Genomic DNA, 113,951 nt, shown 5'->3' with positions numbered 1-113,951 from the left:
ACGGTCGCTATGGAAGTAATGCGATTCAAACATCTACTAAAGAGCCATTGTTCAATACATCACATACAACACAATTTATACAGCATTGCACAACCAACAAAAACGAAACATCGTTATCGAAACATAACGTTGATGACATGAATGATAAGCGACTTTTCCTAAATTATAAATCCTTTGCATTCAATCAAAAATGGTCTAAACCCCATTTGAGTTCCCTTATCAGCAATCGATTTCTACTGAAATATATTAAGCTTATTTATTAAATGATCGTTTTATTTAAATCTTGATACATTTTTGTTACATGTACTGGTTCAGCATCATCGCACAGTAGGCCACAAGCTTTTACCACGGTCCATTTTGATTAAGCCATCATTTTACGGCCATCCTGGCAAGGTGTTTGCGCTTTAAATCAAAAACTCATTTTATAGAACATGTTATTTGTGGCACCATCCCTCGTGTGTATCCGCCACTCGCAACCCAAAACAGTATCATCCTTCCCGCGGGTGGTAAACACACCGTTCGATCGAACGATATAATGCAATATATGATCATGGCCTGGCCCTACCGCAGGCATTTTCGCACGCAACACACAAATCATATTACTCGAAGGGAACCGGCCGAAGGGCAAAATTAACACATCAATCAACAATCTCCACCCATCTAGGTGGACCAGGATCGAAGCACCAGGAACTACCGAAATTTCACACAAACTTGTCTCTCACCACCACCCGGACGGATCATCCCGGCCCCCGGTGACCCATGCTGCTCTCAATGCTGACCGTTGTACCCCGGCCGCGTCCACACCATTGGCGCGATACATAATTTGCCGTTCAAGATGGCAAAACTTTCCAACCAGCTCTCGCTCGCCATACATTCGCACGCGAACGGCAGCTGACGCCTACTGACGTCTACCCGGGCGTCGGGAGTGGGCTGTGAAAGTTTTGCGTCCAAGCGGAGCGTTACGCCGAAAACGGAAAATTCCCCCTTGGGGAGCGCACACGGGCCCGGACACTGAAGGCGTGGCGGGGTTTGGCTGGATAACAAGCAGGTTGCCTACTGCTACCCTCCCGAAAGAATCATTAGCGTCACGGTGGCACGGTGGTAATGTAAAGAAAAAGGCAGGCGAGGAGAGCTCCCGGCATTTGGCAGCTCGTTGCACGCGACCATTGCCAATCCGTACGTACGCGGCAGGGTGAGTGTGTTTGTTTATATGCTCCCGTGACGGTGGGTGGGTTGGTATAATCAAGGCACACAGGCATATAAAAGAGGAACACATTTTGACAACCAAACCCACGCGGGTACAGGTATTTTGTTTTTCGCCTGGGAAAGCGAAAAATATTGGGGTGAGATGGTATATAAAAATATTGGGGTGAGAAAATTTGAAAAAGAAAACACAGCTTTACCAACGAGTTGACGAGGTAAATTTGAGGACTATCGCACGTGTGCCACTTTTACCACCGATCATATCAATTGACATCAACTAACAGAGCAGTCAGCGTATGGTAGCATCCCTGTCGGAAGCAAAATTCCCCCGAAAGTTCCCTCACAGCTGGTAGCTAACGCAGGCCAACCTACAGCATCGGAACGGAGAAAAGTGGTTCACCTTCGGTGAGGTGAAAACCTGTTAAGCTGTGTCGTTTGTCCCCGAACCGACAAATTTATTTCCAATTAACAGCAGACATTGTTGGACTTTTCGGGGACCGTCTGCTTACATGGGCGAAACGTAGTTCTTAAGCAGTATTAATGTCTTTCGCAATCAGCATCGTAAAACAACCCAAATCCGAATCCCCACAACCGGTACCGGCCAGACGGGCCAGGGATTCGCCCTGGGACGTGAGTAACGGCACCCGAAATTCTAACCCCCCCTCCCCACTGGCGACTGACCGTAGGCTGACCAAACCAAACAACATCCAGCCGACCCACCAACGCTAAAAGTTTCCGTCCTCCGTTCCGCCCTCCCCACGGATGCTGCCCGGAGCCACGAGGATGAGGTGGCGTTACGTTAGTAATGGGGAACGTGGTAAACTTTTTTAATCGCATTATAACTTTCCATTATCGTTTGAATACATTACAAATGCCGATGGAAAGCGCCACGACACCCCGGGGCCTCGAAGACAGGCCCGCACAACAGCATGGCGATTGGTGGCCACCGTTTGCTGGGTGCGCACCCGTTTTTGCGTGTTTGTTTCATGGCTCGCTTTAAGCCATCGGTAAACCGCCGAAATCAGAACGAATGTGTTGAATGTGTCTCGGGTCGGCATTAGGGGAGAACAACGGACCGACAACGCCACTACACGTTGCCCATCGTCCAATCCGTTGGTTTATGCTGCGGTGTGTTGAAAATTAGAATCGAAGTTCTTTAAAGGGCAAGGAGTGTTGCAGTGTTTTTCCCCTGAAAATTCTCTCATTGCATCGTAAACATTTTATTCTGATTTGCATTTGCTCGCCAGACGCTTCGGGACGCTTCACTTGAAGCGTTCGGAATTTTGTAGCTGAGAAACTCTCGCATAAGCGTCAAATGTTCAGCTTTAACAAGGGAAACCACCTCACCTGATAATACCACCATGTCACTACTGCTTAATGCAGCTTAACCAACACACGACATCCTTTCAATTTAAAGCAACGACGACACATATAATCGCACTATCAGCTTCATCGTGTCCCTTTTTTTGAAACTCCCAATACAAAAAAGGAACTCCCCAACAGTTTAATGAGCCGAAATGTTTCCTTCCGTTTTTATGGCACAGCTTAATGTCTGGGCAACAGCAAACTAACTAAAACATTTCCCTTTCCTTTCTCCCCCCCACATCCTCATTCTACACCCGCTCTGGGACAGCCACAACGGCTGGCACGGGCACCCAAGACGGGGTACTATCGAAACTATTTTAAAACAGCAGTAACATTAGAGAAAGTTTAGCAAATAAATTGCGCTGAGTTATCGATAAGAGTGCACCCTTTCGCGCTGCACGCGGGTGTTGATGGTGGCGCACGGTGAGTCACTGTAAGCGTGTGCGGACGGTGAGTGCGTCCGTCATGTGCCGGCACTTGCCTTATTTCACCACTGTAAGATGATACATTGAAAAACTATTCCATCCAATTTGTCCAAACGCATCTGCCCGGTGCGCGTTAGCAGATAGTGGACGAATGTTTTTAATGGCCACTCCAGTGCGGAACTTTTGCTCTACTATTCCGGCACCAGGTTGGTCTGGTCTGGTCCTGCCTAATGAAGCTAACTTTCCACCGGATTCTGAACAGTGAAAAGGAATTAAATTGTGTGTGTTTTTTTGTCGCTTTGGCTATCATCTTATTTTCAAAGTACAAATGACTTGTCATCTGCTTCAAAATACTAGCGGAAATGTTCAAATTCTAAGCTGCTCATAAATGGTTGCAAGTGGAAATTTTAATTTAAATTAAATTTAATCTGTAAAAAAATGGCATTATTCTCAAGCAGGCACCAAATTATTTTGAAATACTTAAACGAATTAGCGTATTTTTATATCTTCTCGACTATGCCTGCAGATGAAAAATGATCTTATTTACCTCCATATCCACTCTAATCTAACATTCAGCTGGCATCATTATTAATCAAACAACAAATAACGTACAAAAAACACAACTCAAACGAAGGAACGTAAGCCGACACAGCAGGTCCAACCTTTCGAGGCGTGAAGATTACATTTCTCAACAAACATCTCTAACCGATAGATATCCGAAATACCTGTCAAACTCCTTCCGCCCGACTCTACGCCCGAAGTTACTACCGAAAGTTTCTACCTCGTCATCAACATTTGCCTACGAATAAGCCGGGTTACTCTTATCGTCCTGCCCATCAGCTGCATTCCAACACCTCCCAAGCACAAACTAGCTCATGTACCATGGGTAATAGTTCCCTTTCTACATCATTCGATTGGGTGGAGTCCGCTCTTCCCTTCTGCTTCAGGTAGAAAGTGTTATTGGTTTACTTTTTATTCCACCATGGCGCTACTCCTTGATATATCCGGCAAGATGTTTCAAAAAATAATTCCCCGAAAGCTGGTGCTACAACTTGGGCAAAGCCAAAACTGGAAAACTTTTTCCCAAACAAAACCAAACACGTCCACCAAGGCACCGTGCTCCGTTCCAGGGGGCTTGGAGCGGTGTGTAGTCCGGAGTCCGGAACCGGCAAAACCTTTCTTTCCAATGCAGGATTACGGCTCGGCCAAACTTCCCGATAAGATTAGTGTATTTATAATTTAGGACGCTTCGTTTCGGCTCCGACACTGCCGCTCACTCACGGTCTACGGTTGCTAACGGTGGGCTAAGTAAACATGCATCCATTGGGCCATGTTTTAAGCCATGCCCGAGGACAGGTCCGGTCTCGGTTGTTATGCGACTCTTTGAGGTGTGCCTCTAATGCCAGCTTAGCACAACTTGCCATCTTACGCTCCTTGGGCGAGAGGCCAGTTTCTTATCCACTTCAAGCCACGAGTTCTTTCCAAACCCTCCACTCGGCAGCGGCACTCAGATCTCGGCTAATGGAATAGTTCGAGCGAGAACTTGCCCAAGCGGAAGCTCAAATTATACCCCACTTTCCGTTTGCGGCGAATGCTAAACACCGTTCCTGCTCGGTCGCCGTAGGTAACTCTATACAAACCGCCAGACTGTATCATAAACCCATGACTTGATGAAACTGTGCACGAGCTGTTTATGTACATGTCTTCATAATGCACCTCCGAAGTGCAATTTCCAGCGAAAATACACAGCAACCGATAAAGTCACCGGTGCAAAGCGAGTCCATGTCGAGATTTTGATTCACGCTAACCCGGCCAACTATGTAGCAGCAAAACTTTGGCCGGAGTATTTAAACGACTGCTACTGCAAGCAAAAGGAAAACATAATTTGTGTGAAGTTTGCTAAACAGTGCATTGATAGCTTGAAAGTGGTGCAACGCCAAAAACAAAAACATCCACCTCACTGAGCTTATAATGTTCGTCCATCGTGCTCGGGGCGTTTAGGTTTCACAACGCAATCAAAGCATGCTGTGAACGTAGGAAAGGTTAATTTGTTATACAATGTGTTTAAATGAAAGAGTATTGCTTCATGTTACTCATGGAATTGACATGTGCAATCTTGTGCATCCGGTAGAAAAATGTATATTACTCGGGTGATCTAATGTGAATATAAATCTAACAACAACAACAAAAAAGAATATACAATTTAAAACATGTATTCTGACACCCAAACCCAATCTAAAACAATTATGTTTATAGGATCTTGGTTGTACACAAATGTACATGCTTCACGGTAAATCACGGACAAAAAAGGAAGACATGAGACATTAAATATCTTTGTTAGACCTTTGGCTGATATGTCTATATTGCATTGCTCTTGTTCGATCCCGATTAATCAGACGTTTGGGCAAGCGTCTGACGTGAGAAAGTTAATTGGGTCATGAGCGAACGTGACATTGGCAGTGTCCAGAGTGATCCCCATAAGCACATGGAAATAAGAATGAGATCCTCACCAGAGGATATAAAAGAAGCCTAAATTTGTGGCTCAACCGCTCTCTTTGTTCTTACACCTTTTGGTTTGCAGACAAGACAAGTAACCCCATTTGTGAACCCCAACGGCTCTTATCAGAGCCGAGAATATTTTGAAAGATATAAATATCGACAAACTCCAAAACACAACGTAGGACATCCCCCGGACGGAACAGTTCTGTTTGGTCATATGTGGTAGGCGTTACTTCTATTTTCTTGAATATGAAGTAAAAATGTTGTTGAAGCATACACCAAACCCAGCAAACTAATTCAAACTACAGAAAAACGATATATGGTGGGTTCAGAGAAGATTCTTATATGAAGAACTTCTGCGGGAATTCTTATTTGGGTTGAAAACGAAATTGTAAAAAAATTGGTCTGATAAAAAGACTAGACACTACTTAGTCTATTTCCATTTCCATTTCCATTTTATCTCTTTTCATTTTATCGATTTCCATTTTATTTTACATAATACTCTGCCACATGGTGTTACTGCTCTAAAAAAACCATACTGAGAATATTGAATGGGAAAATTCTACCGCATCCTGCTGTTGTTTAGCATAAATAAGCTTAATTTTAATGTTGAATATTAAACACAGGCTCGTTCTCTTCTTGATTTCAAAAGATGCGTATAAATGTGAATCTCTGATTTAAAAATTTGCTAAAAATTCTATTGATTTTTTTGCTAGAAATTGTATTTCTTTCTTTTCCTTTAATTTAAAACAATTTAGCAATTTAGGGAACCATACTAAACAATATCTAAAAATCATCAGTGGCCGTAGAATCACAAAACAATTCTCAATCCTTTAGTACAGCAATAATTATGAAAAGGTATTAAGAAATAAATTAAACCTCAACCTAGCTATTCAACACAGCACAAATAGCAAACATACACCATCTAAAGCAGCATCACAGTTGCGGTGTAATGACGATAATTTATCACACCGAATAAACCCACCGTATATTACCGTCAGAACGAAAGTGGAAATTTCTGATTTTTTTGAAAATTATTACGCTTTTTGTGCCTCAACAAAAATAAATCACGCTTACATCTCGCAACCCTAGCATTATAGGCCACCTTGTAATGCAAAGCACAATTTCTCGGCAGCGACACAAAAATTGCAAACATCCGCTACTTCAAATTGTAGTCCCCGTTTTAATTTGCAGCCGCTGGTGGTAGGTTTCCCTTAACAGGACACATTTTAATTGGACCTGTTCACTGCAGCTTCTTGTTCGCGATTCTTGACTGCTGTGAACTGCTTATTAGGACTTAAGTTAATAAAAGAAAGTTGGCATTTTAAGCCCTCGCACAACCGGGTACGGTTATTTGTAACACAGACAAAAAGAAATGCAAACAGTGCAAAAATTTCATTAAAAAGCAACTAAAGAACAACCCTCCAGAGTTTGCCTGGGTGCATACAATGAATGTACGCGTTTTTCGCTCACCTGCCTCACGCTGACGGCAAATGAGGATAATGTCGTCGTTTCAATAATAGCATGCCTTTACCAGGCCGGGTAGTTTTACAGCAAACCACGATGGTAATTTCCACGTCGCTCGCCCCGCTTTTTTGCTGCCACTCCGTTCGAGTGGCGGTAGTATCCTAGTATGCGTTGTTGTTGAGTGGTGAGATCGCGCACAATGAACAACTCGCCCGCAAACCGGAGTACATCCGGTGCGTTAGGGGGGCACTGCACAACACTTCCAATTACGGTGAGACTTCCACTTGGTGGAAACTGTTACAGTAATTACATCCGACGTTCGCCGACGTTGCCCAACTATCTCTCTGCCGTGGCTGCAGTGCTTCTTTAATTTGTCTCAAATGGCGGTGCTTGCCCGAGGACGGAACACGCCCGGATAATTTGTCGGAGCGTTCCATGCCGCGTCCGGCCAGGCCAGGTGCCTTCCGTAAGCTTTACCGTACGCCTACACACGCAACGCCCTGTAGAACGCGTCCATTATTGCGCCTTTCTAGCCACCATCTCACCTGCCTGCTGATACGTTGCTGGCATAGCGTAAACATCCAGCAGTTGTGGGAGGGGGTGGAGGGGATAAAAAACGCGATGGCTGAGCAATGGCAATATCGTTTTATCGTATCCTTTTTTTATGTTCCGTGCACCATTCTGGCCCTCGTTAGTGGAAGGGAAGCAGCAAAAAAACACATCCCGTTAGAAACACAACACAACAATCGAGCACACGCAACGTAACAATGCCCACTAGGATCGTCGGCTCGTGACAACTATGGAGTCTTTCAGTGCGCTTCGTGTTCGGGTGGTTGGGAAGCCAGCAGTAACATTCAGCCATTTTCAGCCATTTGTCCGTTTGAGTGGATAGCACTGGCTAGGCGCACTGGTAACAGCAACAAGGCTAACACAAATTTCTGCCAACACGCGATAGGTGCGATAGGAGGAACACTGTGGATACGAATCGCAACGGGACACCTTTATCCGAGCGCCCGTACCTTTCGACACATCGTCAGCGGTGCGATGTGGGGTTATTTATTTTACTTTTTTCCGTTATGATATCATGCTAACAGTGTGGGTCGAAAGAATGCCAACATTCGAATAAAGTACGCCCGAAACTCCCTCGTTAATCACACCCACGGACAAACTAAGCAGGCTGCTATCAACAACCACTGAGAGCAGCAACCCGGCTTTCGCATCGTGTCGTTCTCTCATGCTGGGAAACATTCATTCATTGTAAGTACTTTATTTCGTTGGGTTTTTTACTTCTTTGCTGAGAGCACACATGTGACACGACTGTGTCGCCGTGATGCTCACTTCACGCTCACACAACTTTCACACCTGCCGAACAACAGTCACGCCGAACGGTGTGCCGATGATAATTTGAGCTTTAACTTCCGGTTCCGGCAACATCATCCACCAATCGAACACATTGCAGTGGGCGCCATTCCTTGCAAAACCATCTTCTAACATCACTTTGTAATTATTGCCCCCCCCTTCCACCATCACTACCACACCATAACGTGATGGTGCCGAGGCGCACGGTGACGGTGTAAATAATTAGCTAGCCTCTAATTTTGTTTCATTTTCTGCTTTTTCCTTGCTTCCGGTAGCCGGACATTAAGCATTCCGTCACTCGGAAACGCCACCCCCCCATCATCATCCACCATCACACACCGAACACGTCGCGCATTTCTTCACAATACACGCAAACGCTGCTTACCTCACTGGCGAACTCAACACTCACGCACCTTTAACACCGTCTCGGAGCCATGGCTGTGCATCACACTGGCCACCGAGCAGCCCTTTCGTATTCGCGTAAGCCCAGTAAGTAACGGATCGCAACACCGCAACACACGGCCAGTACACTATAGACGCGCGCGCCCGAGCACGATCGCACATGCACAACCCACACCACCACACGCACAATACTGCTGCTGCACGACCGGAGGATGTAGCAGAGCTGTTCGCAACTGTTCCGAACGAAACGTGTCGCCCTGTCTGAACGCCACGAAAGATAAACTCCAACTGATGGAAAACGGTAAAGGAACCCATGTTCGCTCTGTACCGCCACGCACACACGCGCATCGGCAAAGGCTCAACGCGTTTCTTTCTCCTACGTCGCCAGACAGGACTTCATCTCGCTCGCCAAACAGGATAATGAGAAAATCACCCACAGGTAGTGGGAAAATCCTCTCACTCTCTCACCGACGCTCTTCGCGAGCGAGCGCTCGTTTTCGCTCACCACCGTTTTCGCTCCGGAGCGGATTGTTTATATTTTCCACCGACAAGGCGCGTTACGATGCCGTTCATGTAAAGACGCCTGCTTTTCCCACCAAACGCCATGCAACGGGAGCGCGCGCTTAGTGGTGTTGGTGGTACCAGAGTGTGTGTGTGTGCACATGCGCCTGAAGGGTAGGCAATCATGTTAACAACAACGTTTCGCCGTTCATGCATTGACGAGCCGCCCTAATACACTGCGCTCGAAATCGCTCTTTGGATCGGGAAGGTTTTGCGGCACGAGGGTTGGTGTTTTTGTTTTCCATGACGCGCACCGACTTTTTCCCAAACAACAAACGACCTCACTAACACACACCGACATGCAGAGAGTGTAGTACAATGAGCTGGTTGTTTGGTTCCGTGTGTTTGTGCCATTGAAGTTCAAGCATTTCATTTTTATCTTCCTCGGTTGCTTCCCTTTGCGGGCGTGACAGGTTGAGGCGTGAGGTTAAGGTTGCGGGAATGGGAAAAAATAGTCTCAAATGGTAGCCATCGAAACCGAGTGTCGTTGGTAGTGCTGTGTAGTCGTAAGCTGAATGTACGCACGCGGGCGGCAAGGCAGGAACGGGCGGTGGAAAAAGTGTGGAAAATGGCAGGAAAAACTCATCATTTCCACCACATCACACCACACCAATCTTGTTTCGATTTTTACACGCCTCCCATCACTATCAACTGTCTGCCATCGTTCGTTCATTTCTCGCTCCAGCACTCGCCTTCCTTTTCCCGTCCACACGCACAGTAATGATTGTCCTTTCTCTCCCGTGACCTCCATCGTTGCACGGTTTCTTACCACTCGCACCGGTGACCCTCTCGAGCAGGAGGGTTAGGTGCAAAAGGAACCACACGCCATAATATCGATTCGTTTGTACATTCATGCAAAGATTTTTCCTACCCTACCCCACCCACAGCGGGGACATTTTTCCCCGTCGCCGACGGTCTACTCAGCTGGATGAAGAGCTCGGTAAGCCGCTCGGCGGCAACGATGGGTAAATAATCCAACCCAGCCTACAGGCCTCGCACCGCTGCAAACGGGACCGTAAAATCCGAGACAAAACGGTTCAGTGAACAGAGAAGTGCAGCAGACGGCAAAGAGGACACGCTGTGGCCGTACCGAACCGTACTCACAGTACTACTGCGCGACACACTGGGCCGACAATGTTTGAAGAGTCGCGTAAAGTGTGTACCACCCTTTGCGTCACCGTGATGGGGTTAACGTGAGGTAACCTCGTGGGTCGCACCACACCACAGTGGCGCTCGGTCAACGATCCCGTGGCGCGAGGAAGTCAACGAGTTTTTCCCGACCACCGTTTCGATCGCAGCGCGGGAACACATACCACACGCTACTGGAGGCTTTCGAGCGTAACAAAAGAATAACTTTGCTACACGCTTTACACTCCTCGGCGGCCATGGGGGCTTTGGCAGGATGTGCCGTCCACCCCTTCTCTTCTGAATACCACTTCAATTGTAGCGGTTTGAGCCGTCATTGCCACTGCGAACGATAAGGAAGGAGGTCCTATTTCCGTTTGCCACCATTTCCTTTCCCAATCATTCGAGCGTTCGAGCACGCGGACACAGGGTAGCAGTAGGAAGTGGAGCGCGTTGAAGTGTAATGCCCATTATGGTTAACCCGTTTTGCGTAACGGAAACGTTGCCCAATCCCAGCCCCCGTTGCGAGCGGGGACGTTTATCGAACGGAAACTAACCTCAATAATCGAAATTACGCAAAAACCGAGAAGGACAAGGGCGAGGGTCGTCTCAACGAAACGCTTCACGACTGTCTGGGGGTCTTCAGCTTTCAACAATCCAAGGGGTTCCGGTTTTTCCCATTTCGCAGGTGGGAAACTCGCTCGCTCACTCGCCCACGATCACGATGACAATAGGGAGCAGGGAGCGGGCGCAAAATCGAACTCCCGCTTCGCACCGTTTCGATCGAACAGATGGACCGATGTCGGGAAACTTCAGCGCTTCGACCGGCCCAGCTGACGGAGAAGTACACTTTGCTTTTAACAAATGAATCGAGGCAAAGTAATGAATATTTATGGGATTAATTCGAATGCCGCACGAGATGGGGAAACATGGGTTTTGGAGAATGGGAACGGGGGGAAGTCTTTTTGGAAACGGTACCCAATTTTGGGGCCAACCCGGTAAGTGCTATTGGAATTCGGTCGAAGCACTTGAGTGTTTAATTGAATTTAAACATGTCGTTGCAGTAAATCGTCCCCCGGTAAATGGAGCCACACACACGAAACCCACACCGCGCTTACGATTCGTATTCGTAAAGGCACACAAAAGCGCGCACATTGGAAAGACTGACATTTTTCTCGCTATTATTCTTCGCCGGGTATCTTTGCCATTACTGAGGACGTCCCTTTCTGTTGGGGGCCCAGAAAACCGACTAATATGAATGGCTTTATTTGCTCGAACCCAGCACTACGACGGTATCCGGTTTACGCACTGTTCCCAATCGCTTTTCCCCCCCAAAAGCTGGTCGCTTTAACCTTTGGCCGATTGAATATGTATGATGGTTCTTCCGAATATGTTCACCCAAACACTGTTGCACCATTCGACCCCCCCTCACGAAAGCTGTTGGGGTGCAGCAGCAAGGGTGGGATTGAAAGCTGTTGAACCACTGGCAAATCATTCGCCTGGTTGCAGCTATTAGCAGAACGATTTGCATAACATTGCACCTCCTCAAATTAGATCGGTTTCCGAATGGATACCCGTCGGTTGCGGGCATCGAACTATGGCAAACTAAGGCACAACGCCCTCGCACCGGGCTGGTGAAAGAACATTTCGGATTGATTTAAAGTTTGTTGCCAATTAAAGACAAATTAGTCCCTCTGCATATGGGATTGCTATGTTGGATTTAATTTGCATGCATTTCTAATTGGTCGCAAGCAATAATGCTTACAATTTAGATTGAACTATCTGAAACATTTTTTATTAATTTGATGAATTGTTTATGATGTTGCAGAAATGAAATATATTTTTTTAAAGTGATCATGATGATGATCCAAAACAAAATCCTTAATGTTGGTGCCTATGAAAATGCGATGTGTTTTCCAGTTCTGGGCCAGTAGAGTTGATAAGGATACACTTTTCTTTGAAAGACGTACGTACGCGTCAATTAGCTAAAAAAAATAGCTAAAATTATATCATGCACTTGGTTTTGCTTGTCATCATCATATCTCCCGCTTCACAGTACGGCGTGAAAGTCCGGAACCGTGTGATCAACCCTTGGTTTCAGAACACTAATAGGTGATGACCACACACCACTTTATAAAACCATCAACAGTTTGCTGTTTTAACTAAAGGCATTCAAAACGAAGGAAAACTTTAACAACCAAGCTAATTGTGAAACGATATAGTAAACAAGTAGGCTAGGCGCAAGGAAAAAGTGTCGCTAATACCACGATAAGAGAGTGTGAGTGAGCATATTATGCATCTTACACGGGCGACCAAACGTCAAATAAAATCCTATTACTCGACCTCTATCCTACACAGACCTTGGTATGTACGTATGAAAATACATTTCATCTGTTGGATGTGTTTGAAGTACTGGGCGCCTCCAGCTATACTTGATTAAATACAAGAATTCTGAAAAAATAACCAAGAAGTACAAACATGACTATCATTCGTCAATTGGTATTGGTTTGTTGTTTCTTTGGATTGATTTGCTTTACATTTCGAAGGTATTGGAAAACGGATGGTTTTCTAACGAATGCTTAACGAAACTAATCAAGACTTTTTATGCCGTGCACAGTTATAACGTATGCCAAAAAATTGGTCTTTAATCTCGTGTATGTGGTACAGCCTTTTCCCTAGTTACGCGAAAAATGCATGCCAGAGGAATTCGCGTAACTCGAATTTCCTTTAAAAAAACGTATATATTTAGTATTCAGGGATTGTTCACGCACAACACAGCAGGCTGGTAGTTGACAGTTGACGATCGGTTTCGTCAAGTTTCGTCAACTGTCGGAAAGTGAGTGCCAGAGGCACTCAAAGAAAGTTATAAATACGGGAGCAAAACAATAAATTGCTTTCTTTTTTCTACGCCACGCCACGAGTCCGGTAAATATTCTAAGCAAGCAAATAAATCCGAAATCCGCAAATCCGTTCAGGGATCGATTTCTTCTTTTCACGTTAGGAAGCACATTAATAATTGATATTTTTACGTTTCTTTCGACATTTAGAGAAAATTTTCACGAGAATTAATGTTTATAATATAAAAATGCTACGCATTTTTGGGAAAATTTGAAACTTGACAAAACAAAAATTCAATTCTCTACATGCGAAATTACACGATCTGTCAAAATGTTGCGATTCGCGTATTTCGAATTCGCGTAACTCGAGTGTCGCGTAACTCAGGAAATGACAGGCGCATCTTAGTTTCCGTTCTATCCTAGATTTCCTTTTCCTCTTGTCTGTTGTATTCTATTGCTTCTATTGCCCTATCTACCAGGTCGATGGAAACCTTTCATTGAACTGTTATAGGGTTTCCAACACCTGGTTTTCAGATTCTATCATGAAACTTTGCATCAGGTTACACTATCAGGTTGGAGTCAATAGTAATTAACATAGTAAATACAGTATTTAACTTATAGTACTGATTCCAAATTCTATTTAACCTTACTTCGTACGTCAGTTGCCCTGTACCTAACATGCATTTGCAAAGGCCTTGAAGGAGTAGCGCAGCCGGCGATTTGAACTTCCATCTGTTTTCTTGTTTAGAGCACCATCCAATTACGGTTTCTTGATGTGTCTCAGAGTTCAGTAGCTTGTATTGTCACGCAAGTTATAATTCGTTTCTTGAAGTTAGTACAATCGTCTGAATTGTAATTCCGCAACCAGAATGAAATTCCGAAAGTAACCCCTATCAGATGAAGAATGGTCTCGCTTGTCTTACACGTCGCAGCAATAAGTCAGCCGTCGGTAAAAATCAGTCCTTAAAGGTGAGTCATTTTGTTGCTTTACCATCGGAAATCGGTAGATCAACCTTTGGCAGTCGAGGCATGGCTGTGTTCCAGGGCAGATGATACTGTAATAATTACTGATTACTGTACTCTGTAGTATAACCACTGCATATAACATTTAACAAATTGGACGGTTTGAAACCAGTACGATACATATTGACGACCCATATTTGCTGGGTGCACTTCACCTGACAACACCGAGACTATCCGCACGGCACCAGCAAATATTACATGTTGCACGTTCCCGCACACAATACGGCGAAAACGCGCCGCTCAAGGCAATGATTCGCCGCTTTAACGATCGCTACGACGAATTCGATTTTAATATGTCCCTGTCTTCGTTTAAAGAAATGTTACGCGTTACGTATTAAGTCTCACATGTATGTTAAATTTAAATTTAAGTTACACTTGTAATGCCTCGTTAAGCCGTCTTCGGCGGACGAACAATAAACAATAATAATAATAATAACGAGCTATCGACATTATTTTGTGAGGGCTAAGATTCCTGGTCAGCACAAAAGAGTTACGGAGTAACAGAGCTAAGCATAGCTAGTGCATTGATTTCGATGCTAATCAAACCGGATATGAATAGGCACAGAACTATCATTGGATGTGTTGCAAGTGATGGAAGTCCCAACAAGGCATCGAGTGATTTCACGGATGTAATATTAGCGGGTTATTTAATAATTGAGATCAAATAATCGTCATAAAAATGAAATTAAAGATTCGATGAGTAAAAGGTAAATCTTTAAAAAAAAAGTATGCATGGAAATGGAGTGCAACCATTAATTTCTTCCCTTCGATTCGGAATCGTTTTCGGATTCGGAACTCCAAATGAAATAACTAATTTATTACATTTATGTAGTGTTTTTCAACAGATTTCATATTACTCAGACAGATCTTATATTATTAATTTCTATATTTCTATGTAGATTATGACCTAAATCAGTTTCCCGGTATTAACTTCAAGAACTAATAAGAAAATATCGAAATTTTAATCATCAAGCAATATTCTTTCACATCTTAAATATTATAATTATAACCGCCCCGATACAACACTGTTTCATTGAATCGTGTCATGCTGATAATAAAGGATCTTGTGTAATATAGCATCTGAGTTTGAGTTATGTTTTAACGAAACCCAGGCAAACAATATAAAATACTTTTCTTCGTTACACTATGGACCATTTTACACTCATGTTCATGAATTGTTTAATTTAAACGGTGTCAAATTACCAGTCCACTCTCCAGCAGTGACTAAAGTTACAAATCTTTTGTCTTTAAAACCGCTCACAGCAGCTTACATCGTATGAAAATTCACACCAGGACTTTTCGTGCGCGTAGGGCGAGCTGCAAAGAAGCAAGTCGGTGTCCCATTTTAAAGATTTACCATCCACCATGAAAATGACCCATCCCCCCTAGCATACAATCTGTACACTTGGAGTGTTCTGTAAAAATGGACCCTGTTCCCTGTTTTCTTACGTAACCTAACCTTCGCTCGCCCTGTACGCTCAAATCACACTACAAATTTCGAACACACAATACACTTATTCCCCAAGTGGATGCCATTTGCGTTGCGATTTGCCTTTCGGTTTTTCTGCATGTTTCCTTTCGTGATCCTGCTTCTGCCGAACGGTGTCAACCTTTCGCAACAGCTACGGCACACCTGAGACCCATCCGCTCCTTCCCAGTGGGCTGACATATGCCCTGACCAGGGATGAAAGCCATCCCACCGTTCAACAGTGGACCGCCCGTACCGTTCCACCACCGAACGCCAGCCTAAAGTGACTGTTGCATCATTTGCCATCGTTTCGTGTTTCTATTGTTTTCCTATACTCTGCTGTACGGTGCTGTTCACTGCTGAAAGGAATGTGTATGGGGATACACAACACATAACGCACCGAATGCATCGAAGGTTTCGCTTTATACCAACACACTCGGGCGCTGTTCACGTTCTCGGGCATCGGGGCAGGGGAGATATAAACATTTTACGAAGGGAAATCTCGCAGGACATCCAAAGCCAATCCGGCGACCACATTCGCCAGCTGGCAATGGAGCAGCCGCGGCTTTAAGCCATGTTTTATTAACAAAACAACAAAGCGACATCGTGAAGAATGCAAAGTAGCACGGGCGAGGAAAAAAAAACCTCACACATACACCCTGCCCCACTCGAATGCACTCACACGTACTAAACGCGCGTTCGGTTTCGAACGAAGAGAGAAATGCTTGATGAAAGGAAAAATTTGCATATGCTTCAAAACAACAAAAGTAAATCCCTGCTGAGGCGACCGGCAAAATAATAAAAAAACACAACAACAAAACGTTCCCATAGAAATGGGTGAAGCGATACGAATTTAAAGGATGCGCCCGGTTGGTTTTGCAGCTTGCACGACGACGGAATCGCTCGGTGAGGCATGATCGCGCGCCATGACTAGCACTACTGTGGGGAGACCAAGTCCACCGCCCCGTACCGAAGCTTCATGTATGCACATTGATGTTCCCTTTCGTCGGCTCGGACCATTGTTGCTGTTCATTCTGCTTCTCTTCTGCTTTGTTTGCCCATTCTCCCGCCGTACCCCGTAGTATGTACGGTTCGGTTCACTCTTCAGTTCCCGTGAGGCCCTTTGTTGCTTCTTGTACTGTTCAAATTTGCATTGGAAAAAATCCGCTTTACCATCGAGCAGGGCACACACACACACTCGGCACTCGGTGACCGTACAACTTTTAAGCAAATTGAAACCATCATCAAAAGCATCGATACAATGTCCCATCGGAGCCATGTCCGATCGCTCGTGGATGGCGTTCCTTTCTTCCATGCCGCTGCTTTTCTAAACCTATTTGCATATTTGTCAGAAGATTTTCCTGCACTTGGATGCGTTGAAAGTGCTTCTCGCGTGCAACGTGTGTCTGTCTGTGTGTGGGTTTTGGGGAAGTCATTTTCTTCTCCGCTCGGTGTGGTCAGTCTTTAAAACATGCGATACATTTTTGGTTTAAGTAGGTCCATCATTGTACGACCATGTGCTGTGTCTATGATTGTGATGAGAAACTCACCAGCTGCACTTTATAAGGTCGATTTTACTATGCACTTTGGGCTGGTAATGTTAATTGGCTGGGTACGATACGCAGTAGGCTGTATGTTTTGCTGCTTTGTACAGTTAAAGAAGAAATGAATGGAAGAGAATTGAAAGAAAACGATAATTGAAAAATAATTTCACTACTACTATGAATTTGAACTATTTGGTTTTTGGTAATTTTATTTTCAAATAATATCACATCATTAATTACATCATCTTGTATCATCATCTTCTTACTATGGAATGTATAACGAGTAATAGCCTTGAAAGGCCCAGCAGATAAACAAATGTAACTAAATCGTATATTGCTTGGAATTATATTAGAGAATATTTTTTTGAATCAAACTAAACAATAATAATTAGTTTTGTAAATGTTGAACTTAAGCGTGAATGAAGGTCAAATTTCGGGCTCAAATTTCGGATCCAGCTATCGGTTAATTAGAGCAAAGAAAACCCCAACCAGAAACAATAGTCAAAAAAACAACGAAATGGGATTATAACAATGATAATCTCAATTAATTTTAATAATATTAATCAATAATAGTCTCAAAGCGAGTGAACCATTATCCCAAATTCATACTAACGCGCAAAGAAAAAAACAAAATTTCATTTTTAAAAAATCGTAGATCAAGACAAAATAATTGAAAATGAAAACGAAATCCATATGTGCGTATTTAATCACTTTCTGGATCACTTAATCCCGAATGAAATACATGCACCAAAAATTAATCCTCTGTTCGTTGAAGGTGTTATGGTATTGGTACCCAAGTATAACAGAGAATTATCCAAAACGGAAACAGTAGATATGTTTCAGCCAATTACTCTATTAAACTGTGACTATAAAATATTTGACCGCATCCTAAAATTCAGCTCTTTAATGAGTCTCAAAGATGTAGTAATAAAGGTAAAAACATATTTAAAAACATCCTATCCTAGAGAAGGCTTTCGACAGAGTGAACCATAAATTCCTATATAAAATAATGGATTCCAGGGGTTCAATAGGAAAATAGTACACAAAATATCTTCAATCCATAGAAATTCATCATCTAGGATATACATAAACGGAACTATTCTACCGGAAGTTCAAATAAAGAGGTCAGTCAGACAAGGTGATCCTCTAGCAATGTTACTGTTCACCTTATATATAAATCTATTGTTAGAAAAGTTAAATGAAGTGTGCAAATCACACGATTTGTTAAATGCATATGCAGATGATATATCTGATATAACAACAGCCAGTAAAAAAAATAGAACAGTTTAAAACTATACTTAAAGAATTTGAAATCGAATCGGGCGCTAGGTTTAACACTAGTAAATCAAAATCAATTGACATTGGGCACATAACGAACAAAAAACAAAATTACAGTGGATTGCTTGAACAATAGAGACAAAATCAAAATATTGGGAATATTTTTCACTAACTCTCTCAGACTTACAATTAAATTAAACTTGGAAGCAACGTCCCACAAATTCGCTTAGCGAATACTTATTAAACTTCTAAATTATCGTTTATTGGATCAGTTCTGTCAATTAATAACAAACTTTTAGCGAATATTACATCTATGCTAGGTTCATTTATATGGTCATAATGTGAACCAAGAATAGCTCTGCACCAATTAGCTCTGCCAAAAGAACAAGGAGGTTTAAATCTCATGATCCTCGAATTCAAGCTAAAAGGCTTACTAGTGACTGGACAACTAAAAGAAATGGTAAACACTCCAAACAGTAGAAAATTATTAAATCACATTCAAAATCCACCATACATAGCAGACATTCCACAATCTAATCCTTGCATCGAAATTATTAGAATTGAGATGGCTTATCTATTAAAAGAATCAATTAAAAGTACGGAACGGAAGTAGGGAAGTACAAAAACAATTCAAAAATCCGTCTAGGAAAATTATAGAAAATTTATCAAGTAAGAGCATCTACGAACATTATTTAAGACAACTACCACAACCGAAAATATGTACACAATGCCCGTCCAAAAATTGGAAGCAAAAATGGAGAAATCTACACAATAGTAATGTGACAAGCAACCAGAAAAACGTTTACTTCTATTTAATTCACGGAAAGGTACACAACAACGAAACATTCAAACGAATGAACATTAGAAACTCTGAACAATGTGAAAAATGCAATGAAATAGAATCGCTAGAACACAAGTACGCAACCTGTCCCATGATGAAACAAAAATGGGAATTTTTTCTAAAATTAACCAATCAATTCATTTGCACGAAACCTCAATGCTGGGAAGAACTCGTTTTCCCTGATACCACCAAGAAAGGAGCGATTTTCAAACAATTTATTAATTACATAAATGCAGTTAGTCAAAATCCCAATGTAGACATAAGTGAGGAATTATTAAGTATTGAATTTGTATTGAAATACAGTTTTTGTTTAAATTTTTAAAATAAAAATCAATCCAAAGAAGTACTCTAAATATGTTGATTACCGAAAGACTTTACACTTAGGAACTGAAGTTCAAATATAAAATGGTACAGCATGCCTAACTGCGAAATATGCAAATATGTCGAAAGCATAGAACACAATCTAAAGGACTGTAGAGTTAGAAATAAAACTTGGAACAATTTTTGCCAAATTATTAAAGATCATGAAATAAAAATGCCTGCAGCCAGCTAATGAAACCGGAGCTAAGATTTCTTAATACAAGAAAATGATTTAATTTATTGTCAATATATAGGAAATACGTCCAGTGTGTTTACAACAATAAATTAGATCAGAACATTCAAAAAGATAAACTAGAACAGCTGATAGAGTAACAACGGCATGGTGTGTTAATAGGAAATTCAGCATTTTAGCTTATGTATAAGAATAAGGAAATAAACTATAAAGTATTGGTTTTATAAAAAAAACAAAAGCTGATAATAAAGATTTCAGGTGAAGGTGAAATTTCAGGCTCAAATTTCGGATAATTAGAACAAATAAAACCCCACCTTGAAACAATAGTCAAAACAGCAACGAAATTGCATTATTACAATAATAATGCCTCAAAGCGAGTGAAAAAATAAAAACTGAAAGTAACTTAAACAACGTTGAGTAACTTTCTTACATTGATCGAATGCGAGTCGGTTGTGTCTGACTTCTTGATAAATTATGCTAGAACTGCACTACGCACAGTATGATATAGAAGAACTGTAAAGACTTTACGATCGTCCGATGTCATTCACATGACGTTATTCTTCCACACATACGGAGTTAAAAATCTTCTAACTATCCTTCTAAAACTCGTCTAACAAGTTTTCGTCAATAACGATGTGCGCTGTTCATGTCTAAGATGCATGCAATATGCATATTCTTGAATATTATTTGTTTAACAATACAGCCTCACGAATAAACCATCGACCCCTCCCTGAACCCTTCTTTCCAATCCCTCCGCTTACCTGTATTAATAAATATTAGTAAAAGTAAGCGGTTCCTAATCCTACGTTGTTTGCTAACTATTTCATCCACATTATTGGAAAAAACCAAGGCGGTGATTGACATAGAAGTCCTTAAATGTTCATTGTAACCAAGTTTCTTGTTTTCTTCGTTTTTTTTTGTTCTCCTTGTTTTCAATTGTAAGTTAGTATTTAAATATTCGTTTGTTTTTTATTATTAAGTAAAATTTTATTTAAAAAAATAAACAAAATAAAATAGTAGCGTTTATTTAATTTTCCTGCTTCTATTGTTTATTTATTAAATGTATTATTGCGAATACAGGTGATTTTCATCATTAAAGTGCCTAACGCCAATTTAACGCTAATTACTCAACTCTTCTGCTCTAGAACCGCTCTGCCAACAGGAAATGTTGCACGTGAAACGATAATAGAGAAATATAGCACGCAATAGTAAAAACCGTGTCATTCATTTATTTCCTATTAAAATCTAATAATTCCAAAATAATTCTTTTTGCTACTGTGCCCGGATTGTGACGGCCAGCTTTTGTTCCAAGCCATTTGAGTGGGATACCCCGAGCACAGATGGTCCATCCACACAATCCTGCAACTGTGCGAGTAAGGCGAAAGAGTGTACCGGACAAAGCAAATAAAAAAATACCAAACAAACACCATTCCAATCCAATTTTAACACTTATTTGAGCGTTTATGTTGGTTCGCTGCTTCGATAATATGGTTTCCAGCGGGAAATCAATTTTCCTCCGTTTCTGTTTTTGTTTCACCAGCGCATCGGGTGGGGAAAATGAGAACTATTTTCGATTAGCCTGATGCTGGCAGTGTTTTTAATTACATTGCCATATTTTTCATCGGTCGCTTTGCGACCAATATGCACTTGTGCTCGATCCAACTAATTTCAAGTGGAAAAGTCGATTGCATTGCATGTTGAATGGTATGAGATATATATTTTTTTCATTCTCTTCACTTCTAAAACACATAATATGCAAATGGTGAAAAATTTCACTTCATCACAAAGCGCAGCGAGACCACATGTATTTCTTCCAACTCCAATCGGTTGCTGTTGAATTTTTCCTTTATCTTGTGCCTCAACCGCAACCATCAGCAATCATACGCTCGTGAGATTATGTTTGCTTATCTGTCAAACAAAACCCGTCGATTGTCGCTGGAAAAGCAAACCGATCACAGCAATCGAGCTTTTCTAGGGGTTTTTTTTTAATCAACCCATAATTACCATCCATCACATACTACTGATCGATAAACAACCTTTTAAATCTACCGTCCACTCAAAATGGAGCACGCGCGCACACAGGCCATCCCACCAATGCAGTTCACAATTTGGGTCATACGTACATCACAACCACTCTTGCCCATCGACCCAACGGCCTAACGGCCTAAAACTTCATTATCTTCTAACCCGAACAACTCCGACCGCCCTGATAAACGCCCGCACCTCCTTCGTACCTTCGTACAACCATTTTATCTTTATCAGTATTAAACGAGTAACGAACTGAAATGCCATCTGAAATGCGCTACCGCCACGCATAACCGATTACTGGTCAATAGATGCGTGATCCTCGTACCAGTCCAGGCCTAACCTGATTTATGGCAGGAGCATGTTAATGAATTTGCTGCTAAATTGTTTTTCGCGGCATGGTGTGTGCGCGCGTAGAAACGGAAGCGGGAAAACATGCAATATATTCGGTATGCAATAACGGTGCACTAAACTGGGCCACCGGGAGAAGGACCGACACTAATCCCGGCGTTATTAGTTACAGCTAATGCTTTTCTCTACTGATTTAAGCGCGAGTAAGTTTTGGGCTATAAAAGCATCCGATAGCTTGCTTGGATGGGTAAAAGCTATCCGATGGGTATTGTATTTCATGTTTGAGCAGACAACGTTGTTGTTTCGAGATATTATAATTTGGAATACTGTTGGTACAAATATAAATGTGTTCATACTTTAGAATACTGTTGGTACAAATATAAATATGTTTGCTACTTTAGAATTTACGCAAAAATTGTCAATTTTCGACCCCCCACTGTAACAAAACAAACGTGTAACAAATTGTAACAAACAAACAAACAAACAAACAAGAATCCGTTCGTCAATGATTTATCAGTACTGTTCCTTATTTTTCCAGCAACCTTTCTTTTGCGTAGTTGTCTTCTGTTAGGTCTCATTATTAATTCTCTTTTTTATTCACTGACTAACTTATTTTTTGATAAAACACAGATTCAAAGGTTTTAAAAGAATGGTGAAAGTATAAATAGATTTATTAGTAAAGTAGATTTAGTGAATAATTTTCAGCTGAACGAAGCTGGGAGTATATAGAACATATATAGCTCTAGCTTAAAACCCAATGGAACATCAGAAATTTAGAATGTCAATATTTGTTATTTGGTTAGGAAAAAACGGTTAAATTGAATCGATAAGCTTCTTAAAATTCAGCACCATTAAAATCAACTATTTCAACTTCAACTGGTATGCTGACTTCAAACACGGCAATCACACCGATCATGATGCCACACGTTCTAATTGTGTTGATCATTCTAGTGTTGAAAGTTGATCGTTGTAGCGTGAATGAGCGTACGAACCAAGGTCTGTGTAGGATAGAGGTCGAGTAATAGCCAAGATAGGGGTTCGCCATTTTGGATTTCATTTGACGTTTGGTCGCTCGTGAAAGATTCCTTGCGTCTAGCCTACTTGTTTACTATATCGCCGTTAAAGTTTTCCTTCGTTTTGAATGCCTTTAGTTAAAACAGCAAACTGTTGATGGTTTTATAAAGTGGTGTGTGGCCATCACCTATTAGTGTTCACACGGTACCAGACTTTCACGCCGTATTGTGAACCGGGAGATATTATGAGCCTCATCCTCTTCCTCATATGTGAAAAGCCTCACCTTCTCGTTGCCAAATGATTGCTTTACAAAATTCGATTCTCTGCCTTCGCACCTGCCTTGAACACCAATCGCCAGTAAGATCTGCAGATTTTATTCCGGACTAAAATCGAAAAACAGCGACCGAAATTTCCAACCAAATCTAAAACAAGGAAAATCTTGTTGCTATGACCGGCCCGATTAATCAACACAACTACACACAAAACATTTGAATGGAAAAGGGCGTCCAAACGTCAAATCACGTGTAACGAACTATTGGTTACTTGACAAATCGCTCAATATTACTCGACCTCCTTTCCACACAGACCTTGGTACGAACACTAAATTATATTGAATAATTAACTGATGTATGGATAATGTTTAATGTATGATTGTATGAAGCTCTTTATGATAATTAATAACTTGGATGCATCATTCTGAGTCTGTTTAGAGCTCTTCATGCTCAATGTAAGTTTTAAGAGATGACGATGCTTGTTATGTGACAATGGATGCAAATTGGATCCACTACTACACATATGATTCCAAAATCACCATCTGAGTGGACACCAGAAGTCATCAATGAGTGGGTATCAAAAGATACCAAGAAACTTGACCTTTAAACAATCGACAAGTAGATAGGTAACATGGAATTTGTATAAAAATCCCTTAAATAAGTTAGTTTTTCATACATAGACTGTGAAGCGGGACTCTAAGTATAATCTTATATTATGTTACGTAACAAAAAGTTAAACCCCCCCTCCTATGTAACAAACTGACCCCCTCCCTCCCCTCCCCCCTATCAGCGTTATGTAATAATTAAATGAGCCCTTAGATAATTATTAACAAAAATTAAGGAAACCTAATTGGGGGAGAAAAATAGAACATTTCTAATTCTGGTTTAGTGAAAAACATGTTTAAAATTATATTAAACAATTTTTAAAATGTTTGCTACATCACAAATGCCAAAACACGCGTCAGTTAAAGCAAAACAAAACACACAAAAATAGCTTAAACAACATTCATGTTATAACAACTGATAAGCAACAATGTTTTGCGCTGCAAACTACCTTTGTAACGTTCCACGGAAACCAACAATTCCATCGATATCAAACGACCATATACTTGAAAGCTTTCGTGGAAGGGAAACAATCGTGCAATAATGCATCAAAACAGTTCCTCCAACAAGTGATCAACCATCATCGATGATTTCGTTGGTGGACAGCAGCTTCAAGGCGCAAGATAAAGGTGCACATTCGGCGGCATGAATGTTGCTAGGTCAAAATCGTCCACTGGTTCTTCAGCTCCACTTAAAACCGAACGCCCCAGTTTGAGGTGCTATAGTTTAACTAGCTTAACCTGGCCAGTTGGCGAAACAGCTGCCACATATAAAGCTTACAGCAGGTTTACTTAGATGGGTAAGGATTATATCTGCCAGATATAATCCTTGCCCATCTTGAGCATTTCTGTTTTTTTCTTCCACGGTCAACGACTGTGCTAGCCTCACTGTATATGACTTTCCGTTGAAATTTTGTACTCCCTTCGCCTTGCAAGTGCGCTAAAACGCTGTCGCCGTTATCAAACACGCGGTATTGATATGGTTTGTGGTTCTATTGGTCATTTGTGATACCGTTAATAACGTCTGCCGTGTAGCGTGTGGTCGCGGACATCATTACGCGCCATCATCATCATCAACAGCAGCCACCCGCTTCAACGGACTCCGTTAGGTGGAATCGCCTACCTTTTGATAACGATTTCCCATCCAACCCCGCTGATAACGCCTTGTCCGAGGCGTGGTAGGGCGTTCGTTTCCGTTGCGGCTATTACTAACGAGAGCTCCGCTAGCTTGCGGCTCAGTATGAAACTATCCGTTTCGCGAACCGGGTGCCGCTGTTGGGTCGGAGCCGCAGTCTAGTGGGCAGTAACGACCGGTGAAACCGCTTGCGTTTGGTGTGAGGAAGTCTCGGTTATCCAGCACATACCCCACGGACCGGGTGGAGACGGTGCAGCAAAGGCATGGCAGAAGGTGCGAGTGTTCCTACCAGGCGCCGGTAGCTAAACTGACAGCCGACAGTCAGTCTTGTATTGTAGTGCATTACGCACAGTGCATTAGTTCCCACCGTATGTACTCAGTCCGCAATATCGGCTTCATCTAACGTTACAGAGCACACGCACGACCATGACCATCCCTCGGTGTTGAAGCGGCTGCACGGTACGCTTATGGTCATTGCTTGGCTGTTCTTCAACTCGCTCGGAAACACCGTTGCAAGGTAGGCTGTTTGGCAGGTGCAATGTGACACCACCGATTCCGATCGCTTCCCGTTCCCGTTGCAAAGCGTCTCACGCACATTTCGTTGTAGGTACTTCAAAAAAACATGGACCACCAAACAGTACTTTGGTACACCGGTGTGGATTTTTGTAAGGCTCCACTGACGCGAAAACTCCCTCTCCACGCCAGCATTCGTTGATTCGTTCTTTCTCGTCTCGCTGCAGTACCACCGCGTGTACATGATGGCCTGCTGGACGCTCACGTGCGCCGCCATCATCTGCATCTTCATCGATCTGGAGGGCTTTGAGGCACACGCGCATAGCATTGTTGGATTGACGACGTTCGTCCTAGTGTTCGTGCAGCCCATCCTGGGCCTAATGAGACCGCCCCAGCAGCAGGCACAGTCCGCGATTAGAATCTTGCACCGTGTACTAGGGCATGCAGCGTACATTCTGGCAGGTAAATTACCACGAGGCTGAGTTCCTCCATCGCCTGCGACTAATTACTCCTCGTGCGGTGTTTTATTTGAACCCACAGTAACGAACATGTTCCTCGGGGTTGGATTGAAATCGGCCCACATATCCTCGGTAATGTATGGGCTGGTCGGTGGGGCGCTAGGCGTTCACGTGCTGGCACATGTAGCTTTCAACGTAAGTTCCCCAGAACCACACCGGGCCCAAATTGAGTGCATTCATTAACGGTAATTTACACCCATTCTGTCCATTTCACTCACTCCTTCTCTCGCTCTCGTTCTCGTTTCCCCGGAAAAATTTCCCTACGGGTAGGTTCTCGAATATCTTGCCAGACAGAAGGGATCGGAACTGGACGTGGATAAGGATGCATCGGTAGGTATTTTGGCAGTGCAGGTGTAGTAAGGCTTCCACAGCTACATTAACCACCACTATGCCTTCTGCTCTGTATCATCCAATGCAACAGTTTTCACGCTGGAGGAAAACTATCCTGATGGTGCAAATGATTGCACTGTACGCGTTCGCCATCGTGAATGTGGTATTCGTGTGGCGCGTGTAGCCAGCCACACACACACACGATACGCTCCGGTAGCTCCCCAAAAGAGGAATCAAGGTCGCGCTCTACACTACACACCTCCTTAACTGTGATGAACACGCTTTTGTCCACTTACAAATATACGCTTGCACAAACGGACGGCATTCGGTTCACTCTCCTACTTATTCGCTTGTAAGCGAAATACTCCACCAGCGGAAAAAGGTCGTTGTGGATTTGCGAGATAACGGTGCGGTGATAAATGATAAGCTTTCCTTATCGCTACACATTTATGCTTCGAGCGATTCGATTGTTCGCGGGCAATCGCTTATCGTCTTGCGCCAGTTCAAGTGGTTGACGAATGCATTAGCTCATCGTCGAAGTTGTTCCGTGCTGGGCTTCGATAACAACGATTAGTACTTAAATTGTGTGGCATTATCTTCCTATCGGTCGCATGTTAAGATCCGAAACATATATATGCAACAAAGTAAGCTTAATGGGCAATGATAACAGTTCCTGTAAGACAAATAAAGCACAAGATAAAAGGGGGTTTTATTCGATAGGAACCACCATGTTATCAAATTTAATGGCTTTCTTTATTGATTACTATGGTCTTTCGGTGTCGTTCTTATAGCCCTTGTTTGTATATCTTTCGTAACCTATTAAAACAAAGAAAGAACTGCCTGTTTTATTTGTTATTAGTTGTTATTAATTGTCTTTCCGAAATGTTTAACCAAATTCCAAATTCCAAAAGCGAAACGTCCTTACGCCGACTCGAGCTTCGCAGTCCTGGTTTAACTTTAATTCATTATGCATTATTCTATCTACAAAAAATCTCTTCAACACGTACTATTATTTAGTACATTTATTAGCATAAAAGTATAATAGTCTGACCGAATAACAACGATATAAAAAATCGGAGGTATGATTGAGGAGATGAACAGTCTCTTCTCGAGTTCGGTAGAAATAATATCTTCAGCACACTGTAGGTGATCCTCTCATGATACCTCTCGAGGATCATCTGTATCATGAGTACAGAAGGGAAGATATGAGAAACTTCATTCATGATCAGAAACAAAAGGAAAGTACTGAAGTCATTGCATTTATACCATTCAAAGGCTGCGATGGCTTTGACGTATTTGGGTGAAACCTAACTGAGCAGAGCTTTTGAGGACTTAGTCTGGTTTACCTAACGCCTCCCAAACAATTTGGGTTCGTTGCGCGGGTCAGTGTTTACGATTATTACATTCAAGAGTGCAGCTAACACTTGTCTTGCACTTTTTAACCTAATGCTTAGCCACTTGCGCTTGCTTTCTTTCTTTTTGTCTAAGATTTCTGGTCTCGGGCAAATGTTAGACATCAGTGTATGTACTTGCCATGTTTCTTGATCTCTAGATCGTTGTTGGCTTAAAATCTCTGTAATGCTGTACTCTACGATGGAGGATCGTTGATCATCCGGATATGGAGCTGATCAACAGTGACTTATGGTGTACAAGAAAAAGGTAAGGAATCGAGAGCCACCTGAATCGAAGGAACAACCTGGTAGATGTCAAAATATCTGGAGAAGCGAAAGGAGAAGATCGATAATTCAGACTATAAAGTTAAAGCTATTTTATGCAGCAGAAAGCGGAATTACACCGACTCGAAGTGAAAACGAGAGTTCTAGTTTTATTTCATTTTCTAGTTTCATAGAAGAAACAGAAGAAAAGACACTGCAATAAGAATGCACTGCAGGTATTGACAAGGAGAATTAAAAGCAAAAAAATAATAATAATATATACGTTTATAAGCTAATGTAGTGCCGGGTTTCGAATCAAATAAATGATCCTTTAAAGAAAATACTACCAAAAAGAATTTCCATTTTTTTATTTTGAATGGAGGTTGAAGGATCTATTTGTTAAAAGTCTTCCAAGTTGTGATTTTGTTGCCAAAATTCAACCTATTCCAAGACAATGCAACCAAAAACAAACAATGACCATTAACCGATTGCTCTCCAGAGTGTTTTAGCAAAATTACCCTGAATGTTTGCACATTTCTCCTTTATGATTGCAATTTTATCTTCAACGACTGAAAATATCCCCCAAAGAATCGCAATATTCCCCCGAACGGTTGAACTGTTCTCTTATATCATTCAAAATCCGGTAATTGTACTACACTCAAATTAAGCAACGCTGGACATACGGCGTAGACCGGTCATGATTAAAAAACAAGCAAATAATAGTCTGTTTATAGTACATCCAATATTAAATATTTCAAAAGCACAATCATATTTGAAGATTTATAAAACCGATTTACAGTTTTGTTTTTTATTTAAACTAGGGTTTTGTGGTAAGTTGGTATTAAATTATAATCCTGTTTTAAAAGAAAACACTGTTTCGCACAAACGTACAGTTACCTTTTTGCTTACCATAAAATCTTAATGTGCAGCTTCTAGTACACCAGACTGCATCCGAAACCGTGATTCGTAACCTTTCTGTTCGCCAAGCCACTTACTACGGTGTGCAGCATCCGTGCCGTGTTCCAATTTCATTTTCCCACAGCACAACCATCAAATCATGCTGACCTCGTCCCAACCCAAAAGCTCATACCATCTGCATGTTAATATCCATTAAAAATGCCATCCCTCTACCATGGCGCTAAAAACACTAATGTTCGTCAGCTATACGCGGCCCGTCCACAAGTTCACGTCGCGTACATGGCATCAACGTTCGGATGCCTGATGAGGATCAGCATCGTGATGATGATGATGATGATGATAATGATGACTGCTGCATGTGCATTCGGGCAACGGTGTTATATGAGCAGGCACACATCAGGCGAGGCGAACGCGATCCTGTTCTCTAAAAAGGATTATTATAATTAGATGCGAATGCTGTTTGCTTCCGCGAAGGAAATTCACCCGATGCCATGTGAAGGTCCCATACTATATTTACATTTCCAATTTATTTGCTAATCATAAGATGAGATTCTGTCGCTTTTGCTGTGCTGAGTACGATTTTTCTACAAGACTTCGAGCTTCTGTGGGTTATTTGTGTCGCAGCTATTTATAACGCAACCAAATAAAGCATTGCAATACAAATATATATCTCGACAGTTTGAAGAAGAAACATTAAACTTCTTGTTAGTAATAGTTACTCTCACATCAGCAGACGTTAAGCACAACGGTATTTAATCTCATTCTTGTACACGTGTACAACTGCCATGTTCAGCAAATAATGAAGTTTTGTGGTCCCGAAAGCTCCAAAAATGATGCCCCCATGCACACCCACCCGCCGACGCAGTTTTCCGAACAAACTTGCAGAACAACATGATTCATTAGCTTTGAAAATCTGTTCTACTCCACCAGCGGCAGGTGCATCTTGCAAGATGATCGACCAAGATTACAAACCCCCCCAAAACCTTCTTGCTTCTGGGCCGAGCATACGTGCCCGTTGTTGCATAATCACCATTGCAGCAGAGCGCGTAACGATGATTTACGCCTCGTAGATATGCGATGGCGAAGAGTTTACCACCTTTGTCTAACATCCGCCAAACCGCGCCACGCCGTCCGTTGCCGCAACGACAGAAAAGACCTATAAATTCTGGCTCGGAATAAATTATAAGCCATATTCACAGGCCGGCTGCATCCCGCCTGTAAGCAAGCAACTATACTGAAGTGTTCCATTTTATCCGAAACACGGTATTATTTCGCCTATAATGCTGATTTAAAACTTACCTACGTTGGTACGTGCGGCTGGTGGTATGGTAATACGTGTGCGAAGGAAAATACACAGCACATATCAACGGTTTACAACCTCGTACCGCTACATCCTTTTCACGTGTGCAGAGAAAACCCTCGGCGAGCGAACGTACGGACGAACAAACGATGTTTATCTTTAGGGGAAAGAAAAACTTTCCTACTTGGATAATGTGGAATGTGGCTCGGAGGGATAGTGTGACGAAGCAGGCCGGAAAATGCATGCCATCGATCGTATCGTGCCGTGGCAGTTTTAGGCGTACGTAACGGGCTTGATGCACGCACGACCCTCCACGTTGCGGTTTGCCGATTATGGTGGGGGGTTTCCGATGCACAACGAACAGTGCAGCACCGGTTGCATACATTTAGGGGGTTCGGATCCACTTGCAATCGCTGTTGTCAATCGCAAACCGTGCGGTGCAAGTACTATGAGCGATTAATAAATATGGACAAAATAGAACTGTAACTAGCAATCGTAATTCTAGTGGATAAGAGAAAGCAACACGTCACTTTCCTGCTTGGATGTAAGAGAATAAGAGCAACTACTACGAACGTAATGAATTGAATTAATAATTCATGCACACGGGATCAGTTTATTTCTCACAACAACTTCACAAAACGTTCCTATTCTTTCGTCATCTTTCCATAACTGTTCTATTCGATTGCCCCAGTTTCATTAAATGAAAAGCTCCGAACATATTCCCACATCCATTATCAGCTCTTTGTCTGCAGTTAAGGATTTTAGTGGCACTATCCCGGCACGACACACGAGTGTACTAATCTTGCGTCCCTCACGTACCACGCCATGTTCGGCTTGTGACGGCTCAGTTTATAAGCATCGTCCCAGTGCGTATGGTTCGTTCTGGCCGTAGCACTCGCACGGATTGGAACGCGACCGCTGTTAATTATCTCACCACCGATAAGTACCATCCGACGCCATTTTCCATCATCCACGCGCCGGTTGCAGTAGCTACCATGGGGTGGATCGATGTGCGCCGATTGCGTTTCACCGGGTGGCGTGATACGATGCTGAGAGTACTGCTGCTAGCAACACTGCCTGCAACCACTGCCATGTCTGTCTCGCAAAGCCACAAGAATGGAAGGATTTTGTGGAACGATGCATACAGCTGTTTGCATCAACACCGCCATCATCATCGTCGTCGTCAATGGCACACAACGACCGGCAACCTAAGATGGAATTATCAATTATATTTTCAACACGCAAAATAATTTCCATTGTTTCTCTTGTATTATAAAATGATCCAAAAACGGATCGATTTGCAAGGCTTTCAAACGAAAATTTAAAGCTTTGGATTATCCTAAACTTTAACCGACATTATGGTGATGATATACCTTCATTTTTACTAACTAAATTTTACTGTCTTTCGAGCATACGTTCGTTTGCTTTTATACTTATATAAAGACTAGCTTTTATAACTTTTTATTACTTAATGTTTTGTGTTTAAATTGCATTTATTGTACTTACACTTCTTGTTCATTAAACTGATTCAACGAGATCAAACAAATGAATATTAATATTATAATTTTCAATAGTCAGTTATTGTTTAGTTAAGGTAATTAATTAATTTAGTTATTATTAATAGTTAAGCCTATTTCTACATTAAAACAAGTACAAGTTAGTACAAGTTGAGGTTATTGTTTATTATATTTTAGTCTATTTATATTTTATTATTTTCTTGTTATAAAATAAACAACTAATAAAAAAAACAATCTGAAACTTAAGAAATTTTTCGAAATAATTTCGGTAGTTACAAAGATACAAAAAAAAACACATCAAAACCACATCCCTTTAGTTAACGTTTTAGCAATGGCAACATTTATTATGTTTCAACTTAAATACGCTCCCAAAGCTAGCCTGCCCTTCGCGAATGTGTTGCGTTTCGTCCTGCATAATACAGTACTGGTTGTTGTTTTCGGTTTATTTTGAAACTTGATTGGGTTTTATAATCACCAGCGAAAGCCTACAGCACTGGGTAGCTATTATTGAACAGCCGCGAGGGACACAAACACAATAACACAACGGTTTCGCTACACCGGAAGACGCCGGAGGACGGAAGCAATCTTACACGAAGCAAACTTTTGCAAAATGCACCCAGTTACAACGGTTCATGTACCCGTAAGACATATCCGCACACATTCTTCCTTTGGGGCTGGCTATGCTTTCTTTATAAATATTTCACATCTTAACTCTGTACATCTCGGGATACGGAAAAAAACATGGTTGCAATTTCGTAACGCACCGTTTCCCGTACCCATCGGCTTTCTTTTTCTGTATACTTCTGTGGAGGGATACTAGTGTGGGATCGATTGGACACTTCCGCTTCTTTTCGACAAATAATACACATTCAAAAAACTCTGATCAGTATAAAGATCGCTTACGTTTACGTAAAAGGACGAACAGATGTGGGGTTGAAAGGGTAACGGGAGTAGGTTGACGTACGGGAGTAGGATTGGAAGGAAAGGAAAGCCTGTTATCTACAATATCGCTTAGCAAAACCTTCGCGTTCTAACCTATTCGATGTTGGTTTCACGTTACACTGCAGCTGCTTCACGTGATTTGCGCTTCGAGCGTTAAAATTCGTGAGCTTTTCTACTATCGGCCCGCTAGAGTTTGCTCTCTAGAAAAGTAATAGTACACAATCCGCCTAGAGTTTGAAACCGCTGGTTGGTTAACAGATGACGCGTTTGTTCGTTCTCGTAGTTGCTTGCACACCGTTCAGCTTATCGCGCTAGTTTACCCACTTTCGATGGCTGATGCTTTTAGTTCATGATCTGCTCTTTGATACTATTGTAGGCGGCTTCGATTGGCGCTAAGACGACTATCACTACCATCGCGATGACCAGCCCGAGCACAATCAGAATGTACAGGAACAGCATAGACTTACGGAAGCCCGAGAACTGTAAAATATAAGAGTTGCGAAAAAATACAATTAAAGCATTTTCCAATAATGATCATCGCACAAAAAGGACATACAGCTGCATCCTGTTTTCGTTCGCTGGAGCTCATGGAATTTCGCGACGGCGTCATATCGGCCATTGGGAAGGACGTCACACGCTGGCCACTTCTTCGCTCGCTTACGCAGCCACCGATCTGTATCCAGGAGAAGACCTACATATTAATGCAATGTAGACGAACCGTTCGGGGGACGCAAAACTCAACCCGGGGTTAGTACCGGAAGAGGAAAAGCCTGCCTTCGGTTAGAAAACAACGTGTATGTACAGCTTATGTGCTAAACGATAATGATTCATTGCTGTTTATGTACAACACGACGAGTCTGAGCACCAGAGATGGATGTACGTAATGTGCGCCGTCACACATCAACCGAGTAGGAACCAGTTTGGTTGGATCGTTAACAGCTTGGTATCAACGATAAAAACAACATTCTTTACTCCCACTCAACGATACTCACGGAGAAGATCAGATGCATGAACACATGGAATGCGACGAACGCGACAAGGATAAAGTCCATCCATTCGGGCAGTTCGGCCTTCTGCAGCTGGACAGCGAAGAAGATGGCAACGATCGCGATCACGTGCGCCAAATTACCGCCGAGCCAGTGAAGCCAGTTGAAGATGGGCCGCTTGCTCGAGCCAGGATGTGGCCGGAAGAATGCACCGATGGGTTGCAGGAAGCAAAGGACCGTCGTCACTATGCCGAGAATGGCGTGCGGGTTACGCACCTGCGACCAGCCACCGATCTCAACAAAGATTACCACAATACCGGCGACTGTGAGTGCCCACGTCACGACCATCAGGAAACGATGCCACTGTTGGAACGCATTGGAACGGGAAGAGTAAAACGAGTTACGATCGTTCATCTGTACACACGCTATTGCGTCCACTTACTGCAAACCACTGATCTTTGCCACACATCTGACTGCCAACCCACGTCTGGCGGAAGTAGCGAGCGATGAGAATGCCGAGCGAAGCCGTACCGATCCACGCTGTGATCATGAAGGCACCATGGAGACGTAGCAGCAACTTTGAAGATCCCTGAACCGGTCCAACTTCGGCCAGCGATTGTGGACTGCCGGACACGTGACGGCCGATGTCGTGATAGTTAAGATTCGTTGCTGCAATAGAAAGGAAGCATGGTTTAGCATTGGGAACCGATTGGATTACCACGTTGCGTCATATTTACATTCCACCGATGATCCGGCCGCTATGAGCAGATGGAACTTATCATTCACAAGATCGAACTTCTTGCCCTTAACCATGCTGACGGCATCGCGTTCCACCTTGCAGTAAATCACACCATCATTGTAAGACTTTTCCAATACTTGGAAGATGTTTTGTGGCTAGTGGGATGGATAAGAAATCATTGTTACTTGTAGGAATTTCGTCGAACGATCAAGATGAACCGAATACTTACAACACCCAAACGCGTTGATCCGTATGGTCCGACTGTAGTCCACGAGGCGTAAGCATTAACCGTACCCTGTTCAGGTACGCACTCAATCACGGAATCCTCACCCATCTTGGCGTCATCGGACAGTCCAAGTGCAACGTAGGCTGGGCTATCTGGATGTTTGTAAACAAAGTCGAATTATCCTAAGGCATGATGCTGTGTTTTGTTTTTTGCTATACTCACTGTATCCTGCTTTCATTTCGAAAACGTAACGCGCTCCCAGTACCGCGATCGTAGCCACCGCTCGGCAGTTCTTGGTATCGACGCAACCCTCGGGGAATCCGAAGCAACCCTTGCTCTGTCCGCACGCATCGTAGATCGGGTCCGCTGCCACTGGTGCTGCGGTTTGTGCTGGCCGATACGGTGGTACGGTTGTGGTCGTCGTCATACGCTTGGTTGACGCCGTTCCAGGCGCTACCGTCGTTGAGCTAGCCACCACACGCACCCGCTCCGAGGGAATGCCAACCCAGAACTTGTCGTAATCCTGTGCGATCGTCGCGTTGAAAACCACATCACCGACGAAATTGTCCGGAGCGATCCACTCGAGCGTCAGCTCCTGTTTCGGGCTGGTAGAGGTATGTGTTGCCGTATCTCCTTCAGCCTGGCAGTCGATCAGCTTGATCGCGGCAGTATCGGTGCTCACGAAGTGGCCGACTATGTTGTTCGGGGGGTTCGCTGCACGGGCCTGGATCATGTAGCCCTTGAACACTATATTGGCCGGGAACGATTCGATGTCGATCTTGAGCGTCTGCCCGCTCCCGATCACCGACGATTGGGGGGTGATCAGAAACGGTGTCTTGGTGGTAAGTGGTGGAATGCCTCCCCCGTGGAACGGTAGCATATTGTCACAAACCGACGTTGGCGCACCGTTTGGCAACCCATACGAGGGAACCAGCGTGCTTAGCACCAGGGCCAAGCATAGTAGAGGTAACATGGCGACGGGAAATCTTTTCCTGTGTTCAATAGAATAAAGAAATTATATTAGAATCTTCATAATTTGAATTTATTCAGAAAATATTAAACAATTTCTTCGCGGTTCAAGTGTTCGCACCCACCCTAACGCGTCACACCGACGCTCGCACACTTCGGATAAAAAGCGGAACCCAATAAATCTAATCATTATTGACACATTTATCATGCCTTAATTCGTAAGTGATTCCAATACCGACCGTACAGCCTCAGCAACGTGCCCCAAAAAAGCTCTCGGAACCTCTCAATTCTTTAACGACTTCTGTAGCCGCTGTCCCCAGTTGCCGCAGACGCTTTGCCTCCGGCTAGCATATTAGTGTGCCGAAGGGCGCAAAACAAAACACCAACAAACTTCATGGTTTATGTACCAACAAAAAAAAAAAAGAGAACACCAACCGTATCTTCCCAGACCCATCAAATTGATCCCATAAATCAAAGCCAACCGGTGGAACAAACAAAACACACACTGAAGGCACAGCTCTGAGCGCCGCATGAAGAAAAGTGTGAGAACAAAACAATCAACACTCACGGGGATTGAGCTTTTTTTTCGGTTAAAGTTTGGCGTTCGATTCAGTGTTAAAGGCAACATTTCGACTATGTTTGCCTGGATGTTGTTTTCTACTGTCCTTTTTCCTCGCTCAAGTGAGGATTTTTGATTTTTTGTTGCGTTATTTGCCCAATTTTCGGTGTTTCTATTTTTTTATATTATTTTCCTCGCTCTTTTTTATTCATTTGTTTAGCCATTCGACAAAAAAAATCAGAACTTTATTTGAATCATGCTTCTTCCTTCTTTGGCATAACATCTCAATAGCAGTGTACCCGGGGTTCAGCTCATGATATCGAAAGCACTACATCATGGCCTGCTTGAGAGCATAATTTAATGGCGAAGGTGCACCCGCTAGAGGTACGCTTATTCTCAGCCCATCCTTCCTTCCAACGAGCTTTTTTCCACCCACCGCCACCATCTTCAAACGCCATTACAGTAAAGCATAACAAAGCAACCCTCAAAACGTCGCGCAGGTCCAAAACTGCCGCCCGGGACCGGACGGCAAAAGCTTTTCCCTTCAGTACTACATCTTCTTGTGCTCCTACTCAACACAACCAACAATGAATTTTCCACCCGTGCTGTGAGTGGTTGCGGTACGGGCCCGATCCGAAAGGTTTCTTTCCCGCTCGGAACACGCAGTGGCGAGGCGTAGAATGAAAATGATCAAAACACCTCCCCTTTCATTGCACCTGTTAAATGGAATGTTGAAGAAGGGGATAGAAAAGAAAACAAAAAAAACGCCACCCCCCACTCAACCCCTGGTACGCTTGACCGGAAGTGGTAATTGAGGGCAAGGATTTCGGAATAAATATCCCATTCGGGGGGGTCAGTTTGCTTACTATTTTTTTGTTTTGTTTTGTTTGGTTCTCTCCTCGACACATTTTTCTTTTGCCTCCATCGTTCAGAATTTTCCACACCTTCGAGCCCACCTGGACGATCGATACGGCACAACGATATGGTGGAGAAATGAGAACCCCCCATTAAAATTAATCGATGCTTAGGACGAATATTGTTGCTTCGTATAACTATCTCGCTTGCGTTACAGTGCGCCTATCAAGGGAGTTATTTGAGGGTGGAAAAACATCCACCGAGTTCATTGACGGACCCTGGACAATGTGAAGCAAAAGTGGCTAGTGCCCGTACTGGAAATTCCCAGTTAAGAGTGCGCTCGGGGATTCCCCTTTCGGACAGGGAGAACGTTGGAATAAATAAAACCCCCATCAAGCATTGAAACGCTGTCCACTGACTGAACCGACCAGCTGCTGCACACATGCAACACAGACTGACCTCCCTCCGGGGGGCTGTTCACGTATACGTTCGCCGCACTCTTTCGTACAACGTAACGCTGACCCGGGTGTAGTGCATTACAGCGGTGCAGTGCAGAAGAGAATTATGGACGGGCCGGTGTAGAGGTCTATTTTCTTCAGAAATTCACTCGGGCCATGCAATTACCGGGTTGCGGGCTAGGTTTCGCTCTCGGCCATACATGCAACGTGGCGTGTGCATCTTTCGCATGTTGTCTATTCCAATCTCATGTCTTGTCCGAGCATCGGTCGTTAACCTTTTCCGTTTTTTGCTTCATTCTGTGAACGACACCGGCGGTTTGATTATTTATTGACAAATGGTGGTTTGGTTTACTTTGTACACCGGTGTGCCAGTGCACTTTCTTTTAATAATACGCTGATCTGCAATATTTCCACGACTCGATTGTTACATTGCTATCATTGTGATGTGATTTTGTGGTTTAACCTAATGTCTTCTGCATTTTTTTACGGTAAGGAATTATGCAACAATTATGCGTCATCATAATTAGAAAACTTTTATTATCTTACGACCTATTTCACAATTTTAATACACTCAACATAACTCTGTCTAAATGTGCATGGCATAATTTATCGCAAACATTAGAAGAGAACCACTCATTAAACTATGTCAAGCGTACGTTTACAACCGAAGGCAAACCGGGTTAAGCTCTGGTAGCTGCCACGGTCCCGATTCGCCTTGCTCTCCATGCGGAAACCCGACACGACATCAACGCATCAAGTAAGTGGCTAAAATTTGCTCACGTATACAACACTGATTCCAATCATTCCACTTAAACGCATTCCACGCATCTGTGACCTCGCCAATCTGCTGCTGACAAATCGCGCTAAAACATTATATTTCGATGTGGTTTCACCGTCTCGTCTCGACCATATAATTCCGTACGAAACACGTGCCTCGTTCGCCTCGTTCGTGACCGGTGCCTACTCGATATCAAACTAGTGCGGAAGAAGGCATTCCGAAGCACACGCAAAAACGATGTCATCTCGTGTATGAAGTTGATTTCTACCACTATTGGGTATTTCTAGTGTTTGTTGTGTGTACTACACAAGGATATTTTGCGATATATAATGCATTTTAAATAAATAATTTAAGAAATACACACTCCGAATATTTGCCGATCATGCATTTAATTAATATGTGAGCTAAATGTTTTGCTTCGAACCCCATCTCGTAGTGCATGATTCGCTTCTTTAGTTCAAATATTTGCATTTTTGTTTAATCAATCTAGTAGCCTAATCTGTCGAATATGCTCAAAGTTATTTGTTTTAAACTTCCCTTTCCTTAACTTTTTTTCTTGCTCCTGGACGTACTGCACCAGTGGATTAGGCTGTGGTACTTCTAACATTTTGTTCAACTGTTGTCGTCAACATTATGACTGTAAATGCTACGAAATCGGATGAAATGGTCATATTTTCATTCTTCTTTGTGTTGCGACACAAGGGAGGCGGTGGAATATGTTTGATATTTGCTGTACACTGCTTCTGGCAACATTTGTTCAAATTCTTACTCAATTCAAGATTCTCTCGACGCTTTTATGTAGTCGATTGAGACACTATTTTCACGAATTTAATTGCTCTGTATCCTTGAACTCTGAATCCTCCAGATCGTTATCCGTATCATAATTAGATATGACAGAAGTCAACGGTAATACATCCCTATCCTCGTCGTTCAAAACACATTCGATGAACCAACATTCAATTGAATCGTATCTTCATGATCCACTCCTTGGAACTTCCTAACTTTGAAGAACTTCGGACATAAATTTTCGACTTCATCACTCGTTTCTTCATAACTCATATACAGCTTCAGATTATGCCGCAAGTTCGACAAACACTCGTGATACATTTGATTCATTAGAACATGATTCATATTCAATTGTTCATCCATGCTGACACAACGCTGAACCATAAAGGTCGGGTGTGATTTCTTGTGCCTGTAATACTGCTGAAAGAGCACAAGAAAGTATCGCGTTCATGATCAATGCATTCGTTGTCAATTTCATCACCTGACTGCCAAACTTCGCTTTGCTCATCCAAGACAGGCAAATCCTTTTTCTATAATTCTTTCGAGAGGGTCGAACCATTCATTGTATTTGCGTCCTGCTTTATTTTGCAATGGATGCGTAAGAAGTGGCTCAAGTGAGGCAAACCAACCTACGACGATTTCATTTCTCTGTCTCACCATAGGTCAAGAGTCTCATTCTGCAACATCCTGTCGGTTTGTTCATCCGTTGCGTCAAGTTCTTGGAGTTCCTCCAGGCAATGTCCAACGCAACGAATTCAACATCAGTTTCAATTCTATGTGTTCCGATTGCAACGTTTCAAAGTAATTGTGTAGTAAATTACGCATATTACACTGACGAGTCGTTGCAAGCAATGGTAACAGAGGCATCACCATACTGCTTTGCCAGCTCGTTCATGCTGCGCTAAATCGGTGAACTCGTTTCCACAGCGCGTACAGAACGACGGTACAATTGACAAGTTCAAATGCTTCTGCCTGTTCCCTATGTTTAGTCGGTTCAGACAACCATGGAGTAGCGGCATTCCAGTCTTGCCCACACTAATCAGTTCAGCGAAAAAACGAAAAATTGACGTAGTTCCTGTGTAGATGAGTGCACAGTGTCAACACTACTTCGATTTCGCCCATCTTCAACTTTACCCCGACAAATGTCGCGCTCACCTTCGAAATGTACTGTCAATTGTTTCAGCCGCCCCACAAAAGTCGTATTCTTTTTGATACTTGAATCATAGCGAGAAAAGTTCACATCAACCGGACGGTTCTACGCATTCAACTCGGCACAATCAGCATTCTCGATGGTGATGGGCTCTTTGTTGGAAGGTGGCATATTGCCATGTTCTACTTTGCATCAGCCATAGTTAACGGCCGTATAGCAGTAGTAGGGGAGTAGGATGCTTGGATTGATTATCAGCATGACCCGTGAACTACGCGACCCTACTTGCATCAGTACACTGTACCGCTCACTCGTCCATTCTCTGATTGAGTACGCGAATATTGTGTGGTGACCCACCGCAACTCGACCCTTTGCACGCTTGGAATGCATTCAGCGCCGCGCCACGCGTTTTGCATTTCGTTTCTGGAGTAGCGGTCCATGCGACTGCCCCCATTAGCAGAGTGTCTTCATCTCAGATTGGGTTTCATTGCTGGACTGTTAAATGACAGCATTGATTCTCTTCTTGCCAGAATTAATTTGTGCGTGCCATCTAAGCTACTCCGTGCTCGGACAATGCTGCTCATCAAGGAGATGAGAACATCATTTGGTTCTTCCGACCTCTTTGTAAATACCTGCTGCTACGACGCCAGTACCGCTTTTGAGCCAGGGAGGGTCCGGTGTACGTCCCAACAATCTCAATGTTTGAATTATTAGGATTGTAAGCTAGGAAATTAAGTATCAAGTATAAATGAACCGGATAATCGGAATGACATGGCAAATGAACTATCGAATGAACTAGAAATGAACTGTACATGGATTAAGGAATAAATGAGTTTCAACTGGACCATCGACGTGGTTACATCTATCCTTTGTGAAAATTGCAATATCGAACACTCAATGTACTCTCGTCTTCAGCACTTCTTACGTATTAATCGGTGAAGCAGTATTTCTAGATGTTTGACAAAAACAACAGTAAATCTATGCAAATCCTGATGTAGTTTACCACAGAGAAACTCACTGACTCATTGCAAACACGGACTCATCGAACATAAACTAGCTCGTAAAAATGACGCTAGAAGTCGTTATCGAGTTTCGCCCGTTGCAATGAAACTTTGTGTATGAAATTCAAAAGTTACTAAAGTGGGGCACGCCATTGAACTGAGCTTATAAAATGCAACTACAAAACTATTCAATTTTGTTTTTGTTAAAAATTTTTAAACTTAATTTTTTAAATTACTAGAAATATTATCTTATTAAGTTATCATCCTTTACTATCCCACATTCCGTTGGCGGAGCGAAAATATCATCATGATGATGCCGTGACGCCATGTCAATGACCGTTGCCAAAAAAAGTAGTGCAAAAGTAGTTTTTTTTTTCAGCCAGTTCCTAACTGAAGGCCCTTTTTGAGGAGGTTTATGCTGTTCCGATTTGGCTTTTATACTAATTATTTAAACTTCCTTCCTTCCTTCGATTCGCTCGCTTCGTGCCCAAGTAACCGGAACGCGGATGTAACAGTGTCGCACGCCGAGCAAATATGGTTATGTTTTTTTTGTTTTACCTGCACGACCGCTGATGCTACGACATTGATAGAGCTTTTAATGGTTGATGGCCTTTCAAATTTATTGCGCTATGTAGCTAAAGCCGTGGGGAATGGCATTAGACGCTTTACGCTAGTGGCCTCCTCGAATTTTTAGGGTTTTGAGCGGTGCATTCTCCTAACCGCGACAAGTTGTTGCGATTTATGACAGCGGAATGCTTCGTCGAACTAAAGCAACCTTCAAAATTGGAACATTTTTTTCTGAGGTTGGTATTTCCTGTTACTTTAAAAAAAATTAAGACGTTTCTGAGTGTACAAAATTTGCAATAATCACCGTTCTTTCGATATCTTCTAGCCAAATAGCTAAATAGGTGACAGTACGACCATCACTGGAACACTTCATTGCTTACTATGATGTACATAGGGATCAGGGTCGAAATAATGCTTTCAAAGCAACAGTAAAATGTCGCGCATTTTACTAAATTCTTACTGTGTTTTAACTAAATCATTAGTTTTCTATTTTTTCAAGGTTTAAGTTTTTTTATCTATAAAAGTTATCAATTACTTTACACTTTGATTATCTATCAATACTCGGATGAAGAAGCTCTATGTCGTCGAACATTCTTCATTCTCTAGTACGAACTACTAAAAGCAAAATGGAACAACGCAATAATTACATGAAATCATTGAATGACGTAGGTACACGAAAATGGGTGCTATTGTCTTTCACAACTTATCCCATTCTTCGCCATTACCGCATACCTAAAATAACGTTTACCTAACCACCATACCGAATCAGACAATTGTTCAAATAAACGATTATAGCAATGAAACAAAATAAAAAAAACATCCGGCTAGAAGCATTTTTTTTCTCGTCGGGTATACCCATACGGGTGTTGTACTACATACGATGCTTCTAGTCTAGCGGGTTTTATTATTCGTACCCCGCTGTTCCTGTTCAAACACAAATTCAGCCAAAGCAAATATCGGCTCGTGATTCCTGCCTTTGCTGTACGCCGGGAACACCTTCGGAAAGGTTAATGAGGGTGTTGAACAAATTATCAAACAAACGTGCCACCGTTGATTGTTGGTACAGTTTAGGGTGCTGAATTTCTGTTTTTTTGCTGTGCCTCACATAACCGCACCAACCCCACACAATGTACGATGTCGTTGCGTACGGTTATGTTTGTTTCGGTGATTCTTCTGTTCATTGCGCCCGGCGGCACGCTCACCGGCGGGTAAATCATTCATTGGAACCGGGTGTACCGCTAAAACGGAACGTGGGTTTAACGTTTGTTCTTTGCCAAATTTACCACCAAATTTACCGTACCGATGATCGAGGGCCGGTGGTTCAGGTGCGTATGCCATATGCAGGTGCGCGACCCTAGTGCAACGAGCACACTACAGCGGAATATGACGTGCGTGACATCCAGGCATGACGCCATCAGACAATGGACTGCATGTAAACGGTATGGTGGAACGTAAAATTTCCACAACCACCGACATATGCACCTGTTGGCATGATTGATGGACAGAGCAAATATTAAACACTGTCTACCCTGGGTCCACATCTTCCGGCATCCGGGTGTAAGTTCAAACTGGTACAAATCACTGCCGAAGGACACACGAACGACACGATTGGTGATCGTAATCGAAGTGCACTTCCGGTCGGACATGGAATTAATTCCATTACTGGCACAAAACCAACCGGAACGCCTGTCGTCATCTGTCGGGGTCGTGAGAAAAGGTTTACAACTGGTGTCACTGCGTTAACATTTTAACGAAGCATTCTTCCGCTTAAGCTTTGATGGATGCTTAAACAGATTTCTACTGTTCGGGCTGGATGTATTTCTGTCTAAATGTTGCACAAATTGATTGAAAAGTGTATGCGTGAAAATAATATTTCTTCCTCAATTTACAGTTGATTAGCTACACGTTCAAGATGAATCTTTTCATCAAGGAAATAATCATTCCACCATGGTGTGAGATACACACTCTTTCACTGTGATGCAGATGAGGTTAACTACCGCTGCGAGAAAACGGTTTCTCGCAATTAAGACAAAATTGCACAAGTTGGAGCCAAATTTGCACGGAAAGCTCCACCACAAAACCTAATTCCAATATCGGATTGTTTCAGCATGCGAGACATCACGGCTCGCTCCTCCACAACAGAGCCGATTCGAAAATATTCGTTCGGCGCGTTCGAAACAACCAACGGTGGAATGTGCAGTTGCATGTGTGTTGATGAATTAACCATCTGCCTTAAATTGTCTGCGAATCGATGTGGAGCACCATTACCGATAGTTCGGTACAAGTGGCCCAAACTGTGCGAAGTATCGTTTTTAGAAACATTCCACGCGTTAGTTAAGAACGTACGCACCACAATTTCGCACCGATATGAAGGACCCACGGAAGAACAGTTAGTAACGGATTCGGATGTTATTGTGTCGGAATTGTTTTCCGCGGTTCGATACGCTTCGAGTCGACCTGATCGATTCGAGTGTTTTCAGTGCGAAGGCGCTCTACTCTAGCGCGGTGCGAATATTAATTGGAAGCTTAAATATTCATTATGAATCACGCTGCTCTTCCCGCATTCACTTCCATAAGGTAACGTGAATTCAATAAGCAGTCACGGTATTATCGAGTGGGAGTCGAAAGTGAACGGAATTCCTCTTCGCCATGGCTGGATTCTTGAAGCACAAGGCTTAATCATCGCTGCGTAGCAGCTCGTTTTCCATCGTGGAAAATTGCTTTTTCACTTCATGTGTAGCACGCGTTGGAATGCTGCTTCGAGCTCACATGGACACTTGTACACACACACACATACACACCCGTGGGCATATTTTCGGTACAAACGCGAGCTTACACACACACACACACGGGGTGGACTGTCGTATCGATACAATCTGGCACAAAGTTAGAAGCTTTTCTCAGAATGTTGTATCCTGCAAGTCACGTTCGAGTGATTCAACCCGGTTTTCCGTACGAACCATTCCTATTTCACCCTTGAAATGAAAACACTTTAAGAACGTTAAAGCAGTGGTGCTTTAGCCCAACGAACGGGGCGAATCTTTCCGGCAAATCAGGAGAACACCGTCGTAACACAAAGGTACGGACAACCTACGCAATATTCACCTAGCAAGGGACACAGCGCTTTAAATCACACTAATCACAACCCACAACCCACACCAAACGTAACCGAGCCCGACATTTCAAGCGGCATGTGTCACCAAACGGGGATTCCAGAAGTATCCAGAAGTAGTGGTGGATCACTCTCTCGAGGAGGTGGCGATCGTTAGTCAACACCGAAACCGAGGTGATAATGATCACATCACCCACTATCCATCCATCTGGCTGTTGGAGCCCCACCCCGGGCCGGTTTCAAATCGCGATCGGTATCGGTTTGTCACACCGCCATTTTGCCCATTGTCTCAAGGTTTAGCACAACGTTCTCTGCCCCCTGCATACAACACCAAACAGAAAAACCCGTCCCGGAGAAACGATCGCACCAACTAACCTGCTTCGTGCGGCACTCACAAACGACTGAAACGACTTGCCATCGCCGGCGGACAGCTAGCGGGCAACGCACGTCTTGGACCTTCACGAGATGTCCCTCGCCGATAGTACTCACGCGCACGACCGCAAGTCGCACCGGGGAAAAAGACCCCGATCTTCGGGCTAGCGGCATTTGGCTGGCCGCATCCGTCTAGGCGTACCAATGCTGTCGCGTCGTACACGATCGCTAAATACGGTCACCGTGAAGTTAATTAGTCTGTTAGCTGAAAGCGAAATTAATAGCACCGGCCGCAACAAGTGCTCTACAACTTCCTTCCAAACGGGTGTTTAGCTGCACAAATGTGTTTCTACCAGCAAACGGTGTTCGGGTTCGGGTTCCGCCAACTTGTTACAACTGTTGTTTCTGTTTTACGACAGGTGTATGAATAAAATCAATTTCAAATACTTTGCTACGGACAAAACTAACAGTGCATTATCACAGATTTTTTGAAATATAAATAAGATATTGATTACTATCTTAAATTTCTTGATTTAATTTTTATTTAAGGTCACAGATAATAGTTAGCTCACCACAGAAAAGAATAAAACAAATAATTTTCTATTTTATTCAATAATACAAATCAAATATTACATATATAATCATGTTATATAGTTACATACACAGGCGTAATGCAAGATCGCACTGCGTGATCCCATCTGGTCATAACTGTATATTTTAAAATCACAAAATCACACTTTATTATATTTAAAATTATCTTCTTTGTTCAAATGGACGGATATTGTGTGTTTTTCATGGTAGATTAAGCCTTGCTGCAAATGGTAATTTACTTCTTTATTAATGTTTTGAAAGCGATAAAGGCATTCCATGTTCAATCTTCTAGATTCCTTTGCTTTGCTTTGGAATTAACTGTGTTTTATTGTAATTTTCAAAAAAAGAGGAAAAGAAAAAAGTTTATTTCTCTTCCATCCTATTTATTGTAGATTATTCGAATGATCTGTTGCGGTCCCAAAATCTCGTGCGCTAAAGCTCAGTTTAATACACCAAAGCAGATTGGATGTTATCTGAAATAGTTCTGCTCAGCACAGCATCACTCACCGCAGCAACACCGTAAAATACATACAGCATGCCCTTACGTGACAGGCCTTCCACTGTGACTCAGTAAAGCATCACGTCAGGAAGGAGAGGTAGAGTTTGAGTGATGACAAATAGATAGTAAACCTTTATGTGTTAAAATAGTATAATTTGATCAGTAGAGCAACAATGAAGTTATTCATGAAGATTCAGATCCCTCAAAAGACTAAATTCTTTTCGTTTCGGGTTTAATTCAATCTTATTGTACTTTTTTAATATAAAATTCTGTTCAATTTTTAATCTTACTGCAGTTTACGTATGAATCTAGGGTAAAACTTACGAAATTTATTCTAACGTACTAGTGATTTTCTGCATTTCATGGTAACTTCTAAAAAATCTTACTCTGAACGAAACATGCAACAAAATATCGATTAAACTTGATATTAAATTACACGAACCAGAGTGATCGTGAGTGATTTATAGCATTCTTGTATCAGGTCAAGCCCGCGAAGCGGTTGTAACGCCTGATAATAGGTAAGTAATTAGTAAACTACCAGAACATGAGCCAGTATTATTGCGATTTTTTTTGTAAGTTTAAAATTTAATTAAAAAATGTGAAAACAAGTGAGGTATGCTTTACACCTCAATACAGGCGTCCATCATGCGGTACACAACCTAAACAAGCGAATAACAAATTTGCCATTCGATCACATTAGTTTCACACGTTATGCCTCATTAAAAAAAAACCCCCCGCTAGAGAAGCTTCTCTAAACGTGGCTGTTTAAAATTCAATCTGTGGTACAATCGCCGCCGGTGCATTTTATCGATTTTCGCACATTCTCACCGTCGTTTAAAACCATTTATCGTAATGAAGCAACCGCGCGGTGAACCATAGACACAGAACGCGCCAACTCGCCGTCCGGAAAACCCCGGACTAGTATGGATGTGTCCTGCGAACACCCAGCAGCATCCATTTGCGATATGCTCGCGGGAATGTGACAACGGATGAAGTTTACCACAATCCCATCATCATCATCATCATCATCATCACCATGATCCCGTGAATCGAAAACAAAGCGAGTGCGTAAAGAATAACATCGGAAACAGCGGACAAAAAAACAAAACCTAGGACCTGATATAATAACGGAAAACCATAACCCGCCCGTTAAGCCGTGAATGATTGATGAACATTTTCATTATTAATGCAATTAATCTAGCATAAAACGAAATTTAACAGCACATTACTCGGACTAACTGCCGGCTTCCTCGGTGGTGGTTTGGTTCCACTGTGCTGCCCCGAGCGGGGGGTGTTGGTGTGAAGAATACTCGTCTTACGCGCTTACAAGAGCTATGACAATATCATTCATTTTGCGGGCGGAACTATTTTTTATGCTGGTTGCAATTTTTTTTCTGTGTGTTCCCTGCCGCTACCACACAGCCGCTTAGTCACGGGACAGAGCTACAGTTTGCAGTGTGGTTTAAATTTTGGCAAGCTTTGCGTTGCCCACGCTGCGCACCGCTGTCTGTATCTATGTCCACCATCCCGCTATCCTGTTTTGGGTACGTTCAAACTGATATTACTGCTCTGGGGTGTACATTGTGGTACAAACTTTGCGACAGTGGGTGGTTAACCGCCGGGAAAGTTTCTAGTGCCCGGGTTAGTGACCGGACAATGGAAATGACTCGAGCCTTGTTCGTGCTCTCGCACTCAAGACAAACTTTACATATTTCCACAGACGCAGACCACCACCACCAACACCGCCAAGAACCAATGTCAAAAGGCGACGGTTGATGAAGGGTCGGGTAAGCTAAATCCTTTCCGTTACGGTGCAATCATGGGATGCGAAACCTGTAGATGGGTGCAAAACCATGACCTTCGCAATCGAGCATGATACATTGAACTTGCGAGCTCAGCTTCGGAGCGGACTGTAACGAATGGACCTTGAGCAATGATTTGCAATTGCCGATTCTCTGAAGCAGGAGCTGCAATTAAGAGACAGCGATTGAGTATTGAGCGAAAAAGGAAAATGATCGCTGTTGTACTGCTGTCGATGGAATTTATGCACGGAACGTGATGTTTTGTTAATTCTGTACAAATTTTAAATACTTTGTAATGGAGTTGTTGCGAACGCAACAGGGCAACAAACACGCGACACGAGTTCACTTTTCTTAATGCCTTTATTTAATACCTTAATCGTAGGCTCACGGGGAAGGATTAAAAAATCAAGCGTGTTCTCTACCGCGGTTGGCTTGTTACTGGGGCCCAGTTCGCCTGATTCCACGCGTGTCCTCCGGTCATCGCCTTTGCCAACAGGTCATCCCTTTTCCTTCGTGTGTGAGTGAGCGCGCCGGACTTTCTCCACTCAGGGCTAGATTCACTCACGCCCGCGCTTTCTGTCAAACCGGCTGTCATCGACGTTGATGTTTGTCAACAGGAGTGTTCTGAAGTTTGGTCGCTCCAAAATGTGGGAATTTTTAGGTAAAACTTATAGGATTTCCTATTTTTTATATACATTTATTTTTGATTTTTGATTAATACGACGAAAGCCGAAATAATTTTTGATTATGTTAAGATGTACCCTACGGCTGTATAGTCAGCCCATTTTAGGCTGAAGAGAGTAATTTAAGTATAATTCCACAAATCCAGCTTATATTTTGCCTTAGCTCGAGAACTTTCGACTATGGAATTCTACAAACTATTTAAAATAGTTGTTGTGCTACTATTTCAATCTTCTTTTATGAGAATGCCATTTTTTTGTATTTGGTTGAAACATTTGGTGGGAAGTCAGTCATACTTACGTAATTAACAAATTAGTGCCAATGAAGGATGCTAATTACCTGCAAAAACAGACAGAAAATCCGATTAGTCACATCGATAGAATTTACAGTTTAAAATTTGTGGAAATATAATTATGTGAAAGAAACAATGCTGAATACGGTTATTTTAATAAGAATTTTCTGATTTTTTGTGGCTAATAGAGTTCCATTATTGTTCCATTCAATGGTAAAGTGATCGATAATCTTCCCATAGTATAAGCTCTGGCTTAGATAGTGATCGACGAACCAAACGTATACGCGGATAGTGCATAGTGCGGGTTTCCCATGGGAGGAAATTGTACGGTTGAAGCTAACCAGTGTATGAATCATTTGTCCGGGTTTTTACCAGAACCGGTGCGTGTTGAACCAGATTATGATGGACAAATTACAAGCATGACTCAACCGCACCGATCATTCCGATGACCGCAGAACCATCCCTATCTCCGTATTCACCGCCGGAAAGAATGATTCTGCAGCAAGCAGCGGAAAGCAATCGGTTGATAGAGCATCAAAGTGAAACATCATTTAGCCGACTAACAAGTTCACGCTTGAACAGTAATGGCGATCCCGAATGGCGACGCACGCTGAGATCGGTGCCATGTGCGAATCGAAACCGCACACCGAGAGCGTCTGTACAATCTAACCAAGTAGGCTTTTTTTTGTTCATTTTTACCTTGACAATGTGTCGTTTACGTTAGCTTCGTGATCGGCGTGAGAATTTTGTGAGCCGACTTTGAATTTGCTGCATGTCGATGGACATCTGGTGGCGTAAAAGGCACTTTTTTCGCTTGATATCACAATGCTCTAAGGCCTTGCAATGGACAGCACGGTTATGGATGGTGCAGCGTACCTCAAAGTTCGCCATCATTCGCAAAACCCTAAAACCCGCTAGGTCAGGAAAGTTAGAATTATTTTCTGTTTGCGTGTCACTGCGCTTCACGGTCAACGGTTTTTGACTTTTGACTCCGTGGTTTCTTGCCTTGACGCACGTGACAACGCACATGGCGGACGGACGGTTAGTGGACAGCATGGAAACAATCACACACACACACAAAGCGATCGCTTCACTCACCAAACGATGTGGTCAGGTTTGGAATGTTTTTTTTTGTCTCTCGACACTTCCATTCGGTCACGAATTTGTGCACACGTGCAACCGAACCGGAATATGGTGTGGGATAATGTTGCGCCAGGGGTAACGCGGGAGCAAGTAAAGGTTTGCCAGTAAACCTGTGGTATTAACACATCGGAATGGTCGTTTTTGTACCGCCAACACATGATCGACGTTTTTTTTTTGCCTCCGATGGTATGCAAGTCGTTTCTGGATGGTCAATTCAGCCCGCTGGCTCCGTAAGTGCGTTTCGATGCTTGAGCTACCGAGCGGGGATTTTTTTTTTGTGCTTTGTTGAATGAAGGTCGCTTTTTTATTATTTTTTCTCATCTAGCGAAATATGTTTCTTCAGCACAAACAGATCAGCGCATTTACTTTGCATCGCATTGCAATTACTGGGCAAATTGTATGACTTTTTTAACATAATTTTTAAATTACTTTATTTATTTATACTAGCTGCAAACAAGGTGTAATGTAAGCAATTAAGGTGCGATATAGTAATAATTAATTAGAAGAAAAACCAACATGAAAAGCAAATATGATTACGTTATTGATTAATACGCGACATAGTGCAATACAACAGAGAGTAACTGCCTAACATAATCTAAATCATAATTTTTGTGAAAACCGAGAAATGTATATTACAAGAAAGTAAGTTTCGAGAAAGTTTGAAAGAGGTTACACTTTTCTATTGCATTCTAATTGTAATAAGACAAATAAGCCATAATAATGATACTTTAAATGTAAAAATTCTTTAAAAATACTTTTTTTTATATATTCATTTGAAATTTTAATTAATTCTTTAACAAATACTAACAAAAAAAGTAATACACAATTTTGCAATGAAAGAAACACTATAGTTTAGCTAAAAAATCGAAAATGGTATGGTAAAGAAGTTATAAATCGTGATCATACAATAAATTCAAGCGCAACGCAATACGATAAAAATGATAATGCAACATGAAACATCAATTCGATATGCAAAGTCTAGCAAATGAAATGATAACAATGAAAACTACACACCAACAAAGATCTCAAGCACTGCTCAGAGTCTTCCGAAGTAAATGAAGTATCGCTGCTACTAATGATTCACCAGCAAGACGAACTACTTCCACCCCCTCAAAAAGAAACAGAAATCTTACCCGGACGATATAAAAACCAGCACTCAGATTTATCGTCCAAATAATCCAGCAATTAGGTAAAACACCACCAACTGGATGAAGCCACCATGCTTGCAGGCTGTCGCACTGGAAAAATTAATCTAACGCCATGCTCCGTTGACGATGACGATGACTATACTTGACGAATCTGAGGATCATATTTCCCCTAATGACCGAACTTCGGTTCCGAAAAAGCTCGACTCGGCCTGAATATGATATGCTACCACCGCACGATAAAGATACTCGTTGCGCGGATCCGCCACCCGGTGGACATTGGGGAGCTAGCGCAAGAACCGAACATTTCAGCGTTGGGCTCTCGAGCACTCGAAGTGGATGAAGCTAGCGCCAGTCACCATTTTACAGAGCCATTCATCTCGAAAAAAGACACTCCACTCACGCCACAAGTGTCCACAATTAATGAGCACGATTTCCCACGCTAATGCCGCCCGCGACCGCGTCGGCATCTTCGTCGTTACTGCTCAAGGCGCATTTGAGATTTCGTTCCCTGTTTTTTTTTCTTCCTCCCGGCGAATGGATTTATTCGTAATAAATCGCGACCCAGAGTCCAGCTTCTATCTTCCACAAACACACACGTTTTCTTAGGGGCACCCATTGCAGCGACTGACCTCGGTTTGACCAGTACGATCAGAATCACTCGCTCGGAATGGCTTCATGCCCGTGCCCACAGTCAACAGTGGCTGAGAGATTTCTGATGATTTGATTTCCTACGCCAACCGTTCGCACAACGAATCAAGATGAATGGATGGCGACGGAACAAGCGACGGTCGACAGTCGGTGCAACTTCAAGAGGCACTTCCCACAAGATAGGCCTCGAATGAAGCGTTTGAGAGACGAGCCTTGAGTTTGAAGTACCGCAGGAAAGTGTCATCTCACCCCGGAGGCCTTCGTCGTTAGGGTTTGTCTTTAATCCTTGCCATGGAGTTGCTTTTTTGGGAACGTGATTTGATATAAACGGCGATATGCAATGTGGAGACCCGTCCGCTTCGTTTCGGTTCTCGTCCTCCGTACGGAGCAGGGATCAAATGAAGAAATTAAGCAATCGCACGGACCTAACCACAATAATCCACCAAAGGCTAGAAAAAGATGCGCACGAAAGCGGGAGTGAATTATTTTTATTGCCCTCCTTACGGAATAGCATTCTACGGAGGATTCCCGCTGGAAGCGTAAGCCCTAGTCGGGGTGCCTCCGAATTATAGCCTTCCAGCCAACTCCCAGGCTGAACAGTCGTTGGACGGTGTTTGATAAAATGCAAATTTTCACTCGCCACGCTCGCAAGTAGCACAGCGTCAGATTGAGCCGTGCACCAGGTACTATAGACGGAGCGCTACCGCTACCCGGTATGTTTAGAAGTTAATGACTATATTTCGTCTCTTAAGTGCACTTTGCAGCGTGGAAGCATGAATTGTTACCGTGATGCGCGCTTCTCCACGGTAGGCGACCGTGGCTTCACTTTCACCGTACGAACGCATCCGAAATTGTCAAGTCACTCGAAGCATCGCTACTGTTTCGGGTACGTTCGTAGCTACCGGAGCCCTTTCGCATCACAGTACACCATGAAATCGGTGTGAAACTATGGCAAGCGTGGTATGTTTGGAGAAGAGTTTTGGGTGCTCCGGTGCAATATCCGATACGAGAAGTACGGATTCATTATGTTGCTTCCTGTGCCGTCCTACTGTTTATACAATTTTAAATGATCAGGCGCGAAATTTAAGTAACTCTTCGCTATTTACTGAAGTTTTCTATTAGTAACAGCAACATTTAACCTCGATGAACAACTAGTTTATATAATAGAATGGGGTAATTTATTTTGTTCCATTAAATTAAATGTTTTCAAAACATTGATCGAACAACTCTCAAAAATAATATCAATACTTACACAAACCGAGCTGTACCACCTCAACAAAACTCAAACTTATTCACATATACGTGAACCCAACAGACGCCCAGTGCTCACACACCAGCTCACAGAAGAAAACCTCGAAAAAGCTGTATTAAAATTTTAATGACTTTTATGAGACAGAAAGGCGCGCCACAATCGAGCGTAATGTTGCGCAAAGGCACATCCATCAACAAATCACCTTACACCCGTACCAGCGCAAGTGGGCCGAAGTTTACCGAAGGGCTTCTTGGGAGAGTTGAAATGATTGGTTAGCGAAAATAGTTCACCAAAGCCACCATCCATCCACTGTTCCCAGAACCCGACAGTAACTTTGCCAGGCCACGATAACTCGGCACGGTTGTCGCTCATTTCCAACATTCTCCCCTACTTGCGGCCGCCTTACCAGGTATCCACTTTTATCTCACAACACTTGGGGACATATTTAATGGCAAAAAAGGGTTTTGCGCTATCATGAAATGAGCTTTTAAAAGCTTTCTATCTTCTTCCCGGGAAAATTCGTACGATTTTCCACCACTTCAAACGCAGTCCCCACACATACAGCACAGCACCGAAATACTGTCATCTGACTACCTCAGAGTACCGTGAAGGATTTACTCGAGTTTGAGTTGCCGCAAAACTTCGGCAAATCATTTCACCGACCACCATATCACGCCTGATCACGGGTTTTGGCCCTGAAGCTGCTCTACCGCACGCTTCGGCAGCACAGGAAAAGCAATTTCGAGTGTAAATTTCAATTTGGCTGACTGTTTATTGTTTGCACACTGCCACCCCGTATACGGGAGCGCGCGTTATCTTCGCCACATTAAGTGTGCGAAGACCAGGCCAGGGGGGCTACGGAGCTTTTGGCTTTAGGATATGCACCGTGTGTCCGTGTCGATCCTATCGGTAGCACAGCGTTGTGACGATACAACTGTTAGTTATGGTGTGACTGTGTTTGCAAGCACTTTAGAAACGACTCGATTTAGTCACGATATTCTGCTGCAAGCATCGAAGTCCGATCGGCTCAACTAAAAGGCAGCCACACGGTTGAATGATGAATGATGATGATGCGAAAGTAGAATGCTTCGCTGACAAATCTGTACGTTAGGAAAGCATTGTGTTGTGTCCCTCACATCGGTTAGTACGCTGACAAACCTCTTAGTTGGGAAAGGATTGTGTTGTCTACTAATCCTCACATCGGTTAGTAGCGTTCCAAAACTGAAAACGTTAAGTTTTCACGGGGATATTCACAATTTGGCGATAACATGTTTCACATGTGTTTCACCTTTGTATTGTCGATTTACAAAATTTTGAACGTAAATATTAAATGTAGGCAGTCCCCGAGATACGCTATTATAATTATAGCGGACCGCCATAACCCGGGAAAAATCCGTAACTCGAATTTCCGCATAAGTCGAATCCTGGTGCAATTTCGTTTATACTTCAAAGTTACCGAATCGACTTCCTTCTCTGAACTTTATTTATTCAGCAAATCATTTGATTTTTAAAAAGATTACGTTAAAGTAAGTTAGAAAGAAATGTTTTATGTAACAAAAAATGGATTTAGGACCAATTTTTCACCTTTTTGCTTAGATTTTGTGCTATAAACTTACTCATATGTCAAATTTCCAAAAACCGCGTATTTCGGGGACTGCCTGTATATCTCTCTCGCTCTTGTTGGCTTAACGACTTAGTAGGCCATGCCTACTATGTCTGGCTTACTAGATATATTTTACCATGGGATTTTGGTCCGGTTCGTTCGTGTGAAGACCGGTGCCGCTACCATCATGCCACCCCTAATAAGGGCCGCCCTTATTATTATTATAAATAATTATAATATATAATATTAAATATCTCTACAGTTTATTTCCAATGTTATGATTGACATTGATGGTGATTGAGTGATTGAAAAGCTTGTATCACCTATTTTTATTTATTTACCTTATTTATTGCCATACTTCGTTTCCTAATCCTAATCGTTTTATTCTAATTTAAGTATTGGATTAGTTTAAGGCAGTAGACTCTATGGGCGAACAATAAATTAAGAATATCAACAATTTCATTAAAATAATTCATTAATTAGTATTAAACTTATGTAGTCTGCCAGTAGTACAATACTACTATAACCAATTCAAGCATGATACTTTGAGGCATGGACTTTACAATGGGCTTACAAAACCTCTTGCTCGTGAGAAAGATGCGTAGAATGAATTTTGGCACCGGATATGTGGAAGAGCAATATAAAATTCACTACAATGACAAGTTCCATCAAATGTACGATGAACTCACTATCGTACAAGACTCGTCAGGATCCAGTGGCCTGTCAATAGAATGACACCAGACGACCCAATCCGTAAGATCTTTATAGCTCGTCCATATTGATAGTACTAAAGTCTCAATTGAGATGGCCATTATTTTGATGCGTCGTCCAAAAAAACTTGCATAATGGCGCTTGATCGAGAACGGTTCCTGCACCAGGTCGCGTGGCCAGCCGGTACCACTAAACCACTTTACAAACTCACCTTTGCTTCAATAAATTGTGACCGCAACTGCAATAAATTGCACCAATTGGTCCTAAAGGTAGTCGTTAAAACCTGCGCGATAAATTCATTTATTGCCTATAGTTACTTTCACAACAAAGCTTTCGTTCTCGAAATTATTCTAGGTCACAAAGGTCTAAAAGTCTCGTTCACGATTCCTTTCATCCAACCCTACCGGTGTTCGGTAGATGAAAAGATAGATTATTCACAATTTATGCAGGCCCTGGTTAACAGCACCGGCCCTTCATGCCTTTTGCAGCATCAGAGCGTTAGACTGGGCACCGCTGAGGTGGAAAATTAGATATCACCTCTCCGGCGGCTCTTTGATGCTGGCGGTGAAGGCAAAGTGTTGCGTGTCTAAAACCACACCTGACTCACGTCAACCACCAGCAGGGCCGAATAAATGAACACATAAAAGCGTTGCTTTAGTTTCGCACTTCCGGGCTTGACAATGACAAACGCACATCTCCAAGACGCTGAACTTGACCGTGGCGCTCTTTGTGCGAACGAATCATTCAAGCGGTTGGTTTCAAACCCATCCATTATGACGGGAACTGTTCATTTCTAATTAGTTTGTTTTTGGTACAATTGTTGTGCATGTAGCTTGTTTTTTTCTTCGTTCCATTCGCTCAAGTAAAAGGGAACGGCACAATGAAACACAGTCGTTAACCGTTGTTACCCCATTGGTGATTGATTTCCGTCGATTGTCCTTCAAAATTCCCGAGCTGCGCAACTTACAAGTATCATTTTATAACTTCACAGCTTAGCAGTGCCGTGTACAGTTCATTCGCAATTAAATCGTTACTATTATAAATTCCTTTAGCTACCCCCCAGGCCTTACGGAGTGAGGAAAAAGGGCATAATAGGGCACCACACACTGTGAAGAGAGCGTTAGCGTTTTAGTAGGGTGCAGTATTCACTATTGGTGTCACAAAAATGGAAAGGCATCCCACTTAGACACTGTACTGTTTTTATCCCTTGGGTGAATGTAGACATTATATGACTAACTTTTCATTTCGATTCATTTGATTGAGATAATAAAATATGCATCGTAAATCCCAATACTGCTGCTGTCAAATGTTGCTAATTTTGTAGTAAAGAGACATTTTCGAAACGAATAATTTTTCGTCATTACGACTTCAAGGGTTAAATCCCCCCGGAGACGATTGTTGGGCATTTATGGCACGCTTGATTTGTGCGAGAAATTTCAAGGTCAACGCAAGCTCAAAAACAGGTCACTGTGCAACAAGAAGCCGCCAAACAAATTGCAATGCCAGAAAAAGTAAAAAAAATACACACGCCCGCCCGCTGCCTGCGAGCTGCGAAGCTACCATAACGTACCTCCGCACTGTGGCGTCTTCTACGCGTAATGGCTTTATGGCATTATATTTCTATTTCTCATGCTTTTCACTCACCCACCACCCACCCGCAAGGTGGCACCTTGTTCGGAACAACGCGGAGGCGAAGGCCGTAATTAGACGCATCTGTTTGCCACGGTTCGCTGGCCGATCGGTCGGGCAAGCCGCGTGAGCAATCAGCCATCGTACAGTGTCTGGGCGTGACATGGTGCATTTTCCAATTACCAAAACCACTTCTTCCTATAGTTTTTCGGTGCCGTACTCTCTATTACTCTGCTGCCTGTAGGCCTTCAGACTTTCTTCCGCCTTTTGTCGCCGTGAAAGGCTTCCGCGGATGTTTCCCTGTTCCAAATTAACGCTTACTACTACTACTGTTCAAACTGTCGGTTAAGATTCTAACCGTTCGATAGTAACACTTCGGTGACCACACTCGTATGAAGAACGTTCGAACGCCATGTGGAAAACCATTAGTTTAATGTGAGCTTTTAATTTAAATTCTTTAACGGAAATGTTAAACACGCATGGGGAATTCATTCCAATTAGTGACGAAATATACTCGTATCTCTAACACGAGCAGAAAGCCTCGCTAAGGTATTGTCAGAATCATATATATTTTAGATATGACAGCTGATTTCAGTATGTTTTACAGTTAACGGTGAGTTCATTAGAATAACTTTGAACGGAATTTTGTGATACTTTTAATGAGAAATATTTACAGGTTTCGATTCGTTAGAAGTAAAATATGATTAATGATTGGAATTAAGGAATCGAATAAATTATTACAATCATTTGCAGTAGGCAGTTAAAGTATTATCTAGACTCTTCTCATTGATGTTTATAATACCTTTCTTGCATAAATAAAAACACCCATTTTTCCATCAGGTCGATCGTAAAATAATGACTACATCATCCCATTCCAGCGTTTGCAGATTTTTTTTTGTCTATCAATAATTTACAACCTTACATCACATTGCACAATAAATCATCGAGAACAGCATTTAAAAAATGATCACAACTCCCTCAAACATACATTTGGCATTTTCGGCTTACATCGATTTCCTCCGCCGAACCAGACACATGGCGCTACCGCTACCGTGTTTCGCAATTTCCGTTCATTTTCCCAGACCCGGTTTCCCGGTTTTCACCGGCGGATCAACATTTTTTGTTCCATGCGAGTTACATTTTCCACCCGATGATTCACATCATCGCGTTCATGCCAGTCTTTGCGGCGAAACGAATATTTAGCATAAGCCGGTAAATGCAACAGTTTGCCAGGAATGGCATCATTGCTGGGACAGGAGGTGGGCCTGCAGGGCCAGACGAGAAGGCAAACGTAGGCAGCATATAATTCACACCATCACCGTACGCGCAAAGTAATGTGATTGTGAACGGGAGGAGCGCCACAGAGGAACTTCAAGCTGGATGGTAGCGAAAATTTGCAATCGGAAAAATGTGTGATAAATTTCATTTTCCTTCTGCACGGTGGGCAACGCGCCAGCAGACGAAGAAGAAGTGATAGGCAAGAACGACGTTGCTGGTTGTACTTTCAATTTCGATTAACCACCACACCTACGACGGCAAAACGATGGCCGGCGTATGTAAAGGCTGCCGTACCATCATCAATGCTTAAGGTAAAGTAACACATTATTTATGGCGTTTTCGTGTCAATATTTTTCAGTCGATTGGAAAGCAAGCAAACGAGCCATTTGGTTGCGAGGGTTTTTTTCTTATTTGTATAACCCATACGCATCACAACATTGCCAACCGTTCGTTTGGTACTACTAGAGCATCGCATGGATTAGCGGAAGTTTGGTTTAGTGACGGGGTATAGACTATGCGCGTTTGCATAAATTGTGACCACGTGTTGGTACTTTCTATTGACGCGGATTGTTGTATTTACTCGGCTAACAATGTACGCACACACACACATGAACACAGACATTTATTTTGTGTATGGAAAACATTTTCACTCGGAATAATGCAGTGCTCCGATGGATGAGGGTGATAATGAAGTTTGTCAATAAAACAAACTTTTGCAATGCACTGAGACTGAAAGTTTAAAACAACACTTTTTTGTGGAATTATATGCATCAAATAAAGATTTTTCATGTTCAGTTGCATGTTCTTTCGTTTAATAATTGAATTTGAAATAAAATAATTTCGGTTACTTTGATTAGTAATACATTTAATTCTATGTAGCTGAAGGGTGTTTATTTGACGTAAAGTTATTAAGTTATTATTATTTAGCGTAAAGTTATACTATATCATCTTTTTAATCCAGCAAGTAAATTGAACTAAAACCATAATTTGCAAAAGCCGTGCAGTTTACAATGTAAAATTAGAAAAATAAAAATAAAATATAAAGATAAATAAAAATTAATAAATAAAATAAATTAAATAAAATAAAAATAAAATATATAAATTAAAATAAAAAAAAAACAATGTTTATGACTAAACATTCAATAAATCAATCTTTAGCAGACATAACCCTATCGAAACAAAGCTAAATAATATCTTAATGTTTTGCACATAGATCTAGTAGCATGTTTCTCAATAATCATCAATGTTTTACATCACGATAGCAAATAATCTGCTACAAAGGTCATATAATTTTCCATATTCAGCATATCTTCAAATAAATGAATATGATATTATTTTTCAATATCAAATGTATCAAAACTAATTTTGCATTTCTGCAGTAGATCAGTTTGTTTGATATTTAAATTAAATAATAAAAATAACATTTCCCTTGCGGGTGTTCATCAAAGCCCATGTGAAATCATAATTTCCTAATGTCTATATCTTCTTCCCTCATGCTTTCGATCAGTATCTTAAAACGTTAATTGAAACTGAGCTAATCGATCAAACCAACAGATCACTGAAATGTTGTTGTCGTAATCAAACGAAAAAGAAAGAAAAGGGAAAACCCCAACCCCACCTCACCCAACCACCCCTAAACCCTAATTGAATCAAACCAATTCGATCTGCAAATGGACAACGAATCGAAATGCTTCCTCTTTAGACACGCAACATCAACCGACTGCAACCCATAGCCCAACACGTTGGCGTGTTTGTCCTGCTTCACCACCATTATTATAGCCATTCTTTACCCCGGTGTGGAGATTGTTTGTTGTATAATTTTGTTTTGTTTTTTTTTTGCTGGCAGCCCCATACCCATACACAAAATGGATAAAAATTGGGCAGAAACCATCAAATGCGCACCCGAAATTGGCGGGAACAGCCAAAAAGTAGACGAACGAAAAGAAAGAAATACCTAAAATGCCGGAGCTGTTTGTCTCCTTCGGATTTCTCGTCACCTGCTAAATCATTTCGTTGCGCCCAAAGACAGTTGGGAGTTGTTGCGATTGGAAAGCAACAAATATTATGCAAGAACCGCTAAAGCCATCAAACCATTTTCACTGTCACCGTTGGCTAATATCCATACCGTGTGCGGCCCCGTACGTTGGCCTATCGAATTGGCAGGTTGATTGAATGGGACAGGACGGTGTCACGATGCGCAACAATGTGTTGTTTTTTTTTCGTTGTTGTGTTAGGGTAGGTGTGCGTGTGATTTTATTTTATTTCACTATTTAAATCCCCACCAAGCTAGTCAGGACACATTAAACGCGCCACACTATGATTTTCCCTCCCACTTTCGCTCCTCTGTATCAGAGTCATAACACAGATAGACAAGGGGCACAGAAAAAAAAGAAACACTCAATCGAAAACGCAAATAAACGGCTGTCAAGCTGCAAACCGTAATGATTTCAACAGAAACCAGCCATACACTTTACTCACCCATTTTTGGGAACTCGCTACAAGTCGTGCCTTACAGAAGTTTAAGCCAACCTGAAGTAAAACGGTTAATTCCATAGGGTTGGTTTTGGGAAAATTGCAGCCATTGAGCGTAAGGGGGTGTAAGTACACAGGTGCGCTAGTGCATAAGCGCCATGATTAGACATGACAGATGCACATAATTTCCTTCCCAGCAGCAACGCCAAATAAAAGCCTTACGTGGCGATGTTTTAGCCAAAAACTTAAACACCAACTGTGCACTGTCCCAAAGCACGGTGCAATAAACTGCCACCAACAACAGCTGCAGCGAGTATTAAAAAAGCAGACAACAATAAAAAAGGCGCTTCATTGCACAAACGTTTAGAACGTAGGGTTCAATCCTTCGAGTACAATGGGTTGCCACTATGGTAGTTCACTTTTTTATTGCACCGATTCGAGTGGTGGGCAAATAAATGCAGTGCGTTGGGAAGGAATAATCAACGCTTATTTAACCGAAGAAACAGATACGGACAGCTCTTTCCCTTCCCAAGAAAAAGTCGTAAAACGTCAATCTTAAATAAATGTCGCAATCTTCCTACCCTTCCATTGTACACTTTTGGTTGAATGTTTTTACGCTTATACTGAAGTAATGTAGAATAAAAGTTTTAAAACTAAAATGTTATAAGGGAACACAAAATTTTCACTTAAAACACGTGAAACATGCAACCAATTTTACGTACCAGCAAAACAAAAAAACAATCCCCGTCTATTCAAAGTGAAGAAGCACAGTAAAAGTATCATAAATTTGAAAAACCTGAAAATTGTTTTATTGCACCGATTGCGGCTATTAAAATCGTTTTCCCTGTTTCAACAATGTTTGCTCCATTTACGACTTAATTAACCCATATCTTTCATGCCTCGCCCGCATTCGTTGATGGTGATGGTGATATGAATCATTTAGCTAATGACTATTCCCATCCCAAAAAAAAACGGGAGCGCTTGATTGTGTGCACGTTACAGATTCATTTTAAAATCAGATTAAAGTTGAATGGTTGACAAATTTTACTGACCACAAAAGTGTCAGCTATTTTTATGTATAAATTATGATCCAAATCGCTAAGCACTTTAAGCATGGTCGTATATGGAAAAGTTGAATAAAATTGATGCTAATTAAAACCATTTCAAAAGCTCCACCGAATGCCTTTTCTCACCCTAAGGGGTTGTTTTTTTCTTACCGGCATATACTCCACACATTTGAAGCGGTATATCGTGTCAATTTGGACAGTCAATAAGCCACTTGGAATAATGGCCGATCAACGTCTGTGAACCCCAACGATGGTGAAAGTTGCTAACAAAAATAACAATTTATCATCGATTGATATTCGGAACATCGTGAGACTCCGATACTGCCGGCCAAAACGGCAGAAGATTCGTGACATCCACAGCGCGTTCGGTAATGTTTATCATTACACACATACCGCACGCTGCATACCGTTTTGCTGCAGTCAATCTCTTACGACGCTTCTCCACACTCGCTTACTCAATCTGTCCGAGACATATATGCCTTTTCATTCATCTTTCGCGGTTGTTATCCGTTCGGCGAACTTCAGCATTCAATCACGAGCTGTTTTTGCATAAAACATTCCTCTCAAATCATAACCGCACCGCACACAGTTTGGCCATCGGGACCGGCATGGCCAAGCCTTGTTCGTTTTCCCCGTGTTTTCTTCCATTCCACCCCTACAATACCGCCTCATTTCTTTGCCGAGCAGTGAGCAAAATTCGCAAAACCCACCTTGCCGGGATTCCACGGTGCACGGTGTGTAGATCATAATTTCGGAATGCCATTTCATCGCGCCAACTCTTCCGAAAAGCGCAACCAAATGCAATGCACGTCCCCAGAATCGCGCACGAGCTTCAGTAGTGGTAATTCCAGAATCGCCCCCTCCAAGGGATACGCGACGCTCGCGGAGTTGAGTCGGGCCGGGTTGGGAAAGTTTACCATGTATGGCACCGGGCACGGAATTGACACCGATGAGCAATTTATGCACGATGGGCGCCACACTAATGCACTCGTTCTCGATTTAACCAGGGGAGCAAATTAGTAATGCAATGTCCATCCGTCCTTATCCAAAACGGGGGATCCATTGGGCAAATTATGTTGCAACAAAAAATGCACTGCTATGTGACCGAGTTAATGTGTGATGGGCGAGTTGTCCTTATGAAGCAACGTTTTATTTTTTCAATGGTTGGAATTTAACTTGATGACAAGATCCTGTGAAGTTTTTATACTCGGCGGTTAATAAAGTAGAAGATTTTATGCATTTAAGGATATTGAAAAATCTTAATTTGTAGATAATAATATGCAAATCAAACTATGAATTGGCACTTTTTATATTAAATTGAAATGCTATAGACCACTACTTCTAGCTGAAAGTCTAGGTCAAAAGAAGTCTAAGACAAACAAAACACATTTAAAAAATACGTTAATAAAATACACCAAGCAATATGCGGCTTAACCATTAAATTAACCACTATCCATTGTATCGCAGTTCTGATCTGGTAACAGGTTGTAACAATTTAAGCGATTGTATCTAAAATAACACGATCGCCATCAGTGTGGCTACATCGGTAAGTCTTTGGACAACAATGCAATAGAAAAAAACAAAAAATCCACTTTCCTCCACCGATAAAACCGTCGACCCACAGCGTTGACCTCTCGATACCCTCCCATCGCATGTCCATTGAAGTTACGCGCGTTACATAATAAGCCAAGACCCAGTTCCCAGACCGTCGGTCGCCACTCACCAGCAGCTTGACGCATCTCTTCGCATCTCCCAAACAGCACAAAACGATACGCCACTCTAAGGGACGGGATGTGATCGGGGGGGTCATCTTCCCTTCTAGCTGATTCGACCTCCGTTCGATTAACGCTCGAGTGGACATCAACCCAAACATCTTCAGCTACACCATCATCATCATCATCATCACCATCTCGTCACCATCTCGTCACTTCAGCAGCACAACAACATCGGCGCGCGGTGCAACACTCGAACCCGTTTGTGCAAATCACCATCTCGTGCAAAACACTGGCCCACTCGGCGGGCACCGTCTTCAAACAAAACTGTCCGAGAAGTTCATTATTTGCCCACGAAACGTGGCGCCCGTCCCGTTCGCTCCCCGGTGCGTTCAGGTTCCATCTCGCGCACGGGAGGACGAGCGCACACGAGCGCATTCCACGTGGACCCTGTTTCGTAATCACAGGTGTGCATGATGAAGACCACATGCTGGTGGTTGCTACCAGCAGCATCTAGTTGCTGGTGATGCATTCGCATTAACTCGCTTTACCATCGTTCGCCGGATAGAAGCTGATCATCATCGACTGGTTGCATGTTTCGCATTGGAAATTGGGCAACTGTGCACTCACCATTTCGGGACACGTTTCGCGGGCGTGTCTGGAAAGCTACATAAGGCACTACATGTTTGGTCCTTGTGCATACAGAGAAACTCACACACACACATACGGACTGCCGTACAGAGGCAGACGTCTTGGCACATTGGCAGACAAACAAGCGTACGCGTAGACAAGACATCATCGCTTGGAAAGAATTTGGATCCGATCAACGTAATATTGCAACAACTCGCTTTAGTATGTGTCGTAAAGATGCGTAATTGTAATTAGGTGTTGTTATATTTTGTCCCACAGCAATGCTTCTCGAGCTTTTTCTAAATCCGAAATTAATCTGCAATTTTGATGTACTTGTTTCTGCAAGTTCCCACTATTGCAAGATTTTTGTAGATTTTCTAAAAATTAATAATAAAAGATAATTTTCTTTTGATATTTTTACAGTTTTTATGAGCTTTCAATGTTCCCGCTGTGCAACAAAACAGCACAGTCAACCACACCCATTCGCCATATGCAAATGCGATGAAGGGTGATTCCGATGATCTCTCTCGCGCGCACACACACACATACACACACATGAACCTGACCGTGTTTGTGTACAAAATTTAAAAAAGCCCCCTGAACCTCCAAACACTCCATTTTCACTTTTACATTCCATCCACCACACGGTCAGTGCAAAGCCATTGGCGGTAACCTTGAAACTAGCCGATGCCTGTAACCGGGAAACGGGAATGGGGGAAACACCCCCTCTCTGGAGGGCGTACAACTATTGACACTTATTGGTATGCAGCGGTATTCCCTGTCGGTCGGTATCTCGGCGCGAACTGTACGATGCGATGCCGAAGGAACGACACACCGTGTGTGATGCACCGCAATGACGCAAAAGCAACCGCGAATGAAAAACTTAGCTGACCAATATTGACAATTTTCCGCTTGCGAATGCAAACACAGCGTATGTAATTGTATTGATTTTCTTGTATCTGTGTGATCTTGTATCTGTGCCGCACACTTCAAACCAACACGCAAGGTGGCAATGGAACTCTCTAAACTGCGTCAACCCGCACGCAGTACGGCGCTTTGAAACGGATACATTTTATGGTGTGCAACCGTCGTGCGATTCCGCCAAATGTCTATATTGATGGCCATAAACGCATAAAACAATCCGAGAGGCCAAGCCCATTGATTCTCTCCGGTGGCCTTTAAAGCGTTCCCGTTCGTGGATGAGCTGTCGTCGCTTTAATATGCTACTAACGGACAACGCTTTCTGGGCAACCATTTCTGGGGAGGCTGTGTGACACACATGCCGGAAAGCTGAGTGCTGATGCTGGTGGAACCATGCGGAATGGCCGGGGCCGGGACCATAAAAGTGGTCGAAAATGAAAAATACACCCCGGAAATCCCGACGCATGAGTCACGAAATCAATTTCCAGCATTGGGATAACGCTTTGGGTTGTCTGGTTCGTTTTGTTTATGTATTTGCCCGCAGTCATTGCCGGGTGTTTGACGCATTGCTCCTGGGTTTGTGGGTTTTTGGAGTGTTCTATGGTATGGGATGTTATGAAGAGTTCTTACACGATTTGGGGAAAAATAACAAAATGGCGCATCTATGACGTGGCACCGTTTCTTTGAGGATATCTTTAAATTGACATAATAATGAGAAAAACTTATATAATGAGAATTATATAAAATTATATTGATAGATAGATTAGATTATCGAATTATATAGATTTTAAATTTTATATACCTATGTTGGGCAAATGTTGGAATTATTTAATTATATTTATTATTTTATATAGCAAAATTTTATATAGCAAATATTATCTTAGCTGCTATCTATTAATTTACAGTTTATTAGTCCATTTCATCGCAGATGTATGATAAAACAAGAAACATAGTAGTCACTAGTAAGAGAGAACATTGTAGTATCATCGAACTTTCTAGGTCATCTAATAATGTCCCAAAACGGAAGGCTAGTGCACTATTGTTGGATAATACAACGCTTAAGAAGTAGAACGTATACCATAAACGCGTAACGGCTTAAGTGTCAGCATAGTTAGGAGCGGAAACGGTTAGACCAAGTCTCTTCTGCTGTAACACCTTGTAAGAACAACACGTATAATATAAACCGCTAGTACTTTCAACAACTATTTTTTAACTATCTTCAAAAATTTAAATGTCTAAAGAATAAAAATGACTCACTTTTTCGATTCGTTGTTACGATATTGCTATTTTAAAATATATTAAATCACACTGTTATTAACAAAACTTTTTGAGGCTTTAAAAATTTCAATTCTAACAAAACAAAATTTTTAAATGATTTTCAGAATTGTATAAAACATTAGCTAGATTTAGATATATCATATAAAACTATGTTTAAATCAAAAACAGACTTAAGTTGAATAAACAAACAAACAAACAAACAAATGCATTCTTTGTTTCAATTAGGAATAGCACTACATAGTGCCAGAATGTGTTACTTTGTATTTCCATTTTGACCCTTTCGTAAATCCCGCGAAGCATCGCTTGCACGATTTGTTCGATCATCACAACACAAACGCACCTTTCCACTGGATTGGCTTCCTTTCGATTTCGGTCAGCCCCAAAGGACAGGTAAGTAAAAACCATCAACAAAACGTGCACATGTTCCACCTTTGCAACTAGGTCACCGCTCGGAACCATCGTGGTTGCCGTGGGTTACATAAAGCAAATCCGATGCAAGCCAAACCAAACATTACCCAGCGACGTCTCTTGCCGGTCGGCTACGTCACGTTGGTTTATGCTACGTCCACCAAAGAGGACCAGCTTTGGACGAGTCTTGAGAACCTGCTTTACAATCCGTGCTTTACACTCACTTCACTTTCATTCTTTACCCCCTTTTAAAACAGAAAATACCGGCCGTCTAGCGTTTAAAATGCTTGACGAAAGTAAAATTAGCTCAAATATGCTATGCTCCCCCCCTAAGAGCGCACCATTTGATGTTGACGCATATTTCAACCTAATGCCCCGCAGGTGGTTTACATACCCAGACACTTGCTGCCTGGTGGTACAGGTTCTTCGTGCACCTCATGTTCCACCCCGAACCGCCCCATGCCGCGGTGCAAAATCCATTCGCGAACAACTACCCGCAACAAGCTGATGATGCAAGTAAGGCCGGTTCCCTTTCGGAACAGGTTTTTTTCACAGCACTCACACACATAGTCGAACATTACCCGCCGTCGTCTAGGAACGAACGGTATCCAAGTGCGCTGGGGGAAAATAAATCCATGGTTCCCTCTCACACACTTTCACACTTTTATGCGTGGCGGAATTTATATACATCCTTCGAACAGTGAACACCATCATCATCATCATCATCATCATCATAAACCTGTGACCGATCGTGTCACAATCGCACACACAAATGTCTGCAAAGCCGCACGCAAAACCTTCACAAAATGTGCACACACCGGAAACCAAACCGTTGTCCCAAAACAGCCGTAAAAGACCTTGGTCGCGGTGTCCCTCTCGATTCGATACCGTTCGATGGCGTTCGAATGTGCGCGGCCCGTTCGGGAAATAATTCAATCAAATGTTGCACATTTTGTGCGACAGCACATGCGAGGTCGATTGTGGTCATTTGAAAGCTTCCGACCGGTCGGAAAACATCCGCCCCGCAACGGTGGCCGCGTGTGTGTGTGCCTTCATTGGCTAAAGGGCAGGAAAATTCCGCATCGTCTGTCCGGGGCGTTTGAAGCTATCGAGCACGATCGCAATTGCCTCATCGGTCGGCGATTTAGGTACTGCTAATGAAAACGGAAATCCTTTCTTGCACTCACTGAATGTGGATATCCACACACACACACACAGTGCCGCCATCCGAGGCCAAGATGAAAAACGCGGCAACAAATTCAATAGATTCTCACTCCCGGGGAGACCCGGATGGGTGGGCCGCAATGAAATGCTAGAGAAACCCGTTTGTCAAGTCGAGTGGAGATGAGGATTTGCGTGTGACTCTATTAACATATCCGCACGAGGCGCAGTGTGCTGAATGATGATGATGATGACGATGAACCACACGTTGGCAGGAAGAATTGCGAGGATGAGGAAACGGGTTTTCGAAAGCAAAAGCGATGGGACGGCGATTCGCTTGTAGCCGATCGGTAAACGAATTGGTCGAAAGCGTGAATGATTATGCATCGAGACGGAAATCAATGCACCGGATGCAAGGGCAGCTATGTGTTGGCGGGAAATTACTTTCTGCGAATGGTGTTGATCCGTATTCATTGTAGTTTTTATTGAAATTATTTTTATTTGTATTTTCTTTATTACGGCTTTCACCGCATTATTTTTATTTAAATTATATTATTGTATTTAAAAAAAATCTAATTTATTTTAATCCTTTTCATATTTCTCTTTATTTTGTTCCTGATCTCAGTAGCTCAGTTCTTTCATGCGTCCTTCACACAAAACTAAGGATTGAAAATTCTGCTCTCTAAAGCACGAAAAACTTACAATTTCATTTACAAGTTCTTCGATTACAAACTTCTATTCAAGTTCTCTAATATATTTCACAAATTCACTGTTTTAAATATAAGTTTCTAGACTCTAGTTATTTATCAAAAAGTGTATTACTCTCAAATACAGCCCAACGGTGAAATTTCCCATCAAGACCATCTAAATTATGCTTTGTGTGTGTTTTTATGAGCACACCCAACGACCAACGAACGGGATATCTAGGCAAAAGGCATTCCATTACATCAGCATCCAACATAAACCAAAGCGTCCAATAGAGTCGTTGAGATGCACACAAAGCAACGATGGTGATGATGAAGATGCTGACGAAAAAAACCCGCAGAGCATAAGGTAAATTCATACAATCCAATACATCCCCCCAGAAGCCCTTGTCCAGCATCCAGCATGTTGGTGATGAAGCAAAGGGCTACATCAATGCTTGCCAGCCAAAACAGCGCGCTTGCTATGATCAACGAAAAGAATTCCATTAAAGGTTTCAAATTAATTGAATACGGATTCCACGGCATGGGAACGAACACCGTTAATTAGGTTAACTACATCTTGATCTCCATAGATAGTAATGTTCGTGTAATTAAAGAAGTCGCATATGGCGCATCATGTATGTAAGTGTAAAAAACAACTACTAAAGCTTTAGAGCAATGACAAAGCGTTAACCCCAAAAGATGTTCTACTTTCAATTAAGACTTTGAAAAACAGCGGGCCAGATAAAAGATAAAACATAAATTATGACATTTGATTTACAAGCACTACAATGAAACACAGAAAATTGTTTCTAATTCATAGCTACAAGGGCTAAAAAAATGCGATAACAAACTATATCTAATAACCGATATTTATGATCATTTTCAAATTATTCCTTCATTAGCCACATTCCCGACATGCCATGCCAGAGCACTTTCGTTTTGCCCGTGAAACTATACTTAAGCTCTAATAACAGAAATCGGGTGCCAGCTAATCACAGAAGCTAATGTTGCGTAAAAGCGTCATTTTTTGACCGTTAATCAAATCCGGCACAAACATCGAAGGGAGCGGGCAAAAAAAAATCCTCGCACCCAAACTACAAAGGTACCAATCATCGGATAGCAATCGAAATTACCGCTTCCATCCAGGGCACATACACACAGTGAATAGCTAAGACTAATCTCTTTTAAAAGCGATCGCTTTTTTTTCGCTACACTTATCCAACATCGAAAAAACATGATCCCCACCATTGGCTCGATCATTTATGTGACAAAAATTTCCCTTTTACTGTCCGCGCGCGCGCGGAAAACCTTCGGCTCGACTTTTGTTGCGAACCGGCCCGAAAAGTGACGGCAAAACGATTCGCCACAGACGACTGCACCGTGGCACAGGTTTCTCACCTACGACCCCTTCACGGTCACAACAAAAAAAAAACATGCGACAGATTGTAATGATACGATCGTGCGACCCACGGCCGTACACAGCGCGACAAGCAGACAAGTGACAACGATGATAGCAACAGCAACGAACCCCTCCCGATCCGGATCGGGTTTTGTCGACTATCGTGTGCCCTTCGGCACTGATTATTTGTTCAGCTTTTATGTTTCCCCCCCCCCCCCCCCCCCCCCCCCTTCGCAACTGCGATACCAGCAGGGATCGCGATCAAGCGACGATCGGAATGTGGTTTCATCAGGCATGACGACACAACCTCTCGCCCTGCTGGTGACTTCAACAGCACCACTAACACAGCGTGCAGGTGTTTCGTACGGTCGCAAAGAGCTTACTGCGCTGCGTAGCTTTCGTACACAGAAGGACGCAGCTCCAATCCCGGTCAATCGGCAAGCAGGCACCCTTTCGTGCCGATTTCAAACAGCGACACGACAAAGTGCGCCCCAGCACTATGTCGGTGGTCGGCTCCATTGATTAATCGTTGCTCCAAACCCCACCATCCCGCCCGGCTGATCACGCGGGTGCTATGTTTGGAGCCGAAAAATGTGCCAAGATTAATGGTAGTGCTTTTGCGGAGGACGGAATCAGCGATCAGCATGATTAGCTCTCGATGTTGCTGGGGGTTAGACTAAGCGTGCTTAATGTTACACGAAAAACAGTTCGAATAGTCAAAATAACTCCACACAGCGTTCCGTTCTGTTCCTTTACATCGACGGTGTTATTGTTGGCAGAAGGAGTAAATTATTTTTTCGTACAACAGATTAAAGCCATAATCAGCTTCGTAAATGTTCATATCCTACATTTCGAAGCGACTTCAATCGTGTCTCTATTCTCGTACAGCTCCATATTGGCTTGAGCATAATAAAACGTATCTGAAAGCGAAATCACACAAAAACCGTTCCTTCGCTTCCTATATCTGCTGTTCAATGCCAACAGGTTTCTTCAGTCCTCTGTCTTTCCGACCACATCATCGTCCGCTGGCATCATCCGCGCGAAACAGACACAGAATCCACGCAGATCTCTACAGTCGGACCACGTCAATCACTTTGCATACGCTGCGTCGTAGTAGAACCGCTAGAACCGCTCCCACTCGACGCGAATCGCACGATTCGTTCGCTACCTTTCGGATTCATTTACCATCCCACTTTTGTGGGACCCTTTTTATGGACTCGTTACCTTGACTCGGCCAATACCCTGCTTGCTCCCGTGCTCTCTTGCATACATGCGGACCTTGGAGGGACATTGCAAAACCATAGACACATCATAATCGCAGAAAAAAGGCGAGTTGCAATCCGGAAAACTACAACATCCGTTATGCACGCTTGACAAGTGATCTGCTTCCGTCATCGAAAGACCCTGACAGACAGACGTCCCCCTACCTAGACAGAGCGACAAGAAGTCGCTAGGGAAAATTCGCTATAATTATCTTCGAAATCATCCCTCCACCACCCTCCGTCTGCGTGTATGCCACCGTCATTATCTATCGCGTATGCTAATCGGCGCTAAAAGGGCACCGTGTGGGAGGGACGGCAAGAAGCAGAATAAACCCACCCCCGTATCGCTGCATTTCGCCCATCGAATGTGATGCAATTGTATGCATGACTGCATGATGCATGCTGACTGTATAACTGCATGAGCGTTGCAATGAATTACTATTCCCGCTTTCCGGGGTTTTCGTGACGGTTTGCTGTTTGCCTCCGGTGCGCCCAGGTGGATAGAATGTGTGGTACCGGCATCGGTATTTGTGCATAAAGACAGAGGGATGCGATAGTGTTGGCCAATAGGAGAAGATGAAAAAAGTACACCCGTTTCTGCTGTTGTGGTGGCTGCGGTGTAGCTTTAATATAAACCTCAAGGTAACGCTAATGCAATGCTAATGCTGGGCATAGCTTCGCAGCTTCTCACCATCCCAGCCAGCCTGGTCTTGGTGACGTGGTAAAGGAATTTTGCAAAAAAAAAAAAAGGGAAGGACGTCAAATCAGCCAACGTTCTGTGACACCACACCACCACACATTCACCACAACTGGATGGAATGTATTCCGATGAGATCATAAAACCCGATTGCTAATGTATCGCGTTCCTTTGAAGCCAATCCGTGATGTTGGCATCATATGCGACGAATACCGTGAGAAATGCACCTTCACGATGCTGCACCATTTGCTTAATCAATGGAAATAAAATGCGATTGTGCACCGCATGAATGGAGAACCGAGTGTATCGTGATTAATTGAATGCATGACTGTGAGCTGCTAGAACCAGCAGCAGCAGCATTCTAGATGGGAATTTTATTTATTATACGTTAATCAACAATAAAAGTACATCTTGGTACTAAAACATCCACCGCTGGTGGTGAAATTTATTACACATTGTGAACAGAAAAAAAAGCTATATCTCGGCCGTGTGATTAAAACTCGTGTTTTGATTTTACAATTAGGGTTTTACAGCACATTGAAATGGTGGTTGCTGCCCAAGGTACTCACACGCGGGTTGTGTAAAATAAAACAAATTAATTTTCCTTTCCGCTCTCAACTCTACTCCAGCCCAGCGCTTCCGGTGGGAATGGCGGGAATGGTAATATGGCGAACCGTAGCAGTATTACCGGTCAAGAAACTGTCCGAAAACTTTCGCTTTCATATTTCACGTCCACCCAGCCACACCGGTAGCAGTAGGAAAAAATGTATTTTTATTTTCGGTAAAATGGTAACACAGCAAGCCATGGAAAACAATGCCGCCTGTCCGGCGCTCAGTTTGCCCGGCTTTGCGCCGGGCGGAAAACGAAATGGAAACAATAATAATGAAGCGTAGGGAAAATGATAGAAATGGGGTATTTTTCTTCCATTTTGTTGTGTTGTGGTACTGTTGTCTTGCTGGAAACTTTTGACTTAGCGGGAGGGCGATGGGTGCCGAGGCTCGGATGCGAGTTTATTCCCAGCAACAACAAAAGTCACTTTCCTGCAAGACGCTTGTTTTAGCATTGAGATGAAACAGGCAGCAACAGCAGCAGCAGCATCTTTTCTGACACACAAAGAGAATTCCCAACCACGATCGGTGGCATAGACCTGCTCGGTAATGGGTGGAGACGACCAGCCAGTTTGTGTCAAGGTTTTGTCATTTGTTTTCCTCGCTAATTTGCATAATTTTGAACGCTGCTGTGCTTGTTTTTTTTGTTTTGTTTGGTGTGTTGGTATTTCGATGAATTTTTACCCAACGCAAGCGTGAAAGCTAACCTCCCGCCTCCGTTCAAGGTAAGCAGGGCGTTGAGAAAAATGCTGGGTGGTAATAAAGAAATAGAAAAAAACAGCACATCCTTCGGACGATAAATGTTTCCATCGGAAGCCGATTCGGATGCCCGCCCGAAAGCAAAGGGAAAACAAAAGTAATTTTGTGAAGTAAAAATGTCACCGTGTTACTTACCTTTTAGGAGTTTATCTTTCAAAACTGTTTGTGAAGGATTTCTTACGGTACACCTTTTTCAGCCTGTCAATTAAATTGGAAAAAGGAAACGTCGTCAGAAGTGGCGCAAAACAAACATACGGCAGAACGCAAAGAAAAACTTTTTTTTTTGGAGGAAACACAAAGAATAAAACACGATCACACAAACACGCACACACACACACACACGGCAGAGTCATTTGAAAGTTCGATCGATAAAAGAAACAGTTTTGGAGCAGTCACGTTTAATTATTTGCTAGCCTTGGTTCACACTTTCGGCACGCAGTGAGAGTGGGTGTATTGTAAATCCGGAAAAGCTTTTATTTACAGTTCAGCGCTCAGCATACAACCGGCTGGAATGTGTATTGAATTCTCCGAAAGAACGTGGCATAAACACTGAAAATAGACGATTCGCGTACTGTTTTCCTTTTGCCCTCCCATGGCGTTGTTTGGATGCGTACTTATACATGAAACACGTACCCTAGAATGTTTCCCCCCAGGTATCGGCTCGTTTGTTTGTTTGTTTCCTTTCATTTACGATTTGCCACCTGCATCATGCGAGAATAGAGAAAAAAAAGCACAACCTCATTCTAACCTCAAAAAAGTAACAATAAACTCTCGTAGAATGGAGAAATGGTGAAATAAGAGGCGATCAGTGTGCTAATTTCCAAACATCACAAAACCGCTACCGAGCGAGAAAAACCGTTTGCCTGAACATGTTCTATCGACGATTGTACTTCAATGGTCCTTTCTGAGGTTAAAAATTCAATAAACTAGAGAAACACAATACGAAAGAGCTTGTTGACGATTTAGAGAACAAGGGGAATAGAACCGTGTATACTGCGTTTCGTCCTTGTGCTCGTCAAGTCGCTAACCGTTAAATTCGGTGGCATGACACACAATTCAGGTCACTCTATATTTCAGGACATTAATGCGGTCAAGTGGTCCACGTCTCTCGGTAGGTCCTTACCCACACTCGCACACGCACACAAAGGACTCGTTAAATGCTCGTTTTTTTATTCTTCCCACGCCACCGTGTGGGTGCCTAATGTCGACAGCAAGTTACCTGAATGTATGCTACATGTCAGCACATGTCCCTTATCGAAAGGCCTATTCACAAGGGTCATGATGTTAGGGACTGGGAAATAAAATTAGGACCCTTCGTGTATGTAGCTAAATTTTTAGTTCACTTAAGACAAATTAATTTTGAAAATATTTTACTTAATTATATCGATTTGTTTCCAATTACTATTTTATAACTTATTACTGATGTTTACAGAAGACTCAATTAATGAAGCGAGAAATAAAAAAGAACAGAAAGCTACGATCGCATTTTTAGTCTTTTGTTTTAATGCCACATTATCACCTAACCCACAAGAGAAATCAAATGAAAACCCTCAGCCCGTCCATGTTGTTTTTTCCCCACTTTTTCCATCAGATCATTTAACACACTGCCACTAAATATCGTCAGGCACTGATTGTGATCCGATCCAACCGGCTAACATTCGCTTGTCACATACGGGATTATAATCTCCGACCACACTCTCGATCTTCTCCAAACGAATCATGCGTGCCACATCTTCAAACTCCATTTTGTTTGGCGAGCTTACGATGAGACAAAACATCGAAATCAGAATCGTCTCCAGCTGTAGAAGTGGACATTTAAACATTGAACACACTTTGCACACCACACGTCAGCATCCCGGAACATCGGGGAGAATAGAAATTTATTTGTATTCCACTATCGGCCGAGCACACACAGAGCGTTTTTGCCCTGCGTTTAACCAACGTTTAAAATTTCAAGTGATGTTTGTTGAAGTGTGGAGTCGTGGATCTTATTGCAATAATATCGGCACACTTACACGGTACACTGGCCAAAACAAAACACACTATACCGACGGCAAACAAGTACATAAACACACACACATACACACACACTCCTACACGCGCTCGGTCTGGCACTTGGCGATTCGCACTTGCTGTTTGGCACTATTCCTCGTTTATTTTTCCAAACTATTCCGCTATTCCAACTCACAAACCCACATACGGCCGTGGAATCCCTCTCGCGAGCTTTCAAAGTTCCCCCAAAAAAAAAAAAACACAGACCGGGACCTGGACGCGTACGGTCGCCAGAGCTTCTGCACTAAAACTGAGCGCGCTTAAGCCGATCGCAGGTGAACAAACCACCCCGGACGAGTTGAGTGTGCGTGCGGGAGAAATCGGATGTGCTTGCTTGGTGACGGGGTACCGGGATTGGTGGGATGACGTCGAGAAACAGTTACACGCGGGACGCACGATCACCCGCCGACGGTGTGATTGCATGTGCGCGCCACCAATACACTCATACGCACGTCAGCAATCGGTATCGGGGCCCGTGCGGGCCCTCGCTTCTTTGGCCCATTGCATTCCAAATCAGGTTTACAGGGTTGTTTGCGGTTACAACAGTGGTTAAAGAATTATTTTTATGCGTTTCCAATGAGCATCATTGTTAATAGTATTTTTTATTTTTTTAACATTTTTTGTACTTTCAAATTTTCATCCCCTTCGTCCACTAGAATATATGTGAACAATTTTATTCTTGGAAAAATAATGTATAATAATATCAGACCGTTTTTTCCAAGAAAACCTAAATTTTAAACAAACTGAATCGGAAATGTTGTTGCAAAATTGTATCCATTCTAATAATAAATTAGAAGAAACAAATCTCTTCTTAAAACCTTCTATAAAATGAATTAATAAACATTTTAAGCATAATTCTGTATTTCAATTGCAATATTATTTTCTTAGTCTAAACTGTCACGGCACTGCTATTAAAAGCACGTAATTGCGGTTTGTAATAATATGTACAACTAAAAGCAAAAAAGTAAACAATAAAATAATAATTCCATTACTAACCCTGCATCCAATGAGCGCACACCGTCATCTGTACGTACACTGATACCCACAGTCATACCAGAAGCGACACAAGAAACGGGTTTTCCCCCTTTTTTTACAAAACTAACCTAAAATGAGTCGGAATGAAGGTAAAGAAGACGGGGGATAAACAACCCCATTTGAATGGACGAGCTTTTACCATTTACCACTCACCTGAAACATTGGAATGTTACGCGAATGGACCCGTAACTCCAAAAAGCTCCACAACAGACCTCGGTGGCTTGTACACTGTACAGGTTTGTTAGGGTTGCTTTCCAACGGGTGCCTCGGAAATGGTAACCTAGAGGTCTTAAGTATTCTTTTTTAACTATCGTACATATTGCTGTGGACATAAACTGTTGCACATGGTGAAGCAAAATTCTGAGTCTATTATCAACATTGTGAGCATAATTTGGACATTTGTACTATGTTCGAAAATTATAGTTTTTTTAGTAATAAAAACATGAAATATTAAATCTGCATATTGGGGTTCTAAAAACCCACTGTGCACATCGCCAAACAAATACAACAGCTCGCTTCAACGTGCTACAATAACCTGTTTGGGCGTCGGTTTTACCATGGCAACCAATGAGCAACGGAGTGAGCACTCCCAAATGAGTGAGCCACACGCGATCGTTTAAACGCTTGCCGTGTGCGTAACTCACGGTGCACTCACGCAACCTGTTGATCGTCGGTTGTAAACCCTTGATGCACGTTTCTTCTAGAAGGACGCTAAAATTATTAAATACAGCTATCGCCACAGTGGAGCATCTTACATCACATTCCTTAATATTAGTCATAACTTCACGAAGTAGGTCTTATAAAACTACACCTTGTTAAATCTTTTATTCAACTTCGACCGCTATAATTCTTAATTAGCAGGCTTAGTCGTTCATTAAATGATTGCATTTCTTTGTCTGATAACTAGCATAAAACGTTTAAAGAATAATCTCCTAACTCGAGCCGGAAGTAATTAATAACAGGATGGATTTGTCTAGGCAAAGTTCGAATGACGCGTGATAGTTGGGAAAGAACTGAGCAAAAACTCATCATCAAGTGGTAAGGATAACGTGTCGAAAGATAAGACAATCCATTCACAACACGTCAAAGCGATAATTAAAAGAACAACCGTAGTAAAACGTACCATTTATTTTAACATTGAAATAACATATTCGTCTTCTTTTTTTGTAACATATCATTTTTAAACATTATTAAAGACAGATACGCCCCGAAATACGCTATTAAAGCGGACCGCAATAACTCGTGTAAAATCCGCGTAACTCGAATTTCTGCGTAGTCGAATTCGTGAGTAAAATTGTTCATATTAAAAAGTTAGAAAGTTGATTTTCTTAATTCTGCGCTTAATTTATTCTGCAATTCAGGTCGCTTCACGCGAACATAAATTGAAAACAAATATTATATATGACAAAGAAAGGTATTTACGATCAAGTTTTCAGCTTTTGCTTAGATTTTGTGCTATAAACTATCTCAGCTGTCAAATTTCCAAAACGCCGCGTGTCTCCGAATCTGCGTATAAGAGGAACCGCGTATCTCGGGGGCTGCCTGTATTTGAGTAACCGTACACGTGGTCAAACTTTAGCGAATTAGTTATAGTATTTAACTACTTATAAAAATCTAGCCCATTTCTAAACATAACAACTTTTTCTTCGCTTATTCGCTCATTAACATTATGCTCTCTTTGATTTCGTTATGACACATTCTCCGCTCAGCAATTCATTCACAAACCGAACACATTGCTGTAATCAGGTAAAGAGATTCCCGATAAGTCATCTTCAACAATTGGAAACAAAGCGCCAGACAACTCATCCGTCATGACATGTACAAACAACTAAACGATGATCAGCTGGTTTGTGTTTCCGACTGTCGATATTAGCTATCAATTACGTCACGTTTTGCACTTCAGACGATGCGCTGTTGTGAGCTGATAACGTTCAGCACGCGGGAATCCAATCACTACTGCTGATGAGACTAATGGAATAATAATTCTATGACCGATGTAACCAGAGCTGCTTGTATTAATCCCTTTCTACACTTTGTATTGTTTAACCGTTTCATCATTTCTGTTTGATTATTGGCCATAGAGCAATGTTGCCGCTTCACTTTGTTCGCGTTTCGCACGATGCCTTCCGGGACTACAATCGCAAATCGAAACAGAAATCAGGGAACTACCTCAAGGCAATGTCACACTGATAGATTATAGGGATGATAAGTGTGAATGCTTCGTATTCCTTCCATGCACTTCACGTCTGCACTGAGCACAAGACCGGAGCAGCATGTGGAAATGTGGAACTGCAGAAGAGTATAGATGATGCATCCACCTGCATCTGATGTCTTTCCATTCGGTTCGCATTGCAATGCCATCTTTTGTCCATTTCGCCCGGGCCCATTAAGCGAAGTAATACATAAAGGTTTGTCCTACGAACGGTGCCAAGCTGGCTGACGAACAACGGATTGTCTGTCTCGTACGGCCGTTCCCGTCGCAGAACTGTCTCGCCCGTGTGAATACATTGTACGGTCGCACGATTTCCCAAGCTCCCGGAAGCAAGACTAATCGAAATAGATGGCGTAAATCGTCCCGACGGCAACCAGACTCGGCGATGCGTCGTAGATGCACGTGGCGTAGTTGTCCTTCTCCGGGTCCCACAGGAACTGGGTGATTGCTTTCAGTCCCTGCATGTACCGTTCGCCGATGGTAACGGTGACGATGATTTTATATCTGCAAAGGTAGAAACGGTACGGACGCGAACAGAACAGGTGGTTAGGCTGTTATCAATCATACCAATATTGTCCTCGAAACGATCCCTCGAGTCTTATTTGAACGTAAAATGGGTATTACTTTTAACGGATTAGCAGAAAGGGGGATAGCATGATGTTGCCCACCTTCAGGACGCATATACATATTTGCTAACATGTACGAAATGCGAGAATATTTAGCATGCCGCTGGGATTTGCAAAACAGACAAAGACGGTCCCTTTCGATCCGTTCCCGGAGGCAAGTTCTACATTAGACTGGAACGCTGACAGCGACAAGCGGCTTAGTTAAATACCTGCTAAGACGCCGACCTGCGAGCGTGTGTGGTGCACGGAAACAACAATTCATTTAAACGCAACTTCGCTCTCGACTGGAACTGACTTGAAGGGACAGACAAGGCGGGAAGGAATCATACATAATTTGATCGTGTCGTGTAGAGTAGCGTGATTTATAATTACGTATAAATTGTTTGAATGCTTCAGGGAAGGAAGTGTTATGAATAGTACGCAAATTTGCGAGGCAAGCCTAAGCTTGGGAGGTGTTTTGCTGCGAGTTATGAGTGTTAACTATCAGGGCAATCTAATTTTCCGTAAACCACTCTAAGGAAAACGCAGAAAGCCATTACTATTAATAATTCTAAGTAATACCTCAGAACAAAAAATAAGAAACAATAATCAAATTAGACTATTAGATCAACAAAAGTGATCCTAATCTAAAACCTTAACTAAATATACCAAGTAGAAGCATACGCTTCTACATAAACATTTTTACCAAAATTCTAACTTTTCAACATTTTTACAAACATTGAGTTCCGCTTGGTCACTGATGGGCATCCTCTTAATAATTACAGGATGGAATTCATAAACTAAGATGATTGCTCGTTCAATAATGGTAAATGGTCAGCAAATATGTAGGGCAACGATGTTTTATCCTTCCTGGTCATGATAAAGTTACACCAGCTACGAGAACAGCTCACCGAGGCTCAACACTGACCTAATGAGATTGCTTCAAGTGGCAAGGGACTTCGCGGCTGTGCTACGGACAGCACTGTGCGAGAAAAAGACCACCAGCCGCGATGTCCCTAAACCACCTCTGGCGTATGGTGTAGCAAGCTTCCGAAAACCCAGTAATCAGAAGAAAGAATGGTTTGAGGATGAATGCAGACGAGTACTAGCCGAGAAAACTGCCAAGTTTTACAGGATGTTGATGAAGTTGAGGATGCCACAATGTAGAGGAGGATCAGTCAGGATAACTGATGAGCAAGCGGTGATCGATACGTGGAACTTCCACCGTAGAACTACTTCGATGGTTATTCTATCTGCGCAGAAACCAGTAGAGCGAGTAGTAGAGTCAATGCGACAGTCGACACGAAAAGGAACTACCACAGGAATGGTAGTAATACATACGCCCACTGAGTACAAAAAGGGCGACAGACTGGACTGTGCCAACTTCCAGCCCATCGTAGTTCTTAATGTCACCTACACCATTCTGTCCTGAATTCCCTACGTTGTCGTTCTACCAAGCTGGATTTGTTGGAGGAAAGTCCACCACCGACCAAATCTTCACTCTGTGGTAGATTTTCCAGAAATGTCTACGCACCATCTTTTTAAAAACTTCAAGGTAAAGGTTGAAGTTCTGAATGGATGGAGTAAGAGTCTCGAACATGCTGTCGGAACTATTTGAATCACACTGAGGACTGAGTCAGGGGAACTGAGGCAGGTTTTAGGTGTGATGAGAAACGCGGGATTCAATATCCAGGGCATCTGCTTCAAAAAGCTGACTTCGCGTATGACATCAACATCATCAGACGGTCATCATGGGGCTAGAGTATCAGAGGTAGTAGAGGAGTTTTACTACCTACGTACATTCGTAGCATCGGATAACAACCTAAGCAACGAAATCCGGAGTCGCATTGGGATGGGATATTGTGCCTAGTATGGACTCTACATAGTTCCTACGATCCAGAACACTTCAACCAGACACGGATTACAGGATTAATCGCACCATGATACGTCCGGTAATCCTCTATGTTCATTAGTATTGAACGTAACAGGCGGAGGACGTCAACGCTCTCGCCATTATTGAGCGGAGGCTGCTACGGACCATCTATGATGGTTTTGTTAGCAGGGCGTGCGAAGAAGGAAACGCTGCGAAGCTGACATCCTGACACAGTGGCTGATCAATCCTCTTGGACGCCCTGGGCGGAATTATAGTGTGGGCTTCTAATTTTAAAAAGGTTGACTGGGGGACGTCGAGGCTTTTCGAATGAGGGAAAACAAAAAGTGTAGTACGAAGGGGCCCCTAAAGTGCCTCACTTTGAATCATCCTTGGGGGAAACCTGTTACATATTCAAAATTGATGACGTGGTGGGGTTAATGGGGGGGATGGTGGTTGGGATGTGTTTGGATGGGGTGGCCGAGGGCAAATTTCTTCAGGGACCCCTTTTGGTATCTCTCGAGGATCACTCTAGCATAAGGAGAGTTTTAAAGCATCACTTTTCGAGCCCTCTCCTGCCATAATCTATACACCTTATTCTATTAAACAACTTTTTCCGGGGCTCCGACACGGCGAGGCCCTAGGCGGCCGATTTGGATCCGCCGCTGTCCTGACATAGTGGCCAATGCCGGAAGGATAAGATGGCTTGATCACGTGATGAGCATACCGGACTCAGATCCTGCCAGGAAGGTGCTCGTCAGCGATTCATTCGGCACAGTACCAGCAAAGATTAAATTGAACAGCCCTGGTGAGTATCCTGGAGACGGTTTGGTTACCTGGTCATGTCAGAAGGGCTGGCTCTACTATGAGAGGGCCATGAAGAAGAAGAAGAAATTGTGCTCGCTGTGTGAGGCACTCTAATTAAAAATGGTTATAATAATGTTGACTGTATACTGGAAAACCTTTAATATTTTCCCTTTGTTGTGTGGGCAGCTAGGTCGTGTAGACGATACTCGATGCTGTCACCCTGAAGTGACAGCATTTGATGTAAAGCGTCAGGATCGGGAGCGATCGTGTGAATGATCGCTCGACCCGCTCTCTTCTTCTTGGGCTGATGGTCGTGTTACGTGTTTTATAGAGTGTCTGAAATATAACGTATAAAGTGTCTAAAATACCTTAAATAACCTTAAAAGCAAATTCGTTGTGGAACGCATTAATTTTTCAAATAAATTTTATGTAAAAGAACCTTCGTGTTAGATATTTTCTGTCTTATCTTTAAAACGTTTACATTAGAGTTTGCAATACAACACATTCACCGATAGTTAACCATTTCAATCACCAAGCTATCATCAATATCAATGGTAGAAGCTAACAAAACGTAGTAAAGGTCATAATCAACGCAAGTACTTTTGGAACCCGCTAAGTTGATATCAGTCCCAAACGAATTTTCACAGATTCGAGCCCTTCCGCCCGAAACAGTTAAAGCCATCGCTCACTCAATGGATTTTTGTTTGTAATTTAAACGAGAAGTGTTATATTTTTAGTGTTTGACCCTTGGTTCATAGTTTCTAGCATACATTCCGAATATGTTTTTTTTTTTTTTTTGGTCCACCCCTTGAAGATGATTATAATGTTGAGACAATACATAAGGACAACAACCTCCATACAATGTATTGTTTGGTTGACTGCAAAAGTCTCCCCACGCAGCAGCGTATGCAATCCGAACATGACCATGGGCATGTTTTTCCCTTTTTCCTAGCGCAAAACCCCACCAAACCCAGCAGTATTAACCCATCCTCCGTGCGGGTTCGAACAATGCACAATGTTGTACATGGAAAATGAAAAGCTTGTCTCGCTTGTGAGACAGCGAAGAGGATCCGTCCGCTCAGTCAGCATACATCTGATGATGTTGCTACCAACGAACCCTTCGGTCGCCCTGCACCGAGCGAGAATCAATGTCAGGAGCACTCCTCACAATCGGCAGACTGATCGGCAAATGGGGTCACATGGGTGGATGGGTGAACCTTTTCTTCGAAATCGACAACATGGAACGGATTCGAAGCGTTAATAGGAAAAACAGGTTGGTTAGGTTTGGGGGACAAACAACCGATACTGGATGGGGCATACCGAAAGGAGGCGCAAATGGAAGGACGATTATTATGGCCAGTGGGGGAAGGTTCGAATCCCAACGGGTTGTCGTACTGCTGGTTAAAGAAGGAATGGGGAAATTTACACCACCGCATTTACTGTATGGGTAAATAAGATATTGAAGCTTCTCTGGAAATATTGAAACTTCTAGACTTCTGAAAACTCTGGAAGAAATGTTGTCACTCAATACATTGAAGTTTGCGCAGTTTACGGTGTTTAATGTAATGGATCAAAACAAGAATAAAATTTTAAAATTATTGAAATTCTTTGTTTTGCTGTTATTGCAACAGTCCATTGAATATAATGTAAGGTTGGCTTCTACAGATTTATGAAAAAAACAATGGAGTTTTTGCTAAAAAATTTCTGAGAGAAATTTTAGTTCAGTAGATTCGAGTTTCATGAACCTGATAAAGTTAAATAATAAAATTTTCAATTATAATAACAATTAACGACACTGGACACATGACCTGGCACGAGTATGGACACTTCTGAAGCATGTCAGGTCCCCATTATGCGCCCCAAAATGTGAGAATCGTCTCGGACTTCACTTAATCATCCTAGAACCCACAAACCCACACTCGCTTGCACTCTCTACAAACCTGTCAAACTTCAGCTCCTTGACGCGCGCCTTGATGTCCTCGCAGATTTGTTGGCACAGCGAGGGCGCAAAGTACGAACTGTACTCGACGCCTTGCAGAGATTTGTCCAATGCTTCCCGCAGTATGGCCTCGCACGCTTCCCGGTTGAACGGATTCCGGGAGCAGAGCCGGTACGACGGTAGGAACTTGCAGATCGGCGGAATGTCCGACGCAATCATTGCGCTGATCGGTGGCGGTAGCACTGGATTGCACTGGATCACCTTCAGATTCGTAATGGCGAGGCTCACCTTGCTCAGGCTGCTGCTGTTAGCCCGGTACCGATTGGTGATGTTCAATGCCGACCCGAGGAACTTTCCCGTTTTCTTCCGCGTCGAGGGTGGCGCGGCTGGTGGCGCGGTTGTACCCGCGCCTCCACCGGGATTGCCACCCGCCTGCGGATTGGTGGAAGCCATTTGTACTGTTGGCTGTTGCTGTTGAGACGGTGGCTGCTGTTGCTGCCGGGGGACCAAGTTAATTAAGTCACCAGCGTGTAAAAAAGGGCATTCGCCGTGTACGAAGGACGAAGGACGATGACGTGACAAAAAGTTTGGGCCAACGTTCGGCCAACCGGGTGGCGTGCCAGTCACCATCAAGGCGCCCGAAATGGATGCAAAGCATGAAAGGGGAGAAAAGTTTTAATCAGTGTCAGCTTAGCGGAGATACACGGAAGCAAAAACCCGCACAGTCGCGCGTGCACACACACACACACATACACGGGGGGCACATTGCACAGGTAACACAAGGAAAGGAAGGAAAATAGGGGGAAAAAACTACCAGCAAACCAGGACAAACATTTAATATTACGCTGCACGACCAGGAAGAGCAATGACGCACACCACCAAACGAAGTCACCCGTCCGTGGTCACCGTGTGCTATCAACTAACTATCAACAGAACGAATTACCTCCATTATCAAATCGTCTCCGGGCCCGCCCGGCAGATCGTCGCCGTTTGATCCCGCTGCCATCAAACCGCACCGCGTCACAGTACCTAATGGTCGACCCGACTCGACTCGCCGTCTTTCGATTCCACGTCGGGGGCATCGATTTCAGCAAATAGTTTTGCTCCCCGCGAAAACACGCAGGAGGAGCCGCACGGGCGAAGGCCAAGCCACCGATGCTCGTCCCGAACTAAAAATGGAAGGATTTTGAGCACGCTTTCGAGAACGCTCGTTAGTGGTGCTGCACAGTTGTTGGAAGGGCACAATTTGCTTTTTGATGGAGGAGAGTTTGTTTTCCACGACCGCTGCCGCATCGCAAGACCCGGTCCACCGAAGGCGCTCCAAGCTCCTCCTCCCACACGATCCCAATCCGCTATTGTTCGGGTCGGTGGTTCGTGCTCGCGACATTAAGTGCCCCATCCGCTTTTGTTCCGGGGGAAACACGGGAGCTAAAACATCAAACAAAGCTTCGAAAAACTAAGCTGCACGCCAAAATGTGTGTCAGGCGGAATGGATGTTTGTTGGTTGTTTGGTTGGGAGAAAAATTGGTTCCATCGAATGTGGCATCAATGTGCACCGTTGGGCAGAAGGTATTGCTGATATGGACAAAACAGCAGGTCAAAGTATGCCGAATGTTTTTCGTCTATATTTCGTCTTTTTTGTTTCCTGTTCTTTCTTTGCTTGCATTTGTAATGTGTGCATTTTTTATTGAAAGAATTTTTTGAAAATCATTTTTCCATAAAAAGACTGCACATTTTTGCCTAAATTTGAATACATGTATCGTTTTAATAACCTGCTTATGTATGATGTTTAGTATTGTTTAATTTTTCGTTATCATTATTGCTATTTATTCTATAACATTGTAAACTTATTATTTTTATTTCTTCGCTTTTATCAAAAATCGTTTTCGGACATATTATACCTTTAGAGTTTATAACATTATTAACATGTTTTAAGCGAAATATTTAGGTAGTGACATTTTTGAGTTATTTAATTGATATGATTAAATGTAATCTATTTAAGTAGTATTTATAATTCATTTAACTATGTAGCAACTATATTAAATTATGCAAAAAACTGCCAAAAAAAACCGGCTTACAATCGATCCCTCTCTGGTTTAATCGATCGCCCTTCGAGCTTCCCTCTACGTTCAAATTAATTTTTTATTACCGCCGCCGACAAATGCTTCCACAGTGCGGCAGCACCAATATGGCACGTTTCTGTGTGTGTCCGTAGGAGCCTATGACTGTGGGAACCATTCGGCTGCAAAGGTGAAAGAACACAATAACGGGCAGCGATCCGTGCACGGAGCCAAACCTAATAACCCTTCGCTGTCATATTAAGCGGAAAGTTATGACATCGAGTGTGCGCCCCGCGGCGACACCATGTCAGCGGCTGACCTTGAAGTGAAGAGCTGGAAACTCTCAAACACTCAAAACCGTTCCCGCTGTAACTCCACGGGAAGCAGCACACTCCCCGAGAAGGTTTCCCTAAACAAATGAAAACTCATTTACGTTAAAGACGCACAGATAAAAGTACGACATTACCAGCAAGTCATGCACATAAGGCGAACATGCTACGGGCGCCTTCGGGCTTCAAGCGCCGGGACGGTTCGCCACCCTTGTGAGGGCAAAACCAAACCCCTCCGACAGACATCGGCATTATGGGGTACAACTTACTTAATCGTTCTCCCGCCTAGCATAACCGGGCCCGGTTCTTCTGCACAACGCAAAAAGTTCCATCGTTAGATGTTCCAATTAATCGAGCGATCGTGGCCGCTTTGCTGCTTCCTCGGCTATTTCTTGGGGGGTGGAAAAACGGGTGGAGAAGACCTCATTTACTGTCACCGTCTCCATGTGGGGGGTGCGTTTTGCATGGAGCCGTCCATTTGCTACCACAAACGCTGTACAAAAGCAACCCATTTGGGAGTTATTTTTCTGCAAGTGTCTCTTTCTCCCCGGGAGAAGTAATCCAACTATCGGGTGAAGGCAAGCAGCGGAGTCCCAGCCAAGCGTAAGGTGAAGTTAGGCAGAGATCTGAAAATAAACAACACTTGTTTGATCAATAAACGAAACTGTCTATGGGATGCTTCTCTGTAAGGTGATCGTCGGGCGAAAGTTACTCGTCGCTTTAGTTGTGCCGAGGAAGGTTGTGTGTGGAGCAATAACAGCAGTAAACGACGGTGCTGGATAACAGCAAGCACATCTGTAGAAGACCGCTGTTTCCCCGTAGATTAAGTTCACCGCCATTCATTCTGTGGTGTTTCTGTGTTATCTGTATCGCAATTGCTTAATTTAGTATGTTAAGCATTATGGTAGGAAAAATAGTTTATACATTTAGTTGAAATCACAGTAATAATTTGGAAAGTATTTCCATGTGGATTTTATAGAAATTTTAACCGGTAAAATTGAACTGTGGTAATTGGTTCATTAATGGAGACGCCCAGTCTTTTATGTGAATTACCATGATGCAAAATATAATTACAGCAGCTCCCCGTTTTACGTTCATGTTTTGGGACCGAACGCTTTGGCGGACAGCAAGTTCTCGCGTATTGCGAATTTTCTTAGTCATAACGTTAATACTTCTTATTGAAGAGATTAATTATAACCATGTTTAAGGGGTCAGAGAAAATTTCGTAATCAAGTTACGTTGAACTAAGAGAAATTTGCTTAGTTATCATTCGTTCTATTGAAATAACTAGTAAATTTTCCATTAGTTATTTTTTTTATTGCATTTAAACATTTAGAGCAGAGCATACTTCGCAGAATTCCTTTGAATATCTATGAACCATGAATTAACAAAAAATCACGTATTTCGAGTATGGACTCGAGGAATGTACTGCGTGGACTTCTTGTATAGCTCAATTGATTTATTTTGTTCATAAAGAACACCTAGCCCGAATTTTCATTTATTCTCTTTAATAATTGAAATATCACGCATTGAGTAATAAAGATGCGAGTGTGATATATTCGTATTCTTATTTACTTATCAGACGCAACAACCGCTTCACGGTCCTGGCCTGCTTCTGGGGTCCTCTAAACCGCTCGCGGTCGAGAGCCGTCGTCTGCCAACCCACTATTAAAGCATTATTTTGGCCTTTCTGGTGGGCGCATTTACGCCATTACTTCATCTCAATTTGGGCCTACTACGCCTCCTCTGTCCATGTAGACGACCTAAAAAGACTTTACGGGCTAGGTTGTCCGGTGTCATTCTCATGACGTGACCAGATATATTCGAATAATTTAGTTACTTCCCTGTACATTACAGGCGAATTGGATATACCATTATATACTCGTTCGCTCGAGTTAATTTCTCAAAGACAGGACATTACGATTTAATGAACAATTATTAATAATGGCAAGGTAATTTAATAATATAATGAATATTGTGTCATGTATCGCACCGTGAGTGCTTTTAATATGTAATTTACTTATTATTCTATTTCGGAGATATCACATCATTTGTTTTCATTGGAATTTTGTAGATAGAGGATTAGGTAGAAATCAAGTTTTGTGTTTTTGAGGCATTCCGATGATGTAAATGACCGAGGCACAAGTCTCAGAACTACGATAGGACCGGTATCTAATCCCATTCGGGCCTTCGCAAGACTGATTTAACTTCTAAATATATAATAAAAAAAGGTCAAAATAAGCAACAATTCTTAGACAAAATCCGCTTTGTTAACAGTCCAATATGTGTTGAATAATAATGTAGATAAAATAATCCAAAGTGCAAATGAGCTTCCAACCCATTATTCACATAGTTTTATACTGTATAAAAACATCATTAAAATTGTTTAACTTTCGGTTCTAAATCAGTCGTAGTTATTACACGTCACACCCATAGCTATGAAAAAAATCTCAAACATTATGAAACAAACCATCTAAACCATCTTTTCGGTCGTTTTCAAGGAGAAAACCAATCAACCGCTAACAGTTTCCTTTAACGTACAATGTAAACTTCGCAAACATCGTACCAAACTCATTTCATTCCGCGTCTACTTCAATGTAACTGATCGTCACTGTCAAAAACGAAAGTAAAGTACGTACAAAACCGGAACTGAAGAGGTTAGTTCTGCCCACCCTTAAAACGTTGCACTAATCCCAGTCTGCACGCGCTGGCACCAACTTGGGGTATTGAAACGAAATTAAATTCTTCCCATTTTACCACACACCATCCCAAACAATGTGCCGGTGTCATTTGTCGTTTGATCAAAATGAAGTCCTTCTCATCATAACAGAAGAGAGAGACAGTTCTCTCCATCCCCCAACTCTCTTCCTTTTGAGTGTTTTTTGTAGCTACTATTAATACCGACGAGCGTTATGATGAGACTCTTGTCTCTTTTTTGTTTGTTGAACTAGAAAAGCACGTCACTGACAGACTCCATTAGATATTCATCGTTATGAAATGAATGGCGTGTGATCCTTTTCGGTAAAGGATGAAACTAAAGCCGGACACCATAATTTACTGCTCGAGACAAAAGACTGCTGCGAGGCAAGTTGATGTTTCCAGCACGGGATCCACCAGACACGACACGGGCGGAATGGATGTGAGCTCTACTTCGGAAGGTACCAGAACGGACTTGCCTGCACCGACCGTTTAGTATTCAGCGGCTCACCGTACGGGTAAAAAATGAACCACATTCGTCCGGTATGGCCGGCGTGCCCCGGGGGGTTTTTTATCGCTTCATTTCACCCCAAATTTCATCCCAACGCACAAAAACTAATGGGCAGCATAATAAACGATGCCGTCTAATGAGTGTCCTGTCATACCGGTCAATGCTCGATACAGCGACAAAAGGACTGCATTGAGAAGTAAAGCTAAAACCACTAATTATCGGATGTTCTTTCACTGTTCGTGAAGTTCATCAAATTATTATTCATATCACATGTCACAATTGAAAGAAAAAAAAAACATTACAAACAATAAAAAGTAAACACAAGAAAATGAGCAAAGTTGAAAAGTTTATGTAAGAAAGAAATAGAGCTGATGATAAGTTTTTATTTATTTGAAGCGAAAAAAACAAAATAAAAATTTAAAAAAAAAAATTATTTGTTTATCAATTATCTTATATTTCTTGAATATTACTCATATATTACACAAATGATACGTAATGAAATACTAATTTCAATTGAGATTATTCCAATGGGCTCAAAAATCACTTCATTATCAATTTTTGCAGAGATCTTGCTTTTCGTTCTGATAAGTAGAAATACATTAGATTTACAATAATTGCAGTTAAATCGTATTAATAAACCAGCCACATAATACCCTAGCGATTTTGTACGTATGAATTCCGCACTTTTAAAGAGTTTTGTTTTTAAGATGTTTGCTTAATAATCATCGCTGCGGTCGTTGTAATGCTGACCACACATCCCTTTTTGAATGACAATACAACTCTTCCTTCGTCCATCGTGACCAAAGCGACCTAGAGTGGGCGAGGAAACAACTCATTAGCCATCATATCAGACGTTCTGTTGCACTTTTTTTGTGTATCATTCATTTGGCGCATCCCTAGTAAAGGATGGTTGTGTAAAGTCGGGGCAAAAAATGCTCCCATTCTGAGTGGTCTTCTACTAGCAAAACACAACACCCCGGGGTCCGTTATTCACGTTCGCGACCATAATCCTTTTTAGTTGGAAATGGTTCACGTACCGTTTGTTCTGTTTTTTTGTAGCACCAGAACTAATTCATCTCTCTCTCTATTTTCTCTCTCTCCCTATATATTTATCTTTCTTTCTGTGTCTAGTATAAAATAGTTATCCTATAAATGTAACTACCTTGGGCTATTTTTGTTGGATGGTACTGTCAACCGTGATGAACAATTAATTAAAACACTAAACCTCTTTATCACAAAGGGCTGTTCATACTTAACGTAGAGCAAAACACTTTCAATCAAAAGGAAATATAATACGAAAAATTCGTTGGAAGGTTGTATAAATTTGTTTCACTATAATCAAGATGAATCAATAATCAACGATGCTGCCCACAAATGGAATATGATACAATGAATGGTTTTCAGTATTTAATTTTATTAACAATTGCTTTAGAATTGCTTTAAAATAGTGAACTGAAACGAGTAATTCAATATCCCTTCAGTAATTAAATCAATTTTTAATCATCCATTACACCAACTTCTGCCAAATTGTTACCAAAACCCCCATTGTTCGCCAGTGAATTGATTCATTTCAACCCTATAACATGCCCTGTTTTATCTCGATTGTTCATCGTTAACACGTTGTCCTTTCGATTTTCCACCACGACCAATGTGTGGTACCATGCAATGAAATATTTAAACATTGCCCATTTAGCTGTTCGCATCCGCGGATCATGTCTTGTTTAAGCGCCTCGCCTACATTACACCTGTAGGATGACGATTTTATTCGGCGATACAACGTAACAACTCATCCATTACATTAAACTCAGCGTTGGCCCTTCGTGCTCATTAGACGGGAAACCAAAACGCCTGGCATGTCTGCCGGTGTGCACTGCTGATAAATCTACCGCACGATATCCCGTCGTCAAAACATTGTCTTTCCGTCGGTGGGGCTTTGTGAAAGAGCAAACAAATTTTCGTCTCCGTCCAGCCCTTTTCCTTCCCTCATTGGCCGTACCTTCCCAACCCATGAACCGCGTATGAACCCGCAACAGCACGCTGTATCCTTCGACACACGACAGCGAAAAAGCCTTCCACCCAAAACCGGACTGGAACGGGTTAAACATGGATCATGGAATTTCTGCCGCATGAAAACCACCGGGCCACCCCATTCGGGTCCGGAGAGTGTAATAAGTAATCACGGTGGGGTTAATGAATTTGTTTATTGTTTGTCCAGATGCGAGCACGCCAGCGGTCAGGCATGGCTGGACACGGTTGCGGCGGGAGTTATGGGTTTTCTGCAGCTTCTGCCATTGTCTGTGTGGCGTACCGTAAAGGACACTCCAGACGGTCCGAAAAGGACGCTGCATCCGGCGGTATCGAGGACCCTCCTCCGGGGCGGGTTTTTTGTCGGAGTGGGAATGTGAACCCTTTTTTTTGCCGCCTCCCTGTCAAAACCGACCACTCCGGCAGACCGGACCAGACCAGACTCTATAGCCAAGCTCCGGTCCGGTTCGGATCGACGAATGAATAAAGACATTAATGGGGAAGTGTGTTTGGACCGGGAGTCCCATGCAGCCGACAGCGATGGGCGGGTGGTGTTTGTAGTGTTTGTTTTTATCCCTTTGCATCCCAGCCCAACGCACACCAACGCGGTGGTCGGATGTGGTCAGTGGGTTGAAAGTTTATCTTAAATTGATTTCTACCGCCGACGGTAATGATGTTGTTGGCTTGACATAATTGTTATGCTCGCTAACTAATCGATCCGTAGACAACCATAGTCAAGAGTGTTATGGGGTAACAACGAGGGTTAAGCAGTTTGACCTATATATTAACGTTATGAGCGATAGCATGCCATTGTTGCACTACTATTGATGATCTGGGCACTACAACAGTTTTACGTATCGTTGTACTTTGCTATGGAAGTTGTCTAGTCATTATGCTTTCATAATAAGAAGTTTAAATACATTTATTTAGAAATTTAATTTCAAAGGGTTTTGTACAGCTAAAAATAACAACATATTCTGTTATAATAAAGCTTACGAATAATGTTTTTATCACATATGACAATATCAATTTTCATTGCAGCAATTCATTTTTGGTAATAAACCAATAGAATCAACATGGGTGCATACCTGTTATAATTTTCGACATACAGGCAGTCCCCGAGATACGCGGTTTCTCTTATACGCGGATTCGAAGATACGCGGTTCTTGGAGATTTGACAGATGAGTTCATTTAAAGCACAAAATCTAAGCAAAAAGATAAAAATTGGTCGAAAATACCTTTTTTTTGACACATAAAACATTTCTTTCTAACTTATTTTAATATATTCTATCTTAAAATCGCCTGATTCCGTGACAAAATTAAGTCCAGAGCAGGAAGTCGACTCTGTGACTTTGAAGTATAAACAAAATTACACCAGGATTCGACTTACGCGTAAATTCGAGTTACGCGTATTTTTCCCGGATTATAGCGGTCCGCTATAATAGCGTATCTCGGGGACTGCCTGTATCAGTATTATTTGATGACGCACAGTGAAAATTCTGACTCATAATGACAGATCAATACACGAAAAATAACGGAAAAAACAAAAAAAAAACAGTAAAGTAGTAGAATGAAATAAACATACATGTACTCATCTACTTATCCAGCGTTTCGAATACCGATTCCTTTAACTGGTTTGTTGCTAGAGTGATCTTATATGTTCACCGTCGAGCGCCGTCGTCCGAAAATCAGATGTCGAAGATGGCAGACGCATCAACGCCATCAGTCCATCTTAATTTGGGTTTACCACACCTCAACTGTCCATGTGGATGATCTAAGCAGATTTCTAAACGGGCGATGAAATCCTATGCTATTGACATGGCGAGAACACCAGAGCCTTATTCTTCTTCTTGGCCCGCTCACAGTTGAGCACGTCGTGCTGACATGGCCAGGTCACCAATCCGTTTCCAGGAAACTCGGTCCAAGGCTGCATTCCTCCACCCCCGGCTGCACCCGATCTCCGACAGGTCTTGCTCCACTTGATCCAGCCAACGAACTCGCTGCGCTCCTCTGCGCCTCGTGCCGAACGGGTCACTGGCGAGCATCTTCCTGGTGTGGCATGAGTCCGGCATCCTCATCACGTGCCCCAGCCATCGTATCCTTCCGGCCTTAGCCACCGTTAGGATGTCTGCTCCGCCAAGCAGCTCAGCTAGCTCGTGGTTCATTCTCCTTCTCCACACTCCCTGCTCAAAGATACCGCCAAAGATAGTCCGTAGCACCCGCCGCTCGAAAATGGCGAGAGCTTTGGCGTCCTCCGCCCGTATTGTCCATGACTCATGGCCATAGAGGACTACCGGACGTATCAGTGTGCGGTATATCGTGCATTTCGTGTGTTGCTGGAGCCTTCTGGAATGCAGGAGTTTGTGGAGCCCGTAGTATGCACGATTTCCCTGAACAATGCGCCTTCGGTTTTCGCTGCTTACGTTGTTGTCCGAAGTTACGATCGTGCCAAGGTAGCAGCACTTCTCTACCACCTCGAGATCGTCGCCGTCATCTGATACTCTGCTTCCGAGTCGGGTTCTATCACGATCAGAGCCCCCGGCAAGCAGGTACTTTGTCTTCGTCGCATTGATCCTCAATCCAATCCTAGCGACCTCGCGTTTCAGTCGGGTGTACGCCTCGCACACCGCCGCAGATGTCCTTCCGATGATGTCGATATCATCCGCGAAGTCAAGGAATTGGAGAGATCGTGCCCCTGATGTCGAAGCCCGCGCTTCGCATGACACCTGCCCGAGCGATGTTGAACAGCAAACAGGAGAGTCCGTCTCCTTGCCTCAGACCCCGGTGAGATTCGAACGATTTCGACAGCATGTTCGACACCCTCACCTTGCACTGTATCCCATCCATAGTGGCCCTCAACAGCCGTACTAGCTTCCCAGGGAATCCGTACTGCTGCATGGTGTTCCATAGCTCTGTCCGATCTATGGTGTCGTAGGCAGCCTTGAAGTCTATGAACAGGTGGTGCGTAGGGATCTGGTGCTCTCGGCACTTCTGGAGGATCTGCCGAAGAGTAAAGATCTGGTCGGTGGTCGATTTGCCTCCAACAAACCCAGCCTGGTAGCTTCCGCCGAGATCTGTAGCAAGGGGCACAAGTCTGCAGAAGAGTTTTCGGGACAGGATCTTATTGGCAGCATTCAGGACTGTGATGGCTCGGAAATTAGCACAGTCTAACCTGTCGCCCTTTTTGTAGACTGGGTGTATGACACCCAGTTTCCACTCGTCCAATAGTTCTTCCTGGTCCCAAATCCTTAGGATCAGCCTATGCATGATAACGGCAAGCCTCTCCGGCCCCCTTATTCTATTGCCTAAATTTAATTATCTAATACGTAAATCTGATTCTAATGCCTAGGTTTAATTCAATTGCCTAAGACTAGTGAGTTCAACGTACAACTCGTAGACCGACAGTGTCGTCACTGTAATTCCATTGTCCTACCACACCTGGTAGAAGCGTTGCAGTTGATCGGCCTATTTCTCTAGAGTCTGCGGGCCTGGTGGAGATTGAATCAGTGGTCAATTTCTAGCATCGGAAGCCTATCTATCTCTACTTCGCATGTGTATTTTGTAGGCTATATTTTAGAACGGGAAATACCTTTGTAACTACTGCCCTACCTCATCAATTTAGCTGCATCTCTCTTCTTGTACATGAAATAGACGATATCAGTATTCCGATATCGTCGATATCAAGCTGACGTTATCAAGAATAGAATTCATTTGGCTACAGCTTAATACATCCATCTGACAATGAGTAAATCATCATCAAAACAAAATCAATAAAGCCCTTTATATAGATATATTAAACAGAAAAATAAAAATAAAGAATATCCTATTTTTACAAGAAAAAAAAAGTATATAACAATTACAATAGGCGAAATAAAATTAAACAAAATCAATAAAAACAACAACTGTGAAAAATGAAATAAAAAAGTGCATATGTATAAACTAAGCGAAACGAATTCAGTACTGTGATATGATAAGCAATTGATATGGTATAAGACAATCAAATCTGAAATCTGTTGTATATTCATATTTATCGTCCAAACATATTCAATCAAGCATAACCCAATAAACAGCACAAGAAGAATAGTTCACAATTTACTCCAATGAAGACAGGTTCTTTATTTATCCGTTTTGATTGGTTGTAATAGAAAGATGTTTTAAGAGATTCAGTTTTACGATAGTTTTGTCTTATTTTCTTGTTTGGTGGTTTCCTGCGGCAATAGGAAGCATACATCTTTCATGGTTTCGTTTTGCATCCTTCTCCAAAGTAAGATATGCCACGAATCTTACCACGAGGCAGACTGGACCAAATGTATGACAAAAGTTTGATAAGATGTTTAACTACGACAACTTACGAGTATGACGACGAGCAATGCATCTTTCCGATTACTAGTGCTGTTATGAGTTCTATTGTATTCAGTTTTGTTTCGGTATGCCGTATAGAAGAATTATGCTTCTTCCATTAACGCGATTTTGTTCGTGCCATGATTTTGTTTACCTTCTTTTTGCTACTCTTGCACTACATTAAGTTTTGTTTAACTTTTGTTGTTCCTTTGTTCGTGTTACACTACATGCACAAAATGTACGAGCACAAGCATGCAGGTCAGCATGCACAGGATGTGTTAAAATTTGCTAATACTAATGGCAAGAAACCGGTACCGCAAACAGAGCAACGCTAATAAATGTCCTCAGCTTCTTGTGCATATAACAGCAAAAATAATTGCAACGAGAAACAAACTGCTAAGTCTTTTCAAACCACTATGTTATACGCTTAACACCCATTGAAAACATTCCAATCGAATGGAAAGCATAGGAAATAAACAAAAATTTCTAAAGAAATACTTCAATAATGCACCACCTAGTCCTCGTTCTCTGGTTACCACATCGTCAAATACGCTGTAGTTCTCTGTTTGGCTCGACCACAGCAGACGTTTTGGGGTTTAGAAACTTTCCTTTAAATTTACGTTAAAATTTATTCCATCGTCCGTGATTTCTAGTTCTTCTTTTAGGATAGTGGTTGCGTTTTGATCTCTTGCTTTTTGTTTTATTACTTGCATTACAGAATGTTGACATTTAAGTGTGTGTTTGTTAATTTAGTTTGTTTTTAGTTCAGCATAGTTTACTCACGACACAGTTAATATGAATAATTTCCTTCGTTACCTTTTGCTTTGGTTGCCATGGTTTCAAAAGCGTACCTGACTGGCACACCAACGATGTCCAGCAGGCGCTTCCGTTCGCCATCGCCAACACATTCCACCGATTACTGCGCTACTGTTTACCGTTCCTTTCGCTTTGTGATTGTATAATATTGTTATAAAAGGGAGATATATCAGGATACACTTTTTCCACATAAATCACAATTATAGTAAGAAATACAGTTTTTTGTTGATTTTGTTTATCTGTGATCAGATGGTTTTTCCTTTGTCTTTACTGCTTTTAGTAAATATATATATATATTTATGTATATATGTATAAGTATGTATAATAATGTGTAGAAGATTCTCATTTTAACGTCTCAACAGTAAAATACTTCCACGTGGACTAATACGGATGATATTTCTGTCTATCGTTACCTCATACAGTCCCCCAGCGGCTACGTACGTTTCATTCTCTCAGTCGGAACAGATGTCCGGTCGTTTTGGTTTCATTACACATCAGGACGGCCTGGCCGTTTGTATCGGATGTATCTTTCGCTTCATTTCCCTTTAGCGAAAACTTCACCAAACGTGTTACGGTGTGTATGTTGTTTTGTTACTTTCGTACTGCTATATTGCGCCATGAGCGAACCAATCAATCTGTTTTGTTATGTTTAATTTTAGTATTTTGTTTTTTATCTAGAACATTATGGCACTAAACATATACTTTTAGTTTGCTGATTTATCGCATATCTTATCTTACAGCTACTCATTCATTGATGGCTTTGAAAGCGACACGCCACACTGTGCTAGTGCTTGCCTTAGATCAGCGAAGGTTATTTGCAATGCAATTCCATCTGACTAACGATCGCATTCCGGTTCGATCGGTGTTTTCCAAAAATAGCAGTATACTATTGATAAAGCCTCAGATGCAAATACAACATCTATACGGTACGGTACACGATACTTGCTACGCGATTCTACCATCTCCGCCTCATGTTTACCACAGGTGCGCACGGATGTCGCGTCCATACTCTGCTACACTATACCTGCCTATTATATTCTTATTCTTGCATCTTCACGATTGCTCGCAATATTTAAAAAGCCTAGTTGTCGGATTTATTTCCATGATGTTCTCTTGAATGTTTCGCCATGTTCGACTTACTGTGTGTATGTGTGTGTGTGTGTTTTGCTCATAAGATCATTTCCATCAGCGAACAATGTTTATGTTATTCTTGTCGGCAATTGCAACGGACGATAATGATATTTTTATATAAGTATTGTTAAGTATACATACACCTACAATTCACAAAACAATTGCGGTACCAATGCACCTTGCGTTAACTTAGGAAATGTTTCCAGCTGTTGATTTTAGACGAAATCTCTTCAATGCAATCGCTTAGTCGCATCAATATAAGCTTAGCCCATTAATACCATCTAATATTTGGACGATGGAACTCATACTACAGATAATGGAAGAAAACAAATTGGTCAACAAATTGTAAACGCTATTAAAAATAAACTCATATCACATTTCATTCATATTATGCTAGCCATTCCAAGCTTAGTTACGATTAAAATTTACACATTACGTTTTGGAAGTAAGATACCATTGACACAACATAATACGCGAATTCCGTAAGCGAATACGGTGACACAATATCACAACAAATCTCCACAGTGATATAGTTGAAAACGTTAGGCAAAGTGTATGTTCATTCGCAGTTCATTTTCCATCCAATAGCTTCGGCGAAAGGCAGATGGGTTAGGGAATGGGATGAAAGTTTACAAACTATAAATACTCTCATGACTTTGGGGAAGGCAATCCAAATAGTTAAACTCATATTCATAATACTAGATGAGTTTATCGAGCATCTCTATGTCAAAGGGAGACCATATCGAGATTGAGTGGGTTGTTGTGACGGACAGTACAAAACATCAATCCCTCGTGCTTATTTCATATTCAGATTAACGAGTTGCTGTTCTTTTAGTGGTTTCATTTTATAATGCAATCCCTTCGTTTGGAAAGGTACATGTTTAACAATTCCTTTAAATATCAAATGAGGTTCCTTGCCATTCATATGCATAAGCACTCGTTACGTTTTCCTAAACCTTTCCATTGAAATTAATGCTAAATTCTAGTTTTTTCTCCACGTTTGGCTTTTCTAAACTATGGCTAAATATTTGGCTTTGAATAACGAAAATCAAATACATATTCCAATTTTTCCATGTCCATATCTGTCACCTCAGAAGAAAATACAGAACCCAGTTTGAGTTCATCCATATCGCACAATTAAATTAAAGTTAAAAATACAACCAACGGCATATACAAACGAAATTAAGGTTGGTTTTTCTTCTCAAAATTTAAAATGGTATTTCTGATAGACAAAACAAAATAAAAACAAACAACACCTAAATAGTAAGAACAAAAACAAACATCAATTAATTAAAAGTCAAAAAGAATAAATAACTAACGAATACATAAAAGCATAAAAGGATGAAGGGGTAAAAGGATAACGATTTTCATTTTCCTATACATTTGACAAAAATCAAACCTTCAAACTGCAAGGAACATGAACGGAATACGGCCGATAAAGGCAAAATATATCTTACTTTTTAACATGATTAGGTATCCGGGGTGGCAACACAAAGTTAGCATGTTTGTTCGCTTTTCTTTTCCCTTATTTCTCTACAACGCATTTCTAGTCTACTTTCGTTTCCTTGTCATATCATCTATACTTTGGCTACATGGTTTATCTCATCGGTCAGGTCAGTTTATGATTTACTTTTTCTTTGTTTCCTCACTTACGTTCGCTCTATCTTTTGTTAAGTATGTTATATTTTATTTATGTTTGTTCTGGATTTGATTTTGCTACTAATGTTATGAAAAATTGGTCCAAAAATCGTGCTCATTCTGTGTGCTACGAAATCCGTTCACTGGTTTGATTCAATGATGTAGCGTTAGATGCGTTCGCTTAGTTGCAGTGCTGTTCAGGCAAACTGTTCAGGTGCGAAGATCGGTTTTCTCTTATTTCCTCAATCAATGGTACAGCTTCCTGCACCACAAAACATGGAAACAGGACAACAATTCAGTGTTGAAAAGAATGCTTAGATGCTAGTGTATGTCGCTTGTTTTGCTAAACAACAGCCTTTTCCTTTAGTGAGAATGCAGTAGAATCAACGGACTATCGATTGCGACGGACATGCCATAGCGGCAGCAATGCATTATTCATCTCGGCTTTATTTTCCGGCCTCGCTGGGAGAAATCTTTTTCAATCCGCTTTTGTTAAAATTACAAATCGATTGTAGCAGTGCGCTTCGGTTACCGCTACCACCGGTAGAGTCGTCGCCGGAAATTGACTTCGCAAGCTTACCTGGCCCGCTGGAACTGCCGGCATCGGGTGGAAACAGCGGCAAGGACGAGGGAGGGCCCGGAATCGGTGGTGCCGATGGGGGTGGCTGCGGGGAACAACTGCCGCCGCTGTCCGTTGCATGCGGCGGTGGTGACATCAGTGCTTCCTGCGGTGAGGTAATGCTGTTTGCGCTGTCAGATTTCACGATCCCACCGGTCGAGCTCGATAGATGCACCGTGGCGGTCATACCGGACGATGCCGTTGTTGGCGGACCGTTATTTAGTTGCAGAGAGTTTTGTGCACGCAGCTTTGCCTGTTTCTGCTCATGTTTCTATGGCAAAGTATCAATTAAATAAAATAAAGCGAATCGAGATATCACGAGTAGAGATTAGAGTAAAACCAATAAGGAATGGTAGAGGGATTTGTTGTACTAGTACAACCGGTATAAATTACTCACAGCTTTCTGTTTAATTTTTTTCTTCTCCTCCTCGGACGTCATCATCTCTTGCACCCTAACCAAACGCTTCTGGTTCTTCACGGAGCGCTGTTCCTCACGGACACGATTCTCAGTCTTTTGAACTGCCAGCTTTAGCTGCTCTTTGGCGTTGGTAGAGAACTTTAGATGTGGCTTCTGAACAGCCATGGTTGTCGCGTACAAATCGTTAAAATGGCCAGCATACTCGCCGAAGAATGGGTGCGTTGTCAGCTGATCAAGCGTAGGAAGCGACGACTTACAGGCATCTTTCGACAGGATCGATTCCAATAAAGATTCTACGATAACACCAACAACGATTAATAAAAAAAACGAGCCACACATATACCTTATCCAACTTCAACTTACTTAAACTATCCGGACAGTCGCTTATCTGACGTGCGTAAGAGTCCTGCAACGGATAACCCATGCACATCTCGTACAGCAGATGACCGAATCCGTACACATCAATCGCTTCGCACGTGTTTATCTTACTGTGCTGCACGAAGAATGGCCGATAGAAGGAAGGGACGCCAAAGATAAAATTCTCCACATCCATCAGCTTCGCAATACCATCGACCACGATTACGTTGCCACAGTGCACATGCCCGCACGCCATACCTTTCGAGTGAAGGAATCGAATCGCTTCCAGTATCTGCCGCGCATACAATGCTAAATCTTTCAACGGCAGCGGTGTTCGCCCTTTCGGGCTGCCGTACTTCGATAGGAACGGATTGCACGGGCTGGCAGAGCAGAGCACATCCTTCAGACTGCCCTGCTTGTAGAACTTTCGTATCACTAGTGCGCCGCTATCGTTCGAAGCAATGTGCTCGATCGGTACAATATACGGATGCTGCACACCGCCAAAATTTTTCAGCACCGTGTGGATATCCTTCTCGTCAATGTACCGATCGGGGCCGAACTCTGTCCAGCTCAGGATAAGATCGTCGCGTCCGCTGTGGTCCCTTGTGCTGCTGTTGTAGTCCTTCTCGGTCGAGGTAGTCACGCAAACCTGCGTCGTGTGTTGCTTCCCATGCGACTGCGAGCTCGATTTGATCAGATGGTGCTTGGTCGTCGAATGACCCGGCGAATGCTTGTTTCCCTGCGGTTTGTGTACCACCTTGAAGTAATGCTTTCGCAAACGCCACCCGATCGGACCGAGCGACTGTCCCAGCGTGTACACGCCATCGGTGCGCAAGCTCATCGACGCATACTGCAGGGCCAAATCTGTCGAAATGAGCGTACGGAAACATTAACCAATGGTTCGGTCAATACAAATGGGGGATCGTCTACCTACCATGAAACGGCGTCGAGTAACTGTCCGGATCGATGAACTTTTTGGTTGGTAACGATGATGCCAAAATGGGATTCATTAGTACCTGATTTATATACTCCTGTAATGCGTTCAACCGTTCAGCTATGAAATCTGGGCGCATATTACCTAGAGCGGGAAAGTCACAGAGGACAGGAAACCGGGTTGGGAGGAGAATCCGGTGTATGGGGCAAGGTTGTAAATTAAGGACCGGAAGCAGGTTAGGTTGCGAAAAGGGCGTAACGGTACAAGGAGAGAAAGTAAAAGGAAGAGATAGAGACAATGTGATCCGATTAAAACCGTATCTGTAATGAAACTGCTGTAGCCACATGGTGGCAAACTGAGTTCTGAGCTTTGGTCAGGACGGGACCCTGGTTGGTGCCGTGAAGCACAAGAGCGAGAGTGGTGCCCACTTTGGTATCGAACAGAACGCTATGAATCGAATCGGGTTAGTGAGAACAACACAGGCACCACTCGCAATGGAGGCGTTGCAAGGAAAAAATAGTAACATCATTTAAAACGTATCCTTCTACAGTGGCTACTCGCCTACAATGCTACGCCTTGACGATTGCCAAAGAGCTCGTACAGTGCGTGGTATTGGTTTAATATTTACAAAGATATAACTTGTGAACAAATTCATTAACTTTTCTATCGAAGTAAGTAATACGCTCACTATCGTAAAGCAAACTCGCTATGGTTTTTACTAATAAACTGCATAAAATTGAAAACGACACTGCATCTTATATGCACGAGCATTTCATAAATAGGAAACAATACAGAAAATTTCAAGTTTACAGAATCTCAGATTTTCAAGTGCAGATTCAAAACTTGTGCATTTTTGAATGGGAATTATATCCTCTGAGTATATATCCTATCATTTCTGCTTTTCTGTGGCTGCATTTACCCGTAGCTTGATAATTTATCCTGCGTACGAGGGATTTGGTCCGCATAGGATTTTGGACCACTTCTGTTGTATGACAACCGGCGCGACTTCCAATACACAACAATGATAATGATAAAACAATGATAATGATAATTCCCATACAACAATACAATTGTACTACATAGTTCCTATATATGAGGCATGCACTGTACACAAGGACGTCTGAAACATGGTACACGTACACACCATCACCACACACATACACACCACGCATCAAGCATCATCCGTCCTCACACTGAAAAAGGGAAATGGATGCATCGGAGAGAGCAACAACAGCACTACCCCGGCTACCATGTGCCGTGACCGAAAACCGGAAGAGCGGAGGTCGGTGCGCATGAAAAGCAAATAGCAAACGGCCTCCTAGCCACCAAGGATATTGACGCCCGATGACGGTGAGGACGACGACGACGACAGAATCAAGGAGAAACATCGGGGTGTGTAATGTGTAAAACAAAAACATCTATCGATCGCAACCGGACTTCTTGCTGGTTTTTCGTGTAGTGCGTGTTCACACCTTCCCCGGGAGTACATCGAACCATCCTTTCCTGGCGTACGCTTTTTACGTTATTACTATATCCAACTGGCGCCAGGCAGCTGGTTTTTTTTTTGTCTGAGCAAGCCATGGTTTACAGCCGACTGAGGGTTGTTTGGGTGTGGGTGATGGTGCTGTTTGTAAAATAAAGTGTGTTTTTTTTAATTCCTATAACGTCACTCTCGCTCTTTGAATGACTTCTGCGCTTCACATCCCGTTCAATGGTGGGGGGCACTACAAAAAATATGGGAAAATTATAACATACTTATGAACACTTTTAATCCATGTATTAAAAGTACAATAAGCCCGGGAAGGAGAGGACGGGAAACGGAATGATTTCTCGCAAACCTCCTTCCCTGAAAAACGTACCTTGCGGCCTTTCTAGTGCATTTGCAGTGCAATGCATTGAATACTCTTGTACCACCACTTACCAATTAGCTTCTTGCCGGGGAATGATAAATCGATCCCTGAAATTTGCAAACACTTGTTGAGCGAAGCAAAATCATTGTAGCGCCGGAGAATGCGCCAGCTGTTTTCCGGGCACGGTCCGCGCTGTACTCGCAGCACATACTCCTGTGTGTATGTTTCCATTCGTTCGTTCGTTCGTTTGGTCGTTTTTGCCGGGTGACACACATATTACAGGTGATGGAAGGATTTGGTGGAATGGTTGAAAGAAGTACACATGGTGGAGACAAAACCGATAAAACAAAAGCATGTCGGGACGAAAAGAAACAGAAAAAACGGGATAGCGTAAGAACATGGACGTGTAGCCAGAAGGGGGGGGAGGAGAACTAAAAGAAACTTAAAAGCCACCGGAAGCCGAAAAGATTTTCCATTCCGCTCTGGCACACCGGTGTGCGCGTGCAACTAGGTGCGGTGTGTGACTCATCAACATCATCATCCGTTGGTTCGGGGGGTTTTTTTTTTAGCAAGGCTCTTTGTTCCGGTCGCCTGTAGACCAGGCTAATATGCAAAAGCATGCTACACTATTGCTGCGCTATACGACGTGGCCAATCGATCCCAATCGAGATGGAACACCATTCTACGACACCGGAAACAGCAAGGGACAAGAGACAACACCGAAGACACACACACGTACACCCCCGTCCAATCGAGAGAAAGTTACTTACCGTATGCCCGTTGATGTTTTGTGCTGTTTCGATCGTGCAGCAGCAGGACTCGGTGTCGTCTAGGGTAACCTTTGTCGTGGTTTCAATTTGCTCATATAGTGCCATTTGTTGGACCGGCGGTAATGCAGCAATCGGATATTTTTTCCGACCTCGGAAAGCAAACAGAAACGGAACACAGAACCGCTGGTGTTGATCCTTGCCACATCCAGGCTATGCGACTATGCGACTTAGCGTCGGAGAAATCGGAGGCCTTGGGTGCCTTTGAAGCGAACGACGGAACTGCACCTAAAAAGAAGAGTTACGACGGATGGCACACACTGCACTCAACGTTCGATGAGAATGAAGGAACTGCTTCGGTTAACTGGATATCTTCCACTGTTCCACCTTTCGGGTTAATGTCCTGATTGCTTTCACCCGATGGGGGAGGCGAACTGTACTGCTTACTCCCAACACTGCAGCAACCGGATCTAGTGTTTCACCGGGAACACTCCCAGGGACGTTAACACGCGCATATAAACGTGTACACTTTTTCCACCGTACACAACCTGCGCATCTTCTCTTCCACGGGGGGACTCTTTCGGAGGCCTTGTACTAAAACTATTCCTCGTCCGCTATTTCATTTTTCCACCGTGCATCAAGGGTTTGGCCACTGGGTTGTGCTTTTCGCCTATGACGCACTACTTGCACGGTTTCGGAACGATTGCTGGTAACCTTTTTGACGGAACCGTGGCTATCACACGGAAACCAGCATCTGGAGGTTTTTGTCGTTGCGCCTGAAGACCTGGACTGAACGGAACTGCACTGCATACAAATGACCGAGCAAACGTAGGACGAAAACAAATCCGCCTGACCGTGTGGCACACTTCTGCACTGCAGAATCGCACGAAATGAACGTGTAGCGAAAAGCAGCGATAACAGCAGCAGCCGAGCAAATCACGAACGGAAAACAAAAACACAATTGCCTTTTGCTGCTCTTTATCTAATGCATATTCTTATGGAACTGGCCATCCCGTAGTTTTGCATCGTTGAACGAACAGCACTACAGTTGATTTCTATATTTTACGATTGTTTTACGATACACCAAAATGTTGATTGATTTTTCGGTGTAGTGATGGCCAGCTTCAGGTCGGAGCTATCGTTCCGAACCAGAGGTTCTTGTAATCCGCTCCAATCAAAACATATTGGGACGGTCAGGTAAAAATATTTAAATTGAAAATTGGTTCGTTGCAAATAATAAAAGGATACGATTGAAGAAAAAAAGGCAATAAAATATGATTTATGTGTACGATATTTTTACTTCTTGCTAACGTTTATTCTCCCCGAACTCTTTTTCCAAATCGTCCAAAAGCATGGAATTTCTTCTATTTCCTGTACCACGTTGCAAAGCCCACTAATGTCGTGGTACTTGCCCCGGATGGCTGATTGTGCCTCTCTTGTAATATTTAGCCGTTGCATTCACTATACTAGACTTTAGCGAAGCAGTTACCGATGTTTCCGGAGCCGATTCGGAGTTTTCCGCCTTAAGCACCGCGGCACAGCGCCAATTCTTTAAATAATTCACTAAAAATATCAAACAAGCATATTCATTAATTGCTGCCACTAGCTGTAGTCCTGAGCTCTTCACTTACTTTTCCACATTCGAACACATCCATCATCACCAGTCGAGGCTAGCATCGTCCCCGTGATGTTCCATGTTACGCGCCATACAGTGCAGTAATGGTCGCCAAACTGAGCCGCCGGTTGTATTTCCAGTCTCGAGTTAGCCGTCGGATCGCTGTTTAAACAATAAAACATAATTTAACTGTTCGCTTGGCATTGGTAGCGTTTCCTTTGCAACTTACAGAATTGGTTTAAGGTTGAATATCTGAACATCCTTACTGGCGACGGCCAAAATGTGATAACTGCGCCCCACATTCGGTGCGAACGCTATATCATGCACCGGTTCAGTGATGGAATTTATCGTCTCAGTTTTCGCCCAGCGCCTTGCATTCTCACTGTATTCAAATATGAACACCTTGCCACCGGTACTTTGCGACGAATCATCACTTCCTGCAGCAATCATTGCGGGATGCAGCCGAAACATGGACGGATTCCACGTAAGACAGCTGAGCGGAATCTTTACGCTAATCTCGTGCGATAACGTCCACTGCGACAGGTTCATGATGTCCGGTGCTTCGTAGATGCGGATAACGCCATCCGCTGAGCATGCAGCTAGCATTAGGCCTTGCGATTTTGGTGCAAACTTCACATCCGTCACACTCGTCCGGGAATCAACCAAATTGGTACGACGTACCCAGCGCTTAAGCGGCGGCATGGCCGGGTTGGTCTTTTCTCCCACCGTTTCCTCCCAAACCGAGACGGTACGGTCGAACGAGCTGGTTGCCAGTACCTGTCCAAATTCCGGGTGTGCCCATGACAAACGCCAAACCGACCCGGAATGTGATTTCCAGCTAGACGTTACACTCCACACGCCCTGCTCGTTTTGATCCCATACCTACGAAACACGGAGTAAGATTAAACAACAACTCAAAGGAACAGCAGTGGTCCGACAGCCCGGGCCAGATGTAAACAACAGTGGTCGCGCGCGCTTTTTCCTTACCTTCACGTACTGGTCGCTGCTGCAGGTTGCCATGCGTTGCCCGTAGTAATCGTACGCCACATCGTGGATTACGTCTTTATGTTCGGTGTGGATGATTTGCGTTTCAAACATTATTTTCCCTTCTTCGAAACTAAACGTGCGATGCGCTGGTTTTTGCAACTTCTCGCGGAACAAATGAGAGTGTTTGACGTTTGTAGCTGCTCGTTTGACAGCTAGCTGCGAACGGGACAGAGAAAAACAATCATTCAAACGCGCCTGCAACAAATCGCAAATTGTTCAATGAGAAACAGTGCTTTGGTGTGTGTATTTACGTGCAAACTATTCCTCAAGTATGGAAAGCTATTTTAGATCTAATAATCGGTGAATAGTTTTATGTTTAGGTAAGATCTATACATTTTGTTCAACCGCTCTCCCGGGCAACTGGTCGCTCTCGTGGTGCTGCTGCGCGTTGCGTTTGACGTTTGTGAAAACGTCAAGAAAAGGAAAACAAATAAAATTCCTTCCTCCACGCAAAGTACGTTTTCTTGTGCCCTGCAACGGGATCACGGGTGGAAATGAGGCTTTTCTGGCCGTACGCGAGCCAACTGTAGTCGTGTCTGTGCCCACAGTATTACGCACCGTCCGGAGCGTAGCGTCGTGTGTTGGACGGAACGTCGTTGGAGAGTTTTCCCCGGTGTGTTAGGAAAAACTGAAAGGCCAACGTGTGTCGATATCTCGCAGAAAGCCTAGGAAAATCGATTATCCAAGAGCAGAAACAGGCTTCCCGGTGGAGCTGTTCCCCATAGCGAGCGCACAGAAATATGGAAAATGGTATGTAGTCCTTTCGTGCTGTGCCTTATTGTTTTGTGTTCTGTTTGACCTGCAGGTGATAACATATCCTTAGCTGATAATGTGGTGCCGGATTACAGTCGAGAGCTAGATGGTTAGGACAGGCCGCCATATGATAGCATGCCGTATATTACCGTTAGCCTAGCGTGTTTGGAACAGATGAAGGAGGAAGCCTGTGTTGAGATGGTGGGCCCTGCTGGCATCTCTCTCTTGTTGGAGGCGTCCGCCGATGCTGGTGCTCGCTTCCACCCGTGACGGCATAAAGTTGTCCAATTAATATGGGCCCAGCCTTACCGACCAATCACGAACGATGGTGTGATGTTCGGCGGCGCGTCACCGGATCAAACCGACATGGGCATCTTTCGCTAGTGCGCACAATACCATCAGCCATACAAAAGTGCCAAACTAAAATGACACGTGTGTGCGTGTGTATAGGGAGGGACAGTTGGACAACGACGTGTTGTGCCGTGCCCCCGGTAGTTTACGCGTTGATTGCATCAAATAGATATTGCAAACAGTGATGGTCCCCCCGGACAAGTGGTTTGTAAAGCAGATAAAAGCTCTTCAACGTCCACGATTCTATCGGCCTGCTATGAGTTGTAAGAAGGTGCGTGCATTCGCTGCATCTGCCTTTTCGAAGACCTCCATGTGCCGGCAGGTTATTCTGCTATTCGCAAATTATTGCCCCTCATTCCGAGTGCACTCGCTCTGTCTCTCTCTCTCTGTCTCTGCGTCTCTCTCTCTCGTAAACTTACTCTCAAGTTCACGCACACCCGTACACGGACCATCGTTTCGCAACGCCATTCGTAGTGTATGTGCGTTTCAAGGTCACTCATCCGTCGCGTACGGTGTATCCGTTACCGGTTAGTGTAAATAGTAAACAAAGCAAAAATAAACACCTTATCACCACTCGATCGCGCCCGGTGCATCAGGCTGCAACGGGTGGGGGTGTATGCAACTAGTTTGAGGGTGGGGGATTGTTTTCGTTTGGATGCACGTGGATTACTAACTGCGCCAACGCGTGGGAACGAAGCATCCATACTGAAAGCTCTTGTTCGTTGATCGTGGGCAAGCTTTTTAGGATAAGCATGAATTAGGATGCATTTCATTGATAAAATTTCGCCAATTTAATTTCGAACTATTATTCTTGTGCATTAAACTGTTGTTATAAGTTTAATTTTGATGATATAATTGTTAGGTCTTTTTATTGTAAGAATCCAAGTTAGCATATGCTTTAAATGATCGAAATTTGACAACTTTCTTCAGTTAATGGATAATGGCCACTACAAAATTTTAATGCAACTGCTTTTGTGGTGTTGTTCAAACTGAATTTGTCACAACTGACCAAAGAAAGTTTAAATGGCGAGACAGTTTGTATTCACCGGATATGGTCTGGTTATGGCTATATGATCTGGCTTCTTTTATGACTTCTTCTTTCTGAAGTAAGGCCAGAGTGCTAAGGACTAACCCCGTTCTGGTTAACCGACAACATAATCCGCGGAGTAATTTAAAGATGAAGATCAAAAGAAAAGATCACTTTGCGTTCCTAGAGGTTTCCATTGGCCAAACCACGAAGAAGTCAGAGGAAATGGTGTCTGAATAAGCTGAACTTTGTTAATAGATTTGCAATCGAGATAAGTGCGTAATGACTCTTTTGAGAAGTCATCCCTATGAAATTTACACTGTACACACAACACAGATTCTGCCACTAGCGTTTAGTAAAAAAAATCATCAATCACATAAAATACACTAATTTATACATTTTTAAATAAAATTTCATTCTTAGTAACAAAAATTCAATTATTATTTAAAACTTTGATTTTGATAAAATAAATAAAACACACCTCCATTGTAAATTACAACATATCCATTAAAAGATCGTAATCGATATTGATGAAGTGACATACATCTACTGCAACCCACCCATTTTTTTTTTTTGCAAAACGTACCGATTAAGTAATCGTTGGTATTAGTGTAGCTTGTCATACCCGCGGCCAAAACAGCCGATAGGTTGAATATGTTTTTGCTTCGTCGATTTCTGAGGCAGCTCAGCGCTATCAATGGTACCACCGGCTTGAACTGTGCTTCAGTTGTGATCCGTGAAAGTAGCGAAAAGGCAGCATAACGGGAGCGCTTTGGAGTAGGTTCGGTTCGGTTAGCAGCAGTCAGACCCGGAGACAGCTAAGTAAGTGTAACCGGTGCGTGGATGAAGCAAAATTTCGCAGTCATTAGGAAGCATTAGAATTTTATTGTCAAAAAAAAACACACAATTAAAAAGTTGTTTAGAATTGCCAAACATTAATAACATCACAGCGATGTTTCCCTTTTCCGTGAGTATGGCACGTTAGCGGAACGCAAAAATTGGGATAATTCATGTCCACAAAATGTCTGCCTTTAATTCGCCCACCGGAAAGCGAGTGTTGATTCGGTACGTGTGTATGGGTGTTCTGTGTGGCCAGAGAGTTATACCCGGGAAGGAGATAATAGTGCTTGTTATCATGATGGTACGAATCACGCCACCGCGGGAATAAAAATTTTTAAGTACGTCTCCGATGCACCTTTCCATGCCGCCGGGTTCTTCGGTAGAGCGAAGTTAGTCTTCGTCTTGTGTGTTGCCATCAGGCGATAAGACTCGATTAGGTCTAGTCGCGTTGTGTCGTGTGAAACACGCGTTGCTTCCAAGTGGCGGCAGTGGTATGCGCGAAGAAAGCAAGAATTGCAATCAGCTGATGGGGGACGTTCCTTTCAGTATCATGGCTTAGCAATCTTGGACCTTAACTGCGAGATTGAGATGTTTTGTTGGATTTATTAAACTGAATAGATGGATGCAAATGTCGAGCCAGCGTAGATAGATCAAATATAAGGTTCATAACATCATAAACTTTAGGTTTGATAGCACAACGCGAAAGGTTTCCCTTCATCGAAATACCTTCTATTGATCGTTACAATTTGCATCGAAATGTTCATTTCATTAGCGTGTAGCGTGGTCTCCGCACGGCAATTGAATAGTTTTGGGGTGTAAGAATTCCGGCAGTCAAGACCCAAACGCGGTGAAGACGTTTGCTACGGGCTGAAAAGTTAAAGCTCCGTTTCGGTGCACGATCATTAACGGTCTTACTGAACACATCGCGGCAGGGCAAAATCCGATTCCGTGGCAGAAGGTTAAAAGCGACAACCGTAATAAACCTCCGGGGTCAGTGCATTTAAATCGTGAGTACGTAAAGTGTTTTGCAATCGAAAAGCCGTAAGACGAATCGGGTAAAAACTTCACCTATACAACCGGGAGGTACTTCAGAGGTATTTTTTTCCGTTTGCGGGACATTCGTCAATTTCTTGTCCATTTTCCTGTACAGTGGCAGCTGGTTGGAACCTGGTTGTTTTGTTGTGTTCCATCTCTATTTCATTATGGCTCGTGTAAAGGCAATATTGTGATCGTTCAACATGATCAGTAAATAATAAACTATCGGCTTAGTTGATGGAACGATACGAACCAGGAGTGATCGCAGTCGATCGTATGGCCTTCTCGATCGACACTGTTCTACGGCCTGCGAAAGTGTCCTACACTGTTTGCATACCTTTTATTATTGATTTCAAGTGGAATGTGCAGGGAAATTGAATGTCTGCTTAACAGTTCCAAAGAGGAACACGCATATTCACACACCGGTCTTGCATAATTGATCCGGTTTCTTTGAGGGCTCTTCGGAATCGGGATGCTTTCCAGTTCGGTTCTCGTTTGCATGCCGTCTCGCCTCGTTACCACCCTCAAGGTTATTTTATTACCATTCAGGAGACAAACGGGAAGCAATTTAAACTATTAAAAGGAAACCAGTTCAGACGCTTTCGAGTAAGGCTACGACAGGTGGAGATTGAAAATAAAAATTGCAACTTGTATTGGCTGAGGTTCGGTTTTGTAAATGTATTTGAAAATTTGTAAAGAGCCCAGAATTCATTCTCTAATATACGAACCAGACACTGATGCGTTGTCCACCAGGTTTTTCATAACGACCTTGAGTTGCCCTGGACGTCTGGGATGAGCGATGCTTTGTTTTGGTCGATTTTCACCATCAGCCCTCTTATCAATCGCCTCTGACGGCATCAATTCCACGGTGCACATGTTCGGAACGCTGCTGACGATGACCGCTGGCGAGGAAGACGAAAAAATGATCAGCTGGAAGTCACTTTCGAATCAGTCGGATTTCCAGATTAGACGAAGCGGCGAAGTGAGAAGGTCGTCGATAGGTGAAAAGCTGCTGAGCTGTACACCCGACTGCCGATTAGCGTCGACTGCACAACTGATAGAAGCTATTTTACAACAAACATTCTCTATAGGTGGTATAGGACCTAGGCTTGATCGGCCGGGACTTACGGTTGGTGCATGTGGTTGGCACGACCTTTCCTGCCTTCACACCCGATAGCCGAAGCGTTTGTACACGACCGACCTCATCATCAGCAGGCAAGGCACAAGGCACAAGACCCTCTGCACGCGTGATCGGGCGGTCAAACTTTCGCTTAACTAGATCATTTTCACTCGAACCGGCGCCGGGTACGGACGCGGTCGCAATAGGTGTAACAGGTCGTCTTCCCGCACCAAGTTCAAAGGGATTAGGGAGTGGTTTAGTGTTGTATCGGTTTTGCGCATTGGAAGTACTGTGGCCTATTTACGGGCACTACGCAAGCGATATCTAACGGAAACGTAAGTTCCGCTGCTTCTCTGTGTGTTCTTTGAAGGGTGAATTAGATCGCTAATGCGTGCGAAGAATTTGGTGCGATAGTTTAATAACCTTGCTGCGAGTGGAAACTAACTGTGCTTGCTGTGTCGGTAACGAAAGAAGAAATATCTTTGCTTAACTATTACTGGGCAAAAGTACGTTTTGTTCTAAATCATCTTTAACCGTCTGCTAGAGCGACTAGAGCGCAACGGTGTATGTGAAACCCATTTACGAACATTTTTTGCTCGATCGCCCATTCGACTGCGGCACCAAGCGGGACATTGTTGATTATGTTACATAATGTGCAATCTGTTGCTTCTTCTCTTCCTGCTCGATTAATGGGCACTCCTGGTTGACCTTGTGCATCACCAACAGTTTGATCTTGAACGGTGCGAACGCGGAATGGCATGATTTCAGTGTCATAACGTTTGATTGATTGTTGAACAAGAAAAAAAAACAGTATAATCAGTGAAACATGGCAGTTTCTTTCGAGTGCAGGGATGTATTGTGAAAAGTTAGTCTTTCTTCTTTGAATTCTCTGCATTTACATAATTTCTAATGCTAATAGATCTTAACATTAATCGAAGTAAATCAAGTTCTCGTTATTTCGAGTCCTATTGGATATTTTAAATAATAATTTTCTTAGAAATGGATAAATCAAATGAACTCTTAATTTTTTGGCACTTAAAAATGTTTGAATAATCTGGCTAAAAACTGTAGGAACGTTACTTAAGCACATACGTATATTTAATGTCATTGATCATACTTTTACACTTTTTGTGTGTTTTGCGTCAATTAGGACAAAATAGTGATCGAACCTTCAAGTGCACAAAAAAAAACCATATCGCAATCAAATACGATTTC

General features: G+C 42.7%; 5 protein-coding genes across 10 annotated transcripts; 1 reads left to right on the top strand and 4 right to left on the bottom strand.

Annotated features, from left to right (window-relative positions):
* Positions 1-25,558: 25,558 nt before the first annotated feature.
* On the top strand, positions 25,559-27,251 carry LOC128304492 (putative ferric-chelate reductase 1 homolog). Its single transcript, XM_053041686.1, has 7 exons — positions 25,559-25,622; positions 25,761-25,866; positions 25,957-26,014; positions 26,090-26,324; positions 26,403-26,515; positions 26,651-26,710; positions 26,802-27,251. Exons 1-7 carry the CDS (start codon positions 25,613-25,615, stop codon positions 26,892-26,894), a joined length of 675 nt encoding a protein of 224 aa, XP_052897646.1. The 5' UTR covers positions 25,559-25,612; the 3' UTR covers positions 26,895-27,251.
* A 5,516-nt stretch (positions 27,252-32,767) lies between these two features.
* LOC128303314 (putative ferric-chelate reductase 1 homolog) lies at positions 32,768-76,213 on the bottom strand. 5 transcript variants are annotated; one of them, XM_053040231.1, is made up of 10 exons: positions 75,951-76,183; positions 74,071-74,133; positions 49,471-49,509; positions 35,216-35,985; positions 34,997-35,145; positions 34,766-34,922; positions 34,471-34,697; positions 34,035-34,391; positions 33,599-33,733; positions 32,768-33,522 (listed from the first exon to the last, which is right to left on the bottom strand). In XM_053040231.1, the coding sequence occupies exons 4-10, from the start codon at positions 35,964-35,966 to the stop codon at positions 33,385-33,387; spliced, it is 1,914 nt and encodes a 637-aa protein (XP_052896191.1). In that variant the 5' UTR covers positions 35,967-35,985; positions 49,471-49,509; positions 74,071-74,133; positions 75,951-76,183; the 3' UTR covers positions 32,768-33,384. The 5 variants fall into 5 exon arrangements, with proteins under 5 accessions (XP_052896191.1, XP_052896193.1, XP_052896190.1 ...); XM_053040233.1 differs by lacking the exons at positions 49,471-49,509; positions 75,951-76,183 and adding an exon at positions 76,195-76,213; XM_053040230.1 differs by lacking the exon at positions 49,471-49,509.
* Positions 76,214-79,569: 3,356 nt separating this feature from the next.
* On the bottom strand, positions 79,570-85,085 carry LOC128302789 (dynein light chain Tctex-type 4-like). The gene is made up of 2 exons (XM_053039641.1): positions 84,457-85,085; positions 79,570-79,738 (listed from the first exon to the last, which is right to left on the bottom strand). Exons 1-2 carry the CDS (start codon positions 85,083-85,085, stop codon positions 79,570-79,572), a joined length of 798 nt encoding a protein of 265 aa, XP_052895601.1.
* Positions 85,086-99,873: 14,788 nt separating this feature from the next.
* Positions 99,874-106,000, bottom strand: LOC128301994 (PX domain-containing protein kinase-like protein). Of its 2 annotated transcripts, none has more exons than XM_053038689.1 (6): positions 104,952-106,000; positions 104,253-104,394; positions 102,332-102,475; positions 101,404-102,261; positions 101,020-101,333; positions 99,874-100,893 (listed from the first exon to the last, which is right to left on the bottom strand). In XM_053038689.1, the coding sequence occupies exons 1-6, from the start codon at positions 105,054-105,056 to the stop codon at positions 100,450-100,452; spliced, it is 2,007 nt and encodes a 668-aa protein (XP_052894649.1). In that variant the 5' UTR covers positions 105,057-106,000; the 3' UTR covers positions 99,874-100,449. The 2 variants fall into 2 exon arrangements, with proteins under 2 accessions (XP_052894649.1, XP_052894651.1); XM_053038691.1 differs by having other exon boundaries at positions 99,874-100,881.
* A 232-nt stretch (positions 106,001-106,232) lies between these two features.
* LOC128303153 (nucleoporin seh1) lies at positions 106,233-107,985 on the bottom strand. The gene is made up of 5 exons (XM_053040014.1): positions 107,944-107,985; positions 107,551-107,805; positions 106,793-107,445; positions 106,580-106,725; positions 106,233-106,511 (listed from the first exon to the last, which is right to left on the bottom strand). Exons 2-5 carry the CDS (start codon positions 107,659-107,661, stop codon positions 106,342-106,344), a joined length of 1,080 nt encoding a protein of 359 aa, XP_052895974.1. The 5' UTR covers positions 107,662-107,805; positions 107,944-107,985; the 3' UTR covers positions 106,233-106,341.
* Positions 107,986-113,951: the final 5,966 nt, after the last annotated feature.

Source organism: Anopheles moucheti, chromosome 3 (assembly GCF_943734755.1).
Source record: "Anopheles moucheti chromosome 3, idAnoMoucSN_F20_07, whole genome shotgun sequence".
Classification (NCBI taxonomy): domain Eukaryota; kingdom Metazoa; phylum Arthropoda; class Insecta; order Diptera; family Culicidae; genus Anopheles; species Anopheles moucheti.
Note: the sequence above shows the minus strand (reverse complement) of the source record. Positions and strands in the feature narration are given on the sequence as shown.

What these genes read in the sequence shown, in the direction of transcription:
- LOC128303153 (XM_053040014.1), bottom strand. Translation starts at nt 107,661, where the DNA reads ATGTTTGAAACGCAAATCATCCACACCGAACATAAAGACGTAATCCAC. An exon ending in TTCAACCTTAAACCAATTCT is followed by an intron (nt 106,726 to 106,792) that starts GTAAGTTGCAAA and finishes TTGTTTAAACAG; the next exon opens with CGATCCGACGGCTAACTCGA. An exon ending in ATGTGTTCGAATGTGGAAAA is followed by an intron (nt 106,512 to 106,579) that starts GTAAGTGAAGAG and finishes TGATATTTTTAG; the next exon opens with TGAATTATTTAAAGAATTGG.
- LOC128303314 (XM_053040233.1), bottom strand. Translation starts at nt 35,966, where the DNA reads ATGTTACCTCTACTATGCTTGGCCCTGGTGCTAAGCACGCTGGTTCCC. An exon ending in CGAAATGAAAGCAGGATACA is followed by an intron (nt 35,146 to 35,215) that starts GTGAGTATAGCA and finishes ACAAACATCCAG; the next exon opens with ATAGCCCAGCCTACGTTGCA. An exon ending in AACGAAAACAGGATGCAGCT is followed by an intron (nt 33,523 to 33,598) that starts GTATGTCCTTTT and finishes TATATTTTACAG; the next exon opens with TTCTCGGGCTTCCGTAAGTC.
- LOC128301994 (XM_053038689.1), bottom strand. Translation starts at nt 105,056, where the DNA reads ATGGCACTATATGAGCAAATTGAAACCACGACAAAGGTTACCCTAGAC. An exon ending in CGACTGTCCGGATAGTTTAA is followed by an intron (nt 101,334 to 101,403) that starts GTAAGTTGAAGT and finishes GTGTTATCGTAG; the next exon opens with AATCTTTATTGGAATCGATC. An exon ending in AAAAAATTAAACAGAAAGCT is followed by an intron (nt 100,894 to 101,019) that starts GTGAGTAATTTA and finishes ACTTTGCCATAG; the next exon opens with AAACATGAGCAGAAACAGGC.
- LOC128304492 (XM_053041686.1), top strand. An exon ending in TGCAGCGTACATTCTGGCAG is followed by an intron (nt 26,325 to 26,402) that starts GTAAATTACCAC and finishes TTGAACCCACAG; the next exon opens with TAACGAACATGTTCCTCGGG. An exon ending in ACGTGGATAAGGATGCATCG is followed by an intron (nt 26,711 to 26,801) that starts GTAGGTATTTTG and finishes CCAATGCAACAG; the next exon opens with TTTTCACGCTGGAGGAAAAC.
- LOC128302789 (XM_053039641.1), bottom strand. Translation starts at nt 85,085, where the DNA reads ATGGTGACTGGCACGCCACCCGGTTGGCCGAACGTTGGCCCAAACTTT. An exon ending in AAGGAGCTGAAGTTTGACAG is followed by an intron (nt 79,739 to 84,456) that starts GTTTGTAGAGAG and finishes CTACCTTTGCAG; the next exon opens with ATATAAAATCATCGTCACCG.